Raw genomic sequence first — 114,251 nt, forward strand, 5'->3', positions numbered from 1 at the left:
TAACAGAAAGTTGAGAAGCTTTGGACTTGGCAAATTTACAGACAATCTCAGGTCTTTTAGCACCATTCATTTAATAATCTAATAAGGTATATGTGTATTTTGACCCGTGTGTATTTGGTGATAGAAAAAAAATTCTAAATATATTAAACCTTATATTCAAATTTTTTATATTAAAGATGTATGTTGTACAATAATTCTGCTCCAGAAAAAGGACAAATTCAAAGTTCTTGATGTGTATAATATAAACCTCGGACCACAGCTGTATGTGCCAATATTTAAGCTATGCTCAAAATGAGCACTCATATAACATGTGGCTCTCAGGTCCTATCATGGCCTTTCTGGGGAAATATGGATTTGGATGGTGGTTGACAAATTGTGCATACAAGATGCATTCTGCATACAAATACAAGATGCATTTATGCGGTAAAAAGTACTTTGTTTACTTTATACCTTTATACTTAATTTTTAATGCTAGATTCTGATTGGTCAGAATGTGATTTTTTTCTATAACAGTATATAGTAGACAGTAGTTTTAATAGCAAAATGTCCATTAACATGCTTGGTTTTTTTTTTTATCATGCTAAACTAACAGAGGGACTCTGCATTAACATATTAAAATAAGTGTAATTGTTGAAATGATTGCATTTTCTGTAAGAGGTACAGAATAGTATCTCTGAATATCCTTTAAATTAATGAAAGAGTAATGCTTTATTTTTTTCTGTACATTTACGAGTAAACTCAGGAAAAAAAGTGCCATGATAAATATGGGTACCCAAGAACTCTCAGATAATGTTTACCAAGGTCTCGGGCCCTAAGTAGCTTGTTACGGTTAGGCTTTGTTCACAGTAATCATAAGGAAAATGTGATGCAAATATTAAAGCTTTATTCATTCTCTGACTTCTTAAAGCTTGCACCAACAATCAGCAGCCATGGACTCTTCTCAGCAACTGCCTAACACTGAAAATTAAAATAATCAATGCCCACAAATCAGAAGAAGGCTATACGTAGATAGCAAAGCAATTTCAGGAAGCTGTTTCCTCAGTTCCTAACGTAATTGAGAAATGGCAGTTAGCCAAGACACAGAACGTCATTGTGAGCTCTGGAAACCACCCCTCTGAAAGAAATGCTTATAGGATTGTTAGAAATGCATATTAAAACACACCTCAAAATCCATAATGAAAAACCTCAAGATGTGTATGCTAAAGGTTTTGTCATGACCCTCACAGTCTCTTGACCTAAATGTCATCAAAAACCTGTGGGTACACCTCAAAAGAGGAAATAAAATAAAATAAAATACTCCAAACAAGATATGAAAGACTCTTAGCTGGCTAATTTTTTTAATGATAATAATAACTATTGTTCAATAATAACTATTGTTCAATAAAGACTATTGTTTAAAATATTCAAGTAATGTGACATCATACTATTTGGGCTACTTGGAGATCGGTTCATATTCTGATTATGTAGCCCTTAAACTCTTTTTTTTTTTTTTAATGAACATATATATGGTATTTGGACGGCACGGTGTTTCAATTTCCTCAGTCCAAAAACTGCAAATTGAGCTAATTACAGTTTCCAAATTGCCCAAAGTGTGTTAATAAGCGTGTGAATAAACCTGTAAAAAAGCGAGTAAATATGTGAATGCGTGTGTACCCTGCGATGGATTGGCACCCTAAGTCTTCTGGGATAGGCTCCAGGCCCCCTGCGACTATAGACACAGGATAAAGCGATGTAAAAAATGAGTGAGTGAGTGAGTGATCAGGATTATGCAGTACAGTGTGACATATCCTTTTTTTTTTGTACAACCTATGCAATATAATGAACTACACTTTATTTTATTTTAAACAACTATACAAACATGAAAAAACAATAAAAAAAAATGTACAAAGGCAAAGAAACAGCACAGATACATATGATCACATGTGGTTCTGCTTGTTTTTGGTTGTTTCTATGAAAAAAATTAATAATATGCTCATTTTGAGAGTTCTACATTTTTGCATCGTCATTCCCATTTCCCCGTAGTGGTAAAATTTATGTTTGATGTCTGAAGCTTCCTTGTTAAGACACACTAAAAAAGCTTTCATATGAGCACATATATTTTATTTTTATAATCATTGACATATTTTGTGTTTAGGGTTTCAACTATTTATAAAAAATGAAATTTTGACCAGCTATACCCAAATTCATGTACATAGCATGTTGGTAAGGAGTTTTCTTTTCTCTAAAAATCTTCGGAGAGATTATTTGTAACAATAAGCTGTATTACCTTCATAAGAGATAAAAACAGGCTGGAGAGGCAACAACTGTTTATAACTACTATAACAAGTGATAACATAAATATAACTGACGATATATGGCCAAAGGTTTGTGGATTTCTGACCAAAACACTTACAGTTTATGTGCTTGTTGATCATCCTTTTCCAGCTATAGTCTTTTGTTTATTGTTATAATAACCTTTATGTTTTACAGCATGGCTGTGGGGATTTGCTCATCCAGCCCTACAAGAGCATTATTGAGGTCAGGTTCATTATTGAGGTCATGTCAAGCAGAATGCCTGGTTCACAGTCATTATTCCAGTTCATCCCAAATGAGTTCGGCGGGTTGAGGTCAGGGATTTGTACAGGCCGTCTTAAGTTCTTCTACTCTAACCATGGCAAAAATGTCTTCATGGAGCCTGCTTTGTGTTTTTTTTTTTTTAAGACAAAATGAGTTCCAGCCAACAGGCATTAAAGAGATCAGAAATGTATCAAAAAATAACTTTGTAAGAAGTATATGGGTGTGTTTTATGACCCAGATCATAGCTATTAAATATATATTAAATAAATGTCATGATTACATGATTAGACTACTTATAACCATATAGAGCAATCAGCCATAACATTATGACCACCTGCATAATGCTGCGTAGGTCTTCCTAAATGTTCCCAGGCTGGAGTGGTCAGGACATACCGAAAGTGATTCTGTTTATGTGATCCTGTCGACACGGTCATGTGTGGCCAGGTCCCACTGATGCACACGGGGAGCAATGTCTGATCCAATAGAAGAGCAGTTCAAATGAAGGAAAAGGTTCAAATTAAAGGTTCAAATTAATTCTGTGTCAGAACACACAGTTTTGGTGTCAAAGAGGGGACCTACTCAATATTAGACGGTGGTCATAATGTTATGGCTCGTCGGTGTAAATTCAGCGTTGTTTATCCCACGAGTATGGTTGTTTATCCCTGAACTCCTTCCTGTAGACCAAACTTTGCCCAAGACAAAGGCGTGGCTTTCGCGTGTCATGACATCATTCAGGGCGGGGCTACCGAACAGGTGTCCACTCGACAAGGAGCGAGAAAACGAAACACGCGCTGCTGCTGAGAGACGCGCGATCCCGGGGATTTCTTCCCCCGATTCGGCGGCGGTGTGCGCCATGGTGCCGAGGTGCCTCGGGGGCTGCATGCCCTTATTCCTGCTCGGCGTGGCTTTTGACGTGATCGGCTTGACTGTGTTGCTCGTCGGCGCTCTCGCCAACCTGCGCCTGGGCGGCCGCTTCTACGGCGACTTTCTCATCTACACCGGCTCCCTGGTGGTGTTCCTGAGCCTCGTGTGGTGGGTGCTGTGGTACACAGGGAATGTCAGGATCCCCTTAGACGAGCCGGAGAAAAACTTTTGGAGATTGACGACAACGATTTCGCAATCAGTGGAGGTGGGAGAGAAACCCAAGAGCGTCGATGCTCCGGAGTTGATGAACGGCTCAGTGCCTGTGTATATTAACATTCCCAGCAAATCGGTGTGGCAGATCTCGGGCGTGAAAGTCTACGAGAACATGGCTTTCGAGAGAGGCGATGACACGCCATCACCATGTGAGAAAACAATCGAGCTGGATATTTTAAAGAACGAACGAATAGAGAGATTTCTCTGATCTCCACCTGAAACATTCTAGAGTTTTATTCCAGAGTTTGTCCTTCTCTGGTGGAGTCTTGTCCTGTTCTGCTTTTCTCTTTCAGATCGTATCTGATGTTTTCGATCCAGGTGGCTAGCCTTCAGCATTACATATAAACGGTTCCACAAGAATAGCTTCTGTTTATTCAGTACTTTTATAGTCGTATGCATATTCAGAATACTTTCTGGATTTTACTAATGTACCTCTGGATTGAACTTGATTGCACATGCAAAAGCTTTAAAGGAAATTTTAATTTAAATCAATCCATTTTTTCATGGAAATGTATAAAGCATTCACTAAAGCATTTCCTCTACTGAATGCTGGGTCAAAGATAACTAAAGTGAGAGGATTAGCTTGTCATGATGTCTTTAAGACAAGATTTATTACATTTTGAATGGCATTTAGGAAGTTAAGATAAATGAGCTGAGATAAAAAGAAGAAAATAAACTGTACATTTCCGTGTATCTGGGGTGGAACCTTTGTGTGTACACATTATGTATCTGTGTGTCATTTAACTGGAAAGATACATATCTTACCTTTAACACGTCACTGTAATGTTCCAATTATCAATCGTGATTAAAAACAGGTTAGTTTTTTTTCCTGTGTAACCAATTTGTTATGTAGTAGTTGGCATGCAAAATATTTGGCATTTGTTTCAGTTGTAATAAATGGGATGCACATTTTTGGATAAGGAAACAAAAAGAAAAACACTGGCATTAGCAGTGACTTGTAACAATATGATTTTTCTACCAATCTTTTTTTTCCCCCAGATGAAGTAATAAGTTCATTTTAACTTTAAATGAGCTGTGAAATTGTGGTTTACTGTAGCAGTGTAGCTCTGTATGACTCAGCAAAACTCTGAGAACCAACCCCGATGTTGTATTATTTGTATTTTGCAGGCGCCATTTGGAAGCTCAGCACTGTTTTTCTCACAAATTGACTGCTTTTATTCAGGGAATAATGTTTAAATGTATTCTTCTTATATGTATTTTAAGCTGAATATTATTTGAATGGCTGATTTTACTTGAATATAATTGTATAAATTAATAGATCTTTTGACAATTAAATCTATTTTATATACAAAAATATGATGTGATGTGCTTTGATCTAATAAGGAGCAAAATTCCCAACATGACTGTATTTAAATAACACCAAATATATAACTGTCTAAGCTACACTTGTAATACATAATACTAAAAAAAGGAAGAAGAATCTTAACATTAATTATAAACCATAGTAATATTGTTGCCTCTTTTATGGTTTTAAGTTTATTATTATTATTATTATTATTGTTATTATTAATAATAATAATAATTATTATTATTATTATTATTATTATTTATTTTTTACAATTAGTGCTTAGTAACAGTCATTATATTTTCCTGTAAAAGTAAAGACATTAGGATGGAGGACATAACATTTTCAGAAAACATGAAGACTGTTACAAGCACTAACCCTATCATAACCATTTTTTAATCAACTTATGAAAAATCAATAATAGAGTTCCAGAGAGTTCAGCCTACTTCTTTCTTTTCTCTTAAATTTTGATATAAGTTTTGATATTGGTTTCCTACATGATGTTTCCTGTAGATTCCAGAATCTCGCATTTAAATATCAGTCATGGAACAATCTTAGATTTAGAGATAAGATTTCAGAAAAAAAGTTGCCAGTAACTTTCTAATTACTACTGAATTATTTTTCTCAAATATTTGAACTGAACTTTTGATCTTTTTTGTTTTAGTTTTTTGGCACATTCACATAGCATTTTCATAAACTAGAATCCTGTGAACATTTACTAGAAGAAAAATTTATAATTAAAAGGAAAATTAATTATAAGGGGTGTTGAAATAAAACTGGGACTTATGATTGTACAGAATAACAACACAGTTATGAGAGTAAACACTTCTCTTATTCCTCTTTATAATTCCCTGCTTATGTACTTATCCTAGCATTTCACAAGCGCTTGGATACCAGATAAAAAGTTCTCTCAGTAGGCTTGAGCCATGATCAGACTGCAATCAGTTACATCTTCACTATGAGTCTCAGTATCTAACACTCCGTGGCTAAATTGCTGTCATTCCCAATCACTTTCACTTTGTTATAATATAACTAACAGTTGACTGTGGAATATTTAGTAGCGAGGAAATTACACGACGGGACTTAATGCACAGGTAGCATCTTATCACAGAACCACGCTGGAATTCACTGAGCTCCTGAAGACAACCAATCTTTTCACAAATTCTTGTACAAGCAGTTTGCATGCCGAGGTACTTAATTTTATTTACCTGTAACCATGGAAAAGATTAAAAGATCTGATTATAAAGATTTGAATGGATGAGTAAATACACAAAAAAGAAGTTTTAGACCACAATAATTCATTAGTATGGTGTAGGGCCTCATTTTGTAGCCAAAACAGCATCAGTTTGTCTTAGGAATGTCCTGCACAGAGGGATTTTGAGCCATTCTTCTTGCAGAATAGTGGCCAGGTCACTACGTGATGCTGGTGGAGGAAATGTACATTGTACATTTGACTTTGTACATTCACCCTGTAGAGCTCCCGACAAGCAATTTTGGTGGAAACAGGAGAGTTAAGGTGCACATTTAATTCTGCAGTGAGTTGAGCAGGTGTGGTTTTATGTTGTTTGGATGCAATCCGGGTTAGCACCGGACATCCCTTTCAGACAGCTTCCTCAGTTACTCCTGTTGGATGTGGTTCGTCCTTCTTAGTGGTATGCTCACATTACCCAGGATATCGTGGCTCTTGATACATCACAAAGACTTGCTGTCTTGGTCACAGATGCTCCAGCGAGACGCATACCAACAATTTATCCTCTTTTAAATTCTAATATGTCACCTGTAATGCTGTGTGCATTGCAATATTTTAAGCAAAACTGTGCTATTACCCTTCTACTTAAACCTTCACACTCTGCTCATACTGGTGGAATGTGCAATCAATGAAGATCACTCACCACTTACTCACTCACTTAGTCATCTTCCATACCGCTTTATCCTGTATTCAGGGTCGCAGGGACCTGGAGCCTATCGCACGAGGTTTAGGGCACAAGGAAGGGTACACCCTGGACAGGGTGCCAATCCATCGCAGGGCACACACATACACACACTCATTTGCATACTACAGGCAATTTGGGAAGGCCAATTAGCCTAACCTGCATATCTTTGAACTGTGGGAGGAAACCGGAGTACCCGGAAGAAACCCACCAAGCACGGGGAGAACAGGCAAACTCCATGCACACAGAGACGGGAATCGAGGTGTAAGACGACAGTGCTAACCACTACACCACCAGGTCACCAGGCCTAGATTAGCCACCAGGTCGCTCAAATTTAGCCATGAAACCTTTAACACTAAATTGGCCAGTGTTTCAGTTTCCTTGTCTAACCCCCGATATACTGTATACTGTATATATCATACATGTTTAAATTAATGCAAATGATTATATAGTAGTATTTTTTTAGGAATAAAGAATGCCAAAATCAAAGAATGTTTTAGTTCAGTAAATTCTGCTCTGCAGCAAGGTTTGTTATTCCATTTATACCACAAATTATTCAAAACTTCATCACAAGAAACTGACTGATCTAAAAACACCACCTGCCATCGCCAGGCACATGCACCTTTCAAAGAAATAAACTTAATCACAGAAGTGCTGGACAAAGTCAAATTTTGTCAGTGTGACCGAGCATTGCCATGGAAAAAAGTGTTACTACTTGAAACATGAACTACATCCTGGTGCGCTTGGCATTCGACACACAATAAAACAGGTTTTCCATAAGGCACACCCTGTTGCTCTGAGTGCAGCCATTTGACCCCCGTATTTCAAATAATCCTGTTGAATACACAAAGCAGTTGTATAGGTGTCTCCATTGGAGACAAGCCACAGAAATTTTAGAAAGGAATGTCTTTTCTGGTTATTGACTCTTTGTTTTAGTCAGTAAAAGGCTTTGTGATTAAATTGTCCGTTCGAAAAGAAAAAAAAAAACAGCATTTCCAATTTTGTATGATCCCATATAGTGTAATATAACACGTTGTTCTATCAAAACCAGCAGCAGGAATATTTTACATCCACACCATTAAAATTTCATAGGCCTATTTCATAAACTGTCTTAGATGTTGTTTGCCAACAAAATGAACATGTGGGTTGTTCTGTATGCTGTAAACAAGATCGATGCCGACTCAGCCAGTTTTAACAGCCATTGCTTTATGGCACTAGAGGCAGATATTGCTTATGCATCTCACCTCTGCGTTAGGTGCCTGGTTTATCTAAAGACTTATATAGACCAACAGGCCAGATTTTCTGTACACATCAAGCATGTTAGACAGGCGTCTAGATATCTAGTTCCGACACCTCTGAACAGGCGACACGACACCACCAGGGGCACAGTGCCAAAACAGGGCATTTAAGAGGAAAAGAGATCAAATTGTGTCTGATTAAGGGTGCACCAGACATGCCCTGCTTTTATCCTAATAACCCTGACCATGCATGTTTTCCAATTTCATATTTTAGCAGCTTTACTTCAATTTTTAACTTTATTTTTTATTCATTAATGCATTTTTAAAAATATTCATCTTAATGTACTGAAGCATTTATTATTAAGTATAGCTTCATGCCAATTCCCATACTGCTTACTAAATATGAGGTTAATAATAAAGCTACATTCTGGCTCCGGGCTTTCTATTGAATCCATACCAAATCTGATAAGGGAATCAGGTGCTGCCTTAACATCAAGTGTAATATTTTCCTAATGAATAATTCAAAACACCAGGGTGCTGAAGAGTGTAACAGGAAGCCAAGACACTGATGCCTCCAGGTTTTCTCGGCACAAAACGTACGCTGCCACCTATTGTGATGGAAATCAAACCCTATGTACTTTATTGTATTGTAAATACAATCGTATCAATTTTTAAATCACATATTAACCACCCTCTTTATCAGTGAGTCGGTGAAATCAGTGAGCCAGTTTATAATTGTGAAACCCTTGCTAGGTAGCATAAAGTAATTATTACTGATTGTATCTCCTTGAGTGTGTGTGTATTTGAGGAGTGGCAGAGAGGCAGGGAGGTGTGTAGAGTTGCGTTGTTGCTTTACAGCGCCAGTATCCCTGGTTTAATCTTGAGCTTGGGTTACTGTCTGTACAAAGGTTTGCATGTGTCTATGAGGGGTTCCACTGGGTTTTCTGATTTCCTACCACCACCCAAAAACATGGCACCATATGATTTAGCCATGATTAATTAATTACAAAATGTGATTGAGCGTAAAATATGGGGTACTGCAATGGAATTTCAGTACCCCATATTTTACACTCAGTCATCTGAGTGTATTCCTAAATGTATAGGCTCTGGTTCCACCTAAGTCTTGCTCATGATAAAATAATTTCTTAAAATGAACAAATGAGCGATGTTTTTCACTCTTATTTTCGGTCCAGTTCCTGTACCTAAGCAGTTTCAGAAGAATGAAACACAATGACCTATGAATCATTCAAGCATAAAATAAATCTAACTTGATTAGATGCATGAACCAGGGAGAAATAGGTGAAGATGACATTAGTATACTGGTGATGCTAAATACTGAGTAGTTGGAACAGACAAGAGGGGAAATGAGGCTGCTGCTGAGGTTGTTACATAAACATCTATTTGTATCTTTAGGCACTTTGCAGTCCGTCACAGTAAAACATGAGTTCCCATTTATTTTATTTAACGTATGACATTTAATTTAATTTATTAACAAGAAATGAGTGCTAGATCAAAGCTTTTGAAAAGTCTGGTATGCTCTGCAAAAACTGTCTTCACTCAACTTACCTGTATTGCCGTTGGTTTCTAACTTTTCAGACACCCTGTATAATAATGCAATAAAACATTTAATAAGTTTAGTAATTGTTTAGTTGTGATTTCTTCTTGATAAACCAGAAGCATCAAGCAACAGCAGCTTCAAGTGGCTCTCACACCCTCTCACAACCTGTTATGTTATTGGTTATTAATTAATTAGTCATACATTATTGTAATAATTGCTACAATTTGATTATCTCTTATTACCTTTAAGAACTTCTTTGTAAAGCACTTTGAGAATCATTTTGTATACAGAAGGTAATATACGTACTGTATATAGAGATCAGTTCATAAAGTTGTTAGGCTATCATGGACGAATTCACTAGTGGCAGGGTTTGTTATTCCATTTACACCACAAATTATAGTGCATTTATATTGTGCTTTTCTTTTTTTTATGAGGGGAAAAATTTTATTTATTCAGAATCTTTCATGTAAAGAAATTAGAGATAATGTAAAGAAATTATTCTAAGAGATTTTAACACTGTGATAGTAGAGATGAGTAAACAATACTTTTCAAAACTGGGTGGACCCGCATATCTGCAAACCTGGAATGTGCATCTTCTTTTCTTTTACAGTGTATACTATAAAGATTAATCAGCATAATTTATCAACAACAGTGCAACAGTTAACATAAAATACAGTCTGACTTTTATTAAAAATAAATAAACAAATAAAAGCATAGAACCCATGGTTATGTTTAATAGTGAATTTAAGAGCATTTCCATAGGCACAATGCAAAGAAAGCTCAAGGGATCGAGACTTAACAGCCCTAGAAAAACCATTTATCAGTGAGGCTAATCTGAAAAAAGTCTTCAATTTGCTAGAGCATAACGAATGGACTGTGGAGTATTGGAAAAAGGTCATGTGGTCTAATGAGTCCTGATTTACTCTTTTAGAGTGATAGGTACATCTGGTAAGAAGAGAGTTGGATGAACGATCTACCGACCAAGTCTAGTGCATACTGTACCAGCCTGTGTGGGCATTATGATGACCTGGGGTTGCTTCTGTTGGTCTGGGCTTGAGCTCAGCAATGTTTTGTGCACGAAAAATAAGGTCGGCTGAATATACTAAATGACCACTATGGATTTTTTTCTTCCATGATAGCTTGATATCTTGGTTTACATTTTTTCAAACTGTGAAAGAGTGGTTCAGGGAGTATGAGACATCATTTTCACACATACACTCACCTAAAGGATTATTAGGAACACCATACTAATACAGTGTTTGACCCCTTTTCGCCTTCAGAACTGCCTTAATTCTAAGTGGTATCGATTCAACAAGGTGCTGTAAGGATTCTTTAGAAATGTTGGCCCATATTGATAGGATAGCATCTTGCAGTTGATGGAGATTTGTGGGATGCACATCCAGGGCACGAAGCTCCCATTTCACCACATCCCAAAGATGCTCTATTGGGTTAAGATCTGGTGACTGTGGGGGCCATTTTAGTACAGTGAACTCATTGTCATGTTCAAGAGACCAATTTGAAATGATTTGAGCTTTGTGACATGGTGCATTATCCTGCTGGAAGTAGCCATCAGAGGATGGGTACATGGTGGTCATAAAGGGATGGACATGGTCAGAAACAATGCTCAGGTAGCCCGTGGCATTTAAACCATGCCCAATTGGCACTAAGGGGCCTAAAGTGTGCCAAGAAAACATCCCCCACACCATAACACCACCACCACCACCAGCCTGCACAGTGGTAACAAGGCATGATGGATCCACATTCTCATTCTGTTTACGCCAAATTCTGACTCTACCATTTGAATGTCTCAACAGAAATCGAGACTCATCAGACCAGGCAACATTTTTCCAGTCTTCAACTGTCCAATTTTGGTGAGCTCGTGCAAATTGTAGCCTCTTTTTCCTATTTGTAGTGGAGATGAGTGGTACCCGGTGGGGTCTTCTGCTGTTGTAGCCCATCTGCCTCAAGGTTGTGCGTGTTGTGGCTTCACAAATGCTTTGCTGCATACCTCGGTTGTAACGAGTGGTTATTTCAGTCAAAGTTGCTCTTCTATCAGCTTGAATCTTTCTCCTCTGACCTCTAGCATCAACAAGGCATTTTCGCCCACAGGACTGCCGCATACCGTTTTTCCCTTCTCACACCATTCTTTGTAAACCCTAGAAATGGTTGTGGCATGAAGATCCCAGTAACTGAGCAGATTGTGAAATACTCAGACCGGCCTGTCTGGAACCAACAACCATGCCACGCCCAACATTGCTTAAATCAGATTGTTTTGAGATTGTCTTGACCAGGACCACACCCCTAAATGCATTGAAGCAACTGCCATGTGATTGGTTGATTAGATAATTGCATAATGAGATCTTGAAGTGTTCCTAAGAATCCTTTAGGTGAGTGTATATTGGCCACCAGAGTCCAGCCTTTAACCCCATTATGAATTTCTTTGATGTGCAGAAGAATGATTTATTCATCAGTCAAATTCTCCTATTAATACAAAATCTTGGAGAGAAATTGATGCGACTCGGGACAAAAATAAATGTTGTGACATTGCATAAGCTTATCGAAAGGATGCCACGACAGTAATCGAAACAAAAGGCAGTCCATTGAAATATCGGCATGTGATTTTTTTCTTTTTTTTGGCCAGACAGTGAATTCATTCTTCATGTCTTGTGTGATGCCTGCCAATGTATTTAAAGCACACCACCAGTGGGATTATAGAGGAACTGCAACATTTTACCACCTTAAATGCAACAAAATATAAATGAAAATTTAAGTTTTAAAAAATTGATTTTGGAGTCAGCAGGAGGATGCATGAGCTGCCAAACAAGAGTTGTGATGAATAACTAAATTGATTTTTCTTCAATCTCTACTGATTATTCTCACACATTTCTCATTTGCGACTCTCACTCCCTTCAGTGAGGGGTGCTTGACCATTTTGCCCCAAACACCATGGACTTCAACTAAACTGCTAGAATATATTTGCTAGAATATATCCTATATTAGAATATATTTGTTGCATTATATTCCTGCTACTTTGCTACCAGTGCTTTAAAGATTGACACGTTTTCAATAGATTATACAATCAACAAAAATAGTTATTCGTTCCATTAAGCATACAGATCCATGAAATCTTTATGCAAAATTTAGAGAATTGGACTAGTAATTTCTTTGTCAGTCACAGGGACAAACTGATAACTATTTTATATCTCCATACATTTTTCTGTTGAAGAAGTTCAAGAAATTCAAAATTTTTTAAAGCTGCTTTGTGACATTGACCATTGTTAAAAGCACTATAATAAATGTCAAAAACTGTTAACATGATGCAAATTAATTGGCTAATATTCCTATTAGCCATTAGTACATTAAGGACTCTTTGGTTAAAAAAAAAAAAAAAAAAACAGGACTTGTTTTATTTATCTTCATGTTGAAGGTTAATACTGGACAGAATATGAAAGCAGCAGATGAGGATACCTTAAATATTTTGCTTCTATGCACAATATAAATCAGTTCCATTTTTCTCTGGAAGCCTGCCTTGAAAACTAAAACCAAAATAATTTGGTAACAAGTTTTATCGATTCCCAATCTTTATGAATATTAGTAAAGCTAAGGCTTAATTAACAAAATAGAGTAAATATATTTGTTTAAAGGTTGCGTCGATTTTCAGTGCTGGATGCTCACAGAGTGGTATCCGGAAGAATCCATGTATGCAACCAACCCCTTTTTATGTGATCACAGCACCATCTACAGGAACTGTTCACAAGTCATGTCCAGGTCAGCTAGTTTTCAGCATTTGGAAAAATGATTAAAACACACAGACACACACCCAGTTAGAACAGAAATTATGGAGCTTTTAATTTATGTAAAAAATGCATTTACCCACTGAAGCAGAACAACATCTACCACATATTTTTTTTTTCTTGTGGAATACATCTCGTTCGAGCCGTTTCTTTCAGCTGTCTGAACAACGTAAAAATAATATTAACGGGCAACTGTCAACTGTAACACAAAGTTAACACAGCCAAGGACATACTGAAAACATAAAAGGGTCAAGGGAGGAAAGGAAATAGCATTAACGAGTTTTAAGTGCAGTGTGGTCCGAATCGAAGCAGATTCTTCTCGGTCACCCCCTGTCCAGTCCCGCACCAACCCCCCCAACCCCCACCCGCCCATCTCTCTTCCTTCTGTTCCTTTCTAAGGAACCAGCCCAGGTACAGTATATGCTCTCTACACATTTTCATGCAAGCTCTGATGAAATATTTCAGTGAAATACAAATGGAAATATATTCCTTATTTCATAGGTTATCTGTTAAAATATGAAAAAAAGCTCTTGAGGAGGTGAGAAACAACATTTGGATTTGTTTCAACAGAAGTAACACAAGTCCTCTATTAATAGTGTTTTCTTTGAGGAAGCAATTACATTCACTTCTATAAATGTACGAGTCCATACGTTTAAAAAAAAAAAAAAAAAAAAAAAAAGGCGAGAAAAACGTGAGATAAATGCCATCGAACTCACTTTAGCACTGTTTTTGTTGTTAAATACCTGTGCCTTGGAGAACATAAATACAGACAAATTATATCCTAAGATACACATGTACAACAAATTACTGCATATCTACTAAGGACTGGATTAGGTAGGTCGACATTAAGCGAGGCTAGCTGCCATGATAGAGGAGAAAGGTCCTCATTCTACTTTTGCTGAAGAGAATCGGGTTTAAAGATTAGGAAAACTCATTGAGTTGCCACTGTGTGCAGGTTCACGGCTTAACAACCAACCTCTCTTTATTATTCTTTTTTTATATTGATTTTTACTATTTGGCAAGTTCTTATGTGACCTCTTTTGAACCCCTTTGCTCAGTATATTTAACAACTTGCTGGATATGAAGGACATGTGCCTATAATTTAGCTCTACTGCATGTACAATATAAATCCATCAAAGTTATGCTACGGTTAAGGTAAACCATAGATGATCAGCCTATATGGTGTAATTACCTGCATACACAGGAGTGTTCGGATGTTACCTGCTGCTTCCTGAAATTTAAAATGGACTCGCTATATTTCCAGCATGTTAGGCTGCCAGCTATTCGTCCAGAGAATGCAAAATCCATATCGCAATCTCTTCACCTGCCAAGTTCTGCCCAGAGGTAGAAGAGATGGGGGCATGGAACTTCCTGCTAAGTTTGATCTAAAGTACACTTCGTAGCTTTAAGTACACTATATCAATATATTTATGCATATGTCAGTGAGTACTTAAATAGTTTGCTAAAAGGTCTCCTGTCACTCACTTTGCTGTCCACTTCAAGTTGTCCTCCTCACAACCTCATCACGTCTTGATTCAACTTCGCAAATCATGCACGTGTCTGTGCCATCATTAAATCACTCTACACCCCTCCAATTGGCTTCTCACTTTCCGGTTTGGCACCTTAGACTTAACAACAGATAACGTGGAATTTTATGGTGGGTGAGGTCTCAACTAAGAAGGGTTTGTGAGGTTAAAGGAAAGTGACGTGGCCGCTCTAATCGGTGGTGTCCCTCTCTGCTGCGGCGGGAACGGCCCCCGTGTCCCCTCCGTCGTCAGCCTTGAGCCGTTTGGGGTCGGGCTGCTCGGACTGGTCGCCGTTCTGCCTTTTGGTGGGCAAAGAAGCTGACGCAGAGGCGTGAGTGGCCAGCATGTGAAGAGGACTGGCTACTGGGAACAGAGAAAAAAATAAGATAAACAAGTGCTTTAAAAAGTTTTTTTTTTTTTTTTTTTTTTTTTTTTACAAAGTATCAAGTGTACAAATTACAGAACTGCACAATTAATCGGCAAAAATTTTGAATTGTAATATGAAACTATAATTTAATTGTAAAATTCTGCAATTTATTACACAACATTGGCATAGGCTTATTTAATAATTGAGTTAGTCGATAAATTAGGTTATTATATATATCTCAAAAAAATTGAGCAAAAAAAAAAAAATGAGCGATTTTTTTACTTGAACGCACCTCATGGGTGTTGGTCAAACCAGGACTAAGTGTTCCCTTAATTTTACATTACATTTTAAAATATATATACACATTTAATGGTTAAATATTTCCTTTGACATCGCAATGTGTGTCAAAATTATCACAATGTGTATTTTTATGAAATCGTGAAGCCCTAGTACAAATTAATCTGGGATATTATTAGTTTTTTTCAATCCTGTAAAATGTAAAAAAACGAACAAATAAATAAATAAATAATTCAGAAAAACACATTCAGTCCATGGTTATAAAAACAGAGCTTAATAGGTATGGTAATTAATTAACTATTCCCTTGACTTGAAGTTTTAATCCCTTCTCTGGCTGCTCAAGCATACCGCCAAAAAAAACATAAAAAAAAAAGAGCCTAGTGTAATATTTAAGTCAAAGAAAGAGTCAACACCATAATTGGCCTACAATCCTGGATAACCTTGCACAATAAAATTCTAATTTAATATTTTACGGTTTTCAGACTAAGTTTAATATTACAAAATAATATAAACAATTTAAAAGCTTATTCTTACTGCTACAGTGATTGCGTGGAGTCTCCTTACCTGAATTCTAAAAACATCCCAGATCATGAAATGGGTTTGATCATAATCGTGTTCTTTTCCCACCAACATGATTTAAACTGTGGCGTTTGTATTCAGGTCACTTCCTTTAGCTGTCTAGTTTATTCCCCATTATGATCATAATGAGAACAACCTAAACTTCATAAATTAAGTAGCCAATTTTGACCTTGGGCATGATTTTCCTAGCCACATACTACTAAAAGCTCGGCTTCTTATTTAGCCCTTTATGCTCACAAGGTTTCTGTAAAGTATCCATAGAAAAGAAACTGTTTTCTTACCAGTGTTTGTTGATCCTTGGATTGCAGCCACCACATGCGTGCCATTTTGTGTGATGGCCTTAACAGGGAGCTGATGCTGTCCCAGCGGTGCCTGCTGCACTATAGTAACTGTCTGTATAGGAGTAGCTGCAGAGGTCTGAAGGACACGAGTAGCTGCGCCTATAGAAGCAGTTGTAATGGCAGGCACAGGTTCTACTTTCACTGAAAGGGAAATAAAAAAACAAAAACAAAAGTGAAGTGAACCGTTTTGTGTAGTACAATAGTCACCAACTATTTACTTACAACATCAATTAAAATAAAATGTGATGTCAAAAAACTGCTGGCCACCTTTGACCTCTTGGTGATCCCCGTTCTCCTGTGGTTCTGCTTTGGGCACAACTTGCTCGTCTGCTGTGTGTGCAGCGGCTGTGGCGAAGCCTGTAACGGCGGTCACTGAGACGGCTGGGATCTGGTGCACCACATGGAGTGTCTGCATGATGGGCTGCTGGGAGGTGGAGGTGGTGACTGGTGTAGCCACGGCGTAGCTCACTGGTTTGAGGCTCTGTGGAAGCTGCCGCTGGACGGTGATCAGCACGGGCTGGGTGGTGACTGGAGAACCTGTGAGAAAAGGTGAGAGAGTATAAACTTCCTGCTTCTATCTGAAAATAACTGCCATTCAATGACTAAGAACATTCTCCAAACATTTCTAATATTAGACACAAAGTAAGGTGTTTCTTATGAAGAAAATGGGACAATTAAAAATGTCACTAGCCTAAGGCACTCTTGGTGTTTCGCAAATATGATTCTATTAAAAAGTGAAACAATTGTGCAACAGCAATGATGCAAGCTTACAGCTCCAGGGTCCGTGTCTCAACCCTGAGCTCAGGTTACTGCCTCTAAGGAGTTTCTCTACATGCTTTCCCTGTGGCTTTTCTCCCACCTTAAAAACACACACCAGTAAGTGGAAATGCTACACTAAATCACAAAGGTGTGTGCACAGTGGATCCCTAGCTTATGTTCCCAGGATTGGCTCCACACCACTAAGACACTCGCCAGGAAAAAAACTATGCATTATGGTGAATGAATGCTTCCATTACCTTAAATGAGATATTTTTTTGACTGTGCAAACTTTCCTGTAATACTTTCTTGCTACATCCTATTCTTAAACCTGCTCTTATCTTCAGCCATTTACACCCATATATGATTACCCTGTGCTTGATATTCCTTGATATTCTGCCTACTACTAAGATGCTTTATGCTCACGAGGATCCTGTAGAGCATGCATACAAAGGAAACCGGTTTCTTATCAGTGTTTGTGGATCCTTGGATTGCAACCATGTACTTTCCTTGCTACATCCAAGCCTCCAACCTGCCCTTTAGCCATTTTTTTTTATCCATATAGGATTACCCAAAAATAAAAGTGGAGAGGTTAATAAAAAACCTTCCACATAGTTTAATGAAAATATGTTTTCTTAAAAAAAAAAAAAAATGCACCAAAGTATATTTGAGTAAAAAAAAAAAAAATCTTTACATTGTTTCAGGGTTACCTGGCGTGTTCTGTGCAAAGCGGGCCTCTTGAATGACTGCTAGTTTGGGTTGAACTGCAGCAGCTGGGGCAGAGGCAGAAGCAGGGGAGGGCTCAGGGTCTGTGGGAACAGGAGAGCCTTCTCGCGACAGGCTGTCTGGAGTCTGTACGCCACTAGAGTGGGCCGACAGTGCCCCCGTGTGGTTAGGAGAGGCAGGAGCACTCCTGAAACAAAACATAAAACGTTTACAAAATTAAATCGACAAAGAACACCTTACTTAGTTTAAATTAATAGTGAGTTTCAGGAGCTTGTGGTTTCTAGTACCGGGAGGACTGTGGGCCGAGTGGGGTTCTAAAGCAGGGGACGCCACGAGGCCTTCGTTTACGGAAGGCTTGATCCATAAGCTTGCCCTCTGTAGAGGGGTCTATCCTCCAGAATGAGCCTTTCCCGGGCTCTTCTTGAGATCTGGGCACTTTGATAAAGTAGCGGTTTAAGGACAGATTGTGGCGAATAGAATTCTGGGGGAAAGAAAAAAAAGAGGGAAAAAAAATGATTCATTTTGTGACATTAACTCCTTTAAAAAAACTGGAGGTTCTCTTAAAACATCACATTTTAAAATATCCTTAAAAGTAATTTTTTTTTTAAATGTCAGCAAATACTAACCTGCCAGCCCTTGTCTGCAGTTCTGTAGTATGGGTAGTTTTTAGTGATGTGGGTGTATATTCCATTCAGGGTGAGCTGTTTGTCTGGAGCCATGGTTATCGCTTGGACAATCAGTTGTGCGTATGAGTAGGGTGGTTTAGAGTCATCCTGATGTACACACAAAAAGAGAGAAATGCATCATATTGACACCAAACATCTAATGTTTTTCAGATCCGAGTCTAGGATCGTATGTGATCCTAGATTGGATATATATCCGATACACTGTCACACGGCTTGAATAAGAACGGGCAGATCAGAATTCATGCGACTTTTTGCCTCTGTGCAGGTGTAGGCCTCATCAGTGAGGTTTTTCCTAAAAACTTATCCATTGTTTTTGCACAAATATAACGCGTTTTAACCAACATGAAGCGAGCAAAGATGTATTAATGTGTAAATGCGCGGTGTTTCAGAGGACATATGCATCCACATTAGAGTAAAATTAATACAAGGTCACTTGTAATTATGAAATGTGAACATTCATGACATTTAAATCTGATCTGTCCACACATGCAATTTGGCTTGTAATGTGAACGTAGCCACTGCTAAATAAAGCAGACTTGCTGTGCTTTAAAACAGGTAAGTAATTAAAAAGAATTTCTGCATTAGTCTTAGTGTTTTAAGATACCTATCCAAGTCACTGCAGAAACAGTGCACTTTCACGCACACACCATCACAACATGTGAGGCTAAACAGCTTCGTATCTTTTTGATGAAACCAATGATGCAATTCCTTCATATTTCATAGAAAGATGTAATGAAATTAGTAATTGCATCAGAGTTCTGCAAAAATACTCCAACCGATCAGCTCCGTTTATGAAGAAATATCCAGTGAGTTGCTGCAGTGTGATTATCTTTAGAAAGAATGAAGGATCATTTCAGGCAATTGTTCAGCTGCGCCTGTATGAGGTAAAAACCAGATGATGAAATTAGTATCAGTGAATGTTTAAAGCCGCAGGGAATCTACATCTGTGACAGGCTTTGAATTCGACCAACATCCCTCTTGTTCAGTGCACAACTTTGTGGAAGTATAACTGATGAATCATCTTGGGTAGAGCTACCAGTTTGATATTTCTCTAAATGAAACAATACATTCAACTGGCCACACAAGCTCCCGTACACCTCCATCATGAATCAGTAATGGCGACGGGAGTTCTCCTACCCTAATCATTCTGGTTTTTTTTCCCAAATCCATGCTAGTGCATTAGCTAGGGAAAGACAGACGTCGATGGCCTTGATTAATGCTGTATCTTTAAGGTCTGGTGTATGGAAACAATTTGGCACCTTGATAAGCCACAACATTTTCAGCGTGCAAAATCCATCAATCAAATACACTGTACAATTACCTGGAACTAACTGCTCTATCATACAGCTTGATCATACAGCATAAACTAACTTGCTGCTGATTTAGGTGTTTGTTCCGTTATCATTGGACGTTTTTATTTAGTAGTGAAGAACAAACAATTGAAACACACATCTAGAGCTGCAGAGTGCTGCTTAAGAGAGGGTATCTATGCAGAGAATGCTAACCATGGCTAACCAAAAATTCCTTGAGTAATTCAATTACAAAAAATAATTGAGGCAAAATCTTCTGCCTCAAACTTTCTTTTAAATAATTTTAAAAGCTTGCGTTATGTTTCTGCGCGATTATTTGTTTGGCGCGATTGGTGCGGTTCCGGACGCAAGCCGCCACTAAACATCGATGAAGAAGAAGCGCTTATGTTGCCCAAAAAAGCGGAAGGAGACGCAAACAGGTAGATGTGTAAAGATTTGATGGAACGTTTTGTTGCAGGATGCAAAATGAAAGGAAGCGAAAAAATATCAGCAAGCCAAGAGAAGAAGAAACCAGCAAGAGAAAATGACAGAAATTGTCAGAAAAGGCTTATGTTATGCCTGAGCTGTAGATTTTGAAACTTTTAGTTCCGGAAGTTAAGTTGCAAAACTTAGTGTTTTTGTATAATTATTTACTTTAATATGTGCCAAATTTTTTTCATTGCTTAAAGTCATTTGAAATATCTTTTTTTGGTTTTTGAATCTGAGAAAAGGCTTTAAAATAAGAATGTATGGCACTGTAATGCACTTAATTCATCTCACTCAACTTTAAGCTATTCCTTGTATTGTAAATAATGACAACGCTTGTTTTTAATAAAATGCTGTATGCATTTAAAAAATAAAAGTAGGTTTTCTAAAAAGAAAACTAATAAATCTTTGTTTCTCATACATTTTACATTGCTGTTTAATTAAGCAAGAGTACTTTATCCGATTACTCGATTAAATTACTTGATTTTGGTAGAATACTTGATTACTAAAATATTGGATAGCTACAGCCCTAATGTACAGTTTCTATTTCTTTACACAACACTAAAGATCTAAACGTAAATCATGCCAAATCTGTCATTTCAAATTACTGTAATTTAGAAATATATTACATTTTGCCGCAATTCTGAAGAAACCTAGCAGTTTGCTCCTACCACATAGGATACTCTGCTTCCTGCCAATATGTGAATAGTTTAAAACACACCTATAGGATTATAAAGGAACTGCAACATTTTACCACCTTAAATGCAAAAATATATCATTGCAAAAAGTATATCTATATTTAAAAAAAATTAAATAAATAAAAAGATTTTGGATTAGTGTGTCATCAGCAGTGTTGAGGGACGTTACTTTTTAAAGTAACTAATTACAAACTACATTACAAAAAAACAATCAGTTGAATTACAGCATTACCTTCTAACTAGTTAGAGTACTTTTCTATTGCAGAGAATGAAAACTCCTTCGTGATTCCTCATTCATGTTGTTTTAGTCAAGACCTTTAGAATTATTCTACCATCAGCACTCAGCGAAGTTTGTCCCATAATCTGTAAACTACTAACAGCAGGAGTAAGGGAAAGGCTTGTAGGACGACTTTCTCACACACACTAACGGAATCACTGCTGTCTGGCTCACGGATTACATAAATTGTCTGAATAACGAATTACATTTTTGAAAATATGACTAAATAACTGTGTACTTCAATGACGCATCTAACGCGTTAGATTACTCGTTACATCAAATAAGTTACTTTGTAATGCATTACACCCAACACTGGTAATCACATATGAATTGCAAAACAAAAGAATAGTTTACTAAAAACATAGAAACATTAAATGAGAAACATCTGTTTTACCCCACTAGTACTGAGTGCTGACTCAAGCTGGGAGGGTGTTCATTGGAATTAAGTGACGTTTGGTATCCAGCATCTCATCAATAAAAGACTCGGAAAAATAAAATGTGTTTGTTTTCTCTCTTAACATCCGTCACTAACGCATGCAGAAGGTATTCTTTGCATCAGTCTGTGTGCGAGAGACAGCAAACTGTGGCACTCCAGCAATAATATTTTACTATTGGTAATAAGATAATGATGAGCTCCTGAATGGTCCTACCTTCGGACTGTCTCCTCCAGAGGCTTCTTTGTCGTTTTCAGACTGCGAGTTGTCCCCTATGAGTTCGGCTGTGAGCCCACGTCCTACTCTGTAACTGGACAGTCCTGCCCCTCGAGGACTGGACGGACATGAGTTTGCGGCACTTGGGAAAACAAACAAAAAGAAAGAAAAAAAGAAAACAGTAATGAGATTTTAAAAAGTGTTTACGACAATGTTCAGGTTTGTTTGGATGTAATTAATAAAGTTATGCAGCGAGTTGCAATTTAGAAATGCACCTTGTAATTTGTCTTAATATTTTCAATCAATATTATAAACAAATTATGTAGGAGAACATTTTTTCCCCCTATCACAAATAAAAGGCTATGCTGTTCCTATAAGATACAGTCAACACTTGGTGGCATGCAGTTTTGTTTACTGATTGACTTCTTATGACTGTACAGCCGTCATCATCTCTTCCAGTCTGTTTTTATGCGCTGAAGACTGAATCAGATAAACAAATATGCCGTCCTGGATTTCTTCCTGAAGCCTCGTTAACCAAGACAATGTGTCACCTTCAGATTGCCTGATCATGCCCTGTTCAACATGCTTTAAGCTTGATGGACAAGACATTTTGGCAGACATCCACACTTATCCTGCCCCCACAGACAATCCATTTGGGTGGGGGGCAATCCATTTAGCAAGGAGCTGCCAAGGTGGGCTACATCACTGGACTGAATGTTCATGCTGTTTAATAAATGCAGACCCGCAGAGAGGGAATAACATTTCGCTGGTCTTTTTTAACCAAATTCGAAAGTAGCACAGCAAGCGTTCTTTTAATCAAAGGCACAGTGGACAGCACTGCTCCACTAAACGTCAATAATTCAAATGTGTAATCAGGAGGAAACATTTTCTTTGTCATTTTGGTTCAAGTGTTCAAATGTCAAACTGTTCCCTAGGCAAGTATTCTGGCAATGTTCTGGCTCGTGAAGTGACATTAAAAAAGGGACCCAAACTGAAATCACTTATCCAGATAATTCTTTTGCCTCTTACTATATAAAGTAGGGCTGGACGATAATGCTCATTTAATAAAATTTAAATATTTTAAAATACTTTAAACTGTGTAAAGTTTTTTATTTATCAGAATGAGACGTTAACAGCACCAGAATATAAGGACCATCAAAAATAAGAACTAGTTTGAAAAAAAAAAAAAAAAACATTTGCGATATTTATTATAGATTATTACACATTTTAGAGAGATGTACTGATGAATTTGGCCAAATCAACTGCGCACCGGATCAGAAATGAACAAAGTACAACTTATTACCTTTAAATAAGTTCAGCTTTAGATTGATCAACATAGACATTTTTGCTCGTTAAATCTAAAACTACAGTTTACTGCAGAATGAAAAAATACAGCCTATATACATTAGGGATGAAAACCTTCAAGGATCATCCAATACAATATCACGATTTGTTTAGAGATTCTGTAAGTATCGTGATTTGATAATAAAAATGTATCTAGCTTCTAGCTAGCCAAACACAAACAAGGGGTATCTCACTGTCAAGAAATCGCACCCTAGCACTAATACTGTATATGGTTCGCCATATAACAGTCATCACTGACATTTTGTTTGGAAATGCAGGTAATTAAGTCAAAGACTAAGAACCTAAAGGCAAACAAATCTAATGGCTACCTGTCACACAAGAATTTGCAGTTTTATAGTGCCTGTATAAGACTGATAGACTGTTAAGACTGATAACAATGGTCATAAATAACTTAAACAAGTAAGAATATGTAAAATGTAAACAAAAATACAAGAAGAATTTTTTAAAAATTATATGCTTTAATTTCAGTATTTAGATTTTTTTTAAATGCATTTCTTTTTTTTATTTCATAGCCTCAACCATTCAATACAGTATAATAAACTGAGCACATTTACATGCTTTTTTTATTTTACTTTTTTTTCTTATGTCAGTATTGAGTGTGTTGCACTGATAAAGTTAAAAAAGAAAAGGAAAAGAACTGGTAAAAATACTAAATATTAAATATCAGTCAAACTGTGGCTAAGCCGATGTATTTTAGGAATTTCATTTAACCGAGAGGTGGAAGAAAAAAAAAACTGTAAAACAAAATTATTAACCCTCAATAATAGAGCTAAACTTCTGTTTTTTTTTCTTCCTTTCAGGTGCCCCTGTGAAGGGTTTGAAAAGTGGACCATCTGATCCGCATACAGCTTGGCACAGGTTTTATGCCGGATGCCCTTCCCGTCGCAACCCTGCTATTCTATCCGGTCTCGGGACAGGCACTAAGGATGTCCTGTATCCAGTGGTTAGGTTTGGGTATTGGCTGGGCACCGAACCTGGACCTTCTGCAGCAGCTACCCCTAAGCCACCAATGTCTGAACTTCTGTAACTCTAGGAAATGTAAGGCTTTATTAATGCTGTACATGGCAACATTACTGTTACAGATTTTACAATAAATTCATGTTCTGTTATTTTACAAAATGTACTACATCATATATGATAAATTATATATTATATAATGACTACATCATTATATATCATGGTTCTAAAATAATTACAGTTGCTGAGGGCAATATTCCATAGTAACATACTGCAACACTACAGGAAAGTTGTGTCCTGAATGGAGATAATACGCATTACAGATCAATTCGGGTGATATCAGGTTGCCCTGAACAAGACAGTTTGATGAGCAAAGTCAGCTCTTTGGTGATACCTGTGTAGTGTTATTTGTATGAGTAGCTGTAATTTTACCATTATCGTAGCTAAGCAGTGTATTGAACCTTAACAGACTTGAGGTTCAGCACAAGTTTAGTCTAAACATTTTTTTCTTTTAAATCAGTAGCTAACTAAAGACAGCTTAAGTGAGGCTAAAGCGAGCTAAATGCATTCGTCCCATCACCTGCAGAACAAATGGGCTAGCATATTGTTCCATTTAACAGAGCCAAACTTCTACTCCTTGTAACAGATCATATGCACTTACTCACTTAATTTGCCCTACAGTACCTTATCGTTAACTGAATGTGAGGCTAATTCAACACAATGTGTGCTTTTGCATTATTTAGCTACAGTTGTTAAGGGATAACGACTGCTCAAGGCACCGACACACATCAGCGAAGCGGATCTGCAGGTTAAAATGTGTGTAATTTATGTGATTGCATGACTTTGACTTTTGGGGTGCGAGTAGTCAAATTGTGGCACCAATTGATGGCCCTTGACACTTTTCTTTTGCTTCTTTTAGACCTGTAAGCTCCAATTGGAAGCTGATGTGTACAAAAATTCACAAGGACAATTTTAGAATTTGCATGAAAAACTTTTTTGTAGTTTTACAATAGATATCCTGTGTTCAGAATCCTTTTTATGTTGAAAATTTTATTCATGACATCAGTACATTCTGGCTTAACAGAAGGCTAGGTTTCGTTCAAATCACTTCAAAAAATATGCAGAACTTGCAAATCCACTACCTCAAATAAACAGATAAAAATATCAGAAAAAAATTCGACATTGTTTCGTGACATTCTTTTAAAAATTTAATGACAACTCAAGTTGCAGAGTAACTCTATTCTGTAATATGAATAATAATTTGAAAAGATATCGTAAACTAATTGTTTATATAAAAAAAAAAAAAAAAAACTTACAACAAAAACCTTAAAAGTTATCCAGTAATAGTGTTATTCTGTATAAAGTAATTAAAATTGAAGTTTGAATTTTAGAAATTAAAATTCAATAAGAATTGAAGTGAATTATATATTGGCCTAAAATGAAAACACAAACATCTTGAAAACTTTAGCCAAACTGTAACAGTCTTAATTGTCCCGTTTTAACTCGGGTAGTAACTGATAATCACTCACCACCATCAGTAATGACTCCACAATTTGGTGGGAAAATCTGCCTAAAAATTAAGCGCACACACACACTCATCCTCACAGAAGTGCGCAGGTGAATCTCTATTCGGTAAACTGGTGTGTGTGTGAAAGTTATCACACAAAATAATAGATGCCTTACGCGCGCACACACACATGGTTACAGTGTTATAATAAACAGTACACGCACACACAGATGTTGACTACAAGAGTGACGCATGTGCACTGAGAGCGAGCACAGAACACGATTACCCACAATTCCGCAGCGTAAGAGTGAAGAACCATTGCCTCAGTTGTGATCATGTGACGCTCAGTGTCAAAACAAGAAGCGCATGCGTGCCACATGATACCATCAAGCTTGTTAAGATTGGCAAAGGGGCATATCAGCAAACCAAAATCAGCTAAATTTGTCCATTGTTGTTTTGGAAGCATTTTTAGTTGTAGACTAGAGCAGGTGCCCTAGGACTTGTGTTTTCTTAGGTAGGAAAACAGAGATGTCCTACAACCTCTAGGCACAATGTTGTTTAAATGATGCATTATAAATGGCCGTACGAACAAGCACTAAGCTGTTTTGTGAGAAATAATGTCTGGCTGGGAAGTTTTCATCGTTCTGCCCTTCAGTTTCTGATAATACTAGATTGCTCAATTTAGTAAATTCTTTGAACGTAAAACTGTGGTGTTTTCGTATTCATAAAAACCATGCAGTCTGATGTAACAATGTAACTTCTGCCAGCAGCTCTGGATTTAGGTTTATAAAGAGTTACAGTGATTATAATTTTCCACATCTGTTGGCCTTGATAAAGGAGTTTAATTCATATCTGGCCAGTTTATACCAGGCATGGTCTCCAGATTAGCAACTGATCATGCATACTTTAAAATTAGTTCTTATGTCCGAGTTGAGCCAACCTATCTTCCATACTGCTCTCTGTTTTGTGCAGAATGCATGCGGCAATATGCAAACCAAGTCTTCTGATCCGACAAAACCCCAATCTGTACCCTGGAAATATCCTCAGAGGCAGGCATCGGTTAACCAGCGCCAGATTTGTTTCCTGCATGAATAATTTCAAGTTAAATACAAGATCAGAGAATTATTGAGGCTTGTGAGGAGTCAGCATATGGGTGAATAAAAACAGCTGTTCAAATCACTACGGCGTCTATGAGGGTTTCCTCCAAAAAAAAAAAAAAAAAAAAAAAACAGAAACATGCCAGTACATAGACTGGCTACACTGTGGTGCCCCATGGGCATAAATAAGTGTGTACATAGTGTCCTGTGATGGATTGGAATCTTATCCAGGGTGTGTTCTGCCCCACAGTGTTCATGGGATAGACTCCAGGCTACCAAAACCTGGGCCAGGATATAGTGGTGACTGAAGATGAAACAGAACCAGCCCTTTCAGTCCTTTCTCTATAAATTATACTATATATAAAATATTATTATCCACAAATTATTAATCTTACACGTCTGATTTTACATTATATTCCATTTTGAAAACCTGTGAAGAAACAAAACAACTTTAAGGGGGTAATTTCAGAATGATCTCAATTTAACAATTTCTAAACCTTACAAGATTAAAGTATAAAATAAAGCATGAAAGTTAAATTAATTGCAGTTTTTTTTTTAGGTTTGACATTAAGAGCGACAAAGGTATCATCTACATGCTGCCACCTCGCATCCTAATCAGCAGTCAGTCACTGCGCAAAGACAACAAGGTGGGCATTGACATGTCCAGTGTCAGTTATAACACCCTCTGGACCACCCAACACCTGGATAAGTTTATCTAAATGTAAGCTCGAAAAAAGATTTGCAAGCAAATAATGAATAAAATTTTGAAGAAGTAAATATTTAGCAGTAATCATGATGAAAAATTAAAAGAGGCAGCAAAAGATGAATAAATCAGTAATAATGACATTAATAGTAAGGTATTGTCTTTCCACTGAAAATAGAGTTTAACTCGTATCCATGTATGCATTTAATTATATCTAGTATCAGAAGATAAAATCATTATTGATCATTCTTTTTCTTTACTGTGAAAGGTATTTGACTTGGCTTAGATGCAAATCAGCAATTGAAATATAAACGATGTAAACAGCATGGGAGCACATGCTGCTGTTGTGTAACATTAATCAACCACCTCTAAGGTGTTAGTCTATTTAAAGTTGTTTATAAATTTCAACATTAATAGTGTGTAAAAAAAAAAAAGTCAAAATTTAGACTACACATGAAATTCTATGAGCATTAACTTGTGACTTAAACGGTGAAACAACATTTCAGATTAACGTGAACTCATGGTCCATCAACACGTTAAATATGATTATATGCTAGTCTTTGGTGCTCTTAAATTCATGATTGCCTTTTATTTGTTTTGCCAGCCATAAGTTGCATGATCATTGTTTCTTTGTGCTAGGTGCATAAAAACTAAAACTGCATTCATAAAATATAGGTCAGTATGTAATTACTGACTCCTAAGGTATGAATGTGAATGATTCACGGATGTGCACAGGACAAGGCTAAAGTTGCCCCAGCATTTACCCGAGGTGCCATTCAGAAAGACTAATTAATGAATTTATTTTAAAAACCACCAAGCAAAAAGCTAACCCAAATGAAAATGTGATTTTAAAAATGGCTCTAATCTGAGGGGCTGTTAATCGGCAATTTCTGAGGCTGCTTCTTCTTCCGGCTACTCTGGTTAGAATTTGTCTCCATCTAACTCTGTCCTACCACATCTTACTTCGTCACTCCAACCTCCTGCATGTCCTTCCTCATCACATCCATATCCTGGGCCTGCCTGTTCTCCATCTGCCTGGCAGCTCCATCTTTAACATTCTCCTTTATATAAACCCCTCATCCCTCCTCAGCACATGTCCAAACTATCTGAATCTGGTCTCTCTAACTCTGACCTCAAATCGACCTACCTCAATGGTACCTCTAATATACTCATCCTTAACACTGGACACCCCCCAAAGCAAACTGGTGATTCATAAGGCTGGTAACTCTGAACTCCTCCTCTGCAGCAGAGGCCTGCAGATCTTGGCTTCCTGGGATGGTCTTCATGAGAGCCAGTTTTATCATGGTGCTTGATGGGTTTTGCAAATGCACTTAACAAACCTGTTCTTGCAAGAACTATTTCAGCCGATATAACAGCAGACCTTTGTGTCATAAAATAACAAGAGTGAATGTTGTTGTTTGTTAACTACCTAATGTCATATGCCCATTTTAAATTTTTGAAAAAAAAAAAAAAAAAATCCAGTATTGTTCTAGAATGTAGAAAATAAATCCAAAATATACACAAAAATCCCGGACAATCTGTGAAGTTGAGCTGCACCGGTGCATCTGTTTTTTGGCTCCTTTGTAGGCCCCAAGGTTCCTGAGATACGACCATTCATCTATTCTCCACATACGAGAGTGCGTGCGTGCGCGCGTGTGTGTGTGTGTGTGTGTGTGTGTGTGTGTGTGTGTGAGTGAGTGAGAGAATGGAGGGGGGGTGTGGTTTAGGCTGGCTGTCTTATCAATGGCTCTAGCTGCATGGCTGACTCACATACAGGATGTAACGTGATCTCTTGCACTCACTTGAAAAAGAGATCAACACTGTTGCTTATAGGCTGAATATCTCAAAAGCCATTAATCTAACAGCGTTAATTTTTTGACTGTTCCATAGAGAAGGCTTTAATTGTGCAGGGTTTTTAGTTTGCTTTTTTTTGTGGAAGTACTAGCAAACTGTAAAGGTCAAAAAAAAAAGAAAAAAGGATGAAATTCCAGCTAAGTGTAAAGTCATTTCATTTCTATGTGAATTTCAGTTTTGTGTTAGAGCCAAATCAAATCTTCATAAATCGCAAACCATTTGACAGTTGTTTTGGATATTTTAAAAAGCATAACCATGATGCAAATAGATTCCCCCATATCATCAATCGTGTGACAATGAAGCATCTGAAATTGATATTGAGGTGTTGTAAGGATTACGGGAGTGTGTTTTGATGTTGGGGAAATAAATAAAGACCAACTGTATAACTAGTGTGATTTCCTTTAAATATAAATAATGCCATGTTTATATCACGTCAGTAAATAATGGCTTACATTAAATGATCATCACATGAACCGACCTTAACAACCTAGATAGCATATGGAGAACTACATCACTATTGTTTGCACTGTTGTAATTCAGACATTCCCTGGTATTCATTCGTGGGGATACGACTACAATCATATACTCATAATCATAAATGTGGTCTTTGTTTAGTAAGGTGTATGAAATTTTCATTTTTGTTTCAAAAGTGCTTCCTTTAAGTCTAAGGGCTTTACATTTAGGCATTTGGCAGACGCTCTCATCCAGAGCGACTTACATTTTTATCTCATTACAGATCTGAGCAGTTGAGGGTTAAGGGCCTTGCTCAAGGGCCCAACAGTGACAACTTGGTGGTTGTGGGGATTGAACCTGGTGGTTGTGGGGTTTGAATCTGGGATCTTCCTAACCGTAGTCCAATGCCTTAACCACTGAGCTACCCCCTGGCCCTTACATAGTTCTTCCTGTCTATAAAAAGTAATGTAATGAATTGTAGCATGCTGAAACCGTTAGCACCATATAACTACATTGAAAGATGGCGGAGATAAGCTCAAGACGAAATAGTACAATGCTATTTAATGTATGTATGATGTTTAAAGTCAAATCGGGACTTTTGATCATGCAGAATAACAGATCAATTATGAGAGTAAAAACTATGTTTGTTTCTCTAGACTAATGCACTTATCCGAGTGTTTCATTAGGGAGAAAGCTCTCAGCACATTGGAACCATGATCAGACTTTCTGCTTCATGTTTCAAATGCTGGCCTCCCAGGAACTCCTTTAATGAGCCTTTCTTTTATGGGAAAAAAAATGGCCTAGTTTAATAACCAAAGGTTTTCTGTTTTTACAGAACAATGCACAACCTCACAATGCCCACCACACCCTTTCTAGGACATTACAGTTAGTCCTGTCCTCGCTCTAAGCCATTTTCACATGTTTGGGCCAATAAAGAATTACCTGTAAGTCCAGCATTTTAAACATGAAGCAAGAAGTCATCGTTCCAGTCTGAACAGAAAAACTTTCTACCTTGATATCATATCATGGCTCCTGCTATCCCGAATTGACTTGAACACACCTTGTAGTTTACAAGAAGCTATACAGCGAAACCTTGGATTGCGAGTAATGCGGTTTGCGAGTGCTCAGCAAGACGAGCAAAGATTTTTAATAAATTGTAACTTGAAAAACGAGCAAGTCTTGGTTTACAAGTACAGAGTATCATGTATCACGCATGCGCTTCTTGTTTTAATGCAGAGCGTCACGTGATCACAGCTGAGCCAACGGTAATTATTTGCGCGTGCATAATTTGCCGTGCTGGTTCTCACACATACTCTCTCTCTCTCGCCTTTAGTACGTGTTTGTGAATCGGCACAGTGTCAAATTACGTGCGCGCGCACACATAACGACAGGCCCAAACACAGCGCCTGCGCAGATAAACGAAAACACTTATCTGTTGGGATTTATATTTTCTTTTGTTTTGGGTCTGTTGTGTGTGCATGCGCGTAATTTGACATCGTGCAGGTTTACACACACACTCCCTCTTTCGCCTTTAGTGTGAGTAGGAGTGTGTGTGTGTTTGTGAACCGGCACGGTGTCAAATTACGAGCGTGCACACACATGACGGACCCAAACAAACACACAAACAGAAACACTTATCTGTCTGTATTTTTTTTTTTTTTCAGGTAAAGTGCAGGTTAATTTGTTTAATTTTTACTTTATATTTTGTATTAATTATTTTTATGTACTTATTTTTTGGACCTGTGGAATAAATTATTTGAGTTTCCATTAATTCTTATGGAAAAATTAAATTTAGTTTATGCGTGTTATGCTCGTAATCCAAGGTTCCACTGTAATTTATTTCATAAAATTTATTCATTAAAAAAAAAAAAAATTACAACTTATTTTAAAGTTTGTGGTTAGTCAAATAGTTGATATTTTTTAATATTTCAGGTTCATGCTGATAGGGGACCTACAAAATTGGAAAGAGCCTTTTTTTTTTCAGGTTTAGAATAACAACGCTGCATGAAGTCTGTACAAGTCTCCCCAATCATCACATGGCTTTTCTAACAAATTTCCCTTTTTTGTCCTAACAGTATGTCTTCTTTTGCTTGCAAAAATTTGACATATTGGCAGATGTTTTAGGAATTTCTTCTCAGCTATCCGTGAATCCTTAACTGCTTTTATTAAAAGACTCCCATCTTGAGCAGGCTCTGTGACTACACATGGATGTTCCTCCCTAATAAGAAACAGCTGCGAAGCCAACTGTCTAAATACTGGGATGATTGCATGAAACACACTTGAAATACGTTCCTGTTTACGTTACCAATTTAACCTCCAGCCCACCCTTACAAGCTGTGTCCAGGCTTCTGGGTAAGGAAAAGTTCCTAGTAAAAGAAGATCTCATCGGTGACCGGTTCCAGTTCCAAAACAAAAGGAGTGACCATTTTCCACATATTCAAACACTGCTGCAGAAGTTTGAAATCTTCCATCGAGAAAACCCTAGCAGTTAGCGGTACAACAACAAGACAGTAAAAAGAGGCATTTCAGGTGGACAGCAACAGGTTCACAAAACAGAAATAGTTAATTGTCGGCTACTTATTAATTAGAAGCGCCTCCGTTTTCACTAAATGAGCCATAGTTCCATTTACTTGGTCTCTGTTGGCTCAGAATACTGACGTCTATAATGTCACAGGTCAGAAGTTCAACATGATACAGTAAAAAAAATACAAAATAGGAAGTAGAAGTATCTTAAGCAAAACTTTACAAAACTGTTCCTTTCCCTTCAGTGAACTAGCTTTTCTCAGGTGAAATACATGCAGGCTTTTTGTCTTCCTCTAAATGTTGTAGATAAATGCTACAACTAAAACATAGATGATGGCATTCTGCCATTGGTCATGTAATTCCTAAGCTTACCCTTGTGAAAGCAATCATTTGCCATAAATGCCCAGAATTACACAGGTATCCTTATATCAAACTGCAGAAATAAAATACACCCAGAGTTCAGTTTACTCATCATAATACACTTTGAAAAGCAAAACTATAAAATTACCCGATCAAAATAACTTACCAACTAAGCTTTTGCAAATGAACGCTAACATAGAAAATACCACAAGTTATCCATCCAGCATGCTGTACATGAATAGCATGAACCAGCATAAACAGGTGTTAAATATGAACATGAAAGTGGTGATGTACCTGATTGTCCCTGTAGGGGAGGGAAGAGGACTCATCAGGTGGGCAATGTTATCTGGAATGTTGATGGTCAGGGGTGAGATCTGAGGCTGGACGGCTTTCACAGGCGACTCCGGGGTGCTCCTCTTATCCTTCTTGTTGCTGGACAGGGCGGTGAATGTGATCTTGATGTTTGTGCTGGGGAAGCGAAACGTGCACCTTTAAAAGAAAGAGGGCGACATTCATAAGTTGGTTAGACACGATCTCTTAAGAGACTTGCTCTTAACTGTATTTTGCAACAACAAATAATCCTAATGCTTAAAAAAAAAAAGAAAAGAAAAAAAAAAAAAAGTTGTATGCATAGCTTTTTGCATTATCGAGACTTCAGGTACCAGAGAAGTAAACAAGGCAAACAGGCAGTAACAGATCCCACAAGCATCTGTAGTTTATATATGGCTGCCAGCATGACGAGCTTACATAAGGCTTATTCCTTTTTTATTAACACACAGATATATTTGAAGCACTGCTAAAGCTTCAAAGACCTAGTTGAGACTGGCTTGAACTTGATGACATGTCTGCCTTGCGCCACTCATAACAAAAATAACATGCAACCAAAGAAGTGTAAAATGTAGACGAGATGACATTCGTTATAATTATATCGTTGTGGTTTGCACAAACTTGCACCTTGGCGTTACTCGGCTATCAAATATTCATTCAAATAAATTATGGGATCCTTCAGCTGTGAAAATCCTCTGCTGGTGTCTGCCCCAAAAAAAATTTATATCATGAACAACTTTGAAAGTCCGAAATTCAGATGCCATTTTAACAGATTTGTGAAAGCCTGTAATAATTCAAAATCAAAACTAAAATCTTATTCTTAGGAGTTACAATATTAAATAACCAATGTATGTTTTTGCACTGAGCAATGCTTTGATAGTATGGATACACAAGGCTGGTGTTTACACCGGAGGCAAAAGCCATCAGTAACCAAGTGAGCTCATTGTGCACAAGTTTGAATATTGTAGTTTTCACTTTTTTGTTTCAAAAACATTTCTGTCCCAGTCTGCGAGCTTCACGTAGCTTCTGTTGTCAATAACAAGTGATGTGGTGAATTGTACCATGTTGAAACAGTGATCACAATACAACCACATTGACAGATATGAGTGGTAAACGCAAAACGAAAAATTCTGCTGCTCTTCAAAGTACTGTACATGGGACATTAAAGTCAAACAGGGATTTTGACTGTGCAGAATAACAGGACAATTATGAGAGTAAAAACTACCTTTATTTCTCTACACAAACGCACCTTCTAGTGTTTAACTAGTGCGAACAATGATCCACCTGCCGGCTTTATGTCTGAAATGTTGGCCTCCCAGGAACTCCCTTAATGAGCCTTGCTTTACAATGAATCCTAAAGTGGTTGATAATCAAGACCAATTCTTTATTTGACTGTTTATATTATGTTTTTGATTTATTTATTTGACCTATATGTGAGACACATGCCACAGATCACACTCCTAAACTGAGTTGTATGTGAGACAAAAACAAAAGGAGTTATGTAATGCGCTGAAGCTTATTGTAAAAAGCACGTTATTTGGCCATTTCTTTGGGTTATATCTTTAATTTGTTTGTTTTAGTTTTCCTTCGGTTTTGCAACCAGGCTTTCCTACAAGCACTTGTAAAACGTGCACTAATTTTAATCATGCTTTTTCAGCAACATCACGGGCAAACATTTATCCCTGTTACCTCACCGTTACAAAACTGAGACCTTTCCCATCTTTCCTAGTGTGAAGTTATTTCAATTATGAAATCTGATTTGACTGTTCAGACTGAGGTTGCATTGCAGAAACAAAAATCAGATCGGTACCAGATTTAGGAGCACATTAGAAAGCAGGCCAAATCAGAATTTAAAATATCATACTGCTGTTTATTCAGTCATGGGGGAAAAACTGATCCAAGTCACAAATAATAAAAAATTTGGAAAATGGACATTTTTAATTGTGGTGTGAACGCAGCCAGTCAATATATTGCATAAGGCATACAGGTACAATTCAGAGATTAGTCGTGACCCCATGGCATGACAATTACACTAAAAAAAAAGAGATGTTTTATTAATAAATCCACGTGCACTGCGTTAGTTCATATAAAACCACAATAAAGGAAACATGTATTGATGAGGAGCTGAAAGGGTTAAAGGACAGGATGTCGCTCTGATGCTAGTCAGTTTTAGCCATTCTAGCCTTAACTAGCTGATTATTTGCACCACGCACAAAGCGAAAATATCTCCCTTGAAATGTACTCGTATATTGTGCTGATGTTATGTGTGATGTGGATATTTAACTCAAAAGAAAGCTAATAAACAGAGTGTAAGGTTAGCCGACATGCTAAAGCAACGCTGGTGCGGCTTAGCAGGAAACATGAGATATGTGTTGGTCCAAACAGACACGTGCTGCCGCGCAAAACAAAACACAAAAACCCCGCGGGGCAACCGTGATTAAGACGTCTAGTCGTGCATCGGTATCGAATGCGATTTAATAAGCACTGGTGATCTTACACTCGGGGAAGCTGGAGAGGAGGAGCCCCGCGCCTCTGAAATACCCCATCCACGAACACCCCGTTTTTGCCGAGGCACCGCAGATAGAAGTCTCCGCCGCCGGCGCCGTCCTCTCCCGCCGTGAAAATCTCGAGGTGCCGCCGCGAGATGAAGCTCGAGTGGCCCATGCTGACGTCCACCGAGCCCTGCGACGAGTTGCGGCCGATGGTCACCGAGCGCTTCTTCATCAGGTACTCGAATTCTCGGCCCTCGAGCCGGGCCACTGCCGACCCCGACGTCCCCGCCATCTTTTTTTTCCCTTTTTTTTCTTGGTAATAAGTCTTCTGTCGTTGGATTTTTAAAACGACGAGGCTTTTCACTGGGGGGGTGGTGGTCTTGATGACTTTTGTGGTGGTTGGATATAAATTTGGCTTTGGGGGGAATCAAATCGGAGGATGGATATGAAAACGGAGGAGCGTGCCAGTGCGGGGACAGCGGCTCCAACCCACCGCCGCAACAGAGAGAAAGAGGACAGGATAAAACCGAACCAAACAAACAATAGGGGCGGGGCTAAACATGCCCGACAGCGAGACTGACCAATCAAGGTTCTGATGATGTAGGCGACGCGGTTTCTCATTGGTTAGAGCCATAACAGCGGGAGCGAGTGAGTGAGTGTGTATGTGTAATGTGTTGGGTTTGGTTGCACCACGAGCCTGACACGCATGTTAATGGTGTGCTGTAAGAGAAGGATTGGAGAGATTTAACTTCAGTATATTAAGAAACCGCTTATTTCTAGTAAATAAATCTGTGCTGAACATTTGTCACGATTGCTCAAATACAGATTTTAATTTACATTTATTTTCCCTTCCAAAGTTATGAGGTGCAGTTTTCTGTGCATAAATCAATTTTACTGAGAATGTGAACTAAATGGCACTATTGTACAGTAGAAAAACACTACATTAGTCTCTTTTTATCGTTTTTAACACTTTTACCTGTGCTCACAATAAACAATTATATGATGTTAGATATAGGTATAGGGTAATGATTTAGTAATCAACTACACTCAGCAAATTCCACATTGTGTTGGTCTATCAACTAATTTATCATAAAAAGGGCATTTTGTCTGCATTGCTAGTAAGTAACATTTTCAGAAAGGGATGTGCATTAATGAAGCAAACAAAGAAAGCAATGCCACCTACACTATCCATGTTTTTATTAGATCTGTTATTATTATTTTATTAGATATCTATTATCTAAAAGTAACGTAAATGATTTAACACAACCGTATTTCATAATAAGTGGCTAACATAATAATAATATTTCAATAGACACCTGCATTGACAGTAATGTCCTTGGTAGTAGCTATTGTTAGTAAACATGTGACAACTGCTGGGCGTGACTACAGACCCTAATTACCCAATCAACACAAGCAGAGATCAAACAAATGATCATACAGTACTTGTTTTTACAATCGTGTTTAATTTGTTACAAGATACATTTGTGTTCTATGTATCCCTGTGTAACTCAGTCATAGCATACATTACAGCATGTTAAATGCTGCATTATGTGTGATCACTTGTACATATACAATCATGACAAAAGCATGAAATAAGCTAATTAACAAACTTAGAAAAGTAAAATATGAGCAAACAATTTAATGAATACAGTTCAAGCATACAGATGTTACGGTTGGGTACTTTAGTAGTATTTTTGCTGTCACAATAGTGGGGGGGGGGTTGATTTTATTTAACTAAAATAAATACGTTCAATATTTTTAAAGGCATACCAATCATTTGTCAAATTTCAAGTCAACCCTTTTATATTAATACCATATATTAGCAGCCCAAATTTGAACAATTATTATTTTAAAGATCAAAATCAAATTTTAATTAAACAGGAAGCTTCTCTCTGGCTTATGACTAATTATGAAAAGAACACGTGTAATACATTTATAGAACGCACATGGCTATGCACACACTATTAAAAGGTTTTAAGCAAATACTAATTTGTTCTGATAGATTAACTCTTAACACCTGTGATAAAATTCATGAAAAGTGCACATATACGTACTGTAAGTAACAACAAATGAAAAAAAAAAAAAAAACATATCTACACTGTAACTGTTGTTCTGTTGTACTATGCTAAATCGTTGCAGTTACATATGCCTGGCATTTTGTGTTTATACATCAGGTAAAACAAAACCTAAGGCTACCAGTATTATGCACATACATATTGTGACTGATGAGTAAGCATACACTCATCCTTCCTCTTCAGTAATGACAGAGGCACTGTCTAAAGTAGGTTAGTTAGTGGACAAATATTCTTCTAGCCAACTCTATACTTATAAAACAGCAGTTCTCGTGGAAGACCTTTTTAAAAAGTAACTGTTGTCATTCAAAAATAGTTTCCCTCTTCTTACGCCACCAATTGGCCGCAGTCAGTTTATTCATCCATCTCTCCAATGGTCAGAGTTTCTTTAAAAACTGGCTAGTGAGATTACAAATCTCTACATCCTCCTGCAACAGGGAGTCACTTTAGTCAGGAATGCCATAAACAGTTATTCCTCTGACATTCTTCAAATTTGGACATGTCAGGAAATGAAAAAAAAATCTATTGAATCCAAGAGTGCTTAGATCTTCTCATCGGTCATTTCCAAGAACTGAGCATATACATCCCTGGAACACTCCCCTTTTTGGTTGAACAGGAACTTGTAATAGCTGCCATCAGCACAAATGGCTGAATAAGGGAAGACAGAAAAAAAGTAAAAGTTAATATGTTTTCAGTAAATTAGCAAACTCTTTGCGATGGAAATGATTTACCACAAATTCTTAATTCACTGTTTGTAAACTAGACTCTTCAATGAGCCTGTATTTTTTTCCCCCAGGCCAGGAAGGAGATTTTCATATTATTATGCCATACCTGATTAGTTCATTTTTAACTAAAGGCTGCTAAATTAACACACATCTTCTCTTTACCTATGACTGCATTGGGTTCAGTTCCAAAGGCACAGACACAGGGTGAGCCAGATGGGACCTGGAACTTTGAGAAACTCCACTTGGAGCTGAAATACTTAGGCAGAAAACTGGCAGAAGCCAAGCTGTGGAAAAAAAAAAAAAAAAAAAAAAGCAACACAGCTATAGGTAAGGAGCAAAAAATCTACAACCAGACAGACGTAACAACTTGTTACATGTGCCTAACAAAATATGCAGCAAATGCCTTCAAATTTTGAAACAAACCTTGATTGCTTGTTCCTTTTGGGATCCTCTGCAGCAAATATATGGACAGTCCCATGGTCACTTGACACACAGATGAGAGATGCATCCTGGTTAAAGTTAATGCTACAAGAAAACACATTAAAGGCATTAAATTTTTACTTACTATGGACCCCTGGCCATGGTTTGGAGTAATGTTTAACAGCATACAATAACTGCCGACTCACCAATATATGTTTGCCGTCTGCGACCCTCGTCTTAACTCCTGAATTAAATGACCTGCAGATGTATCAAATATTCTGATCAGAGTCCCCTGAAGAAATGAAAACCAAGTTAGAACATAAACATCTAAACTCCAGCAAACATCTTAAACTCTTAATTTAAATTTAATTGTAGTTTTGTGATAAAAAAAAACTTGATAATAGAAAAGAACATCACAAGTTTAAATTCTCCATGCTGGTTCCAGTACTCCTACTTGCGATTCTCACTTTTTCTGAAGCTGTAGCTATCCGTGTGCCCTGGAGGTTGAGGGCAATACAACACAGAGCTCCCTCATGGGCAGGAATGTCCACCGGGGGCCTCTCTGTGTTGGCCAGGTCTACTATCTGCACATGTCCAGAGTGGGTGCCAGGGAATGCTAGCAAAGAATTGTTGCTGTTTGGACAAAGAACACACAAACCTGCAAAGATAATTTTAAAAAATGCATCTTAAAATGTTATAGAAAAAAATTAATTAGACCTGTAACCTCACCAACATACGAGATAAGAATGAGCCTTATTATAGGTAACAAATGGACATAAACCAAGACATTCATAAAACATTGTTCACATAAAACTGCAATATTTTCAAAAATCCCGGTTGAGACTATATTCATATCCTTAAAAAGCTTGCCAGTTTGTTTAAATCTGCACCAAAGAAAACTCGCTAAAATTACCCTTGATTGTTCAGCTCTATATGATTTTATGATTCTATATGACGCTGATTTCATACGTGACTTAATCTATCAAGATTAATTTGGGGTCACCCATAGCAGACACTTGGTCTGCACACAGGTCCTACGCCGGATGCCCTTTCTGACGCTACCCTCCCATTTTCCCCAGGCTTGGGACCAGCACTGCACTGTCTGGAAATCGAACCTGGGCCTTTCGCATGGCCCAATCAATCTCAAACAACAGAAACGCTGTCATATTTAAATAGAAATAGTCTGTAAGACCTGTGTATTTTATGGAGCTTTGTTTTGTGGGCATGATTGTATATCGCCTGTGCCGTAAACATGAATTATAAGTCACAGGTGATTGACATTTATCAGCATACACATGAGTACTAAAAAAACAAAACAAAAAAAAAAAAACAGAATGAACCAGAGCCATACCTTTAGGGTTGTAGCATGTTTCAAAGACATGCAGCTGATGAGGGTTGTGTGTGAAAGTAAAGACTTTGATCATTGAATCCAGGACCACTACAATTCTGGAAAAGAAGATGATTCTGGTTTTGATATCTAAAATAATAACAGCAGTGACATCTAAATATACAATAATGGACAAGGTTACAGTTGTTTCAGCTGAAAATTTAACACAGAATTTGCCTCAGTGTCACTGTCCAAATTGCTGTACTAAGAGTTTGCACTCATTCTTATGCCTTAATTATCTCATTCTTCTTATTAATTTGATATAATAAGAAGCACTTGACAACAGCAAAAATAAATACAAACATCAATTCAGTTTAATTCTGATCACAATGTTTGGCTTCATTAATTAAAAATAATGCAATTTTGGATGAGCTTATCTGATAAGGTCAATGTTAGACACTGGTTAAATAAAAAAATTACTTGCTTCTGATTTATCTATCAAAATCGCATGGTTGATAAAAATTAATTCTTATTTGTTTAACGTTTTTACACATTTAAAGGAGTCTTGTGCAATGTCACGTGATGATGAATTTAATGCTTTAAGGAAATGTAGCCAGGATTATGTTTCCTTTCCACAAGAGTCATGTAAATAGCTACGGTCACTAAATTGTGTGAGGTAGGTAGACTTTTTCCTGACCCGCGGTCATTATTTTGCAATAAGTTGAAAAAAGGGCTTTAATTATATTGAAAAAATAAACATTTATTTAAAGTTAATCAATTTATTAATAAAAAAAGTAAATGGCACCTTTAAACAAGAGCTTGAACTTAACATGTAAAAGTAAAGGGAATACCTGTCTCTTCGTAGTTTAACAGCTTTGACTTCTGTGGAAAACTCAATCTCAATCACAGTCTTTTTCTTAAGGTCATCCCAGATCATAACTAGAAAAAAAAAAAAGATAAAACATACATACAAAAATATTTATTGGGGAAGGACTGCATGATTTAAAACAAAAGCTTTTTTTTTTAATAAATCAAAGTCAAATTCCTGTTCAATTCTTCTCTTATCTCTATGATCAAATTCACATTTGACTGTAGGATATGTAAATTTGAGATTTAATCAGCACTTTTTTTTTTTACATCTGAAGCTGAATGCACCGTTGCAAGTCTTTATGTACATTATATGTAGTGAAGTGATATGAAATATGAGAGGTCCTGTGTAGATGCACTGGGTTAAAGACATGGATAAGGATGTGGTTGCCTCTGGTATGCAAACGCACAGCTGAGATATTTAAAAACTCTTGAATATCACTGTAGATCATTTCATTGATGTCTCTAAACAACATTAATTAAAAATGCCCAGTGTGTTTGCCTTCAGCCAAAAAAAAAAATCCTTACTGCACTATTACTATTAACTTCTACAAACAAATATCCTTAAATTCATTAATAAAATTTCAATAATTATTTTGAACATCAAATTAATTGTAATGTTTTATATTGTGTAAAAGAACATACCTTTATTAGGTGGGTATTTGGGTTTCTTGCCTCCTCCGACAAGTGCAAGGTAGTTGCATCGAAATAGCATCTCAACATGCCCGACTCCACCCTCAAGAAATTCTGTAAGCCAAATACAACTTAAATTAAAATCACAGGACAACATTTTGAGCAGTAGTGATCTATCAAATGACAGTAATCAACTCCATGCTATAATGGTTCACAAATGGACAGTAGCACCATTGGGATGTTGCATCTCGCCGAGTCCCACGTGATATACAGCATAATTACATTAGCTATCTGTCAAAGCATGGGTAAAAGGTCTGTACAAAGCATCTGCCCGACAAAAAACACATTTAAAACCAGTCACATAAGCAATTTCGGAAAGAAAACATCTGATGATGTTATGTCATCTTTAAAAACTATTTGGCTCCTTAATAATTGCTTTTTAGTTGTTCCAGATCGCATCTAACCCATCTGTGATCTTTTATTTATGGCTACAAAGCTAACTAGCTCCTAACTCAAAGCTAAAATGCCAAATCGCTCTCGAACATCTGGCTTGATGTATGGATTGTACACTCTAGCACAATAGATTTCCATTTAACTCTATTTGAGGTTTAACCCTGGAATCCGGAAATTAAAGAAGCTGATATTCTAAATTGGAATAAGTGGAAATATAAAAAGAGACTTAGAAAATTGAAAAGACTGTCCACCACCTCCATGTTTTGTTCTCCTTACCTAATTTAAAACTACTTTTCACCCCTATTAATTACACTGATTGTCAGTCACTAGCTCTGCCAGTCATGCTTAGTTATTTCCAACAGTTGTGGAAGGAAATGTGTTGGTGGACCAAAATAACTAGATAAATAAAGGAAAGTCATAATCTGTTGATTGTAAATGATGTTTGCAGACACACATATACTGTATATCTCGTGTGATACTCTCTCATGTGGTATTGCTTATTTATTACTTAATAAATATTGTAAAAACAATTTATATTTCCATAAAATAGACAGACAAAAATTTCATCGTTGTCTGTTCGAATGTCTGAGGGGGAAAAAAACAAACATATTTTTCAAAAATTCTATAGGCTAATAATCTCAACAGTGTGTGGATATTTCTGTCTGCAGCCCACATCAGAAATGTTTGTCTTTAAAATTGAACAGTGTTATTGTTATAACAGACACAGCATAGAAATAAAACCGTATATGATTAACAAACTTTATGCTGTCCTTTACAGTGGTATTGCATGTTTGTTAAAATGTACCATTCACATTTCACATTCACTAAGGCTGTGAAAACCTGCCCATCATACACACACACGGAATGTGCCCATTCCAACACCATGGCAATTAAGACAGTTTTGCCATTATATCCGCTGTTATAACAACCTCTGTTTTTCTGGGAAGGCTTTCCTCCACATTTTAGACCACAGCTGTGGGGATTTTTGCCCATTCACTCCTACAAGAGCATGTGAGGTACTGAAATCAGACAAGACATGAAGAACCCTGAGAACCCTACCGTATGTTAGGTTGTGGTCAGGACTCTGTGCAGGACATTCAAGTTCTTTTACACCAAACTTGGAAAAATATATAAAGTATTATCATGCTATAACTAGTTTACCCTTTTAGTTTTAAGGAAATTGCAGTACTACAGCATACAAAGGCACTGCAGACAAATGTGCACTTCCAACTTTGTGACAGTGGTTTGGGGAAGACCCACATATGGGTGTGATGGACAGGTGTCCATATACTTTAGGCCATATAGTGAATATTTACTAAACCAGAGCAAAAAGGGACAGAAATTAAGACTTCGCACAACAGGCTTTAAGCTTAGGAAAATTTTAAGTAACAGTTTACAGTAAACCTGCTAAATGTAAACTTAGTAAACCCAAGTTCCTTGCACTTGTATTTTTAAAACACTGGAGTGTTACAAACAAGACCAGTCCTCTCAAACATGGTGGGCGGATTATTTACAAATCTTACAACTACAGCATGGTTAAGATACTTAAAAGAGAGAGAGAGGTGTGTGTGTGTGTGTGTGTGTGTTATGAGCTTACACTGGAAAATCATGTGCTGGACAGTAGACTGCGTTTTGTAACTTCCTTATACACACTACCAGTCAAAAGTTTGGACACACCTTCTAATTCCATGGTCTTCCCTGTTTTTTTTTGTTATTTATGCACTGTAAAACAATGCTGAAGGCATCCAATATATGCGATAATCTCCAATGGACTGTTAATATTGAGATGTGTCTGCTACTTATGATCTGTATAGTCTTCATAACGGCTATAATCTGAGGTGCTGTTTGTTAATTGGTAATTTTTGAGCCTGGTAACTATAAATAAACTTCTCCTCTGCAGCAGAGGTAAGTTTTGTTTTTGCTTTCCTGAGATGGTCCTCATGACAGCCAGATTCATCATGGTACTTCCTTAATGGGGTTTGTAAATGCATCTGACAATATATTCTTGCAAGACGTTTTTGAGAACAGCTGACTTTTATGTCTTAAAACAACAACTGACTGGCATTAGGTACCCAAGTACCTAATGTCATGGTGTGTTATTTAAAAGTTTTTGAAAATCCAGTATTTTTCTAGAATGTAAAAAATAAATTCAAACTTTTGACTAGTACTGTGGCTTTCCACATATTTTTAAATTATGCTGTTAATAGAGTGGTGTAAAATATGATCTGCAGCAGTAAAAGTGATGGTCATTTTAGTGATGTATCAGGTCACGTGTTAATCAGCAGCAGTCACCTTGCTTTTCTTTTTCTTTAAGAGGATCTGTGTTGTACACCCTGAAGCCATTTTCCATCCCGCATGCAAAGCATCCTATAAAAACAGAGAGGAAAAATATTAATAAATGTGTACAGAACTATATATTTAATTCTAATGAAAAAAAAAAAAAAACTCCTGCTGTGGAGAAATGACTGTTGTTATTGATGTTATATGTTTTCCAGGTTGACAAATATTCGGATGTCAGATTATCATAATAGCTTTAGCCTGCTCCTAATTTTGCTCACGTCATGTTGTTGGTAAAATTAATTCTTAATAAAATAAACATATTAGTAATATAAACAAGCCAAATGTAGCCAGTTAGCTACCTAGCTACAAAACAAATCAGGAACTAATCGAGGTGCTATTGAAAATGCGGAAAAGACAACTTTAACAACCATTATTGTTTATTTTCCTATTTTTTCTTTCCTATTTCATTATATAAAACAGCAAATGGCTGGTATATATAATCCGAACTATACACCCATCTTCACTAAACCGACCACAAACTATTAGCCAGCTTGCTAACGGAGCAACTGCTAGCTGTCGCCTTCGCAACATAGCCATGTTGACGTTAGCTAGCCTAGCCTAGACAAGCTTAGCTAACTCATCAGGAACCACACAAAAAAATCCTACCATGATCTTGGTTGAATCCAGCATACAGAAGTCCATTTCCGTGAGGATTGGATGGCAGTAAATTCATGGTGCGCGTACGTTGTTGAGCCCGAAACTGTCAAAATCGGATACTTAAGTTGTTTAACCCAAAAGACAGCATTCCTCAAGGCTCTGGAGGATCATCGAGCGCTCCTATCCACTGCTCCCTCCTTCCTCGGCAGGAAGCTTAAAACATGGGCAAACAACCACAGGGAAAATAATCAACGAGAGCTACGGATTATAGACATTTTGTTTAAAAATAACCTAACGTTTCGTTTAAACCGCCTTATTTTAAAGTTTTTGTTTTTAAATACAAAAATTAAATGCGTTTTTATAGAATAATTGTGTCGAAATGAATAATATATATATATATATATATATATATATATATAATCATTTAAATATATATATATATATATATATATATATATAATCATTTAAATATATATATATTTAATTTACGATGGTTATAAGTTATAAAACACGGTCTTTACCTATAGCACCTATCATGTGCAAATATTAGCGTTGGTGTTCTACGTATCCTGGTTTAAGTAACGTTGTCGGTAAAATATAAAATAAAGCTGAAGAAAAGAAAATGAGTCATTTATAGAGATTCAAAGTGATGTGTCTACCTAAAGCCCCAGTGGCCTAATGGATAAGGCACTGGCCTCCTAAGCCAGGGATTGTGGGTTCGAGTCCCATCTGGGGTGTGGTTAAATTTTCAAAAATTATTCACTTTATTTATTTTATTTGTTATGAACATTAAATGTGTGACTGTAGAGAATTCACAAACTGTGACCACTGAAAAGCCTAATAACCTAAAATGTTTTTGTATTGTTATCATAGTAACATTATGGCACATCACATCTTGTAGTAATCTTACATCATGCTTCACTGTCCCTCTCTGCCCTCTGGACCTGTCTGACTTGTCCTGGTGCCCCGCTTCTGGGTGGAGATAACAACTCCAATAACAACTCGGTCTCCTTATTAACTTGAACTCCTGTTGTATTAAATTTTCAACTGTCTAACACAGTAGGACTGCAGATCAATCCTTGTTATCTGTTATCACCCAAATGAGGATAGGTTCCCTGTTGAGTCTGGTTTCTCTCCAGTTTTCTACCTATTGCTATCTCAGGGAGTTTTTCCTTGCCACTGTAACCCTCGCCTTTCTCATCATGGATAATTTTGATTCATACAAATTTTTCACATTTCATACAAATTTCCATAATTTCCTTTTAAAAGCGCTATAATAAATAAAATTGAATTAAATTAAATTGAATTTATTTTACTGTTGCCTCATTATTGTACAGCCCTCAAGCCCATCAGCAAACGACCTGCATTTAAAAAAAATGACTTATCTTTCTTCCTTTATTTGTATGTCTCACTTTGTATTTTATAAATTCAGTAGGGAAAATAATCATTTGATCCACTGCAGATTTTGTAAGTTGGGCAAACTTACAAAATCTGCAGGGGATCAAAAAATTATTTTTAAATATATAAAAAAAAAATACGAAAACATAAAAAGGTCTATAACCTTAACATAGGTTTATTGTAAAGGATAGAGACAAAATATCAACCAAAAATCCATGCATTGCATTTCATTGAGTAAAATAAGCATTTAATCCTGACCAACCATCAATAATTCTGGTTCCCACATCCTGGCTATGTGCTCATGTGGTACACAGATTCATTTTAAAAGGTGCTCCAACAGAGTTGTCCCTAAGCCACTTCTTGTTGGAAGGTGAGCCTTCTGTTCATTCTGAGGTCCTAAGGGCTATGGACAAGGTTTTCATAGAGGATATTTTTGTACTTTGCTCAATTCAACTTTTCGTCAATCCTGACCAGTGTCCCAGTCCTTGCTGCTGAAAATCAACCCCACAGGATGATGCTGCCACCACCATGCTTCACTGTAGGTTTTCATGTGTTTGGCACTGAGGAGTGGCTTCCGTCTAGTCACTCTGCCATGGAGCTCAGATCGGCGAAGGGCTGCAGTAATTGTTGTCCTGGAACTTTGTCCCATCTCCACACAGGATCTTTGGAGCTCAGTCAGAGTGACTACTGGGTTCACTTCTCTTATTTAGGCACCTATCCCCTGATTGGGTAGTTTGACCAGGTGACTAGTTCTTGAAAAACTCCTGGTTCTGCCAAACCTCTTTCATTTAAGATTATACAGGCCACTGTGATCAGATCTGTGCCTTGCAATCTCTGAGCTTTATACAGTTCCTTTGACCAGTATGCATTGTCAGCTGTAAGGCCTTCTATATATAGTGTTTGCCTTTCCAAATCACACAGCAGATTGTTTAAAATTCCAGTAGAAGCAATCACTACACACCAGTCCTACTTGCAAATGAACATACAACAGACATTGCTTTCAATCCTCCAAATGTATGTAAGACACAGAAGGAAGTACACTGCCTGGCCAAAAAAAAGTCACATTGCACCTCAATTCTTACCTTGATGCACACATCGCTCTGGAAAGTGGTTTTCTTATGGCCTATGCCTAAGTATAAACTTAAAAGCAGGCCTGTAGACAGGGGGGTTCGGGTGGTTCGAACAACCCACCCCCCACTGCCAAAGGTCCAAAATTATTTTTATTATATATATTTTTTTTAAACAGATTAAAATTGTTGGGCATTATTTAAAATAACACTTTATTACAAAACAATTTACAAAAAAAAAAAAAACGCGACATGTGACAAGTCTGCGCAGCAACTGACGTTTTTTAAATTTGTGAGGCGGCATCCAGTGGTGTATAATATGGGTCGAAAAAAGCAGGAGAAATGGAAGAGAAAGCAGGCAGCAGCATCATTATCGCAGAATATTGAACATATGTTCAAAAAGACTGCCAAACAGAGTAAGTCTGTTACTACCTTAAGATCAAATTGCTAACGCTAGTTAAGTGGTAGCTAATCGTCGACCCCACATCACACACAGAATAGTTCTCTTGTGCCTTTTCTTGAGCAATCTGAATGGCTATGACAAGTCTGTAACATCTTAAATAAACATTAACAGACAGTAGCCTATCTGATGGATCTTTGAATTTATTATGTTAAAAATGTTAATCCATCAAAAAAGAAAAGAAAGAATGACGAGTTCAATGCGTAAACAAACCTGCTTGACCATGCATAGTATTGGGATTTATTAACATTTTATTTTGAATTAATAAATTATTATATTAAATTAGTAAATGTATTAAATTATTCTATTAACCATAGGCGATGCTGTCTAGTGTCTATACGCGGTGTAGACAGCATTCGAATGAAGTTTATTATGAATAATTGTTACATAAAACATAAAATAAAATAAGCCCACAAAAATATCTTATATGTAAATATAAATGTCTTATAAATACATTAACTGATTGTCTTTCCCCCGTAATATTTGTAGTTTATTATTATTAGATAATTATTGGTAATATTTTTCAAAAGCATGCACATTATGATACCAGCAGACAAGCTAATCCAGCACATGTCACTAAAATGCAGTATTTAAACCTCCTAATGAAATACAAAATAAGTAAATACTTAAATACAAAATACTGAGAAAAAAGGTCCACTTTTCAACCCAGGCTACAGGCTGGCTCTGATGCGCTTGCCAAGCAAGAAACCAACACACCTGCCCATATGACAGTGTTTGAATGTTCTTTCTAATTTATTCACAGAAGAAAAGGATTTTAAATCCTAAGTTATTTCCTGAGTGATTAAGCACAAGAGTGTCATATCCATCTGTTACTTCTTAACTTGCATGTTATGTGGAATGTTATGTGGAAATCCTGGAAACACATAAGAAGCAACAGGGCAACTTCCAAATTAAAAAAGGTAGCTAAAACATGCAGTTTCTGAAATGTCCACTGGAAGCTCACTCCAAAAGTGAGTCAATTCCCACAGTCCTCCATATGCTAAAAGGTCCAACTTACTAAGAGAAATATGTTTACAGCATAGGTACAAAAACAAAACAAAAAATTGCTTGTGTAGGAGCTGACACAGGACAACATGTAGGGTACGAGTTCGTTCAAATACAAAGTAATGTTAGCATGTAAATGCTAATCCACCTTAGTATTTTAGCTATGTTAAAGCTAAACTACGTAGGTGGGTTGTGGTAACTGGAAAGTATGGCATCCAGGATAAAGACATTTCTGTTGATGAATAAATCAAGTAGTAAATTAAATCCCATATGTTTAATTTGATTGTGACACACTGATCGTATGTATAATGAAGTGTATGTATAATGGCGAAAATCTTTAATTTTTTCATGTGGTTCCATGGTGTAATGGTTAGCACTCTGGACTCTGAATCCAGCGATCCGAGTTCAAATCTCGGTGGAACCTGTCTTTTCCTTATCACAAAGAAATATTGTATATTGTCTTTATTAAAATAGCTCATCATTCAGTTAAGTTGTTGTAGCTTGATTTATAAAAGCATATTTCTATTAAATAGTTATTTAGTTAATTATTAGTGAAATAGGCAATTATGTACCATTTATGGCACTCCATTACGTTATCATCGTATTACTTTTTGCACTGAACCTCATACACACGTGTTCAGTAAAAATACTGTATACAACTTGAAGTCATACGAATGTATTAAACCTAACTCTAGGCAGGCCTATGACCACTGACGCGTTATTAATTGGTTCCATGGTGTAATGGTTAGCACTCTGGACTCTGAATCCAGCGATCCGAGTTCAAATCTCGGTGGGACCTACCGGAATTTAGTTTAAATCTGTAATCACATGGGGAAAAAGCTACCTTCCTTCAGTTATAGGTAGTTTTTCTTCCGCAGACTTATTCAAGGCAATACAACACGTTTATTAGACATATTACGAGTATTTTTTAATTTAGCAATACTGTATTCACACACACGTACACTACCCGGAAGTAGTATGGAGCCTCCTTGGGGTCAATATGGCGGCTCCCGTAACAGCATGTTTATGTTTCTGGCGTTCTGTACAGGTTGCAAACGGGGCGCAGCTCACATGTAAAGTATTCTCCAGAATAAACTGCGATACAGTATTAATTCGCCGTTTTGTGCTTGATCATAAATTCTCGACCAAGCACTCGGATGATTCACAGGTAGGTCTAGTAACACAACCGTGGCCAAATGTTTTTAGAATGACACAAATAATTGATGAATGGCTTCAAGTTGCTTTACTGTTGGCATGACAGGGCTTAATGTAGCGCTCACAGCTCAGTCAACTTTGTGAGAATTAACTTTCTTGGGGACCCGAAAGCTTTCTTCACAACAATTGAATCTCTCTTGAAGATTTGATAAATAGCTGATTTAGGTACGATCTTACTAGCAGCAATACCCTTTATTTTGAATCACTTTTTGTGCAGTGTGATGATGGCTGCATGTGTTTCCCTGCAAGGTAACCATGGTCAAGGAAAAAAAAAAAAAATTATTTCAATCAGCACCCTCCTTTTAAAGCTTCCAGTCAGTTATTCGAACTCAGTAAGCATAATGAGTGATCTCCAGACTTGTCCTCATCAACCATCTTACTGATGTTAACAAGAGAATCACTGGCATGATGTCAGCTGGTATTTTTGTGAAAGGTGTAAAATGCGATGGAAATGTTTTTTTTTGTTTTTGTTTTTTGGCGGGGGGGGGGGTGTTCATTTTAATGGCAAAGAGGTACTTTGTAATTAATTTAAATTCATCTGATCACTCTTACTTTCAACAGGGTGATCGGACTGCTGAGAACATCCCAGTGGGTATGTAAGTGTTCATCACAATGTGACTTCTTGCTGCTATGTTTACTACCTCAACATCATATTTTATGTTCTGATATGTTGTTGTCACACTGTCACTTTGTTGTTGCTTGTTTGCACATTTGCACGTGCACTTTATGTTGTCTGTTGTCTGTAAAACCTGTAGATAGTCTTTCTTAGTTAGTTAGTTTTTGTTAATTTATGTTGTAATTTATGTTAGGACTATCTGTCTTGTCTCTGCTAGCCAGCTAACTAGGCCTCTTAGTTAGCTAGTTTAGCTTCTCTGTTAATTTATGTTGTAAGTTTATGTTGCATGTAGCACCTTGGTCCTGGAGGAACGTTGTTTCGTTTCACTGTGTACTAACTGTATATGGTTGAAGTGACAATAAAGCCAACTTGAACTTGAACTTGACTAAGAGCTCAGAAGCTTTGTGTTTTAACTTTTAACTGTTTTAAACTACATTGTCTTATTCCAGATAAACTTCAAATAACTTACAGTAGGAGCAGTGGACCAGGAGGTCAACATGTAAACAAAGGTTGTATCATAAGTGTTTAACTGGTCACCTTGTGAAATATTTATTATGTTTATTTTTTTTTTTTTTTTTTTGTGCAAGCCTCACAAACCATGGTTTTATTTATCTGCTGTTTTCTCTTAGTCAACACAAAGGCAGAGGTTCGGTTTCATGTTCAGACAGCAGACTGGATTCCAGAGGAGGTGAGAAAGGAGATCGTCTTAAAGGTGGGCAAAGATACAACGGCATTGTCTGTCTCCACATATATGGATAAATGGCTAATTTGGTTCCTAAAGTAGTCCAGTGTAAACTACAAACATTTTTATATACACTGATCAGCCATAACATTAAGGTTTTGAAGTTGCTCTGACCCAGTTGTCTAGCCATTACAATTTTGCCCTTCTCATTTTCGATATTTCAGTAAAATGGTGACTAGAAATACCAACTGGGATATATTAGGCAGCAAGTGAACCTTTTTTTCCCTCTGAGGTCGATGTTATAGAAGCAGAAAAAAATAGGCAAGCATAAGGATTTGAGTGATTTTGACAAGAGCCAAATTGTGATGGCTGGAGGACTGCGCCAAAGCAACTCCAAAACACCAGCTTTTGTGGGATGTTTCCAGGCTGCAGTTGTCAGGGCATACCAAAAGTGATTCAAGGAATGAAACTAAGTGACAGGGTCATGGGTGGCCAAGGCATGCTGATGTACATGGGGAGCGAAGGCTGGCCCGTGTAGTTTGATTCAATAAAGTTGAATCAAATTAATGAAAAGGTTAATGCTGGTTGTGAAAGGTGTCAGAACACAGAGTGCATCACTGTTAAGGTGGGGAACTACTCAATATTAGGTAGGTGGTCATATTTTTATGGCTAATCTGTGTGTATACAAGCATATTTACCTATATTGTACCTACACATTTTTCATATAAACACATAATATTTAAATTCTATTCATAATTTTTGGTTAGCTAATTTTCAGTTGAGATACAGTGGGTAATTGTAGATGGCTAGTCACAAACATTGTAAATAAATAAATATTTCATGAAGCAAGTCCATGCCCTAAGACATCAGTTATATCTGTGCATCATAGATATCGGTATCTTGGTTTATGTTATTAAAAATGTTTTTATTTTTTATTTTATTTTTTTTATTTTGCTTCACTTTTATCTGCATTTACAGAACAAAAGCCGAATAAATAAAGCTGGTGAGTTAATAGTAACTTCAGAGGTGAGCAGAAGCCAGCAGAGGAATCTGAATGACTGTGTACAGAAAATCTCTGAGATTATTAGTGAAGCCAGTCAGCGACCACCAGAGCCATCAGAAGAGGATCTTGCCCTGAGGGCTGAAAGGTGCATCTGACAAGATTCACAAAATCATTAATCAAACTTATCAAAATAACCAGTCTTGAGGGAAATAAAAATAACAATATACAGTATCTTGTGTAAATATTGAGCCTTTTTGGTAGAGGTTGTTTGGCCATGACTGGTGATCGGCTGATCAGCCTCAGATATAAACAAATCTGTACCGACTGAGCACAGAAGCTTACAAGCGGTGCAATAGAAACATGTTAATGGCTTTATGACATTTTTATGGTGTTGCATTATCAAAAATCATGTATGTTAAAGCCTTCGATCTTCCTTTTTCTACAAACTTTGTGAGTGAATTAGTTTTCAAACCAGCTCATTACACACACACCAGTCTCAATCTATTAAATTCTTTAAAAAATAATAATAGACTATTATTTAATTTATTATTAGTTAAATAGGCCATTATTTACTATACAGTATATGGTGCACACCATTACCTTATTATCGTATTACTTTTGTTTAACCGAGTCATCACAAATTTTGCACCTAACCTCATACACACTTATTCAGTTAAATACTGTATACTTAGCTTGATGTCATACGAATGTATGGTTTGATATGGCAGGCCTATAAAAGATATTAACACAAGTTCAAATCGCTTCTAACCCATGCGATTTGCTCAGTGGCAAGTTGAGTTTTGAGACTTTGGAGGTATTTGAGGAGGTAAAACTCCACTGCTTTCCTAAGGGTGGTACACACTATACTATTTACACATTTAAACAGTGATACGTGCTGCTCAGTAACCATGTAGGTTTTTTGGTTAAGTTAAACTCTCTTTTTTGAAGTTATTTTAAAATGTTTAGATTTAATCACTCATTAAACTTTAGAAATGTTAAAAAAGGTTTAAAATATCAAAAAATATATTATTTATATTGCATATTTATAGAATCACAATTTTAATCTAATCAGCACCTATGTGTCCTGCTAATTCCTACATTTTAGTTGTTTCTCTAATTAGTGAAATTTATTATTCTCTAGGTTCTTGCTGTAGTCCATATTCTTGAGATTCATATTCCAATTCAATGTAATATATTCAATTTAGTCTCACTGGCGATTATTTTTATATTTTTATATTTTTATATAATTGTTAATATGTATATATATGTAAACTTTAAAGCAATTTTTATAAGTCGCTCTGGATAAGAGCTTCTGCCAAATGCCTAAATGTAAATGTAAATGTTAATAAACAAACCATGAGTCATGCTTTTTAGGAACAGGCCCAAATTTGCTTTAAAATCTTCTTGGTCTTTATGATGCTTTATGTTACCTATATGTTGTATTTATATTAGGTTGTATAAATACATGTATATTTATAATAGGATCATGTAAATCTAACTGAATATAAATAAACTCTATTCTACTGTAGTTACGGCGATCTCTGTTCCAAAATGTTGAAAAATGTAAGGTTGAATACTGCACTTCTGTTGTTTTCAAACCTATTGACGTATGTATTCTTCATATTTTTTTCCCACAGGTTAGAAAAAAGAAATTTAGCAAGGCTCAAACAGAAAAGGATCCATTCTTCAACAAAGCAAGCACGGCAGGTTAATTTTGACTAGTTTAAAGCTGTAAATACTTATGTTTTCATAGTTTTAGAAGAGTCAGAATGTTCGACTGTGTCAAGCAAAGAAAACATGAAAAAATACTTTAACTTGGTTAAGAATTGTCCAACACAATATTAAAACCTGTCAGAAAAGTTCTAAAACATCGACTAAATAAAATCCTGAATGCTTGTGATCTTTTTTCCTGTCACTGTGTGCCTTTTTTTTTTTTAGACCTTGAATATCCTGTCATATATTTAAAGGAACTAATGAATCGTCTCCTAAGCAAAATGAATTATTTAATAGCTACATTTCTGTATATTGCTTATAAATGACACGTATCGGCATGAAATGGTTGGGTACAGACATTTCTACACAAAAATAATTTTATTTGCTGTAGTATTTGTACATGAGGGAGAAAAAAAAAAATAGCAGAGGATGGTTTCGATCCATCGACCTCTGGGTTATGGGCCCAGCACGCTTCCGCTGCGCCACTCTGCTGTATTTTGAGGATTGTCATGAATTGTATATAAGCCTGCTGGCATATATGAACTATTATCATTTGAGATTATAAATATAGTTAAGGATTATTACTACTTTTAAGAAATATAATGTTTGACACGTTCGTAAAAAAACAAAAAACGGTTTTAAAGGCTGTGCGCGAAAAAAGCGACCACGAAGGGACTCGAACCCTCAATCTTCTGATCCGAAGTCAGACGCCTTATCCATTAGGCCACGCGGTCACGATGGAAAACCCTGTTCTACAATGTCTATATAAATCTAGACCTTTTTAAAAAAATGTTTTTTTAAATTGAATATGTTACATTTAAGTTTAAAGTTATTCTCATAAATGAATATGATTTGTTGCATGCGAAACCCGGTGCACATTAAGAGCTCACTATGCTGAACAACTTTCACATTGCATGTCATGTGCTCTACTCAACAGGAAGTGAGTTACCGTAGTTTGTGTCGTTTGCAAAAAGCACCCAATTGAAGGATCCACGTGACGATGCCTTAAACTTATGCCAAAAAGTGGTTAATAACTTTGTGTGTGACATTATCTTGGGTGACACCATATTGAGAGACATTACACCCATTGACATTGTAATGATTTTTAAAGATAATTTACTCAGAGCTCTGGGTAAGACTTGAGTCCTTAAAACATGCAGCCATATTCAAGACGATATGCCGAACATCAAAAAGGGATAACCAAGGTGTTTTAACTGACACTGATACTGCGGATCTACTAGGATTTTCATGCACAATCATCTCTAGGGTTTACAGAGAATGATATGAAAAGGAGAAAATATTCAATGAGCAGCAGTTCTGTGGACAAAAATTTCTTTATGATGCCAAAGGTCAGAGGACTAGTCTAAATTTCTGATGCAACTATTAGAACATGGGGTAAGAATCTGATGTAAACCAAATGGAAGCACAGAACTATCCTGCCTTGATCAACAGTACCTGGCACACTTTGGGCCCATTAGTACCAGTCCAGTTGGGCATCGTTGGAATGTCGCAGTGTATCTGAGTATTGTTGCTGACCATGTCCATCCCTTTATGACCACAGGTTAATGTGCCATGTTACAAACTTAAAATCATTTCAACTTTTTTTTTTTTACTTAAATGGCCTCCACAGACACCAGATCTCAATCCAGTAGATCACCTTTTGAATTGTGGTTGAACGGGATATTTGTATCGCGTAGATGAGAACTCTGCATAACTGTGTGATGCTATCATGTCAACATGGACAAAATTCTCTAACAAATTTTTATAGCAATTTGTTGAATGCATTCCATGAAGAATTAAGGCAGTTCTGAAGGCAAACATGGTCCAACCCAGTACTAGCAAGGTGTACTAGTGGACAGCGAGTCTATATATATATATTTTTTTTGTCAGTTTATTATTAGGATGAAGATTTGTTTTAAACAGAGATAAAGTAAATGACATCAGTATTTAAGAAAACCAATAACTGCATTTTTATTTGCTCACATTTAAAAGGTACAGCTCAACTTACTCATTAGCACAACTTAAACAAGGTAAGTTTCACCAAAAACAGTAAATGCAGACTTTATTCTAAAATTATTGTAATCACATATGCTGTATATATTGAATAGAAAGTCAGAACAAGGTGGTGATACTGCATATGTAGCAGTACCGTCCATGTAGTATTCTTAAAAAGTAATGAAAATGCTAAAAAGAAAAAGAAAACTGTGACACTTTTTAATTTACTTGTAATCAATATCCAACAATTAATGCAAAAACAACATCGTGTACACATACATAGGTCCATCTGACTCAAATCATCTTTAAAAAAAATCTTCCTTTGATTGGCTCCTTAATGCTTATCAGACAGTCTCTGGAGCAGGGCAATGATGGTGTCCTGCTTGGATGAGATTAACTCCAGAGCTGTTGCCATCCTTCCCATTGCTTCAGCCATGCTACTCATTGTTCTTTCCTGGCGCCGCTCACGAGCATCCTTTTTGCGTTGGCGCTGCTCATCCAGACGAGCACGTTCTTCGTGACTGGTGAGGAAATTCCGTAGCAGGGCAGTACGCTCACCTGCATGTCCCTGCTGATGTGCAAAGCGAGATGCCACTGAGCCAAGCGGAAGATGACGAAACCTCCGTTTCAGTGGCTGTCTTGTGATCTTGGAAGCAGATTTGGGGGAATCAGTGGGTATGGAACTGTCAGTACTGCATGCAGGGCTTGGGTTTGGGGTTGAGTTACACAACAGTGGGGATGTCACCAGCGTAGGAATTGAAGAAGGTGTGGTAAAAAGAGCACTAGGGAGTAAACAAGGGGTTGCTACTGCAGCAACAGACACACTGTGAGGCTGGTGCTCTTCGGGTCTTACAGTTGTTTTAGCTGTAGATGCAAATCCAACAAGAGTGGCTGAAGCAGGGTCACTCTGATTGATCTTAGTTTTTCCCAACACTTTGTCCATCATCTGTTATGCAAAAAGATAGAATGAGTAAGTGAAAAGATTTTGAAATAATTTAAATGGAATAAGCACACCAACCAAGCTTACGACAGTAATTATTAAGTCAGTGTGTCAATTAATTCAACATACCTCATAATATTCCCATGAGGTCTTGGCCTGGCCCCTGCCCAACCTGCTGCGCTCTTTTACTCTCTTGTACGTGACAATAAGGTTGTTCCATTTTCTTCTGATCTTTTCTACCGGCAGCAAGTGGCCAAGGTTCTCCAGCTCACTCTGGACATTCTGGAAGAGACGAGAGCGTTCGTGGGAGCCATATATGTCCCAGCAACGATGCATTGCTTCAATGAGGTGCACGATAGCACGGTGGGTGAACTCAGATGAAGTAGACACCGCTTCAGGGTAGCCCCGTACCGCAGTACCTTTTCTTGCTTCCTCCCTGCTAACAACTGTGAAAAGTATACAATGGTTAATATTAAGAATCCAGTGTAATCATTATTTTAGAACTGATTAGTATATGTTTTGTGGTAATTATCAATGCTCATCATGATAAAGAGATGAATCATCTACATAGTTATGTGCAACTTAATAAGTAAGCAATCATGAGCATTATGGGGCATATACATTTATTATGTTTATGTTGCCATTAAATTTGGTTGCAATAACATTTTTGTTTTAACAGTATCTTTATTAGAGCATGGTTGACTAACCTAAGTTCACAAAGTGGTATCAGGAAGTTTTGTCATTAAAAATGAATGCAAAATGATTAGAAGCTTTCTTGTAAAATTATTTCTCACAGAACTATAGCATATTCACTGGTCACAAGTTCTTTAAACAATAGATGCTATAGGACCTTTCTCTTGTTATTTTCCACCCATCTAGGAACCTCTGTAGTCTAACTAGGGACTGTGGAGGTCAATTGTGATTACTCTTGTGTTTATTTCCACCATGGCGAGAACATGCAAACTCCATGCACACAGACCAGGAGGTGGAAATCAAACCCGGACCCTGGAGGTGCAAAACAACATTACAGAGGAACCTTGGATCACGAGCAGAATTCGTTCCGGAAGTGAGCTCATATTCCAAAACACTTGTAAACCAAATTCAATTTTCCCATGAGAAATAATTCATTCCACAGCCCCAAAAAATAAATACATAAAAAAAATTAACACAAAATATAAAGTAAAAATAAAACAAATTAAACTGCACTTTACATTGAAAAAAAAGTTAAAATAAATCAGACAGATAAGTGTTTTCGTTTGTGCGCGCAGGCCTTGTGTACTATATGTGTGTGTGAATCTAAAGTAAGCTCCCCTCTCCCCCTTCTCGTCTTACACAGTTACCCTTCCTCCCCTCTTTTCTCACACACGCGTGCGCACACACAACGGTAACACTGTTTATTGGAAAAATAATAATAATCTCTTTAATGACACTCGATTGAGCGACACACTAACTGAATCACTGCTGTAAAGTAAAAATAAAACATATTAACCTGCACTTTACCTTTGAAAAGAATCACGACAGAGTAGTGTTTCTGTGTAGAGCAGAGAGAAAGAGTGTGGGTGTGTGTGAAGGCGAAAGTAGGAGTAGTCTGTGTGTGTGTGGCATAGTGTCCAATGACGAGCGCACACACAGACAAAAAGAGCAGGCTGATACAGAGAGAGAAAATTTATCTTTAACCTCTCTAATGAGACTTGCTTTTGCTTTACACGCGTGCTTTAAACACGCATACAGACACAAAATAAATTATGTTTTACGCATATACGTGGTCACAGTGTTATAGTAAACAGTACACGCCCGCATGCATGTTGATTATACCAGCAAGCACTAAGACCCAGAAGGGAAGATGATTACCCACAATTCTGCAGCGCAAGGGAGAGAAAAAACGTTTGCTCAGTTGTGATCACGTGACGCTCGGCGTCAAAACAAGATGCGCATGAGTGGTACATGATACTCGGTACTCCTAAACCAAGACTTGTCTCCCGGCACACACGCAAACCGCATTACTCGCAATCTATAGTATGATTAGCAGTAATTTGCTTAAAAAAAAATATGCCTTTCACTTAGGTTACTCATCTTTTAAACCCACTTGACTGACTTAGAAATCTTAGGCTGTAATTTGTTAATGGTCGTAAGCTATTGCTAACAATTGCTTCTGTATGAAAAATGCTGGCCATATTCTTAGGGCGCGAAAAATAGATAAGGTAATGGGGTAAGGAATTTCAAATGGCAACGTATAAATCGGTTAGAAACATAGCAAAAAGATGTACAATAATCCTATTCATTTGGGTCATTAATTTCTTTCTTTCTTGGTTAGGATTTCCACTATTGTTGCATGATCTGTTTTTATATTTTCTGATGCTTGGAGACATGATTTTGAGTCCGTTATTATAAGGTAATCCTTATTATTAGGTAATCCTTTCGTGATGTGGTTTTAATGAATTTTCAAAGCCATGAGCAGAACATCTGCTTCTGCGGTAAAAATGTATCTTTGATCTGGGATGCGTACACCCTGCTGTATTAGGTTTGTTGCAAAGGCTGCTGCCACTTTAATTCCTCATTTTGATCCATCTGTGTTAGGGATGCACCGAATGTTCAGCTACCGAAATTATTTGGCCGAAAATAGCCAAAAAGTTGTGTTTGGCCGAATAAGTGAAAAGGCCGAACAAAATTTTGCCGAACAATGACGTTTTTAATGATGCGATCAAATAGTAACCTGCGTAGAGTGAGAGGCGCGCGCTTTATGCAGCAAACATGTCAGCAGTGTGGAAGCACTTTAAAGTGTCAGAGAAAGAGGCAAAAACGGCCGTTTGCAGACACTGTTCTGCTGAATTGTCCAGAGGGGGTGCATCTGCAAAAACATAGAGCACTTCAAGTTTAATTTATCACTTAAAATCAAGACACCCCGAACATCATGCAGAGTACGAGAAAGACACGGCGGCGGCTACGGCAACAGCAGCAGCGATTTTTTTTGCACTATTTAATGCACATTTGTTGTTGTAGACATACAGAGTTACATTCTTTCAGCAGTCAGTTATACTGTAGGCTTAACATAGGCTATTCAAGAAGGGGGGCTTCAAAGATGGCCAAATAAAAATATTTTTTTTATTTTACTAATTTATTTATATTGTTATAATAAGTTATATTGTGCTTTGTTTGTATAATATCTACTGGAATGTTAAAAAAAATTTCAGTATTAAATAAATATTTTAAATTGTATTTTTGTTATTTGATTTATTTTTCTGAAAAGCAACACAAAATAGTAAAAAACAAATTTTTACTATTTAATAAATAATTAACATAAATTGGCAAAATAAATGGAAAAAAATGCGAAACACTGCGTTCAGTATTCGGCCTTCGGCCAGGCATTTCATTATTTTTCGGTACAAGTATACTGGGGTATGCTGTGGTTATTTTCCTCTTATGTCCAGAAACTGTTGGTGATATTCCCTAGATCTAGGTAGATTATAGGTGGTCTGTAGCGCTTCGTCCTTTCCTGAATCCACATTGGGAGGTATTTATGTGATGTTCGGATTCCAGTACCCAGACCAAGCCGTCACTGAACATCCGTTCCATTGTTTTGCATAGACAACTGGTTAAAGCAATAGGGCAATAATTAGAAGGATCTTTATGGTCTTTACCTGGCTTTGGGATAGGAATTATTTCTGCTTTTTAAGAAAGAGGTGGAGTAAGTTCTTTAAAAATTGATAGTGGATATTATCTGGTCCAACGGCTGTATCATTGGATTTTTTTGATGGCTCGTTGTAGTTCTTCTATTAAAAAAAAAAAAAGGTTGTAGGGCTCTATATTACTGGAGTTAAAGTAAATTTTTTTCTTTTGTTTATCATGGAGGGCTCTAAAAGCAGAAATGCAGTTTTCAATTGACGAGTTCTTTTCGAAGGTTTTTGCTAATATGTTTGCAATTTCTTTTTTTGATGTCAAGATTGAATGATTCTGTTTGATGTGTTGTATTTGTGGACCATTGTTTTCTTCTTTCATTTTTCGTATCAGTTTCCATATTTTACTTGATGGAGTATTTGTTGACATGTTGGAAATCTTCTCCAGCTTTCTTTTATGACTCTATTTAAGGTTCTTCTTGCTTGTGCTCTCTTCATTTTAAGTTTGATAAGATTTGTTGTTGTTGGGTATCTGAAGAAAAGTCTTTCCGGTTTTTTTCCTTTCTTTTATAGCCTCCTTACACCTCTCATTAAACCATGGGATTCGTTTTAATGTTTTTTTAGAGATGTTCTTGGGACTGTAGACTATGAGAGTTTCTGTAAATTTCTATGATCTGAGAGTTCAGCAAATCTTTCATAGCAGAAAGATTGAAAATGATACCAGTTTGCCTTTTTATTTGCCATCTTTGTACTTTTACTTCTTCTTCTTTCTTTGATAGTAACAATAATTGGGAAATGATCACTTCCGCATAGATCTTGATGTACTTTCCATGATAAATCTAAAAAAAGTTCAGGCTGATTGCGGAGTATGTTCCATGTCCTGGGTGTAGATGTGTATTTAATCCATCATTTAAAATATATATGGTATGGTTTTCAATAAAATCTTCAATCTTCTTTCCTTTTGCATTGCAGTGATTACTACCCCAAAGGTAGTTATGGCTATTTAAATTTCCTATTCAGATAAAGTGAGATGGAAGTTGAGCAGCTAGTTGGTCTAGGGCCATGTGAGATTTAAATATGGGGGAATGTAAAGAGAACAGATTGTGATGGTTTTCTGTAGTGTCAGTCGTACTGCTGTTACCTGTAGATTGCTGTTAAGACTGATATGAATGTGAATCATATCATTTCTAATTAAAATAGTTGTTCCACCCGAAGCTCGCTTGTTATTGGAACCAAAAGTATTAAAAGCAATACATTTTGTGAAAGCATTATTTGATGGTAGCTGTGTCTATTGAAGGCATAGAGCAATCGGGTTGCTGGTTGCAGTTAGACTCCGCTAAATTAGCCCGAACACCACGACAGTTCCACTGAATTATAACGTTTTTCATCATCTATTAGGGAGAACAGGGACAGTTGTCCTTATTCTGCTTTTAGGGGAAGGGCTTCTGCTGGAATGTTCTTTGTCTTTCATTTCTGCATCTTAAATTTGTCTTGTTTTTGAAGTATCTTTGATTGAGTAATACTTAACTTCCTGTTACTTTTATTTGCTTTTTCGTTCTTGGTTGTTGAACTCTGGTCAGGATGAAGGTCATCAGAAGGAAATCCACTCTGTATTCTTTGTCCTTGGGAGGGGATTATTGTGGTTAATGGTTTGGGGTTTATCTTTATGCATCCAGGTGATATCTGTCTGGCAATTAATTGTCTTCACAGTTTTTTTGACCACACAAGCGAGGGTTTCAATTAAAGTGAAAACAGAAGCAGCAGCCACTATTTTCCTTGCTTCAAGGTAGCTGTTTGGTGATTGGGAGATCAGGAGAAGAAGCTTCAATGATAATAAATTTTGGCCAGTCATCATTACTTATCGTAGAAACGCATGTCTTTCCAGAAGTGTTGTCCGTATCCAGGTCCAAAAAAGTTTTTTTGAGTTGTGTTTTGTAGCCATATTTTAAGTTTTTCTTTTCATCATCTCTTCTCCACACCCACCTCACCCAAAAAATAGGGATGCACAGCGCCGCAGAACTCCTGCAAATTATGCATCATGGATATAGTGATGATATACTCAAGCAAAGTAAGCAAGAAGTTGCTCAAATTACTTGATTGACCCTAGTCAAAGTCTCCAATGAGTCTGAAAGTTACTGATGTTCATTTATCTCATTTATATATTCTGAGAGTATGCTTTGACCAGCCGATTGATTGGATCGAGCCATTCCAACCTCCTGTCTAGATGAAGTAGGAGTCAAAGTGCCATGTTGAAATAATGTAGGCCGCAGCAAACCACATTTCTCAGAAACCAGGATCTCTCGGCAAACAAAGAGTTGTCCCTTATAATAGAATTGGGATAGTGGGGATCAACTATTCTCCGGGTCCCTACGGAGTGATAAAAGTTCTACCAAGCATGTAAGGAGAGAATAGTAGAAAGGTTTAAATGTGACCCTCGTAAGGGGGGCTTAAGGGTTAATCTCCTTTGCCCAAGGGGAATACCCTAGGACTACGGAATGAAAGAAGGAGCGTGCAACTATTCCTTTTTACAGGCTGCCATCACAAAGATGGGTCCAGTGCCATACCCGGGGGTCTTTTATTTAAACTGCATTTTTGGTCTGAGAAAAATTATAGTTTAAGAAGCTGTACAAACCTAGTTTAGATTCATACCACGTATAATCGACACTGCAAACAAGCACTGTGTTGTAACAAGCACTAGGATTACACCACATAGTATCCCATAGTATTACATAGTATCAGATTCTGTTGTATGACTAAGCGAGTGTGGTATTGAACTGACACCACATACCAGTATCTGTATTGACACATCCCTAGTCACAGTAATATAGTACTACTAATATACACTATATGGACAAAAGTATTTAACCAAACCTGCAATGACATTGTCCCCAAATACATATACTTCCAATATGGAGTTGGTTCCCCTTCCACACTTTTTGGAAGGTTGCTCACAAGGATTTTGGATTGTTTCTGTACAAATTTGTGAGTGAGTGACATTCATTCTGTAGAGCATTTATGAGGTCAGGCACTGAGGTTGGACGATAAGGCCTAGCTTGAAATCTCTGTTCCAGTTAATCCCAAAGGTGCTCGATGGGGTTGAGGTCAGGGCTCTGTGCAAGCCAGTCAAGTTCTTCCACACTAAACTTATCAACCATGTCTTTATAGTCCATGCTTTGTACCAAAAAGTTAAGAGCAATGCTTTCAAAATGTCTGGTACGCTAAAGCATTAAGATTGCCCTTCACTGGGGATAAGGGGCCTGACTAAAACACCTGAATTAACAGGTTTGGCCAAATACTTTTGTATTTACATATAGTGTACCTCCTTATGGTTTAATTACATGTTTATGTGTTTTATGTAGTCTAGCATGCAATGTGTTGATAATACAACAACTGTGTATTATAACATGTACAGTATATACCTACAATAATCCATAAGTATTTTGACAATGACAGTGTGTTAGCTTTAATCCCTAAATGGTAAATGGAATATTTTTTTTTGTCAACCCCATGAATTAAAATTGAGGGTCTAAACTTCAATAACATTTTAATTACTCAAGTTTTAATCCATCGTGGTTTTGTAGAGATGCAAAACACCAAAACCTTGGCATTGTCGAAATACTAAACAACCTGATAGTACATGAAAGGACTCACCATGGGGCACCTTCTGGTCTCTAAATACAGATACAGCACTGTTTATGCTGATGGGGTCTGCAATTGAGAACACAAAAACAAGCAGAGACAAAGATTTATTTTGTATTCATAGTACTGTATTGTAAGGCAAATGGGTCAGTATGGCAGCTAACAATTAATCCATTAGGTACACTTATGGTTTCTGTAGAATCTGAATATGATTTTGTGACTACTGGACAAAGTGTAACCAGCACCACTCACAAAGTAACACAGGAGTCGGCTCCTTAAGCTGCTCGACCTGATGAGCCGCAATTGCGGAGGAAACGCTCGCACTCGACTCAGTTGCAGCTGGACTTTCCTCGCAGGATAGAGGCATAACACTTTCAGATGGCTCGGCTTTCAGCGATACGTCCATCACTGCACTGGGACTCAAATAGAGCGGGTTAATAATGTTTAGGTTCCGTCTTATGGTGCGGTTCAAAACTACGCACTAACAGAGACGCACGCTCTCCTCACGCTTCCCGAGCGCAGTTCCCCAAAAAGTGCCTCTGCAGTCTCATCTTAGAAAGAGTCAAAGAAGTGCTTGGCAAAAAAATAAAAAGCGCCGCATCATATGTATATTCATATATACATATATTTGTCTGCTTAGTCTACAACGTGTAGTTAACAGTGAAACACCAAAAAATAATGGCTGCACCCTTCACTGTGCAACTGCGCAAATTTCCTGCGTACATCTCCAACGCCATTGGTCGCCGTTCGCTTGCGTCACACGCAGCGCCTGCGCTTTTGCAGACGCATTGCGCAGACGTCAAGTAACCAAGTATCGATGCAACGCGGAAGAGCGAAATCGCAGTATACATTGTATGTGTGGTCTGGTTGCATTGCATTATACAAAACGAAAGTGGTTTGATTTGATTGATCCAGGGGTGTGGGTTTGAATTACAGTACGCCTCCTGTCTATGTGCATGGAGTCTGCATGTTCTCACAATGCTTGATAGGTTGGTTTCCTCTGGGTACTCCTTTTTCAGACCTAAGACATGCAGTGTAGGCTAATTTGCATTTTCAAATTTTATAAGTGGATGATTGTGTGTGTGTGTGTGTGTGTGTGTGTGTGTGCCTGTGCCCTGCAACTTTATTGGCATGCCAACCAGGGTGTACTCTTTGTCTTGTATCTTAGTATCCAGTTTCCCTGGTGTGGTAGGCGCAGACCCCTCTGTGACCCTACATAGCAGTATATGCTGATAAGCAGTATATGCAATGATTAGATGGATGGATTTATTGATTTACTAGCTGAAATACCTGTTATTGATGGGAAAAGTATGGTGGCCGTGAAGTGCAAAACAAATTAACAAAACTGAAAACAAAAGAAATAAAAAAAATGAAATAACAAAACAACAAAACCCAAAACAAAATAACAAATTAAAAACAAAATTAACAAATCTGAAAACAAAAGAACAAAAACAAAAACAAAACAACAAATAAAAAATTTGTTATTTTGTTTTTTTGGTTATAAATTTGTTATTTTGTTTTGGGTTTTGTTATTTTGTTTTCAGTGTTGTTTTTTTTTGTTTTCAGTTTTGTTAATTTGTTTTGCACTTCAGGGCCACCGTAGAAAAGAATTCATCGAAAGAGTTAAAAGATTAAAGCTAAAAAAATTACTCGATCATCTTTAATGTAATCAGATATATTATTATTTCAAGTTGAAGCCCACATACATGTCTGCCTGTCTTTCTGTACAGCAGAACTCTCTGCCTAACTTATTAATACCAAAAAAATTTGCAAGATTTACGCCTTGTTTACGCTAACTTGTACTTCTTTTGTCGTCAGCAAATTAATCTGAGAGCTAAGTCTTAAACGACTTTAGCTGCTTAAAATTCACTTATATGGCTTCAGCACTGTTATTTCTGCTGTGAAAATACAAACTAATCCCACAAAAAATATTCATTTAAATGTGTAATGGTGTGACAAAATCTGGCTGAACAGACATACAGGCAAGCAGAACATTTTCTGAGATTGATATTTGGTCTTCCAATGTATGAAATGTAAAGATATCATTAAAAAAGCGAGTTCTGACCAATGTACAGACAAAAGTTTCTTTTATTCATATAGTTTTGAAGTTACTGGGGGTATTTGATACCCTGAGAGAACATTTAGACAAATACATACCATCAGATGTATTTAATTTGAGTCATTTTAGTTTTTTTTCCAATCCCGTACATGTAGATTTAAAGCAATATGCCTTATTAACACCATTTTTTTGTTTTTCTAATCACAAAGACCATTAACACCATTTACACTTTTATATGTTGGGGAATACTGTATATGTCAAATATACATTAAAATTTACATTATAGTTGCTATTAACATTTCATTATCATCTACACAATATTTAACATTTACATCTAGCATCATTACATTTAAAACTGATCGCTACCTAAATTTGGTCTGGCCCTAACAACCAATACAACACACAATGACATAACAAAGTAAGTTCCACAATCTTTATTTATTTATTTTGGATTTTTGCAAGGTGATTGTAATGGGTAAAAGGCAAAAAAAAATGCTATAAATTTCTTGCAGTAAATCTGCTGAGTGTGAGGCAGTAACTGATGCCAGGTGAGGTGGACCAGAGCACAATTAGTGTTTCAGTTTATTCCAAAAGTGTTCAGTGATCGCTCTCGTTCTTCCACATCAGCATTGGCAAACAATGTTTTCATGTAGCCTAGTTTGTGCACGGGTGCATTGCAACGATAAAACAGGATTATGCATGCATCATATTAAGATATCCCTATACAATATGCCTCCATTTTTTTTACAATATGCTTCCATTTAGGCTGATGTCGGTGAACTCCTATTGCAGAAAGCCTGCACCCAACAGACAGGAAACGAAATCAAGCGCTTGTTTTGGCGAATCGAAACTTAAACTTCGTCCGTGTGTAGCCTACTAGCATACTAAGTAGTGTGACTGATTCATGCGGTCGGTTTCAGCACTTTTGGCATACTACTTAGATCGGAAGTTGTGAAGTGCGTGACTTCGGGATCGGGACTTCTCTGCCTGTGGATCACGAGGAGTGTTGAGCGCTACATCGGATTTTAAACCGTTTTTTTTCTTTCTTTTGTAGAACAAATTTCTTCACAAATTTGAATGAAAGGGGTGACAGGATCATATAACAGAAACTTAAAATAATAATAATAATTTGCGCTATCATGGCGGTTTATCCCGTGTGCGTAATTAGCTTTAGTTGATTTGCAGGGCTGCTGATTTGGTTCGGAGATGCAGTGCCCACAATGCGAGTTCGATTTAAAGGCGACTTTCCGCTTTTGTCCCGAATGTGGACAAAAACTGGACACCCAACCAAGCAGGACAACAGGTGAGGGGTTTAATATCGACTGAGTCTGTAATTTAACATGACGGTAACTAATGCGCTGCTATCTTCATGAACCTGTATCAGGGCTGTAAAGATCATCAGATCTGGGCCCATGTCTTTCTTATATTAGTGGACTTTAAATAAAAACTATTTACCTGTTCTCAAACATATATGTACCACATCTCTCTCTCTCTCTCTCTCTCTCTCTTGCTTATCATTCTTGTTATTTGCTGACCTACAGTAATGCCACAATATTTATTCTTCTATCTATCAGAGCTTTTAAGATATGTTTTTACATATTCAGGGAAGGATTTTATGCTCACCCTGTAAATAGGCTGCATATTTATTTAACAGCCTTATCGAGTCTCTTTTCTTTAAGAATAGCACTTAACATGTGCTATTATGTGCTAAATACATAATGTATTTATGTATTTTAATTTACATCATGGATTTATGACATTAAATTTAGTAGAAATATTAAAGGTTGGCTCTGTACACAGGAAATCTGTTTATGTGTTTGTAATGTTACAATGTGATACATGTGTATAAATATGTTGGACTTTATCACACGGATAGGAAGTATTTATGTTTGTGAATTATAAAGAGCACTGTAGATAGGATTAAAACCAAAGCTAATAATATCCTGTGGAGTACGATGCAAAATCCCCAGCGTGAACTAACACCAAGATTATAGATTTAACATTCTACAGTGTTTAGTTGTACTCGAACGGACACTTAATGTGTTAAATCAACACTAGGGAGTTTACTGTGTATAAGCCTACATGCATGAACTGTTTCCTTTCAAGGTGGAAAATCCCCAGAGCAACTAGTCCATCAAGGGAAAGAGCGAAATCAAAACCTGACAGATCCAAACAATGATGCACATTCCCCTTCAGAGCATTGTACTAAGTTTCCAGAAAACAGAGGGAAAGAAAAGGTAAGCAGTTAGTATACTATTGATCAAGTTCATCTAGTCCTTACCTATATTGTTTATGTTAACCTTTGTCCATTGCATCATTTTAGTTGTAAATTCAGTCAATGTGCATCACTTTTTATATCTGCAGTCTTTTAGACTGGCAGAACTAAATGATTATGGGTTAATTAGTGCCTAGACACTTATGGAGCAAGAATCCATCAGCCAGTTGTCCATATTTCATCTACGGCTAATAAAAGCACATTTATTGATTTGACTGTTTTCAGTATACATTTTCATTGATTATAACGTTGAGTTAAGGGTGTTTTGGTTTTAAGCAAATTTCTTTTTAAAAAGATGGATAAACCATGAGATGTCCCTTGCCAATAAAATACTAATAGTTGTTAAATAGTTATTGTTCAAAATATTCTCATAAGAGGTGAAAAAATGAAAGCAAGTGGGATAGCTTGTGAGTTTCAGGTTTGGTTGTAACAAACTTAAAAACATAAAACCCATCACATGGTTTTTTATATTATATTATATTATATATATATTATGTTATATATAATTTCAGTATCAGTAAACATGTTAAAAAGTTTTAGTGACCATGTTGCTCTCTGTTCTCCTCAGGTAATTTCAAATCCAAGTCAAGATCAAGATGGTTATGCCTCTGAGAGAACCCACAATAAAATCTCTACTGTCAAAGAACATGTTCCACAAGATGGCGCCAGTTGGTCTTCTGAAAAAGCAACTGAAGGAAAAGTCTGCTCATCTATTGATACTCTTTTGCAAAACAAACATACACTACCCAATGTCCAGGATAAAATGTCCTCCCAGTCACATCAAACATCCTCTCTAAATTTTCCAAGTACCCAGGCTATGCTAGGGAATACAATAGGTGAGAAAAGCATGAGTGATGCCCAATCATTTACAGCACCACCCGGCATAAGGTCCTCTTCTTCTGAAGCACTTAGCCAGGGCAATGTGAAGCCAGCGTCTGTCAAGTGCCAGCTCACTCAAGATCATATTGAGGTGGAAATGAACAGTAGCTCTTCTAAACCTGATCCTATAAACAATCTTAAGACAGAGTCCCCGAAAGATGATTTTTTACCTCCCAGACTAGATCAGCAACTGCAGTCTGTACAGTGCACCCTGTCAGATGCTGCTACTCAACCACAGATAAAAGACCTACATGACCAAAAGACACCACCTAGAGTGAATGAATCGAAAAATGTGGTGATAACCAGTCAGACACAGACATCCACAGCTGGCATATTGTCTCATTCATGTGATTCAGGCACTAAAGTGCCTGTTAGTAGTTCTCATGGGGACCTCGCAAAAGCCCAGACTGAAAACCTGAGCCAGCAATCTTCAGTTCCTATGCAGCCCTCAAACAGCCTTACAACAAAAAACACAAAAGAGGAAACACACTTACTGCAATGTACCACTGGACAGGATGAGAACCAACAAAGTGTCTTTAACAGCTTAGTATTTGGGCCATATAATAATGAGGTAAGTGTTACTCCTCAAAAAAAATATTATATAATTTTTAAAGACACTTGCTTAAGCCTGCATAAACATTTATCCAACTCTAGGAAGGAGCTGCTGCAAAACCCAAAGTAGACAACATTGGTAACAAACAGCAAACTAAACACAAGGATGTCTCAGCACAAAAAAAAGAAGTAAATGACCCACAGAAGGAAAGGGGCGCAGCACCCCCTAAACAAAGTTTTAACATTGAGAACCCTTTGCCTCAGGAGAAAAATGTTCCTTCAGACCAAAATGATGAAAAGGGTTTTCAAGAAGTGTTGTCAAAGGAAAAGAAGAGCAACCAGAAACAGTATGTTTAGCTAAATCTCAGGGTCTTTTACTTCCTTTCCTGTCATTTAAGTCCATTTTAAATTAATCTATTCCTTCTTTTATTTCTTGAAATTTTATCATTTGCTGTGTTTGTTTCTTAATTCAATCTATTAGCACAGCAAACCAACAACAGTATTCCAAAGACATCACCATTTTCTTCCATGCTGTCTTATCCAAAGACTTTAACATAGACCCATCAAGAGACACTGTTACAATAAGATCAGGTGGTTTAGGAGGGAATTGGAAAAAAGATATTTTGAAAATGGAAATCACAAGGTAAGCCCCTGAAATTAGCATTTATGCATGTATTAATTAATTAATGAGGAACATTCAAATCTGGGACTTGATTGTGACAGAATACAGAAAATAACAAAATAACAAAAAACAGAATGCGTGTAATGTGCAAGTGGTGTTGGTGAATGATTTTATGTACAGTTCCCTCAGACACATAAGTCTCTTTAGCAAGTTGGCAAAGTTATCCATCAATTTTCATGGATCAAGCATTCCACTCGCCGAATGTTCACAGGAACGACACCAGTGGGCTCTGAGCCACTTCGGCTGAGATTGTCATTCACATGCATATGGCCTTCTTTAAAATTTTCACACCATTTAAATGTTTTACCTGCAGCTAAAAATCTTGTCACTGTGCTAGAAGTCTTCTGTAAATTCTATAAAGTTTTACACCATTCATGAGAAAGTCCCAATTTGAATTAGATGTCTGTCATGCTATTTGTCTGTTTGTTTGATTGATTGATTGATTGATTGATGGATTGTTCATATTACTTTGATTAGCAAACATTATTTATTTAGTTATGTAATACAGTGCAATTAACAACCCGCTCAAAATTAATTCACATTTACATTTCTGTCTGGATTTTCCTCACCTCATTCCACCCTCCAAACTCTTCTGCAGAGACCTAGGACAGGATGGTTTTCTTGTGCAAGGAAAACTGGAAAGCAGTAGAAAGAATGTTGGAAATAAGTGTATTCCTTATAAATATGTTGTTCTTAAGCCAGACAAAGACCCTGAACATGAATATATCTACAAAGACAATGCAAAAGGAATTGTTAACCGTTGTCTGATAATTAAAGAAAGCTTACTTACACAACAAGGTAAGCTTTTTAAACTGCCACAAAAAAAAAAACAAAGATCTTACTATGTGGGTAATTTTTCCTCGAGAAAGTACACACACACACACACACACACACCAATCAATGCATACCATACTGGTGCACACTTTCAGCTTTTATGCTAATCCAATATTAAATAAATATTGGAACACCTGCTTAGCAGGTGTTTGTTTATTGCCCAGTTTATAGCCAAAACAAATGTATTGGGCTTCTGATTCCAATACTTTTGGAGGGAACTGTATATTAAAGTGTCATAACTATATCATATTATATTGTTTTGCAGGGGATTGGCACCAATATGATGACATAATATGTACAAAGCCTTCACATGGTATGGTTGAAAAGATTAAAAACTGGTTTTTAAACACGAAGCCTGATATATTGAGGGGAAGATATATCGCAGGACGGATCATGTTGGATACAATCAGTGATATCCTTAGCGAATGGAGTGAGCTAAATGTGAGTAACTTCATGGCTCAGTTGGAGCAGTTCTTCAAAACATATTCAGATCCCCATGTGTATGAAGAACAAGGAAAACGATGGGACTCTTTGCAGTATGGCGAAAACCAGGTGTGATATAATATGTAAAATAAATAGACCACATAACATCGCCAATACTTATAATAATTTTATCTGTGCATTTTCCTTGTTTATTAAAATCTTTTTAAATGTCATTTTTCAGGTGAAAGAACTTATCACACATTTCATGCAGGACAAGATTGCATTTTTTCAAACATGCAAAAATATTCAAGAAATAATCCAAGATCAGCCAAGAGTAATGGTCATCTTGCTGCTGATTTATCTAAAATATAATCTATATATGGATCCCAAAATGGTTTATGATATTGGCTGGCTGCTTCAGCTTCCTAACCTGACAAAGAATGAGTTCATTTCCTACTGGGATGTGCTTTTACAGCCTCTTCCAAAGGAACGGTATGACTTTGGACTCAATATATAGTTGATCCAGTTATTGTGCTTTATATTGAAATTAAATAAAAAGCTATACACACAGTTGCAGAGTTAATAAAAACACTTGTGCAATCTTGCTCAATCATGCAATTAGCCAATCATGTGGCAGCGGTACACGGAATCATGCAGATACAGGTCAAAGAGATTTAGTTAATATCTACATCAAACATCAGAATGTAGGAAAAAATGTGATCTCAGTGACTTCGACTGTAGCTTGTAGGTTGGTGTTGAAAGGGCTGGTTTGTGTATTTCAGAAAATGCAGCACGGTGGTGTAGTGATTACCACCCCTAGCACCGGGGTCAGGGTTTGAATGCTGCTGATGGTCTGTATTCCCAAATTGCCCAAAGTGTGTTTAAATCCTGTGATGGATTGGCACTGCCTTATGTCCATAGTCTCCTGGGCTAGGCTCCAGGCCCCTGCGATCCTGTACAGAATAAGCAGTATACACATTGAATGTATTTAATGTTTTAGCATATCTGTTTCAAGGTTTGATTGCTGCTCTGACCATGCAAATTTCACTCGTTGAAAGGTTTTTCTTTTGTTTTCTGTTACATTTTGCATAATGAGATTTTTTTGTCTGAAAATCCCAGATGGTCAGCAGGTCATGAAATTCCTGTCTGCCACCATCAATCATGTCAAAGTCACTTCAAATGTTTTTGCATTTCGAAGTTTTGTGAACATTAACTAAAGCTTTTGACCTGTATTTAAATTATTTTATTTATTGTGCTTCAGCTATCTGATTAACTGATCATTGCATAAATGAGCTAAAGTTTATACAGTGGATATAAACGGAAAGAAAATTAACTAAACTAATTGCACATTTGTGCATACCGATTAACATGTACTCTGAGTTCCCTTCAGTCTTATTTATTTATTTATTTATTATTGTAAAAAAAAAAAAAAAAAAAAAAGACCTAAAAAATTGCAAGTGAAATTTTTGTGCAAACCCTGCCATCTTCAACTCTGTAAAGGTCCCCCAATACCTCCCCATGCCTCCCTTCCCTGAACATGATTTTATTTAAAAATCTGTTTGTATATCATAACTGATGATGGTGAAAATTTGATTTTACATTGGTTACTTTCAATCATCTGACATAATTTATCTTTACATCACAAAAAAATAGAATTATATCAGTTGTGTTCACTTTTTATATCCACTACAGTTGATTTCAAATGTGTTACTATAATTTTCTCCTCACATGGATTGGGTATATTGGTTGTTCTTTGTATTGTCTTACACACAAACATATTAATATTTTTTAATAATATATATATATATATTTTTTATTTAACAGTGTTGCGTATGCAATCATACAATTTTGTCAGACTGCAATTAACCTCAGAACTACAAACTGGATTCTTGTTCTTCCTTTCCTGCATTTTTTGGAGAAAGACAGCAAACCATTTGAACCAAACATACCCTTGACAGGGCAAGAGTCTGAGGTTTGGGCAGGGTTTAAAAGGCTCAAAAATACTAATGCTCATATTACAGACTCCGAATACACAAGGTATTGTTTTATTTGTCATATCCTATTTTATTTTTTTTTTTGTACTAAGTGTTCTTGTACAGGCGGCACAGTGTTATAGTGGTTAGTGCATGGAGTTTCCGTGTTTTCTTCCTGTGCTTGGTGGGTTTCCTCCGGGTACTCCGGTTTCCTCCCACAGTCCAAAGACTTGCAGTTTAGTCTAATTGGTGTTCTAAAATTGCCCATAGTGTGTATATCTATGTGTATCTTTGTGTCACCCTGTCCAGGGTGTACCCCTGTGCTCTAAGTCTCCTGCGATAGGCTCTAGGTCCCCGTGACCCTAAATACAGGGTAAAGCAGTAAAGAAGATGAGTGAGTGAGTGTTCTTGTACAGTGGCAGGAAAAGTATGTAAACCTTTCGGAATTTCATGGTTTTCTGCATTATTTTTGTCGTAAAATGTGATCTGATCTCTATCTTAGTCAAGAGTATTGGCGAATACTTTGTGTAATGTGCCTAAAATAATAAGACAAAACATTCTGATTTCATGTCTTTATTAAGAACAACCATAAAACCTCATAGTGCTAGTGGAAAAAAAGTATCCTTTAATGACGTTAATGACCTCACAAAAAGCTAATTGGAGTCAGGTTTTAGCATACCTGGAGTCCCAACATAAAACATAAAACATCCCAACCATAAAGTTTGGTGGGGTTTGGTATCATGATTTGGGCCTGCTTTGGTGCATCAGGGCCTGGCCAGCTTGCAGTCATAGAGGGGAAGATAAATTCCCGTATCAAAAAAATTAATAGGATAATGTGAGAATGTCTGTACGTCAGTTAAAACTCTGTAGAAGTTGGGTGATTCAACAGGATGATGACCCAAATCACCAGAGCAAGTCCACAACAGAATGGCCTCAGGACAACAAAATCCACCTTTTGGAGTCGCCAAGTTAGATCCCAAACCCGATAAAAATGCTATGGAATGACTTGAAGAGAGACACAAAGAATATGGCAGAGCCAAACGCAGTTCTGCCAGGAACAATCGGCAAAATTCCTCTTGGTTGATGTGGAGGTCTGATCTACAGGTAGAGGAAGTGCCTGGTTGAGGTGACTGCTGCCTAATCAATACCCTTGACTTAGATGAAGATCACATTTTATAACAAATTAATGTAGAAAACTAAGAAATTCCAAAAGGTTCACATACTTTCTTTGTACTGTATGTTTAGTTTAGAATAGCAAGATGCAAATGTGATGTAATTTGATGTATAACTGTTGTATATCACTAAAATAATTTAAGCAGTGGGTTAGTGCACTATTTAAAGTGTGTTGTTTGTCATTTAAAAGAAAAATATGTGATATAGTACCTTTCCATATTTTCTTACATCGAAACTATATAAATCTCTGTCTTTTCTCTCATTTACAGGGCACTTATAAAGGTCATGGAGGCCCATAAACATTTACTTGTCATAGATCCATTACTTATCCGCTCCTGGATGTGGGTGTTGGGTTTGAACAATTTGTTTGAATATACATCCTTCAGTCCGGTGGATATTCTAGATCTCCTTGTAATGCTGAACTGCAGACTTGACAACAAAGCGTTGTTCCATAACAGAGATGTAAGGAAAACTTCAGGCTTAGTTTATTTGCTTAGTGTATTTTATACTGCATAAATTGTGAGATTTTGCAAAAATAGTGGACATGTTAATATGTTAAAATATGGACTACACTGGTAAGAACAACATGATATCTGGGCTAATTTTTATCTGACATGTTAAATATACTATAACAGAAACATTTATGACAATTATGATGACTGACTTAATACTGATGTCCTAATACTTAATTAACAAAATGCTTAATTACTATTAGTTTTTTTTTATATTCACTTAGTTACTATCACATAATTTTGCAAAAAAAAAATAATTGGATGAAAAAACAAGTTTACTTGATGAAAACATGTGTTTTACAGGACCTGAAGCAGTTGTTATCAGAGCTCCCTGACATAATTAAAAACCGCCAAATCAGGTATATGATGGTTATTTAAAAAATAATAATATTATTAACCCCAATTACAAAAGAAATCGGCACAGTATGGAAATTGGCGACAAAAACAAAAAGTCTCTTTATTTTGTTCTATAAAGCAAACACTACAACAACGCATTATTTTATGACTTATTATGTAATCTTTTGTTTGTTAAAAATATATGTCACAAGCCAGCCCTCAATCCGGCACTTCCAGGTCACCTGTAACCGGTTAGTAATTATCTTTCGGCTTTATAATCACGCCGAGAAAATCAGTCAGTGCCGCAGTATATAACTTTTGTTTTGTGTACCCTCGACTCGTTATTGACCCTGCCTGTTTTTGGATTTCTTTTACACACAGAGTAAGTTTAACCTGAGCACTCTGTTTCCGTACTAAGCTCCAGCTCAGGTCTAGTACACGTACAGAGGCCAAGTTGTATCAGACCATTGTCCAACAGGACGCTGTTATAGATTCACATCAGCAAAACCTTTTACACATCTCCTAAACATTATCTCATGTCAACCCAGTTCCAACATCTATCCTCCGCACTCCCTTCAACTGTGACACCCTTAGCTTGACACAAACCTCGTCTGCCCAACCCTCAACCGTAAATAAAAACCTGTCTGTGTTACCTGTTAGAGTGCTCCCTGCTACTCAAGCTCCATCCCTCGACTTTCCTCACTGAACACTCCAAGGTGGGGTATATTATCACCCACCTCATGGGGAGAGCCTGCAAATGGAGAGCAGCTGTCTGAAACACTAATTACCTTTGCTGTGCTACCTTCTATGCCTTCCCTGGGGAGATGAGGAGGGCATTTGACCGGTGGCAGCAGGCAGGGAGCTTGCCAGGCAACTTTTGAAGCTTCGCCAAGGCAACTTTTGGAGCTTTGCTACTCAGTTAGACTCTCAGGGCTTGTACAACACCTTCCTTAACAGGCTCGCTGAATTAGTCAAAGCTGGTTTCTCAGTTTTCCTGAAGACCTCAAAGGCCAGATGGATCATGCAGGGGGGTCACCTCAGACAAAGGTGCCACACCCCTAGCCAACACTGTCTCAGAGCCAGCACCTCTCCGATTCCAGCGACTTCAACCATCCCCTTGGCCGAACCCATGCAGGTAGGGTAAACCTAGATTTTACTGGAAGAAGAGCAAATTCAGACAGGGGCTTGTCTCTACTGTGATCAGGTTAAATTAAGGCCCCCTTAGTAAACCTAGGCAGACTGCAGGGGCCTGCCCAAGAGCAGTCGTCTACAGTACTAAAGAAGTGCCTGCAGTTTTTATTAAATCCCTACTTCTCCCCTGAGCACATCACTGATTGTCTGCACCCTTGATGGTATGCCTCTTCCGCAGATCATCCATCGAACCATCCCTGTTATCCTAAGGACATCAGGAGACTACTTTAAAGAGATTTCCCTCCTTGTCTTGAATAATGCTCAGTCACAATTGGTTCTCGGACGGCCCTGGCTCATCCATAACTTTCAGATCGTCTGGAGAAACAATGCAATCCTCAGATAGAGCTCCCGATGACCACTTGCCTGAAGTCTCACTCCAGCTACGACCTCCCCTAAGAAGTTCCCTGACCTCTTTGCAGTTATGCACGATTATGCAGATCTCAAAATGGTGTTCAGCAAGTCTCGGGCCCTTCTTCCTTACAACCCTATGACTGCAAGTCTGATGTCTATAGACTTTCCTGAACCGCTTTGTGAGCTCCGCGATTCTGGCTCCAGAAATAAGACCAGCAACAAACAAAACAAAAAGATCTCAGACCTCTTCTGATCCCTCACAGACCCTGGTCCCACATTGCCCTTAACTCCCTGACTCCGAGGGTCACACGTGTCCTAATGGTGGTAGGCTGCTTTTTAAAGGTTACCCACTTTTTTCCCTTAGCTGGTCTCACCACAGCCAAAGAAACCGCTGAGCTTTTGATCATACTTGTTTTCCGGCTGCATGGACTCCCGACAGACATCAGCTTTGACCGTGGACCCCATTTCGCTGCTCAATTCTGGTCAGCCTTCTGCAAATTAATCAGTGCTACTCCCAGCTTATCTTCAGGGTATCATCCACAGACCAATGGCCAGACAGAAATAGCCAACCAGGACCTGGAAATGCAATGTATGACCTCAAAGAAGCCCCATTCTTCCATGGATTGAATACGCTCAGAACTTCCTGCCAACATCAGCCACTGGCCTCTTTACATTTTAGTGTTGCCTTAGGAGGGAAGGTCTCGGTTGCCTCTGCCCAATGCTTTTATACATCTGTGCTAAAGAACTTGGCTGAACGCAAAGTTGAAGATTCACCAGGCCGTCTCAGCCTTCACACGTCCCTAGCTACATTTAACCAACTCGTGTCTCTGTTGCCCAAATGCTTAAAAAAATGTACCTTTTAAAATTTACATGGTTAATAATCAAATAATGTGTTCGTAAAGTTTTCAATACAGTACCAGGTGAATAGACTACGGTGAAAAAACTAATGACTCTTTTTTGGTTTCATTGCTAATTTCCATACTGTCCCAACTTTTTTGGAATTGGTATTTTACTTTGTATTGTTACTATGTACCCTTATAATTTCCCATATGTCACTTACAGGAATAAAAAAATAGAACAAAATGAGTAATAATATTTCTTTTTTTTTTATCAGGTTTAAAGATAAGGCCTATAGTGACCTTTGTCTGACAAAGTGCTTCAGCCTTTTGGCTAAAATCTGTCGAATTTTCAAGAGTGCATACAATTCTGATGTTCTTCTGGAGTGTTTGAAACTTTTCAATTTGATCATGGATTTGGGAGAATATTTTAGTGAAAAGGTAATCATGTTGTTTAAAAAAAGGATTTTATAGGTAACATTGCAAAAATATTTATTTTCTTTGTGTATAGTATGTGATAGTAACTTATGCTAAGTTAGCTAAGTTCTTAGAGATGTAGACAACATTAAGTTGGTGTGTTTCATGAATGGCACTCAAAATTCTAAAAAAAACACAGAAAAATATTATGTTTTACGGCCTACACCGAAGTGCTAAATCTAATACTTACAACTTATAAACATTAACAGTGTTGAGAATTGGGTAATGATTAAATTTTTTGTTTTTTACAGCTCGATACTGCAAAATCAATTAAAATATACCACTCGGTTACCTTTTTGTCACAGGACCTGACTTTACATCTAAATATTATTGTGCACCCTGTAATTTTTTGTTCAATTAAATAATTTACCACAATATTTAAAAATGGGAAATTGCAATAAGTAAAAATACAGTATATCACAGAAATCTAGTACAGTGGAACCTTGGATTATGAGCATAATTTGTTCTGAAGTGTGCTCGTATTCCAAACACTCGTACACCAAATCTAAATTTTCCCATAAGAAATAATGGAAACTCAAATTATTCGTTCTACAGCCCAAACAAAATAAATACATAAAAATGATTAATACAAAATATAAATAAAAAATAAAACAAATTAACCTGCACTTTACCTTTAAAAAAAGTAAAAATAAATCCCGACAGATAAGTGTTTCCGTTTGTGCACACACGCTGATTGTGTGTGTATGTGTGGTTGTGTGTAATGTGCGTGCACACATTAACGGAGAGACTGTTTAATCGGAAATTAGCATGGAACATTGCTAGTCACACTCGCGTGAGTGCATACTAACGTAATCACTGCTGTAAAGTAAAAAAAACAAAACAAACAAACCGGCACCTTACCTTTAAAAAAAATCACGACAGAGCGGAGTTTCTGTGCAAGGCAGAGGGTGTGTGTGTAACACACACACACACTGCCTTACACAGAAAAATCGCTCTGTCGCAATTCTTTTTAAAGGTAAAGTGAAATGACAGGGTGATATGGGGGGAGAGAAAAAATGGATTTTTACCCTCTAATGAGAATTGCTTTTGCTGTACACACGCGCTTACAAACACGAAATAAAATGTTTCACACACACACATGGTCACAGTGTTATAGTAAACAGTACACACGTGCACGGATGTTGATTATATCAGTGAGAGACGAGCACTAAGACCCAGCAGGGGAGACAATTACCTACAATTCCGCAGTGCAAGAGAGAGAAAAACTGTTGGCTCAGTTGTGATCACGTGCGTGATACATGATACTCGGTGCTCATAAACCAAGACAATGCTTGTTTTTCAAGTCAAAATTTATTAAAATCTTCTCATCTTACGGAACACTCGTAAACCGCGTTACTTGTAATTTGGGGTTCCACTGTACACAGTATATCCACTGAAAAGTCACGAGAAAATGTTTTTGCTGACTAGCTAAAGAATGAGAAATTTTCAATAGTTAGACCGCTGTTTTTTAACATAGAGCATTTGTGACACGGGTGCCAAATAACACTACTACTACTGCTAGCACTGATTGTATAGTCACTTCTCAAGTTGCAAAGAAGAAACCCACTTGGCAATCTTACAACTTCTAGCCACCACCTTATACATAAAGTGTGGTGAATTGGAGAAATTATGTTCTATTCTCTTTCATGCCAGGTTTCTATCACCTTAATCCATTATAAGGTGTTGTTTTAAAGGAATCAGCTGAGGCCCAGAGAGAGAAGAACAAGAAGATTTTTATGCAGACAGAAAGAACTGTAAGGGACTGGCTCCAAAATGCTTTCTCTGAGCCATTACTGGACTACTCACACGGCTACACAAGTTTTACTAACATTCGTGAAGTTGAGGTAGGTAGTTTTTTTAATTAATTTCCTTTACAAATTTTAATACTAAAAAATCAAGAATGTAACAGTTATCTTGTTATCTACTGATGATTAGACATGGAGTAAGGTGATTTCGCTATCTTTTGCTAACGAGAAATTTTGCTCAACATGGAGAGACTCGTTTTTGTTACAGTTTGAAGGAAAGTTGAAGCAGGTAAGAAAACAGGTGTTTTGTGGTTTTTAGTTTAATATTTGCAAAATATGTACAGAAAACCTAAATCTACTGTACCACAGGTTTACAAATGTTGGTTTATTTTTATTAGGAAAGCCCAATTCATCAGATTGAAATCTACTGTAGCCAAGTAGAGGAGGTGAACTTCAAGTATCCTGTATTGTCTTCCTCTTTTGAAAAATGTGCATTAGAGGCTGTGAACTCTGTGTGTCAGGTATTGATAACATAAATTATTTTGACAGTTACTAAAAAACATTTTTCTACATAAATGTATAAGGTTAATATCATGCTTGTTTTAATAAATCAGAATGGATCTGAGAGGACTTTGTTTACAAAACTCAGAAGCCATGACTTTAGTAAATTTGGAAACCTGATATCTGCAATTGTACTCAAAGCCTGGCCTAAGACTGAAGACGGAAAGTATAAAGAGGGTGAGGAGCTGGTGGTTAAACATCTCTTGACATGGCCTACAGCAAGCAAAATCTTTCAACTACAAGGTGTGAATTCACAACTGTACATGCTGTTACTTTACTCTACATGCTGAGATCTGCTGCTAGTTTATTCTTATTTGTTGAGGTTTTGCACAGCAATTTTTTTTTGTTTTTTCCTAAGGTGCAAAAGGGAAACTCATTGATCAACTCTCAGATAAAGCCAGGGAGCTAATGGCCATGGCAGGCTCTGCATTCAGCTGTGTTGCACAAAAATTTATTCAAGGAGATATAAAAATAAATATCTTAAATCAGATCCTCGAGAGAGAGGATGCATTTACTGAGCTTTTGCGGATTGGTAATCACTCTAACATGACAGATAATTATTCAACTGTATACAGTATATGCATGTTACACTTTGATGTGTAACTTCCAAGAAGTCAAGGTCTTTATTGTACTGAAATTTGGATATAAACTTCTCTGCAGATGCATTGTGCGATGATGGACGATGCAAAGACAACAAAGCGGTGAAAACTCTGCTTAGAAAAAGGAAAGACGAAATTGAGGACATCTACCAAGAAAAAGAGTTCATTGCATGCTTACTGCGCATGTGCACCAAACTCCAAAAACACATCGAAGGTATTAGAACATTTTTTTGTGTTTAAATAAATGTATAGTAATTCTATTCCTAATTCTTGAATTGCAGTTCCAAACAGTGCAACAAATTACATACTGTAAGATGATCATTTATTTTAAATGTTAACAAGAGGCAGGCTGAGTTTTTGAGTTACGAATGGAAGATTTTATTTCGACAAAATTGAAATCATCAAGTGACTCTTAGTAAATAATACACAGGTAGAACACACTGGTGTGTGTGTGTGTATATATATAAAAAGAACTGTCCTCTGACTTTCAACTGTTTTTACTTTCAGTAAACTTAATGTGTAAATATTTGTATGAACACTAAAAGAGTCAACACCATAGGACATAAACTAAAAATGTTTCACAATGTGTCCCTGCGTATCACAGTGCGGACATGGCAATTTATTGGCCTAGCCACATCAGCAGTCCTCATGCCTCCCTGCAGCATGCCTAATGCACGTTCACGCAGATGAGCAGGGACCCTGGGCATCTTTCTTTGGGTGTTTTTCACAGTCGGTAGACAAGTCTCTTTAGTGTCCTGCGTTTTTAGAACTGTGACCATAAATGCCTACTTTCTGTAAGCTGTTAAGGTCTTAACGATCATTCCACAGGTGCATGTTAATTAATTGATTATGGTTAATTGAACATGCATGGAAAACATTGTTTAAACCCTTTACAATGAAGATCTGTAAAGTTATTTGGAACATTATTGTTGAAATACACAGTCCTAAAAAAAAAAAAAGTTTATTTTTTTGCTGAGTATATATATAGTGTACAAGTGTATATACTTTATAATATATGTAAGTAAGACAAGAAGCGGAAATAAGTATTGAGGCAGAGGTGTAATGAAAGATGGTAAGAATGAAGAATCACAAACAATTCCAAGCCTTTTGCACAAACAATTCCAAGACTTTGCTATGTGGGTGTATCCGTGGTTTTATATAATCCTTCATTAATGAGGCTTATATGCCTCTTATTATATAATAATAATAATAATTATTATTATTATTATTATTGTTATTATGACTATTATTGTTGTTGTTAATTATTATTATTATTATTATTATTATTATTATTATTATTAATAATAATTCCATGATGTTGTGCAATAATAATAACAATAATTACTTTAATAATTCACAGTTGACACTGAGAAGCTTGAAAGGAATAACACAGTTAATGTGGAGCAGATGTGCCTTGACGAATTCATGGAAGTTCATCAGCTTGATGAGAGTTCTTCTGATGTGACCGGATTAGTCACATATTTCAACCTGTGTGATCTCACTAGAAAGATGGCAAAGCGACTGCATGCTTTAAGAGACAGCTACATTTTTTCTATGTGTTGGGAAAACCAAGCCAAGACACTCTCGTCTATTGAACGAGATGATGATGATGATGATGATGATCCAGTGAAAGAAACTGAGCCATGTACATTAGAGTTCATCTGTGCAAAAATATTTGTGCCTTGTGACAAAGAATTTCAAAGCATCTACAACAGTCTTAGGGATGGCTCTATCACATTGCAAATGGTCAATAGTGTCTTTGGGGTCTATAAGGACAATTATGAGGGGCTAAAAAAGGATCTGGAAATTATGTGCAAAATAAAACCTAAAAATAATAGGCGGTGGATTAAGGATAGAGTCCATCAAATCCAACAGTATCATCATATACACTTAGCAGCAGAATCAGCTAAAGTTATCATGGAGATCAAGGAAACCCTATGCCCTGAGGGAAACTTCAACATACTAAACAGACTGCTTGAAGTCGTGAGTATTATTATCATTATTGTAAAATATGATTATAATCATTTATTAGAATCTTTAAACTTACAGGAGCGCTAAAATATTGACTGTTTTTCAGAGTAAAGCTGATTTTATGGAGGCAAGCTTAGATCATATTGATGACAACTTAATAAATGCCAAAACAGTCCTGGAAGACATAACAGAGAGTCGCAGACTGTGTCTTCAGGAGCTCAGCCTCAGAAGAAACTTTGCTGAGTGGGTCAAAGTGGCCTTGCCAGGTCGGTTCTTAAAACCTTTAAAAAACTCACGTGGCACAGACCTGTGCAGTCAATATTGTCTAAGCCTTAAACATAGATATCCGAACTTTAAGATATTTGAGCTGAGATTACAATTTACTTCCATTGTTCCAATGATTTTATTGAAATCATTTCACATAATATAACATCATTAAATTTTTTAATACTGATTAAAACTATATAAAACTTAGTATTTAAATGTATTAATTTATGAAATGTATTTATTTTTATATTTGTAGATATCAGTCAGCTTAAGGTGTTTGTTGACCTTGCATCAATCTCTGCTGGAGAGAATGCTATGGATGTTGATCGGGTGGCCTGTTTCCATGATGTTGTGCAAGGATACTCTTCCATGCTTTATGGGCTAAGTGCTGATTCTGATTTTGATGCTTTTAAGAAAGCCCTGAAAAAACTGTGGAAAGCGCTGGAAAGCGACAGCAACATTACAAAAAAGCTGGTATGCACAAAATGATATATTGTCATTTAATTTTTTTATTTATTTATTTTGAAAAAAAAATTCTTAACTTTTACAGTTTGTTTTTTGTAGTAATTGAAAATGTGGGATTAAATTGGGACTTGTGATAAACTTTCTGAATGAAGGCATAAAACTGAGATTTCAAATTCAAATTTTATTTGTCAGAAGAGTTCATGATATCAGAATCAGAAAGAGTTTTATTGCCAAGTACACTTGCACGTACAAGGAATTTGTTTTACACAAATTTGTCGGATTTTAGACAAGACAAAACGACACGACAAAAAACAAACAAAAAAATGAACAACAAATGGAGTATAATGTGTTTTTTGTTTAGTTTTTTTTTAACAAATGGAGTAGGGTGTGAGATTCCAACAAATAATTCAAATAAATATCTGTGGTATATTACACAGTGGTATTGCATACAATATTGCACATATATTTTTTACACAGTGAGAAGAATGCTCATGAGGTTTATTAGTTAATTTGCCAGGGGGGGAAAACTGTTCTTGTGCCTGGGATTATATAAAGAAATAAGGGTAAATTTTTCCTCTAATAAATTTGTTCTGTCATTCTGCACAATCATAAGGCCCAACTTGACTTGAACGCCCCTTAAATATGATATTCCTACGTATAAAATAGTGTGACAAGACTTTACTTGGATTTATACGTTTTATGTGACTTTTTGTGCTAAAAATGTTTTACATGTTACTAAATATATCTCAAAAAATCAACTCAGAATAAATATAAATAAAACATTTAATAAATTAAACATCAGTTGACAATAAACATTTCTATGTACAATAAAAGTCTACAAAGTCTTCACAGGTTTGTTTGCTTATGAGTAAGTATACTATGGCTAATTTACAATATTGTTGATAGTTTCGTCTGTTTGAATACATAGAAATGTATGCACTTTTATCTGCTTTGTATAAATAGAAAGACAGCGCTCGTCACTTGGAGTGGCTAAAGTCAGTGAAAGAGAGCCATGGCTCAGTGGAATTGTCCTCCATCTCTTTTGCCACAGCCATAAATGAAAGAGGAGTATATTCCATCACTGTTCAAAACCAAAAAAAGGTTTTTATTTATGTTGCTTTATCAGTATGAATGTGCATTTCAATTACACTATTATTTTATTAAAAAATATTTAAGTGTAATCAAATGCATTGTGACTTACTGTATGTACTTTGCTTCAGATCAACATGGAAACTGCACTCAAACTTTATGTCCCTGAGGGACTTGGAAAAGAACAGGAGATCCGCTGTTATTCTTTGGAAGATGTAAGAGATCTTCAAAACAAACTAATGCTTATGTCTGGGAAGGCAGAGCACAACAATGAAGTTGAACATTTCACTGAGGTAGAATAATCTTGCCATTGTCAGACATTTGACAGACCTAAGATACGCATGTTGGCTAACTTTGGTGCCATAAAACTTGCTATTTTTTTCCTAAGGTTTTTGACCATGTTCAGAGACTAGCTGGAATATTTCTTGATCTTCTTTCTGCTGGAAACCCATTATTCAGAAACTGGGATGCAAAAATCAATTGTTTTGTCAATTCTGATCATCTCACCAGCCACAGTATCATGATAGACTTTAATTTGAGTAGTATCCCTGAAAAAATTGCAATAGATGGTAACGTCATTGAACACCTACCAAAACTTTGCCGAAAAATGGAACAGTACCTAAGTGACTGGAGAAAGTTTATGGAAAAACAGAGATCTGAAAACTACTATCTTAATTATTACACTGCTGAGCAAATTGTCTATCTTTGTGAGCAGCTCTCTTTAAAACATTTAAATGAAGACTTAAATGAGTGTACATTGATGATGCTTTCTTTTATCAACCCTAAATCTTCCACATCTAATGTATGGAAAACATGGAACCTTTTATTTCAAGATTCAGATGCTATGATATCTGAGGAAGGCATTAATGGTGTACAAGATGTCTCAGACAAAGATTCTGGGTTAAGCACATTAGATTTCATTTGGAATAGGTATATCACAGACATGAGGACCTTTCTTCCAGATACATTGGATATCTCTGGTTTAGGAAAACTTCTTGAGAGGATGAACAGTAACTTGAACTTGGATTATGAGGATGATGACCAAGAAGAGTACATGTCTTTTGATCCTGACGAAGAGCCAAAAGAGATTAGAAGAGAGTTGCCTAAGGGGCTAATGCTGGGCCATCCCAATCTAATAGTTTGTCCCAAAGAAGAAATCCTGACGACTTGTCTTAGCGTTTATGCTGTCAGCAAATATGCGCCACTTCCATCATACGATGAAGTCCTACTGTGCAGTTCAGGCACTCCGTATGAGCAGGTGGAACTTTTTCTCAGGCGCTGCCTCACCACTAGAAATACTGGCGACAAGATTTACACCCTGTTGTATGCTGATCTCTTAAGTTATGAAGTCAGTTGTGCTGTGGAGCAGTTGTTTAACAACCTTCATTCTGCATCAAGGCAGGATTACAAACTTGTGATTATTTGTACCATGGAACAAGAACATGCTTACATCCCCTCAGCATTTAGCAATTTTAAGCTGCACCTAGTTCCAAGAGAATCCTTAGAGAGGCTCCAAAAGTATCTTTGTAGACACTTTACAGTACCAGAAGAAGAGACTAGCGCTGCTACTGTATTCAAAGATGGGCAATCTGTTGGTATTGTGTCATCAAAACGAGCGGGAGTTGGTGAGTAATATAAAACATTAAATATAAAAAAAAAAAAAAAAAATTTATGAAAAAATCATTTGTTAAATTTGTTTAATTTAGTTGAATTAAAATAAATATATCCCAAAATGTTTTAAATTATTTTAGGAAAATCACTGTATGTTCAGAGGCTGTATGAAAGGCTTGAGGCATCTGAAAGACCTGGAACTTCATGTTTGAAGTGTATTCGCTTAACTGAATCCATAATCGATGAAAGTGTTATCCTTAATTCATTGCTTGAAACACCAAACCAGAATGGGCTTGTGATCTTTCATTTTGATGTTACAACTGCGGTGAGAGTTTAATTCTTTGAAAGTCTATGACCTGTCCAAATATATTTAAATAATGTAATTTTATATAAAATTTTGTGACTTTTTATTTAATTTATATTAGGTGCAAAAAGGATTGCATGAGTTCTTATTTAAACTGTTAGTTCTTGGCTATCTAATGGACACTGAAGGACGTATGTGGAAACGCAGCAGCCAGCACTTGTATGTCATTGAGATGTTACAACACGCCACTGAAATTCCAAGATCTGCTGCAAGACTAGTATGTGTTTTACAAAGTATCTTTTTCTGTTAATTTACTAATAAATCTTTATTTTAAAACAGGAGAACCTATATGATGTAAAGATATTTTCATTTACAGGATTCAAATGTAGCTTTCACTGACGTTTTCCCCAAAGTGCAGTGCAGACCACCTAAAGAAGTTTTGGAACTGGAAATGAGAATAAAGGATGATCCTAGCTTTGAGATTGAAGATCCACTTATGGATGATGAGTATTTCAGAAGTGAAGCCTATCAGAGGCCTTATCAGTATTTGATGCGCTTTCAAGAGGGTATTGACCTTGACAACTTCACCTTCAAGGGAGTTGAAGGCTCTCATGCAGAATGCCTTCAGATGTTGTTTTTCTACTGTGGAATTGCTGATCCGTCATGGGCAGAGTTGAGGAATTTTACATGGTTCCTTAACCTTCAGTTACAAGATTGCGAGACATCTGTTTTCTGCAACATGGAAATTGTTGGAGACACTCTGAGAGGTTTCAGAAAATTTGTGGTTGATTTCATGATTTTAATGGCCAAGGACTTTGCTACACCATCATTAAATATTTCAGATCAAAGTCTTGGAAGGCAACAGGTACACCTAATGGATGCCAATGAAGAAGATCTGGCTCCATTCCGCATCAGGAAGAGATGGGAGTCAGAGCCCCATCCATACATCTTTTTTAATGATGATCATGAGTCTATGACCTTCATTGGTTTCCACCTCAGATTAAATAATGAGAATGGTGTTGATGCTTTTGATCCATCAACAAACAGAGTCATAAGGAAGAACATCATGACAAAGCAGCTTTATTTTGGTCTCCAGGGTAACAAAGTCCCTTTTAACATTAACTTTGATGACTTACCAAGAAGTGAAAAGATTGAGCATTTGTGTAGTGTTCTTGGTGTTAAATGGCCATCAGATCCTGATGAGACCTACCAGCTCACTATGGACAATGTATTAAAGATGATGGCAATTCACATGAGGTTCAGGTGTGGCATTCCTGTCATTATTATGGGAGAAACTGGTTGTGGAAAGACAAGACTTATCAAATTCATGTGTGAACTTCAAAGAAGTGGAAACCCAGCAGACAATATGAAACTGGTAAAAGTTCATGGTGGCACAACTCCTGACATAATTTATGCGAAAATACAAGAAGCTGAGTCAGTTGCATCCTGGAATAAAGAGAAACATGACCTTGATTCAGTAATTTTCTTTGATGAAGCCAACACTACTGAAGCAATTTGTTGTCTGAAGGAAGTGCTTTGTGACAATTCTGTCAAAGGGCAGAAACTTCAACCCAATACTGGTCTACATGTTATTGCGGCTTGCAATCCCTACAGAAAACATTCAGATGTGATGATTAAAAGGTTGGAAGGAGCAGGTTTGGGATACATTGTGAAAGCTAATCAGACACAGGATAAGCTGGGCTCTATTCCCCTCCGCCAGCTTGTGTACAGAGTTCATGCATTACCCCCAAGTATGCTTCCATTAGTGTGGGACTTTGGGCAGCTTGATGACAACACTGAAAAAATGTACATTCATCAAATTGTTAAGAGCGTGGTTGAAAACAACTCCATCAGAAATAACTATATCAAGATGCTTAGTGATGTTTTATCAGAGTCACAGTGCTATATGAGGAAGAGAAAAGATGAACGTAGCTTTGTTAGTTTAAGAGACGTTGAACGCTGCATGCAAGTGTTTGTATGGTTCTACACCAATCATCAAATGTTTTTTGAAGAATTGGAAGCATTTTTGAAAAAGAAGCAAAAACAATTAAACACTGTTGTTGAAACAATGTCCAAAGATCCTGTTGAATGGAGTCTCTTGATGGCAGTGGCAGTGTGCTATCATGCATGCTTGGAAAAGAGAGAGCAATTTTGGTCAATACTTGGGAGTTATTTCCCGAGCTATGTCAAACAAAGAAAGGTAATGCAAGAAATCTCCCAAATACAGGATCTTCTTCTACATGATGTACCCCTAGGTAATACAATTGCTAAAAATAAGGCATTGAAGGAAAATGTCTTTATGATGGTGGTGTGCATTGAACTGCGAATTCCACTATTCTTAGTTGGTAAGCCTGGGAGCTCAAAGTCTTTGTCAAAGACCCTAGTAGGAGATGCAATGCAAGGCCAAGCTGCACACTCTGAGCTGTACAGGAAATTGAAGCAGATTCACCTAACATCCTACCAGTGCAGTCCTCACTCAACTGCAGAGGGAATCATTAATACATTCAAGCAGTGTGCTCGTTTTCAAGAGGGGAAAAATCTAAAAGAGTATGTCTCTGTTGTTGTGCTAGATGAGATAGGCTTAGCTGAAGACTCACCCAAAATGCCTTTAAAAACCCTTCACCCCTTACTGGAAGAAGGTTGCATTGATGATGAACCATTACCCTATAAAAAGGTTGGGTTTATTGGCATCTCAAATTGGGCTTTGGATCCAGCCAAAATGAATAGGGGAATCTTTGTCTCTCGAGGCGACCCAGATAAAACTGAACTAGTTGAAACAGCCACAGGAATTTGTTCTTTGCAACCAGTGGTCCTAGAAAACATAAAGCATCTCTTCGAGCCTCTGGCAGCTGCCTACCATGAAATTTGCAGCTCTAAATCTAAAAGTTTTTTTGGCTTACGTGATTACTATAGCTTAATCAAGATGCTGTATGGTGTTTCCAAAAATTCTAATCCTTCTTCAGAAGAAATTGTTCATGCAGTGTTGAGAAATTTCAGTGGCTTGGATAATGTGGATGCTCTGAAAATCTTTGCTAAATCACTTCACATAAAACATTGCTTGAATGACCTCAGTTCTATTGATCTGGTAAGGCAAAACATCACTGGCAAAGCCCAGAATGAGGACTGTCGCTACCTTCTTATACTTACCAAGAACTTTGCAGGCCTTCAAATTCTACAGCAAAATATCTTCATGGACAACAATCCTCCGGAGATCATCTTTGGCTCAAGCTTTCCCAAAGACCAGGAGTACACACAAGTCTGCAAGAATATCAACCGTGTGAAGATCTGCATGGAAACTGGCAAGACTGTTGTGCTTTTAAACCTTCAAAATCTTTACGAGAGCCTGTATGATGCGTTAAACCAATACTATGTTTTCCTGGGTGGTCAAAAATATGTGGATCTTGGCCTTGGGACGCACCGTGTGAAGTGCCGTGTGCACAAAGACTTTCGACTTATTGTTATTGAGGAGAAAGAAGTGGTCTACAATCAGTTTCCCATTCCACTAATTAACAGACTTGAAAAACATTACCTTGACATCAACAGTGTCCTACTGAGTAGTCAGAAAGAAACTGTCAAACACCTGCAGAGCTGGGTCAAACATTTTGTGGCTTCAAAAAATCAACATTCTATTCCACACAAGTACATGCCTCAGGATGTTTTCATTGGTTACCATTCAGATACTTGTTCCTCTGTGATACTGCAAGTAGTGGAGAAACTAAGAGATGACATTGAGGATGCAGACATCCAAGACAACCTGTTAAAGGAAGCAAAGCGTGTCTTATTAAATTGTGCCACCCCAGATTCTGTTGTAAGGTTGCAGTATACTAATTTGCCAGATGTAGAGACAGGGCAACTGCTCAATATATATTTTGAGCAACAAAAACACCACTCTCTGGCAGAATTCATTGTTTCTCATATTCCAAAGGGGCATCATAACAATTACATCTTTACAGAGGTAGGAATTTTTATCTTTTCTTGTGCTGTATTTCATTTTATTTTTATGATGCAGATTATTCACTATTGTAATATGTGCTTTGTGAAGGTTACAACTTTTTCAAGGTTGTTGACAGCTTCAGATATCAAGGAGCTTGAGCACAAAACAGGGATTTACAATATTGATCACCTGTTACTTCAACAATTTGAGACTGAGTTTTCCTTCCTCAGAAAAATAAGGTATACATTTGTACCTCTATAATTTCTCTTGTTCCCATCCTATTGTCAATATCCCTTATGGTCATATACACACTGGCGAAAGAATAAAGTTTTATTGTTGGTGATGGTGTTTAATTTGTTTGTTATTTGTCTTTTCAGGCAATTCCTAGAAACACAGGGCACAGACAAGATCCTTCTGGTTCAAATGGACTTTGGGGAGGATTCTGCAAGTGCAAATCTTCTTGCATCTGCCAGGTGTGTGGTACAGTCCCTGATACTCATTACTACTGATTGCATAGTAATTAAAATGTGTAATGGCAAAAAAACAACTGGGTTTCCATGCAGGTACTCCTCCATGAATGAAATCATCCGATCAGAACATGTAGAGGACTGTAGGGTGTTTGTGTATTTTATCATCAAATTACCAAGAATGGAGGGAGGAACCTTCTACACTGGATTTCATGGAGGTTAATAATTTTTTTTTACTGACTATAAAATGTGTTCTTAAGCATTCACTTTTTTTTTTTAATTGTAGACTGGACTCTGACTTTAATCATCTGTGACTATGCATAGTTTGTTAACATCTTACCATCAGTGTAAAGGGAACACCATAGCACCACTGCTAACCAGATGTTATTAGGGTGGTGGATTTATCTCAGACACCTACTTAATAGTGTTAATAGATGTTGTATGAGTGTATCAGGTGGAACATGTTTTCTGGTTTTTAAGCACTTCAATGAGTGGTTCTGTGATTTGAAATCAAATTGATAATCAAATTGAGCTCTGAAGATGGGCTAGAATATGTAAATCACAATGTAGCATGCTGTTTTAGAACACTTGTCACTGATGGGGTGATATAATGCTGACCTCTCTGAAGGTGATGATTTTCCTAGAACATATCTCATGTACAACATGCCTTTTTCCCTTCAAAAAATAATAAGAGAAAAAACACAATTACCTATTTACCACCTTTATGGGGCAGTGGTGGCTCAGTGTGTTAAGGTTCTGAGTTATGGATCGGAAGATCGGCGGTTCGAGCCACATTTCTGGCAGGTTGTCGCTGTTGGGCTGTGAGCAAGGCCCTTAACCCCATCTGCTCCAGGGGTGCCGTAAAATGGCTGACCCTGTGCTCTGACCCCTGCCTACTAACAAGAAGCTGGGATATGCAAAGAATAAAGAATTTCTGTGCAGTACTGTATGTGTGACGAACAAAAGCTGAACTTAACTTATACAGTTAAAGCTTGAATTGCGAGCATAATTCGTTTTGGAAGCGTGCTTGTAATCAAAAGCACTCTTATATCAATGCAAAAATGAGAACTAGAGGTACAGTAGCAGAGCTGATGATGTTGAGATTCTCTTTGAAAGTGACAAGGGCAAGGTTACTTTCAAAAATGAGTTCATCAGAAAGACAACTCGTGTTAGATGTTTTCGAGATAAAGTCAGAGAGCCAGATTGAGATGGTTTGGACGTTTTGGATGTTCAGAGGAGAGATTGTGAATATATTGGTAGAAGGATGCTGAGGTTGGAACTGCCAGGCAGGAGGTCTAAAGGAAGACCAAAGAGGAGATTTATGGGTGCAGTGAGAGAGGACATAAAGTTAGTTGGTGTGAGAGAAGAATATGCAGAGGATAGGATTAGATGAAGGCAGATAATTCGCTGTGGCGACCCCTGAAAGGGAATAGCTGAAAGACAAAGAAGAAAAAAGTACACCATGGCATGAATTGGTGTACACCAAGTGTCACAGTTCTTCCTAATACTGTGATCTTCCACTTAAACAATATGATTGTATGCATTCATATAATATGGATGCTTATATGGATGTATTATATAGCCAGTAATCTATCATGGCTGTCTTTTTTTGTATTTGGGTTTTTATAGGGCATTGGATGTCAGTACACATTGATGACCTCAGAAGCTCCCAAGAGATTGTTTCAGATGTCCAGAGTCTGAGAAATGTCTCCATTTGTGAGCTCTTTGAGGACATTACAGTGGAAACCTCTGGTATTATTTCATATAAAATTTAGGATCAATATTTGATTATGAACGTTTTTATTTATTTTCATCTTTTTTATAAATTTATTAATTGTAATTGCTGTTTTTCTTTCTAATAGTTGAAAATTCTGAAGATTTGGTAAGTATAGCATCATCATCAAAAATAGCAGTCGTTATTTGTTTAAGCAATATTCAATGCTATATCAGCACTGATTGTGTTTTAGACATTGTATAAGGAGTTTGATACAACAGCCCTGCTGCGCAGTTGTGTCCAGAGCTCTGTGGGCATGTTAAGGGATTTCGAAGATGAAGGAATTCTAAGTACAAAAAGAGTGGACATTTTGCTTACGCTCTTGGACAACAGTGACACACTAAAAGGTTTGTCTGTTTTCTAACCAGTTCTTATTTTTGCTGAGGAAGTTCCTTATTTTGTTAAATAATTTTTTCTTTTATGCAATAGTTAAGTTCATGAAGACGTTGAAAAAGCGCCTTTATCTCTTGTTAAAAACACGTGAGGACATTGCAGATATGCCCAAAACCTGGGTGTCCAGGGAAGCATCAAATATTGAGGCTCTCCAAGAGGGAGGAACCTTTAAGTAAGCACCCGCTGTTATATAGTATAAGCATTATGTAGCTCTGATGCATTATAATTATGATTTTTAATTTTAAAGAGCACTTACTATTTTATGTTTATTGTGCACTATTGTTTTAAATTTAATGCATCTACTATTTTGTGAATATTTCTTAATAGACACACACTGTGGCGTCGAGTACAGGCAGTGGTCACTCCTTTGCTAGCACAGCTGATTTCTGTCATCGACCGTAACTGCAATTTGGATCACTTGCTTGATACTAACAGCGAGGATGAAGTGAAAAATCTGTGGCTTTTCATATTTGAACACAAAACACTACTGGACATTCCACATGATCAAACTGGGTAAGTGTTTCCCTAAATTTTTATTGTATTGTTACATTACTACTATACCTCTTATAATTACTGTTCTGAATTTACAAAAAAAAGTTTCCTGTTTGTGCACAGCTCCAAGTCACAGACCATCCACATCCAAAGCCATATGTCAGCAGGAAGAACTATGTTCTGTGCTATGCCCTTCAGCTGGAGGATTAAAGACATGTTAGATGACCTCTGGGATCACACCTTACAGAGAGAGGGTGAATGTTTTTATATAAATTCCAATCCAGTCATGAAGATACAGATCAAGGGCTATACGTAATGTTCATGTGACATATCAGAATGACCATGTCATGGTTGTCAGCACCAGATGGTTTAAGTATTTCAGAAACGAGTACGCTTCAGGGCTTTTTTCACACATCACTTGCTTTAAAGTTTACACAGAAACTTTACACAAAACGAAAAAAAAACACTCCAGTGAGTGGCAATTCTGCATGTGTTAAAATGTTTTATCTCTTGATGAGAATTGAGATGAGATTATACAATCTGTTTACTATATTCTGTTTTATCTATAGTCTACCTTCATGATTTTTATTCACTGCATCGCTGCTACTTTTAAAAGGTTCTTGATTGGGCAGATGTTCTTAATAAAGGTTAAAGGTGAGTAATGTGGGCAGTATGATTAACAATATTGTAAACAGAACTTTTTTCCACCTTAGATCAATCCCATAAGCAGTTTGAGGAGGTCTTCAAGCGGACTGTACTAGGCGAATATTTTGCAACGGTGGACAAAAAGATGCTGAAAGAATTTTTTGAAAAATATCTTAAAGATTTTGTTGCATTAACAATGAAAGTTTCAAACGTTGCTGAACAAAAAGTAAGCTAATTCAGTAGTTTGGTTTAATATTGTTTGTTTCCTTGTTCTTATGTGATCTAACATCCTAATTGTTGATTTGTTTGTTCTAGTCGCTGTGCACTGCCATGAAGAGCTGTGTAAATGAGGTGTGCAGGAGGCGAGGCAGCTCACTGGAAACTGAACTCTCCTTGCCACTCGTCCACACCGCGTATCATGAATTCCAGAAACGACTGCAGAATTTCTCGAGGATGATATCAATCCTGCCTCAGGTGGTCATGTGCTTACAGGGAAATCCACACGTGATGCAGAAAGCTGAGATGGTACTATTAATAAGTATCTAGTTTCAGTTTCTCACTAGGATCTCTGTAATGGTTTATATTTTATTAGAAAGCTTCTTTACTGTGTTGAAGTTTTATATGTAGTTGTTCTTCTATTAGTAATATATAACTGTATCAATACCATGCGTTTTCTATAAGCTGTATAACAACTTATAATATATTATTGGTGTTTAAAATTTGTTTAAAGAGTCTTTCAGGCTTATTAATTTAACATATTGGTGCATATTTTTAGGTTTCAGATATGTATGGTGCTCTTGCTTGTCTCGAGCACCTAGATCCCCAGGACTTAAACCAAGACTTTAGCCCTAAACTCTGGCTCAAGCAAGTAATGAAACTTCAAGTCCCTATTGAAGTGGTGTGTTCTGAACAGAGCCTTAAGCAGTATGGGGAGAGGAGTCGTGAAATGGTGAAGCTCATCCAGTAAGCTTCAACAAAACAATCTCTTTCAATTTGCAGTTTGCTTTGTTCTCCAGTGATAAGATTTCATTCTCAGTTATGGTGATTCATTGCATAGTTCAGTAGTTTCCTTGGCCTAGTGCTGTCTGTGTAAACGGAAGATTAGATTAATGTAGGGAATTAAATTAGATTATTCCTATAACAATGTTACTTTTTTTTATCTTTTTATGTTTTTTTTGAGTCATTGTGCTATATAATTAGTAGTACAATTACGAATATTTTCATGTTCTTCTTATATTACTTGTTCTTAAAACGCATATAATGTGTGTGCCAGAAATCGATGGAGACGTGTCTTCACCCTGGCTCTGTTTGTAGAGCACATATTGTTGGATATTGAGGCTGTAGATGAGAGGCTAAAACCGCTGGTTATGGATTGCTCTCGAAACCTCGGGAAGGTGAGGATGCAAACTGCTTTTATATAAGCAGAACACACTCACTCACTCACTCACTCACTCATCGTCTACTGTATACCGTCTTATCCTGTATTCAGTGTCACAGGGGGCCTGGAGCCCATCCCAGGGGTACACCCTGGACAGCGTGCATATCCGTCACAGGGCACACACACATACAGACACTCATACACTACAGGCAAAAACAAGCTGGGGAACAATATTCTGCTACTGTAGATGGTGGCAAGAAGGAGAAAAAAAAAAGAAAAATTTTTGAATTTTATGTTCTACTTAAACCAACAGCAGTGTTGTCCAAGTCCCATCCTGGCTCAACCATCTATGATGTTGTGATAATTGAAAAGACATTCTAGGATTCAATTATTTGTCACATATTATTTACAGCACAGTGAAATAATTTTTCACATATCCTAATTAGGAAACTAAGGTCAGAGCACAGGGTCAGCCAGGATAGGAGCAGACAGTGTTAAGGGACTTGTTCAAGCATTGCTCAAGGGACTTGTTCAAGGATGGCTTTGAACCTGCAACCTTCCAATCAGGAACCCAGAGCCTTAACCGTTTGTGCCACCAGTGCCTTAATCTGCCCCCCCTGTACAAACTGTGACTCCTTTTATATTACAACATATTACAATTATTAGCATGTAAAATAAGACATTTCACTATAATAATTAAAAAGTAGCCCATAAGATTTTTATGTAGCACCACTGAGTTAGATTTCATTTCCTCTTTTTTTTTATAGGTACTTGAAAAAAGCTCGGACATGAAATTAGAGAAAACCTTTCTGGCTGTTATTGACATACTCAGATCCTGCAAGGAAAGTGCAAGTGATTTACTATTTAGGTAAGACCCCATTAAAGCTCCTATGACCTATTCAGTCTTTTTTTATTCAAATTTCAATATGTTAAACGATTGTGCATCAAAGGTTTGGCCTCCAGACATGCCCTGTATGTAGGGTAGAACCTCAAGACCCTGTGGAACTACCATGCAATCATGTCTTCTGCCAGTCTTGCATTAGAAGGTGGCTCATTCCAGGACAGATGTACTGTGCCATGTGTACCCAACCTGTGCCAGATGACTTTGAGCAAAAAGTCTCTGAGGAGTACCGGTGAGTCTTGTCTGTTTCCACACTTGTGCCATAATACACTAGTAGTTTTATTTTGCTTAAATAGCATTAGATCACTTACTTGTGAACTTGTAATCATTTATGTATTATGATTTTGCAGAACATGTCTCAAATTAAATGCCCAGTTCAGACAACGGTGCAACGCCTTTTTTATAGAGGTAGTGTCCACAGTTTGTTTTAAAGACAATTCCCCTCCATCCAGAGCTGTCATTCTACACCTGTTGTCTTTCCTAATGGTTGAGGCAAAGCCAGATTCCTTATCTCATGGTAAGCTACGGTATCTTGTATGACTGAATGCCTTTACTCCTGTGTTAATTGTTGCATACAGTACAGTCTGTAGATAAAACGCCTGTTCGATTGCTTTCTAATGATCATGTACAGAAGCCAAATACTATTGTCTCATAACCAGTTTTGTAATAGTTTTTCAGTTAATTAGTAATTATTAGCTAGCACATAGATAACTACAGTATACAGATCACATTGTGTGTATGGAAATGTTCTTACTCGCGCTATTATACATACATTTCTACTGTAAGATCTTCTACTGCAACTTCACCAAGTGTTTAGGTGGTTCAAATAAACAAATAAATTAATAAATAGGACCTAAAATAAGCCAAAATAAAAGGACAAAAATCAGACATAAAATACCTTACTGTCTTATACTGCAAATGATAGTAAGATGTTTTTCTCACCCTCTCTATCAGCACACAGTCATATTCACACCAAAGCCCTGTCACCATTCAACGAGTGCGTGGATAGAAATCCTGTTATAAGATCTATGGTGCTTAAACTTCTGCTCAAATACAGGTGTGTATGCATATGTATGAATTACTCAGTGCTTCTTGCTCAGTGATTATGTGGTACCCAGCTGCTTGTCACATTACATCATCAAAAGCGCTTCTCTTTGAGGATTTATTACAGTATATTTTGAGCAGTCTGATACATAGATAAGAAATCGTTGAATAAAAAAATTTAATACATGTATAATATGCATATTTTTTCAGCTTTGACGAGGTGAGAGAATACCTTGAACAGCACTTAACGAATATTCTACTGAGCAAAATTCTGGATGGCACTGATAAAACTGAACTGTATGCTTTGTACGTCAATTGCTTTGAGGTAAGAACACTGATAATATATTTATATCTAAATATAAATACAACTTTATTCGTACTACAGTGTAAGAAGAATAAAACACTTTAACAATGTGATATTTTATAAATAACCAAAACATTGATAATTTACAGCAACATTTTTAGCACTCTTTTTTCTTTTCAGGATTCTATGTTTGAGAAAAAGCAGTTGAGCTGTATGGAAAAGGAGAGGGCATGTCTCCACGAGGGAAGGGGTGTCTTGCACAGTGTTTTCCACACAAACAGAGTGGCCACAGAGGAGATCTCCATAGAGAGTTTGAAGCAGATTGCAAGGCTGCGTATATGCTTGGACATGGGTGCTCAGCTGCTCACCACATTACCAAGCAGTGGTTAGTTCCACAAAACCTCTATACAGCTAGTGTATGTTTGTTGATGAGAAAATTACCATCCATTATGTGTGGATCTCACCTTTTGTCATTTTATGTCTTTCTAAAGGGAGCATGGAAAAACACCAGGAGGAATTCTTAGCCACAGTAATGGAGCTTTGTCAAAAGAGCAAGAATGACTGGTATAGGGTGTACCTGATCAGAAAGATTTGCAGCTTGCAGGGAGTTGAAGCTGCTCGGGCAATGCAAAAGGACGCTAAGTTCCAATGGCTCTTTCCACAAGAGATCATACCGCAGGTAGCTGTAAATATCTATCATGTAAAGTATACATAAAATTGCTGAACCAGTTCTGCTTTTCAGCTTTTTTTTCTCAAATTAAATTAACTAAAATGCTGAAACCGTCATGTATTTTAGGAAGAAAATGAGGGCCATGTGGACCAGTACCTTGTGTATGGTCAAGATTATAAAACTGTACGTGAGTCAGTTGCAAAGGCTGTAATTGAGGGTAAAGCACAAATCATAGATGAAGCCATTGAGGTATTTGTTTTTCTCCTTTTTGGTTTGTTTTTTATTTCTTTAAATGGGGCTTGGCTCTAATTTGATATACTGTATACTTTATCATTCATTTATATATATAGACGTGTACTTGTAGTCCAAAAAGAAAGGCCTTTTATATCCTTCTGGCCCTTTTCCAAGAAGTTACCAGTTTATTTAAAGCAGCCAACCCAGTCCTTCATCCCAAACCAGAGGTTTGTGTTTTTTGTATTTTGTGTCATATCATAAGCAGAAAATCTAGCACATCCACAATACCTAGATTTCATGTAGAGTAATCAGCGGTGTTATTGTTCGTAGCAACGGCAAGCTCTTGAAGATTACATCCATGGCTTACAATATTTCACCCCAGAGATGAAGGTGTTTGCTGAAACTCTGGTAAACAACAGGCTTGGCAACCTAAGTGTTGACAGGCATCAGTCAAACACAATACTCATCCTCACAGAGCTGAGCATCCATCTAAAGGCTGTACTCTTGTGTGGGATTGGGGGTGTCTTGGCTCCCCTTCTACAACTGGCATTGTCCCCTGCTACCATGCAGGTACACGTCATCCTGTTTCCCCTAATACACTATTGCAGTAAACTCTGAAATTACATTTTTGCAATATATTCGCTTTCAGCAACATAATTATGTTTCTATTTTGTCATTTTGTACAGATGGCGTTTATACCCACAATGCCTGAAGATATTTTGGCCACAGCAAAGAAGGCTCTTGGTTACACTTGGTATAGTAAGTAGTACAAACAATTTAGTAATTTTAACTTTAAAATAGTTTTTGAGGGGTCTTACACAATTAAAATGATTTGAACTGTGCAATATACTAAGCAATTTTTTGGTTATGTTGAACTCCGTAGTCTTTATATTATTTTAAAGATTTAAAACTGTTTTCTTTACCCTTTCATAGCCTGTCCCAATGGCCACCCGTGTGTCGTGGACAAGGTAAGCTGTAGCTGTTTTTTTTTTTTTTTTGAAGATACAGTGGTGTTTTCCATAACCTTGTGCTGACATTGAAGCAGTTTAACTGCTTTAAGTTATTAAAGCTAATAACCTAACTAAGTGTTTCAAATGTAACAAACTGTTGCATAAGTTTATTTAATATAATTTTTACAGATTTTTTTTTTTTATAATATTATTTGTAAAATTTAATTTATAGATTGTCCTGGTACCATATGAACATTTATGTTTTTAAACATGTTGTACTTATTTATGTTTTTTTACATGTTGTATTATTTACTTTATTTCAAATATTATTTAAAGTAATTCTTTAAACATATTTAAAAGAGACATACCGTTTGTGCTACAACAGTGTCCAAAGATTAAAATGATTGTTTTCCTGGAGAAGTACGATTTCAGTTAAATTAGTTAACAAAACCAGAAACAATGACACATTCACTAAGAAAATGTAAACATCTACTATTGTTTTATAAGGCCTTCTGCTGCTGATGGCCAACATATATATATATATTTTTTTTTTTTTTAACTAAAAATGTAAATGCAAATAAATGTAGGCATATCCTACCTACTTTATACACATATTAGCCATAACATTAACACATTAAAATTGATTATCAAGTATGTACCAGTAAACTGGTGATAGGATCATGGGCAACTAAGACTTATTAGAGCTGCCCAAGTGGCAAAAGTACTGTATGCGATACTGGGCATAACGTTTTGGGTTGTAATGTTATGACTGATCAGTCGATGCAGTATATAACTCTGTTGCATATATATTTCTGTCAGCTCATTGGTTGTTCTTTGTTATTTTGCCATTTTGCCAATTTTTTATTATGAATCTGGATCACATGTAATCTTAAAGTTTTATTTGTGTATGCGCTTTTTCTTTAGTTTGTGCTGTAACATCCTTTAAAAATATTCTTTCACTCATTTCTAGTAATGTTATTTAATAATGTCATTTCTCTAAATTGCTGTCTTCTGCAGTGTGGCAAGCCTACTCGGATGGGGAGATGTTTGGAGTGTGGAGCACCTGTGGGAGGACTCAATCATCAACCAGTGCAAGGTTTCAATAAAATGCGTCAAGAGTGAGTCATCTAATGAATGTAGATGAAACTTATATAATGCAAATGTAAAATAAAGTAATAAGATTTTAGTTCAAGCATCAAAATGAACATCTCACACAAGTAAATCTTTTTAGAGGGGATCGGTCCCAGAGAGGCCACATTCTAGGAGCCCCACAGAGAAGAGATAATCCAGATGCACTGGATACAAAAAGCATGTCTTTAACGCCTTTTACATTAGTCAGAACGATTACCCATATGGCCATGCTGCTTGGAGCATCAGAACAGTCTCAGGTATATTCGCTAATGGACTGCATTGATTTAAGCTAATGTCATTTATAATTCCCATTAATTTATTTTAATTACACTCAAAATGTCTGCATATTTTCCCTTTGCCATGAATCCCCAGTATATCGCACAGATCATCCAACCTCCAGTACAGGATCCCTGTGGGTTTTTAATAAGCCATCTGATGAAGGATTTGGAACATCTGGGCAGGGCTTTGGGTAAAGGCGTTGACGACACAGTGACTACTGTACACTTGATGCTCAGCTGGACCCTAGAGCCTCCTCAGAACGTTCAATGTAAGACTTGCCATATGAGATAATGATTGCAAGAAATTAAGTCCTTTATTAACCTGTTGAAAAATAATGATGTCCTTTGTGTAGGGCCTGCTGGCTATGATAATATCCTCTCAACAAAGGAAGCCAGGAATGCCTGGGAGATCACCATGGCTCATAATGTCATTACTCCCAAATTGAAGGCAAGCCCTGATTTGTTACACAACAATGGCACACTAGTCTTTTTACAAAGAGATATGCAGTATATGGAATTTTGAAGTGATGTGTTTGTATTCACTTGTGACTGTAAATTGATGGTGTGACACTGGCATATTGCTAATTTGGTTATAAATTATGAAACATTTTCACCTGAAGAGTGACCCAAAATTCTGGTTCCATCTATACTGCTTATCCTGTACTTGGTTGCGGGGGGCCTGGAACCTATCCAGGGGACTCGGGGCACAAGGTGGGGTACAACCTGGATAGGATACTAATCCATTTCAGGGTACAAAAACAAGCATACACACACACACACTATGTGGGAAGACACAGACCCAGAAGGCAGGATTCGAACCCTTGACCCTGGAGGTGCAAGGCTACAGTGCCAACAGCTACACCACTGTTCTGCCCCATATGCAATTATATATTTAAACTTAAAAATAACTGCAAATATTCAACTTGATGTCCACTGACCTTCTAGTACCTAAGTATGCACTCAATACATGAACACTGAGCACTTCTTACAGTATGAGAACTGATGTTGAAGAGATGATTTCTTTCTTTAGTGCAGTGATTGTTCTGGGCCAATTCCAAGATAACCTCAGTTGTGTTAGGTCCGATTCCATTTAATCTTCCATTATTAATTTTGAAGGGATTTTGGGAAATAAAAGAAATATATCAATGTTCAATATGATATGATATAAAAATCTCTGCGGATTCAGACTTTTGGCCCACCTTGTGTTTTGAACTCGGTGTTGTTTGAGTAGTACAAGGGTGTGGTTATTTTCTTATAAGATATATACTGTACCCTAGAGTAGAATTTTTCTGTCAAGCAAATTCTACACTAAAATACTGTCCAGTTTTAATATAAATTGTCAGTCGTCCACTTAGTAAGAACGGGTGTAAATTGGTGCATCATTAGACATGGAACAATCTGTGAAGTAATGAATAACAAATAACAAATAATACATATTGTATTTTTTAAGCATTGCATACGAATTAGCTGCTCTGAACACCATGTTTTACAGTGCTTCTTCATGCACAAGTTATAAGTATGCACTCAAATCACACATCTTATGTTTAACCTTTTATATTTGCATTATGGTCTTGAAAGCTAAATCCTAGGATATTTTTTCATATGTTGGACTTATAGAAACTGGAACGTAAGCTTGTAAAGGTGAATGACACCATGAGGGGTGATGCCCGTGTGTCATCTGATCCCATCCTGAAGCTGATGTACGGAGATCCGCGCATGTTTCTGTCCTCCTTGCCCCAGCAGTCAGTCCTCCACAGTTCTGCTGTATGGAGCTGCAGGGAGAAGGGCTCTCTACTTAGCCTCACACACATCGTTGAGCAGAATGACGGCAAAGATTACTTCCCTCTGCTATGGAAGTTTCTACAGAAGGTTATTTGCATCTTCATTTCAGTGCTTCGTTAGTCCAATTCTTTTTCTCCGGTGTGGAAATTAGCTGTAGTTTTTTTTGACAAAGATGTGATTGCACTGTCTTTTCTCTGTTTTGCTGTGAAGGAGCCTGAATTCCGGCAGGTCAGCTTCCTTCCAGACATACTGGCTCTGCAAAGAAATCTAGTTAAGAAGTTTCAGAATGTTCCTGATTTAATCTGTGGAACAATAAAGGATTTTATTAATAAACAACCATCTGGTAAGTTACATTTTCACACATTAGAAACAAAGAAACACAGCTTGATGTTTGAACAGTTTTAGACGCATTCAGGAATCAATTTCAAATTTTGCCAGTCTGTCTGTAAATATATCACTTTGTGCTTCACTAGGATCTGTGAAGAGCTGGTATGAGAAGCGCATCAAAATTTTCCTGAGTTCATGGAATCAGCTGCGGATGTCCTTGGCCAACTGTGAGTGTTACACATGTACTATTTAGAGAACAACAGTTCACTGAGCATCCTTACTCTCACTCCTACATGCACAGTCTAAGACTCCTACACAAAGTTATAAAAAAGTCATCTGTAGTCAAGTGTTTGGTATATCTGTTTAGATGAGGTGAGTGTACCAGGAGATTACTGCAGTGTGGATCTTGATGAGGGCAGCGAGTTGCAAGTGCTGATTCCTCGGAGGCAGGGAGCAGGGCTGTGTGCTACTGCACTTCTTAGCTACCTTGTCTCTCTGCATAACCAGCTGGTCAGTGAAGCCAGCCAACACACAGGGGAGAGTAACAGGTACCTGCATACTTTCTTAGGATTTTAGTATGATTTTCTACTTTAGAATATCGTTATTTTAATATAAATGATATTAAGAGCTTGTCCTTCTACATAGATATGTGGTAAGCCTTGCAGAAGTGAGTGATCTGCATGTGATCCGGTACGAGGTGGACAGAGACCTGCTTCCCTTGGTGCTGTCTAACTGCCAGTACAGTATGGAGCGCGGCCAGGAGACGGTATCTGAATACGACCTACCTAAAATCCAGCAACAGGTCTTTACCCGCTTCTTACAAGGCAAACCCCAAATCACACTGGCTGTAAGTGAACAGTAGAAATATGTGATTAATACTTATTTGAATAATCAGACTGACTGTAACAGGAAGAAGAGGAAAAATAATGGGGTACTGCATGTCATATTATAATGTTGTGTGTTGTAACATGCAAATGGTGCTGTAACATCTACCAGTATGAAGTATTTTATTTACATCACTGCAATTGGCAGACAGCTTTGTACATTGTACATCTGAGCAGTTGAGGGCCTTACTTAAGGGCCCAACAGGGACAACCTGGTGGTTGTGGGATTTGAACCTGGGACCTTCTGAACCGTAGTCCAATGCCTTAACCACTGAGCTACCCCTGACACACTTTTATGTCAAGTACCATATTATAGTATAATATATATTGTATTTTTTACTGCATATGATAATTTTTATTACAGGGAATTCCCACTCTGGTCAGCAGACAAGAACGCAATTATGAGAATATATTCAAAGAAATTAGAGAAAAAGTGGCTCAGGTAAGAAACACACTTGGATTTCAAATCTTTTTCAGTTATCGATCTTCAAGAGAAAATAAACCAGGTGTTAAAATATACTGTATATAACCTTTATCATAGACATCAGCTATTAATAGTCTGTAGATGGTAGCAGCCATAAAACAATAGTTTCTACTAAACTCTTGATGAAAACCCAGTGTGGATTGTTCAATGTACAGTATAGTACGTTGAAATCTTTTTTCATTTCTACGGCGCTAACATTAGAGCTTTTGTGTGTAATTGTTAGGAACCCCTGACCTCTTTGAGCTCTACTGGCCTGATATCAGAGCTGCAGTCTCCCAGTGACGTCTGTGAGACCCTTTCAGCCGTGGAAGTTGCTCTAGACTTTCTGGCTATGACTGGAGGAGATGAGCACATGTACCTGGAGGAGTACCTGGAGAAAAGACTACATATGGAGAATCAGACTGCCCCTCATATTCTTAAAGTGAGTCAGAGTTTATGAAAGTAATCAATAACAATAAAAATAATTTATTACAACATAAAATGTGTGATAAGTAATCCGTAATTTGTATCAGTGCATGTTTTAATGTTTTATCTGAGACACTGTGTTTTTTCTTCCATTATGGTGTGTGAAGGCTCTGGGCAGATGTAGTCTGAAGCACTGTGTGTCTCTTTGGCAACTCCTTACCTCACTCAAGTCTGAGCATATGCTTCGCCTTAAGAGGGTAATAAATCACTTAATACATAATACAAAATAATAGTATATTAGAAATAAATTTCTCTTATCAGATGAAACATAGGTATATCAAGTGATCTCTTTTAATACATTTTCTCTTTCTACTCAGGATCCATTCTTAGGGATCCCAGCCAGTTATCGACAGGTACTAGGGGAAAAGGAGAAAAACTTCCTGATTAACTTCTTGTCTAAAAGCTCTGGGGATACCTGGTTTCTTGAAATGCACGAGTTCCTGTTGCTGAATTTAAAAAGCCAGAGAGCAACTGACACCTACAACCCTTCCTGGAGGTAAGAACTTGAGATGGATCTAGTAGACATCAGCTACTAGACTAACATGTTTGATAAACTGATTTATTTTTCTCTTCCTCAGCATTAAAGAAACGCTGGCCACCTACATGGAGCGCAAAAATCTTGAGGTTCCTCTAGATGTGGAAGAGGCTTTCCCAGATGAGATTGCTATGTCTCAGCTGGTGGAGACCTGGAAGTTCATTGTGACCTACAAACAACAAAGATAAAGCACTAAAGATAATGTTGTAATGATGGTTTTCCCTGTAAGCATGATTATTAGGAGAATGATTCAGTTGTTTTTTTATTCAGAGCACAATTAATTTTCATTTTGTTACAAATTTCTGTTTGGGAAAACTCAGGGAATAATAAAATGAATGAATTTTATTTTAATTATCTATTGATAAAAAAAACACATAAAAATAATGGGTTTAATGAACATCCCTGAGACTTGCCGTAAAACAGATTTTGTTTATTGTTATAGTGATTAATTAATTGCACTGGCACTAAAGTAATGAAAGCATGTTTTTTTCCCCAAACCTCCTTAACCACATAAGTTTATTTTATTATACCTTGATGTTTAGTTAAAATTTATTAGGACTGGCACATGTTGTTAGGATTATAGATACCTAAAATTAGATACGATAAGATAAGATAAAATAAGAAGAAAATGTGCAATATTAGACAATAAATAAATCACATATGCAGAAGGGCTATATGTATATACATATATGGAAAGGGTTAGGGTTAGGGGAGACATTTGTGCAATATTGTGCATACTGTCTATAGAGAGAGAGAGAGAATGAGTGCGAGCTCTTAAGTCACGGATGTGTGACAAACTTTTTTCTTGATATGTTTCTGCCACTGGATGGAGCTGTGGGCCATTTTGCTTTGCTCAAACCCAACTCTAAAGGGGGCCTTTCCAAATCTGTTCCCATACTATACAACTAGTGTCATTTACCCACTTTTTTTATGTCACTTCTGTTATCTTGAACATTTTATATTGTATCTACATAATTACATTTTAATTAAGTGCTGCAAATAAAATATGTACTGTACATAATTAAAGCTTGCCTTCTTTAAATGGCCAATTACTGAGTCTAAAGATCTCTAAGTGTTAAACTCTGTTACACTCTGCTGTAGATTTAAAAGCAGAAGGGGAAAAAAAGGTAAAAAAGTCAGTTGCACAGAGTACATGAAGTGTTCTACTGAGCTGATGAGTCACTACATGACCCCAAAAAAGCCTGTGATTTTCACATCAGTCCATGTTACCAGGATGTCGTGCAGCAGCTCTGCATGGGTCTCTCTAATATCTGTGGACTTTGGTATTTCCATTATTACCAGGCGCTGCTAAACATTTATGATAATTTTGTTATGTATACTTTTCTTGTTCACGTGATCCCTTTTGTCTCCATAAACACCACTTTCTGTTACCACATTTGACTAAAACATAATGTAATTTCCTGGGCATTTTTCAAAATAATTATATTTGTGAAAATGTCACTATTCATCTTAAAGTATTTGCTTGATTGTAATATCAGGGTGCTATAAAATTAGGTACCAACAACGGTTCTTTGCTAGGTTAATTTAGAATGATTTCTGGGATTTTACAAATACTAATGTTACATTGGTTTGGTAATTAATGAGCTGCGTTTACTAAAGCAAGGATGAGAGCATAGACTTTCTTAAAACCCTCTCTTGAATAATGATGTGGAAAGAAGAGGCAATCATTTCAGTCATGTGCAATTAATCAACCCTGGTATGATTAGAGATCTTTGATTGCATTGGTTTCTTTATTTTCCCTTTGTGTGTCTGTATGTGTGCTTCCTCTTAGCCATCTACTGTATTATTTGAAATTCTTTTTTAGCAATGAGGAAATTCGCCCTTTCTTATGTAGGTTGATTTAAGAGGGTCATTTTGACCCCTACTTCTGGATGCCAAATTTAATTCCTGCTATAAAACAATCTTATTATTATTATGATTATAGATGAAGTAAGTATTCTTAAGAGAAGCAAGATCAAGTATACCTTTAACTTCCTTATTCATGCCCCTGGAGATTTACAACATTCAGATCAGCAGATTGCTGCAGCACCTATTTATTTTCAGTAATTAAGATTAAGTTTTAAAACACATTACAAATAAATAAAATAAATAAATAAATGCACTGTCTGTGATAAATGGCGCACAGATAAGCTTTGTAAAGTCAGACTGCCATCTGTTCTGATCACTGTCTTAGATGTGAGAGGTTGATTTAATTTTTTCCCAGTCATTATATGGACAGTGATAGTCAATTTTAGGGGCGTTCTTGTTTTGATGATCTTTTTATAAACATGACAGTCTTTATTAATAATTCCTATGCAATTGACATAAAACATACTAATTTACAGAACTTGTTCTTTCCTGTGATGTGTATGTAAAATCTTAGAATAGTAAATGTAAGTGAGAATGGTAGCGTAAATGTGAGTAATGACTCTGGCTAAACAGTATACCCTTTACATCCAGAGTTATCTGAATCAGTATTCAGCCTAACTACATCAGTTATGCAGGGTTTAATCTATTGCAAGGCATGGGTAAATGGCAAGACACTGCCTTTGATTTTGCATTACTTTGATTTTGCATTACTCTGCATAATTGGATGATGAAAAACATGGGCCAAAGAGAAAGTCAGTGATAAAAAAAATTGTTCTATCTTTCTGACATAAACAGAACATCAGAACATGGGCATTTATGTTTATTCATTAGGTAGATGTTTTATTTGAAACAGCTTTTACTTGATACAAGGTTCTTCCCGTGCTTGGTGGGTACTCCGGTTTCTTCCCACAGTCCGAAGACATAGGTTAGGCTAATTGACATTCCCAATTTGCCCGTAGTGTGTGAATGAGTATGTATATGTATGTGTGTGTGCCCTAGGATGGATTGGCACCCTGTCCAGGGTGTACCCTGCCTTGTGCCCTAAGCCTCCTGGGATAGGTTCCAGGTCCCAGCATGAGTGATATGCCAATACATTATAACTGTAGGATTGTTCTATTTTTTATGTTATAGATCGATTTACGTATGGCATCTGGTGGTCAATACACATTTTGCTTATTTTGTGTTAGCAGGCAAATAAGTAGCCTAGAAATAGACAAATAAGTACCCACAGGAAGTGACCTTTTGCATGCAGTGAAAATTGTGCCGAGAACAAGAGCAGCACTGAGTCTGGCCTTTGAAATGCAAGTAGAGGGGTAATCAGGGTTTTATGGTGGTGTTGTTTTGCATGGGAAAAAACAACAACCAAAAAAACCCTCAATCAATCTCCCTTTTGTGTGTGCATGAGTTGCATCTAGACATTAAAGGTTTGTAATAAAGACTTATCTATCTGCTCTATCTTGTGCATACTAGGAAATTTAGTTGTTATTGGCATGAAACAAACTAAATGGCCAAAAGGTCACAACTCATTTGCTCAGTATGTTAGCTAGTTAGCTAGATCACTTCTAATCACTTACGCTAACAGGTGCACCCTTTCGAGAGGCTTGAAAAGGAGCCAAAATAACCTGCCGCACAGAGACCAAGTGGGTGGTATCCTTTGTCCAGGTAACCGGCAATCACTTTGGTGCACAAACCAATCTGCACTTTTATAATGACCTGCTTGGACTTATGAAGTTGTTCTGTTTCCATCTTTCCCACATATACTGTGGCTCAGTTGTGATATACTGTATGTCACAGAGTAAATGCTTAGTTTAGAAAATTAATGCATTTTTGTGTGATCGACAGCTGAAAAGTAACAAGTCTCTATTTAAAATGAGTTTCATAAAAAATGAAGTGAGTAGAAGTAATCGCATCCGGAAAATACTCAAGTAAAGTACACATACACACAAAAAAAATACTTAAAGGACAGTAATGGAGTACTTGTACAAAACTACTGAGACGCCAGTGACAGGGTAAAGCAAAATGTATTTATTTATTTTTTTTAATGTAGAGATCACTTTCTGAAAACTTGTTGCAGAGCTCTCTTGGGAAATGTGATATATAATTCCATATATCCATCCTACATGTATCTGGTACTACGGTTACCTAGCACATGATGACCACATAGGTTATTCTGAGCTATTCTGGTCAAAACTATTCAGGAACTGTGAAGTTTGTGTTTAAATTGTAAGTTTAGTGTTGCCTACAATGCTCTATAGGCAGTCAGTGACTGATGAAACAATTTTCCAGCATACATATGATTGAAAGCAATACTGCATTTTAAGTATAATTTGTATCACATTACCTTCCTCATCCTTTATTGTTTTACTGTTTTCCAATGTGTCGCAAAGATAAGGATAATGCTTCATGTTATAGACATCATACATTTTTTTATGACTGTTCTAAAGAACTAAATTAAAAGAAATGTGCTAGACTAGGGCTATTTTTTTGTTCTTCTTTGTAATCAGAACAAACTGTTTTTCCATGACATTCATTAGCCATTATCCAGGCTTAATTAACCATTATATATGCTGGCTGTTTATTTAGGCGCCAGTGCGCCAGATTAAAAGAAAAGTTGACTTAAGATATCTACCATCTTTAGCTTTCTTTCTTTCTTTCTTTCTTTCTTTCTTTCTGTCTTTCTTTCTTTCTTTCTTTCTTTCTTTATACATCAGAATTACAATAGGAGACAATAAGGCCAATTGTTACAAGATTGACAATCTTGTAACAATTTATAAAGTCTAAATGTCTACTTATTTTAATACAAGTAAATTAATCAATTTAAACCATAAATTAAGCCTTCATCTGTCCAACCCTCCATTGGAAATGAAAAATCTACGACAAGCAAACAAGCTAACCAAAGGTCTTTTACAGTGGACGGGGCAATTACCCGAAATAGAGCTGTGTGGGATGATTTGTCACATTCCAATTTTTTCCTCATAACTAGACCTGTGTGGGACGAAAATTAAAAAAATATTAAAGCAAAAAAAAAAAAAAAACTTGAAATAGTTTCTTTCTTTCCCTTCTGGTCTGTCCTCTTCCATAATTGTTAAAGCTATCGGTCTTATACTTATTATATGATAATTTATAATATCCGTCATAATATTGCTATGAATTTTTTATAATAAATTAATTGTGTCATTATTGCATCATATTTGCAGTTCATATTTAGCTGAACCTGGGCATCATTACTTCTTGTAAGCACAAAAAAACTATTGAGCTATTACTTTATATGTTATCCATATCTATATCATCTTTTTGATTAAGGAAATTTTTACTCATAATAAGATTTTGCATAAAGCCATGATTAAATACTGTACATGTGAATCAATAACTGGGTTAATACATGCATAATGCGCTTGGTTTGAAACAGTCAAAGACAAACAAAATTAATGACAACATGAACAGTAAATAGGAGATTAGCATAAATAAAACATTGGCAATTTATAGAAATTAAGATTTGCATTATGACTCATTAATTCTAGAAGCACATTAAGGTTTTCTTTTAATGAGCCCATGAGCAAGAAGCTAGTGTTGGAAATGCTGATCAAAAAAGGGCCAGGGTGGAGCTTCACCTTCTAGAGACAGGGGTTTGACCATTAATTTAGGCTGCTATGTTCCATGTAATGCTAATATCAGGTTCTGTCTGTTGGATCAAGCAGTGCTTTAGCGATTGTGCACAGCTGGGATGATGCTGCCCCTATGACACACAGCCCTCTCAGACCATTCTTCAGTTCTGCTTGAAGTGATAATATTACTGATTTCTATTGATGTGGTAATCAGTCATATAACCAAGTGTAGTTAACATGCTGCTGCTGCTGTAATCATATTGCCACAAATGGACAGTATAAGATTAGAAATAAATAAATTCATAAGACTTAGCTCCTTGTCATTCTATCTCATCATTTAGTCTTTCTCTGTCTAGCTTGTCTCTAAGAGCAGTAAGTCCCGAATGACAGGAATGAAAGACACCCACATACTGCAGGTGATTCCGACCAATTAGGTGCTGCAACTTGAGCTGAGCTTGGACAATTCAAATTTGACCCATAAAAAAATAAAGTGTGTGTATCTACGGCATATGATCCTGTTAAGGTGCAGTGTAAAGGTGTGACAGCAAGCTTTATCTCCCAAAACTTAACAACAGTTTATTTGTAACTATAGGCTTGGCAGACGCCTGGGCTTCCAGTGGGTGGCTGGTTAGCTGGCATGGCCAATACCAGACGGGGTGACAGGTGGAGCCAGGCACCCACTGAGGTCTGTGGGCGAGGTTCTGATAAATACTAAAGCCTGTTCCTATGTGCCCAGCCTGCCAGTGGCATCACTGAGTCACTGGGGAGGAGGAGAATCACAGCAAGCAGAGACATATGGCATCTGTTCTCTGGTGAGCACTTCTGTCCCTTCTTCTCTCTTCTTGTCCTATGCTATTGAAGGTTAATACAATTATGCCTCTAAGGACGGGTAGCCTAGGATCTTGTCACAGAATCAATACTATGCACTTATTAATGAGGGAAAGCATAACCATCAAGCTCATCATATTCATAGCAATGGAAACCCTGGGAAATATGAACTAAGCAACCGACTATAAATCTGATCATTGATCATTGTGGATGTCAAGGTCCCTCCTTGTTTTGATTGCTCTCTTTCTCCCTCTCTCTCTCATACACACACTTCATCTTTCTCTCTCACTCTCTCTAGCTTTCTGGCACACAAAAAAATCCATTATTAGTATTATTTCATTTTTATCACATTAGCACACTCTCCTTCCTCTGCCTCCTACTCCACTGACTTCATATTACATCATAGAGGACAGGAGAGCACTTAAGCACGCAAGCAAGAGCTGAAGATGCTTTTGATATTGGCAAAGATACAGTATGCATAGTGGGTTGTGCGTACACTCCAGTGAAACACTATATAGTCAATACCACAGTGATATTTCGGATGTTTTACCCTTTTTTACTAATTTACAAAAAAGGCAACTGTTTTAAAAAAATAAAAACATGTTAAATTTAAGATGTTTATATTGCAAGATTTGACAACAGCATTTAAACTCAGTTTAACTTATGCCTCATTGTTATTGCATTCTCATATATAAAATTCCCTTATTTATTAGCATGTGTGAGATCAAAGAATAGACAAATGAAGGCATATTCATAATAAAAATGAATGTATCACGTTTAGAATTCATATCTAACTAGACTTTATTATTTTCCATTAAAGCCATAATAAATTCCATATATTACACTCACATACTTATAATCAAAGTTATTAAATCTTACTGGTACGAATCCTAATGATATGACCTATCAATATAAAATCCTTTCTACTACACACAACAGACTGACAAAACAGGAGCAAATTAAATGCCAGACAGATAGAGCCACAAGCGGACAGTCCATAATACATGGAGATGGATAACGTAGTCCGGATGAAAGGTTGATGATATGCTGAAATTACAGTGCTCTCTAAATTAGTTTTCTTTCCCTTAAGTAAGG

The 114,251-nt window shown here is 36.9% G+C and overlaps 5 protein-coding genes and 4 non-coding genes across 11 annotated transcripts; 5 read left to right on the forward strand and 4 right to left on the reverse strand.

Annotated features, from left to right (window-relative positions):
* Positions 1–13,550: 13,550 nt before the first annotated feature.
* foxk2a (forkhead box K2a) lies at positions 13,551–36,610 on the reverse strand. Of its 2 annotated transcripts, none has more exons than XM_053511701.1 (9): positions 35,842–36,610; positions 33,312–33,506; positions 22,199–22,340; positions 18,739–18,885; positions 18,400–18,593; positions 18,097–18,299; positions 16,898–17,167; positions 16,571–16,771; positions 13,551–15,406 (listed from the first exon to the last, which is right to left on the reverse strand). In XM_053511701.1, the coding sequence occupies exons 1-9, from the start codon at positions 36,126–36,128 to the stop codon at positions 15,237–15,239; spliced, it is 1,809 nt and encodes a 602-aa protein (XP_053367676.1). In that variant the 5' UTR covers positions 36,129–36,610; the 3' UTR covers positions 13,551–15,236. The 2 variants fall into 2 exon arrangements, with proteins under 2 accessions (XP_053367676.1, XP_053367674.1); XM_053511699.1 differs by having other exon boundaries at positions 13,551–15,409; positions 35,842–36,608.
* Positions 36,611–37,279: 669 nt separating this feature from the next.
* wdr45b (WD repeat domain 45B) lies at positions 37,280–45,814 on the reverse strand. 2 transcript variants are annotated; one of them, XM_053510769.1, is made up of 11 exons: positions 45,792–45,814; positions 45,280–45,483; positions 44,626–44,700; positions 41,893–41,994; positions 41,232–41,319; positions 40,405–40,499; positions 39,521–39,711; positions 39,260–39,345; positions 39,057–39,116; positions 38,796–38,917; positions 37,280–38,556 (listed from the first exon to the last, which is right to left on the reverse strand). In XM_053510769.1, the coding sequence occupies exons 2-11, from the start codon at positions 45,344–45,346 to the stop codon at positions 38,450–38,452; spliced, it is 993 nt and encodes a 330-aa protein (XP_053366744.1). In that variant the 5' UTR covers positions 45,347–45,483; positions 45,792–45,814; the 3' UTR covers positions 37,280–38,449. The 2 variants fall into 2 exon arrangements, with proteins under 2 accessions (XP_053366744.1, XP_053366743.1); XM_053510768.1 differs by lacking the exon at positions 45,792–45,814 and having other exon boundaries at positions 39,057–39,158.
* Positions 45,815–45,934: 120 nt separating this feature from the next.
* On the forward strand, positions 45,935–46,007 carry trnar-ccu (transfer RNA arginine (anticodon CCU)). The gene has a single exon. It is a non-coding gene; the product is annotated as a tRNA-Arg (tRNA).
* Positions 46,008–49,552: 3,545 nt separating this feature from the next.
* trnaq-cug (transfer RNA glutamine (anticodon CUG)) lies at positions 49,553–49,624 on the forward strand. The gene has a single exon. It is a non-coding gene; the product is annotated as a tRNA-Gln (tRNA).
* A 303-nt stretch (positions 49,625–49,927) lies between these two features.
* On the forward strand, positions 49,928–49,999 carry trnaq-cug (transfer RNA glutamine (anticodon CUG)). Its single transcript has one exon. It is a non-coding gene; the product is annotated as a tRNA-Gln (tRNA).
* A 201-nt stretch (positions 50,000–50,200) lies between these two features.
* Positions 50,201–54,586, forward strand: mrpl58 (mitochondrial ribosomal protein L58). The gene is made up of 6 exons (XM_053511797.1): positions 50,201–50,368; positions 50,977–51,007; positions 51,481–51,540; positions 51,661–51,743; positions 52,692–52,861; positions 54,354–54,586. The coding sequence occupies exons 1-6, from the start codon at positions 50,201–50,203 to the stop codon at positions 54,436–54,438; spliced, it is 597 nt and encodes a 198-aa protein (XP_053367772.1). The 3' UTR covers positions 54,439–54,586.
* A 504-nt stretch (positions 54,587–55,090) lies between these two features.
* Positions 55,091–55,163, reverse strand: trnar-ucg (transfer RNA arginine (anticodon UCG)). Its single transcript has one exon. It is a non-coding gene; the product is annotated as a tRNA-Arg (tRNA).
* A 1,212-nt stretch (positions 55,164–56,375) lies between these two features.
* On the reverse strand, positions 56,376–65,318 carry si:ch1073-357b18.4 (uncharacterized protein LOC797129 homolog). The gene is made up of 4 exons (XM_053511833.1): positions 64,870–65,318; positions 64,630–64,686; positions 57,494–57,810; positions 56,376–57,370 (listed from the first exon to the last, which is right to left on the reverse strand). The coding sequence occupies exons 1-4, from the start codon at positions 65,021–65,023 to the stop codon at positions 56,759–56,761; spliced, it is 1,140 nt and encodes a 379-aa protein (XP_053367808.1). The 5' UTR covers positions 65,024–65,318; the 3' UTR covers positions 56,376–56,758.
* A 2,338-nt stretch (positions 65,319–67,656) lies between these two features.
* On the forward strand, positions 67,657–107,895 carry LOC128541727 (E3 ubiquitin-protein ligase rnf213-alpha-like). Its single transcript, XM_053512281.1, has 66 exons — positions 67,657–67,979; positions 68,783–68,913; positions 69,520–70,401; positions 70,485–70,729; positions 70,864–71,025; positions 71,663–71,862; positions 72,164–72,450; positions 72,563–72,813; positions 74,146–74,358; positions 75,737–75,929; positions 76,283–76,338; positions 78,972–79,134; positions 80,865–81,014; positions 81,106–81,204; positions 81,314–81,436; positions 81,530–81,719; positions 81,835–82,008; positions 82,137–82,289; positions 83,436–84,058; positions 84,153–84,312; positions 84,570–84,787; positions 85,742–85,879; positions 85,999–86,160; positions 86,256–87,492; positions 87,619–87,803; positions 87,904–88,059; positions 88,159–91,737; positions 91,825–91,955; positions 92,094–92,189; positions 92,280–92,401; positions 93,813–93,935; positions 94,046–94,065; positions 94,151–94,304; positions 94,387–94,522; positions 94,678–94,863; positions 94,966–95,096; positions 95,556–95,713; positions 95,803–96,012; positions 96,263–96,450; positions 96,761–96,881; positions 97,633–97,733; positions 97,816–97,998; positions 98,117–98,283; positions 98,721–98,823; positions 99,021–99,135; positions 99,295–99,499; positions 99,606–99,793; positions 99,911–100,033; positions 100,135–100,245; positions 100,349–100,588; positions 100,705–100,777; positions 100,952–100,986; positions 101,986–102,086; positions 102,200–102,356; positions 102,472–102,646; positions 102,731–102,825; positions 103,995–104,246; positions 104,370–104,502; positions 104,633–104,713; positions 104,854–105,034; positions 105,132–105,333; positions 105,735–105,812; positions 106,078–106,275; positions 106,427–106,516; positions 106,637–106,815; positions 106,898–107,895. Exons 1-66 carry the CDS (start codon positions 67,883–67,885, stop codon positions 107,040–107,042), a joined length of 15,714 nt encoding a protein of 5,237 aa, XP_053368256.1. The 5' UTR covers positions 67,657–67,882; the 3' UTR covers positions 107,043–107,895.
* The last annotated feature ends 6,356 nt before the right edge of the window (positions 107,896–114,251 follow it).

The sequence above is a fragment of the Clarias gariepinus genome, chromosome 14 (genome assembly GCF_024256425.1).
Source record: "Clarias gariepinus isolate MV-2021 ecotype Netherlands chromosome 14, CGAR_prim_01v2, whole genome shotgun sequence".
Taxonomy (NCBI): domain Eukaryota; kingdom Metazoa; phylum Chordata; class Actinopteri; order Siluriformes; family Clariidae; genus Clarias; species Clarias gariepinus.

Bases quoted from the DNA above. Each gene is read 5' to 3' on its own strand.
- foxk2a (XM_053511699.1), bottom strand. From the start codon at position 36,128: ATGGCGGGGACGTCGGGGTCGGCAGTGGCCCGGCTCGAGGGCCGAGAA. The intron at 18,594-18,738 runs GTTAGTATTTGC...TCTTTCCCCCAG, and splicing joins CTGCAGACAAGGGCTGGCAG to AATTCTATTCGCCACAATCT. The intron at 15,410-16,570 runs GTAAGAAAACAG...CTCTGTTCCCAG, and splicing joins CCAAGGATCAACAAACACTG to TAGCCAGTCCTCTTCACATG.
- wdr45b (XM_053510768.1), bottom strand. From the start codon at position 45,346: ATGAATTTACTGCCATCCAATCCTCACGGAAATGGACTTCTGTATGCT. The intron at 41,320-41,892 runs GTATGTTCTTTT...TTTTTTTTCTAG, and splicing joins CAAATACCCACCTAATAAAG to TTATGATCTGGGATGACCTT. The intron at 39,712-40,404 runs GTATGGCTCTGG...TTATCTTTGCAG, and splicing joins AACATGCTACAACCCTAAAG to GTTTGTGTGTTCTTTGTCCA.
- mrpl58 (XM_053511797.1), top strand. From the start codon at position 50,201: ATGGCGGCTCCCGTAACAGCATGTTTATGTTTCTGGCGTTCTGTACAG. The intron at 51,541-51,660 runs GTTGTATCATAA...GTTTTCTCTTAG, and splicing joins AGGTCAACATGTAAACAAAG to TCAACACAAAGGCAGAGGTT. The intron at 51,744-52,691 runs GTGGGCAAAGAT...CTGCATTTACAG, and splicing joins GAAAGGAGATCGTCTTAAAG to AACAAAAGCCGAATAAATAA.
- si:ch1073-357b18.4 (XM_053511833.1), bottom strand. From the start codon at position 65,023: ATGGACGTATCGCTGAAAGCCGAGCCATCTGAAAGTGTTATGCCTCTA. The intron at 57,811-64,629 runs GTGAGTCCTTTC...TACTTTTCACAG, and splicing joins AGACCAGAAGGTGCCCCATG to TTGTTAGCAGGGAGGAAGCA. The intron at 57,371-57,493 runs GTATGTTGAATT...TTTGCATAACAG, and splicing joins CCTCATGGGAATATTATGAG to ATGATGGACAAAGTGTTGGG.
- LOC128541727 (XM_053512281.1), top strand. From the start codon at position 67,883: ATGCAGTGCCCACAATGCGAGTTCGATTTAAAGGCGACTTTCCGCTTT. The intron at 72,451-72,562 runs GTGTGATATAAT...GTCATTTTTCAG, and splicing joins TGCAGTATGGCGAAAACCAG to GTGAAAGAACTTATCACACA. The intron at 96,882-97,632 runs GTGAGGATGCAA...TTTTTTTTATAG, and splicing joins GCTCTCGAAACCTCGGGAAG to GTACTTGAAAAAAGCTCGGA.